The 144,179-nt window shown below is 33.8% G+C and overlaps 10 protein-coding genes and 2 pseudogenes across 45 annotated transcripts in view; 2 read left to right on the top strand and 10 right to left on the bottom strand.

The window, feature by feature from the left end:
• Positions 1 to 779, top strand: part of LOC146927629 (uncharacterized) — a 9,991-nt gene extending 9,212 nt beyond the window's left edge. For 2 of the 3 annotated variants that reach the window (XM_085708181.1, XM_085708180.1), the window contains 3 exons: positions 1 to 22; positions 274 to 360; positions 483 to 654. The exon at positions 1 to 22 is cut by the window's left edge and continues 66 nt beyond it. In XM_085708181.1, coding sequence (XP_085564307.1) covers positions 1 to 22; positions 274 to 360; positions 483 to 509 — 136 coding nt within the window. In that variant the 3' untranslated portion in view covers positions 510 to 654. Of the gene's footprint in view, positions 23 to 273; positions 361 to 482 lie in introns of all 3 variants that reach the window. The other variant, XM_085708179.1, reaches the window with a different exon arrangement.
• Positions 780 to 1,516: 737 nt separating this feature from the next.
• LOC146927628 (secreted RxLR effector protein 161 pseudogene) lies at positions 1,517 to 2,002 on the bottom strand (annotated as a pseudogene).
• A 10,731-nt stretch (positions 2,003 to 12,733) lies between these two features.
• On the bottom strand, positions 12,734 to 13,800 carry LOC146927627 (uncharacterized). The gene is made up of 2 exons (XM_085700892.1): positions 13,507 to 13,800; positions 12,734 to 12,986 (listed from the first exon to the last, which is right to left on the bottom strand). The coding sequence occupies exons 1-2, from the start codon at positions 13,798 to 13,800 to the stop codon at positions 12,915 to 12,917; spliced, it is 366 nt and encodes a 121-aa protein (XP_085557018.1). The 3' UTR covers positions 12,734 to 12,914.
• Positions 13,801 to 45,693: 31,893 nt separating this feature from the next.
• On the bottom strand, positions 45,694 to 46,889 carry LOC146927626 (F-box/kelch-repeat protein At3g23880-like). The gene has a single exon (XM_085708178.1). It carries the CDS (start codon positions 46,887 to 46,889, stop codon positions 45,726 to 45,728), a length of 1,164 nt encoding a protein of 387 aa, XP_085564304.1. The 3' UTR covers positions 45,694 to 45,725.
• Positions 46,890 to 50,551: 3,662 nt separating this feature from the next.
• LOC146927625 (F-box/kelch-repeat protein At3g23880-like) lies at positions 50,552 to 51,747 on the bottom strand. The gene has a single exon (XM_085708177.1). It carries the CDS (start codon positions 51,745 to 51,747, stop codon positions 50,584 to 50,586), a length of 1,164 nt encoding a protein of 387 aa, XP_085564303.1. The 3' UTR covers positions 50,552 to 50,583.
• A 3,690-nt stretch (positions 51,748 to 55,437) lies between these two features.
• On the bottom strand, positions 55,438 to 56,601 carry LOC146927624 (F-box/kelch-repeat protein At3g23880-like). The gene has a single exon (XM_085708176.1). It carries the CDS (start codon positions 56,599 to 56,601, stop codon positions 55,438 to 55,440), a length of 1,164 nt encoding a protein of 387 aa, XP_085564302.1.
• Positions 56,602 to 62,106: 5,505 nt separating this feature from the next.
• On the bottom strand, positions 62,107 to 63,302 carry LOC146927623 (F-box/kelch-repeat protein At3g23880-like). The gene has a single exon (XM_085708175.1). It carries the CDS (start codon positions 63,300 to 63,302, stop codon positions 62,139 to 62,141), a length of 1,164 nt encoding a protein of 387 aa, XP_085564301.1. The 3' UTR covers positions 62,107 to 62,138.
• Positions 63,303 to 67,136: 3,834 nt separating this feature from the next.
• LOC146927622 (peptidyl-prolyl cis-trans isomerase FKBP43-like) lies at positions 67,137 to 97,188 on the bottom strand. 33 transcript variants are annotated; one of them, XM_085700860.1, is made up of 15 exons: positions 97,122 to 97,188; positions 96,949 to 97,022; positions 95,643 to 95,875; positions 94,794 to 94,930; positions 94,345 to 94,696; positions 93,912 to 94,214; positions 93,478 to 93,801; positions 93,119 to 93,346; positions 91,551 to 91,739; positions 90,973 to 91,212; positions 88,607 to 88,883; positions 88,404 to 88,491; positions 88,275 to 88,316; positions 88,128 to 88,176; positions 67,137 to 67,423 (listed from the first exon to the last, which is right to left on the bottom strand). In XM_085700860.1, the coding sequence occupies exons 1-15, from the start codon at positions 97,132 to 97,134 to the stop codon at positions 67,342 to 67,344; spliced, it is 2,631 nt and encodes an 876-aa protein (XP_085556986.1). In that variant the 5' UTR covers positions 97,135 to 97,188; the 3' UTR covers positions 67,137 to 67,341. The 33 variants fall into 33 exon arrangements, with proteins under 33 accessions (XP_085556986.1, XP_085557001.1, XP_085557002.1 ...); XM_085700875.1 differs by having other exon boundaries at positions 88,607 to 88,880; positions 93,119 to 93,343; XM_085700876.1 differs by having other exon boundaries at positions 93,119 to 93,343; positions 93,478 to 93,798.
• Positions 97,189 to 102,117: 4,929 nt separating this feature from the next.
• On the bottom strand, positions 102,118 to 110,187 carry LOC146927621 (SNARE associated Golgi protein family). The gene is made up of 7 exons (XM_085700857.1): positions 109,650 to 110,187; positions 108,141 to 108,193; positions 107,853 to 107,945; positions 106,972 to 107,195; positions 106,390 to 106,456; positions 103,509 to 103,619; positions 102,118 to 102,745 (listed from the first exon to the last, which is right to left on the bottom strand). The coding sequence occupies exons 1-7, from the start codon at positions 110,056 to 110,058 to the stop codon at positions 102,719 to 102,721; spliced, it is 984 nt and encodes a 327-aa protein (XP_085556983.1). The 5' UTR covers positions 110,059 to 110,187; the 3' UTR covers positions 102,118 to 102,718.
• A 1,789-nt stretch (positions 110,188 to 111,976) lies between these two features.
• LOC146927620 (Ribosomal L18p/L5e family protein) lies at positions 111,977 to 115,813 on the bottom strand. Its single transcript, XM_085700856.1, has 2 exons — positions 115,555 to 115,813; positions 111,977 to 112,539 (listed from the first exon to the last, which is right to left on the bottom strand). The coding sequence occupies exons 1-2, from the start codon at positions 115,750 to 115,752 to the stop codon at positions 112,144 to 112,146; spliced, it is 594 nt and encodes a 197-aa protein (XP_085556982.1). The 5' UTR covers positions 115,753 to 115,813; the 3' UTR covers positions 111,977 to 112,143.
• Positions 115,814 to 122,124: 6,311 nt separating this feature from the next.
• Positions 122,125 to 126,321, bottom strand: LOC146927619 (cysteine-rich receptor-like protein kinase 8). The gene is made up of 7 exons (XM_085700855.1): positions 124,684 to 126,321; positions 124,493 to 124,615; positions 123,766 to 123,887; positions 123,464 to 123,674; positions 123,103 to 123,340; positions 122,844 to 122,997; positions 122,125 to 122,624 (listed from the first exon to the last, which is right to left on the bottom strand). Exons 1-7 carry the CDS (start codon positions 126,239 to 126,241, stop codon positions 122,292 to 122,294), a joined length of 2,739 nt encoding a protein of 912 aa, XP_085556981.1. The 5' UTR covers positions 126,242 to 126,321; the 3' UTR covers positions 122,125 to 122,291.
• A 10,982-nt stretch (positions 126,322 to 137,303) lies between these two features.
• Positions 137,304 to 142,721, top strand: LOC146927618 (agamous-like MADS-box protein AGL80 pseudogene; annotated as a pseudogene). Its single transcript, XR_015005756.1, has 2 exons — positions 137,304 to 138,158; positions 142,441 to 142,721. The product of XR_015005756.1 is annotated as an agamous-like MADS-box protein AGL80 pseudogene (transcript).
• Positions 142,722 to 144,179: the final 1,458 nt, after the last annotated feature.

Below are 144,179 nucleotides of genomic sequence, written 5' to 3'. Positions count from 1 at the left end.
GCACTTGAAAACCAGATATGAGGTGAGTCACACACACATATATTCTTGGAGTTCAATTTTCATAAACAATCTTATTATTTACACATTCATCTAATAAGTTGTCTTCTCATAAGTTTAAAAATACATAAATAATCCTACTAAAGATATGATGTGCTAACAATCTTATACATATACATGTACATACTGATTTATATGATATAGTCACGTGCATTTTTCTTGCCATTTTTATTTGAATATGTCTAAATTATTCTGATGTTAAATGTTTTCATGCAGTGTGCAAAAGTAGATCTACAGTTCCAATCAATAATCCTGTCTCCAACAGAAAGAGAACCAATCTTTGTTGGAACAGTATTCCCTGGGGTGAGTATAATAATATTCCAAAGTTTCTAACCTTATAGTTTTTTGAATATTGAGCTTACATGTGTGAGAATTTTCATTACTTATTTCAATATTTATAATCTAACTAAATCAATATATGACAGGGAACATTGTTTATAGAACAAGCATAATAAAATCAGACAATAGAAGCCTTCTTTTTTCATGTGATGAAGCTGGTGTAATCACATGAATACCTTCAAGGAGATGGAAGTTTTCTGTGTATTACAATGTTTCCAGGAAGACTTGATTAGGAACATGTAAATTATCGTAAATATATCTGAGCTTTTTGTTTAGATTACCATTGTAACCAAGTTTTATCCCACTAAGTAGGATCGACTACATGTATCAAGTTACGCCATAATGTTATATCATAAATCATAATTGAATCCAACTCCTTAATCTCCAAGTCTTTTCTACTAGTTTCTCTTACAATTTTTTCCGCCTTTAAAACTTCATCGTTATAATCTATATAAAAAAAAAAGTAAAAATATCTTAATAATCTATATATAAAAAAAGTAAAAATATCTTAATCGGTCATAATTTTCTTGGTCTTTAAACAATTATATAATTTCATTATTGTAATGTGTATGAAAAAAAATTAAAAATATCTTAATCGGTCACAATTTTCTTGGTCTTTAAATAATTATATTACTTCATCAATTTTAAAAACTAAAGACTAGACACTTATCTGAACAATATGGGTTTGATTTAAATCCATATCTGATACTTGTGAATATACCACTTTTCACTATTAGTCTTGTAAAGGATTTTTTGTTTTTAATCTTTGCAAGTATAAAAAAAATTGCTCAGTTTTTTAAAGTCTGTAAAATCTGTTTAATGTTGGAATTAGACAATGTAATTTGTATGAAATATTCATTTTAGTCCTTAAATAGTCAGTATTGGAGGACTAAAATCAAATATAAAACTTATTACATAATAGATCAATTCCAAAGTTAATTTTTTTTTTCAACGACTAATAAAGGACAGTCTGGTGCACTAACGCTCCCGCAAACGCAGAGTCCGAAAAGAAATCTCACCATTTTGGTGCACTAAGCAGCATTATCTTGTTTTTTGATAAATTTATGGCACTGATATTATCACATAATATTTGAATATTTGCGTACCTTAGTGAGAAATCTTATAATTGATTTCTAATCCATAATTCCTTAGAGCAGCAGTTTGCAGCGGAAATGTATTCATCCTCTGTTGTGGATAGAGCTATAGTATTTTGTTTTCGACAACACCAGCTGACTAAAGCTTCTCCGAGGATTAGACATGCGACGCTTGTACTTTTTCTTTCTATTTTGTCGCCGGTGTAGTCAGCATCACAGTAGGCCATAAGATTGAAGCGTGATCCCTTTTTATACCATAAACCGACACTTGTAGTGCCTGCAAGGTATCTAAAAATTCTTTTAACTGCAATGTAGTGAGATTCTTTTGGTGCACTTTGAAATCTGGCACATAATCCTCCTGCAAAAACAATGTCAGGTCTACTAGCAGTTAAATATAAAAGAGATTCAATCATTCCTCTATATTCTTTTTCAGGAAAATCTTTTCCATTTTCATCTTTGTCAAGACTTGATGAAGGATGCATGAGAGTGGTCATAATTTTGGCTTCATTCATCTTATATTTTTTAAAAAGATCCTTGACATATTTTTCTTGACATATGAAAATACCCTTTTTATGCTGTTTAATTTGTAATCCTAACAAGAATTTAAGTTCTCCTATCATGCTCATCTCAAATTCACACCCAGAATTTTTTTAGATGAAGATGAAGAAACCCTAACGTTTTTGAATTAAAACTAACGAAAAAGATCAAAATGTGTAACGGGGAGAAAGTTAAGATACCAAAATAAATCAAACTTTAATTAAGGGACCAAAGTGATACTAATTAAATAGTTAAGGGACCAAAAATGCAATTTAGCCAGGAAAATACTAATTATTTAACGAATATAATTTGTGTTGTTAATGGAAATGGATAACAAAAAAAATCAAGATATATACTCCCACCTTCCCTTAATAACTGAGCCATTTATAAAAAAAAAAAAGTGCCCCAAAATAACTGAGTCATTTCAATTTTCAATACAATATTAACTACTTTTTCCCCTTTATAACTCTAATTAATACTACTTTCATCATTCCCAATTCAATATATTCCACTTTGCACCAATACTTAACAAGATCACTTAAAACCACTTTTCTCTCTCCTTTATTTATACTTTTTTTTAATATGTGTGAAATGAGCAAATGACTCAGTTAATTCGGGACAGAGGGAGTAGTAGTTTTCTATATTCATAAAAAACTCTGAAATGCATATTAAATTGTAATAGTGTGGTAGTTGTATATTTAATTGAGACTTTTATATTTGATTCAAATTCACACAAATGCTCGAGGTTGAATCTCAATACCAAAGACTCAAGTGCATTCTATTTACCACTAAACTACTACAAGATATCTATTGCTTTTTTATATTTTATTATACCACTAAACTACTACAAGATATCTATTGCTTTTTTATATTTTATTATTTAAATTATATTGTTTCATAAAAAACTCTAAAATGCATATTAAATTGTAATAGAGTGGTAGTTGTGTTTTTACATAGTGCAGTTGAATTTGAATGTTAACCGAGTTATTGATGTAATCTTTAACTCATTAAGTATGTGGAAGGAATTTTGTAGAAGAATGCATTAAGATTAAGGGACTCAATGACAAAATTCAAAACAAAAAAAGTGAAAGAAGCATTAATTGAACAAAGAATTCTTGCACTCAAGTCCAATCACGAAGAACCAAATTTCAAACGGATCCAAATCCTTCAAATTGTTGAAGAGTCTATTGTGAGAACATGAACTATTTGATTTTAACACTATTCGTTTAAGACCTTCATTTTTAATTTTTAGTTTGATAGTGACAATTTACTTGACTCGCCGTAGGCATGACAACAAAATACATACCTGCAGTTACCTGCCCGTACCAAATCCAATTTGACGGGTTTTCCCCATTTTGACTGGATTTAGGTATGAGTTTGAGTTTTCTCCGATTTCAAAACACGGGTATGGGACGGGTAACGGGTATATAGGTACCCACCCCGAACCCATACCCAAATCTGTCCCGAATGTAGAAAATTATTTTATGTTGATATGTCATGTTATTTTGTTTGATAATTGTCATGTCATAAAAACTACCATTGATATTTAAAGGAGCAACTACATCATTCGGTCTAACAAATGTTAAAGCGAAGATATTGTTGGATAATTTATTACAACATTACTCTTAGGGTTGCAAAAAAAACTTCTATTTTTTATTAAAAAATTTATTAAATGCAGGGACGGGGATGGGGCGGGGATACGTGAACCCGTCGGGACGGGGATGAGATTCAATTTCTTATCCCTATTGGGTACGAGTAGGGTAACGGGTAAGTATATGAGAATCGGGTACGAGGACGGGGAAGGTAAAACCCATCCCCACCCCCACTCCACTGCCATGCCTAACTGGCAGGTGTTGCATATGATGCATTGGGCACCATTTGTCTTCTTGAGGAAGCTAGGGCTAGGGTTGGATGCCCAACTCAAGTTGACATCCCCATCTTTTTTGTTTTGGCTCCACCATTAATGAAAGTAAGCTGCATTTGACAAAGTTATTGAAAGGGCTATGGGTTCTCTAAACTCACTTAAGTAAACAACCATCCTCCTCTCTGTGACTCTTGAAACCATGACCTATACAGAATTCAGGGCCGTTCCTTCAAATTTAAATGTCTTGGGCGAATTATTAGATGGTGCCCCTATAAAAAAAATAACAAAAAAATACACAAGGATAAATGAAATGAAGAAGATTGTTGCACATTTTCATTTGACATTGTGCAAAAAGAACATTAGTATGAATCTTTGAAATGTGAATCAAGTGGCTCTAAAGTAGGATTCTTGATCCAAAATCTACATTCGCCGCTTGAGAATTTAGTAACTAAAGAGAGCATGTTTTACACAATAGCATACATGGATCATAATTCAATGTTTATATTCATAAACCACTATAAAATATTTAATAAAATCATTATTTACACCCATAATTTGGGCACTAAAATTAGAATAATGATATGGAGTATGAGAAATTTAATAATCAGATTTTTAGTGCCCAAATCGTGGATGTAATTAATTGATTTTATTTAATATTTTACTTAATCACATGCATTTATTAATTTTGACTTTTTTTTTTGACAAAAATAAATGATATTCATTCATTCAAATTGATAGAGTACATCGATACAATGAAAATTCGCCAAAAACAAAAAGGATGAATTTGTGAACAAACTCACAACATCCATGTTAATAGCATAAAACGACAAAGTACTAAAGCCTACACATATGACTATATTTAAATCACCGGAATACTCATGTCTCCAGATCTGCAACATTGATGACTCCAAAGTCATTGATTTGATCTGCACTGAATCGAAACTGATCTGACAATTTGAACCGAACAAATACCTGAACGAAACAAAAAAGACAAACAACGTCGCACAAAGACAACGAACAAAACAACGTCGCACAAAGACGACAAAATCACGAAAGAAAAAACGAAATAGATGTGAAAATCACTTATTTCTATAAAAGGGAAATAGAAAAAAACGAGTTAGAGGGTGATTTTCGGTCAAAAATTGACCGTAAATCACCCCTCTTTGGTGGATGAAGGTGAATAAATTAGGGTTTTGGCGACGGCTCCAAGAGATTTATTAATTTTGACTTTGTAATGCCCATGTAACTTTGTTAGGAAATAATTCTGAATTTTTTAGGAAATAATGCCCATTTATTAATTATATATAGGTAAATTCTAAAATTTTGGTGCCCCTGAAAATATGGTGCCCTGGGCTGCCGCCCCTCGGCCCATGCTCAGGGCCACTCCTGACAGAATTTAATCCCTAATAAAAACCTTGCTCAAATTTTTTCTTTTTCTTTGGTTTTACTCAAATCTACCGGTGCTTGATAAGTAAACATCATTTGAAGCTAATGTAATCAGAACAACAACCTAAAACCATTTTGAACAAGAGAAATGCTATAACGACGCATTATATTACACTTCTATCAAAAGAGTGCTACTTGTCTTTAAAGAAGTTCACCGATAATTCCATTTCTTTGACTGCTGATTTATTGCTAAACCAGAGATTTATTGTGAAAAAACCCAGGGGATATTCATAATTATAAAATAAACCCAAAGATTTAATTTTATCAATTTTTTAAGGAAAATGTTAATAAGTGCCTAAAAGCGCACTCTTAACGACCTTAAATAATATATTTTTTTTAGGAAAATCTATGTATTTAATGCATTGAAAATTAAAATATTTAACTTTTTTAATAAATAACTTGAAATCCTTAAAGAGTGCAACGACCCGTTTTTAATTATAATAGTCTGATAGACATATATCATTTCTGTAAGATTAAGTTATAACTCAACTACCGAATGGATAATCTCACAATTGTGTGCAGACCGGAAGTAGCCTGTATTAGACTCTACATATAGGAAAATATTTCGATGATCTTTATTGATTATCAACATGTAATATATACAGGAATTACAATTGCATAATGGGAAAACTAATTATGCCTAATTATGCCTAATCAATGTAAATATTCTTTTGACTTTTATCTCATTAGTGTACAATATTTGTTCCAACTATAGAGAGTATGTTGTTATGTTCTGTCACACCCCCGCAGTTGAAGCGGGAGGTTGGCGTACGTTTAAACTGTCTCGGAAATCTTGAAAGAGTATTCGGGGAAGACCCTTGGTGAATATATCCGCAATTTGATAACGCGAGGGAACATGCAAGACGCATATCTGACCACGAGCTACTTTCTCACGTACAAAGTGAATGTCCATCTCGATGTGTTTTGTACGTTGATGTTGAACAGGATTACCAGAAAGATATATGGCACTAACGTTATCACAGTACACCATAATAGCTTTGTGTATCGGACAATGTAGTTCGAGAAGTAGGTTACGTAACCAGCATGACTCAGAGACGACATTGGCAACTCCACGATATTCAGCTTCAGCACTGGATCGAGACAATGTGGGTTGACATTTGGACGACCATGATAGTAAGTTGTCTCCAAGAAAAACACAATAACCGGAGGTAGAGCGTCTAGTGTCGGGACATCCTCCCCAATCAGCATCTGTGTAAGAGATCAACGATGTAGTAGATGATGGATAGAGATGTAAACCATAGTGACTAGTTCCCTGAATGTAACGCAAAAAGCGTCGAAGAGAGTGCATGTGATCGTCCATAGGGTCATGCATAAAAAGACATATCTGTTGTACCGCATATGTGATGTCGGGTCTTGTGAAAGTGAGGTATTGTAGAGCACCGGCAAGGCTACGGTATAATGATGGGTCTTCATAGGGAGTGCTAGTCTTGGAGCTAAGCTTTGGTTTAGTGTCTACCGGAGTGGGACATGATTTGCATGATGACATGCCTGCTCGCTCAAGAATTTCATCTGCATACTTTTTCTGAGATAAGAACAACCCACCATCATGAATTTGGGGCGGTCCTAGTTGGGCAGGTGGTTGAGGGTTTTGTTGAGTGATGTTTGGTGTCCTTGGACCTGGGGTAGTTTGTGTGATAAAGTGGTTTATGTAAGGTGACACTTCATCATCAAGAAATTGATAATTGGTTGGATTGAGAGTATGCAGCTTTGAAAAAGGATATTCTGATTCATCAAATATGACATGGCGACAAACAATGATTTTATTTAGTGATAAGTCATAGCATTTGTACCCACGATGATTTGAAGGATATCCTAAGAAGACACATGGGGTGGAACGAGATTGGAGTTTATTTATAGTGGTTGATGGAAAAAGAGGGTAACATAAACAACCGAAAATTCGTAGATGAGTGTAGGATGGATCTTTTTGAAAAAGAATTTTGAGAGGTGATTGATATTTCAACTTTTTATTTGGTAAAATGTTCAGTAGATAAGTTGCCATTTGTAGAGCATGGTGCCAAAAATTTGGCGGTAAAGAAGCATGAATGAGTAAAGTCCGAATTATATTATTAATAGAACGGATTTTTCTTTCAGCTTTGCCATTTTGAGAAGAAGTATGAGGACACGAGAAACGAAATGAAATTCCATTTGCTTCACAGAGTTTTTGAAAGGGACCATTGACATATTCTCTACCATTATCACACTGAATATTTTTCACTTCCCGATGAAATTGAGTTTTAATATATGCTCTTAAATTTTCAAAAGTTGAAAAAACTTGCGATTTGTGTGAAATTGGGAAAGTCCACAAGAAATTTGAATAGTCATCCAAATAGAGCACATAATATTTATGACCGGAAGTACTCAATACGGGAGATGTCCATACATCACTATGTAATATATCAAATGGCATAAAAGTAGAGTTATGTGAGTCAATAAATGGCATTTTAACATGTTTACCAAGAGAACAAGAATGACAAAAAGTTGAATTTATTTTTGAATTAGGAATACAATCAATCATTTTATTTTTCCTAAGAGAATCTAAAATAGATGCTCCTGGGTGACCCAAACGGTCGTGCCAAACAGAAGTAGATAAAGCTGCAAACTCGGAAGGAAAAACAGTCTTATTTTTGGTTATGTTGGTGATAGGATATAGTTGGCCTTGACTCTCACATCTCATTAGAACCATCCCCGTCTGAAAATCCTTCACAGAAAAACCAAACGGATCAAATTCAACAGAAACATGGTTATCGGTAGTGAATTTACGAACAGAAATTAAATTTTTAATTAATTTTGGTGCATGAAGGACATTTGATAAAGCTAGTGGAGGATGAGGGGGAGATAATTTAGCATTTCCAAAACCATGAATCGGAACAGAATGGCCATTTCCTACGATAATACTATTATTTTTGCTCAAATTAAAATAAGATGAGAGATTACCATTTGTAGATGTCATGTGAGATGTTGCTCCAGTGTCCATATACCAGGATGGGTCAGGCTGAGCAAGATGAAGAGTGTGAAGAGCCGCTTCAATATCTGTCGGGCTTGGTCCAGTAGCAGTAAAAGTAGCAGGTTGGGGTTTTGGTCCAAGAATACCAGATTGTTGATGTTTTGGGCCAGCATTGGGTTTAGCCCAATAAGATGGGTAAGGGCATGGAGGAGGAGCCCAAGGGTATTGTTGCCATTGTTGTTGCCAAGGAAATTGTTGCTGCCATTGAGGATACTGACCACGTCCTCCACCGCCGTAGTTCTGAGATCCACCCGAGCCACCGCCGCCGTTGTTACTACGACCACCTCTACCAGAGTTCTTCCCCTTGTTACCGCGGTTACTGTTTCTACCCCGATTATTGTTGTTGCCACGATTGTTGTTGTTGTTGTTGTTGTTGGGAGGGTATTACACGGGATTGGCAGGAGAGGCAGAGGGAGATGATTTCGTATCTTCTAATTTCATGAGTAAGGCTGTCGGAGATGATTGGTTGCCGGATTCGCGTGCAACACGTTGAATCATGGTGGATTCTTCTAATTCCAATCGAGATTTCGCCGTTTCAAACGTCGGCAAGGGATCGTGTTGCTGAATGTATGTAACGAAACCTGCATACGAATCTGTCAGTCCAGAAATCATCTTCAACACAAGGCGAGTGTTGTTGACGGGAGAATCAACATTTGAGAGTTGATCTGCAAGGAGTTTCAGGCGATTGCAATATGCTTTTGTTGACGGAAAATCTTCCAGGTGCGTGTTGGCGAATTGATATTCGAGGTGGACTGCTCTCGAATGCTTGTTATCTTGAAACATAGCAGCAATTCTTTTCCAACAACTTTCAGCAGTATCATTGATTACCAGGATGGAGCTGAGAATATCCTGGGTTACGGTGGCATACATCCACTGCAAAACGACCGCGTCGAGACGTTTCCAAAGACCGGGATCATTTTTCTTTGTTGCTTCTGCTGTTTGTTTTTCTTTTTCATCGGTGGGAGGGATGATATGATCAAGCACGTTATGAACACAAGCTTGAACTTGAAACAGCGCAGACCATGAGAGATAGAGGCTTGAATCGTTATCCAACATGATTGGAATGATGGATTTCACGTTGGTGATTCCAAAAGCAGTGTGGAATTTTGGTTGTTGGGTTGCTGCTTCAGATGTTGTGGCTGCCATGGCTGCAGGTGAGGGATAATTTGAGTGGTGCGGAAGAATTTGAGTGGTGGCTAGGAGAGAAGGCTGATCGAAAACCTAGCTGATGATACCATATAGGAAAATATTTCGATGATATTTATTGATTATCAACATGTAATATATACAGGAATTACAATTGCATAATGGGAAAACTAATTATGCCTAATCAATGTAAATATTCTTTTGACTTTTATCTCATTAGTGTACAATATTTGTTCCAACTATAGAGAGTATGTTGTTATGTTCTGTCACTACACTAGTTATAACTCTTGTTCTTAATCGTTCTACCTCAATCTCCTATTTGAAACCTCTGTTGGAAGAGGTTCTTAATCTCCTTAATCTTTGGGGACTGCCACTATTCAACATTTTCTCAGAGTTGCCAACACATGTGCACATCTATCATCTAAAAAAGAATTTGATGCTCCTTTCTTTCCGGTTTTAGTTTATTCTGACTTTAATTTTCTACATGCACTTTTGGTGTTGGATTGTAAGGGTGTTTTCACCCACCGCTTGTTCATTAATTTATCCCTCTTATTATAAAAAAAATAATATTTTAAAAAAATAATTATCTCGTGCATGGTATGGAAGCACACAATAGTTTGTCCACAAATTTATCCGTCTTATTATAAAAAAAAAAAAAAAAATTATCTCGTGCATGAAACAGGAACACACACTAGTTTGTTGCGATGAGACAGGTAAAATGAGTAAACTACAACCTTTCCGATCTTCAAACTATCTATGAAAGTAGAATCCTTTATTAGGAACTTATAAAAAAAAATTGTGACTTACTCAGTAGGACAATGCATTATTATATGCAGGGGCTGAGGTTCGAACCACAGACACCCCACTTATTCACCTTATAAGGTGAATTCTAGCCATTAGGCTTCCTGACAAAAAAAAAAATTGTGATTAAAAAGCATTACACAATACAAGACAATTAAGTGATTTAAATTCCCATTATACACATGCTAGGGAAGTTATTTTCTCATATAAAAGAAAATTATTTAGTTGCATTTTGGAGTCTCTTGAGACCAAGTCAGAAATAACAATAGAACTTTCCCTTACTAACTCATTAAGTATCGTCTAATTAAACATTAGGTACAAAAAAAACATTGTCACATTAAGATTTTTTTCACCCAAGAGCAGATTCTATAATAAATACATTATAGAAGGTTATGGTAAGAATAAGAACCTACTGCAAGCAATATCTTTTGAGTGCATACTAGTGCATATTGTTTTCAATCGCATTTCTTACCCCATTCAACTAGTAAAAGCTAAAACTAGTGCCTGTCTTTGTTGTATTAATATTTTCATAACAAAGTACAAAATGAGGTTACAAAACTAGAATATCCAAGAGGATAATATTAGAAGGTTGGGTAAGTAGATACTTTAATGTAGGATAACTTTCTAAAAAAATTGATCGATATTGCTATTAGGAAGTTAAAAGTAAAAAGTTTGAATCCATGCACTTAGTGTTATTACATCGGAACATAACGATAATTTATTTGAATGAGACAATCTCTTATCTCATCCAACAAACTACCATGTTCACTCGTCGGCACCCACACCTGCAATCCAACCATCTCTGCATACCCAATTGGATATGCATAGCCACATAAATGGTTAGTCATACATCATAAACCTAATTGTTGTAAGCAATGTGCGTAACATATTCATCATAACGAATACAACATTAGAGAAGAACGACAATCAGCAAATCAAAATTCGGGTTAAAGCATATGTGCATCTAAACAATCCTATACCATGATGAAATGCATGTGGAACCATTCTAAGCAAGCTGGGATACCTGACCTATTTCAGAATACCATATTCATAATAACCCAGCAACAACAAAGTCGGCATTCCATGCCCGCCTCCGTAATACCTCAAATGTTAACAATGTGGACACCATGATGCATGAACATAAGCAACGCCGTGTCTAACAACGATTTCTATTATAATATCTTCGATAGAATAGAAACAATCCAACAACATCATGACACCAGTTAGTACATGAACATCAACGAGAGAGACAATTAAAACACTGATCCGATTATGCTTTAGGCATACCAAATTCAAACTATCAAGCACACCAACATTACAGTCATGAGTAGAATGAAAAAACATACACATATGGTTAATGATAATTAATAATTAATAAAATTAATCTCAATTGATATTTCTAAAATTTCCATTACTACAATGAGTTTATCATCCTTGCTAAGCGATTTGCTTCATAGAAAATTACAAGAACATCGGTAAGGATTGGAGTACCATGGTTTGAAGCTGCAGGAGTCCGAATAAGGTGTTCTTTGTGGCGTTGGAAAGCTAAGAATTTCCAAAATCTGATTCGAACAAGGCCAAAAGTTCACTATACGCGAAGTTATCAATCTTAGATGCTATGCTACACTTGCATTGTACTGCATTTACTCCCGTTGGCTTATCTAAAGTTTTAAGTCATATTTGAGTCAAACGAAACCCAAATGAAAAGTAAGCGACAAAGCTACGACCTTCAAACACTTTAAACACATATAACACAGCATAAAAAAAAAAAACACACACACACACACACAAGCATGCACACACACATAGATTATCATCCATAGATTCTTCACCCAATAACAAAAGATCAATACACACACGCGCAAGAAAAAAGGCATTTAGCAACCTTTAAAATGATGGATTGTGACTGCTAGAAGGGTCGCAAATATCAATTTGTGACGATTCCCCAACAAGCGTTGAAATTGGGATCGTAACTGCCTTTTGCCATAGTTCAAGGAACAGTCGCACCAACTGTTGCAAAAGGTATTGCGACAGTTCCTAACTGTTGCAAAGGAAGACCATACACATGGTTTTGAAGGGACTTGCGGCCGTTCATAACTGTTGCATATGGCTGATTTAATTTTTTTTATGGAAATTTTTGTTTCTCTAGAAAAATAGCATCAAAAATTTTTCAAGACACGCAAGATTTAATTGTATGATTTATTTGTTCACTTCCTATTTTTAGTCACACCTCCTTGATTGTAGCAAATAGTGCATTGTGATTGGCTGCTTTTTATTCTTGAAGAATTCTTGATGTTATTTTTCTAGAGATACATCATTGCTCATTTTTTATTGATTATTCAACGATTGTTTGAACAGTCGCAATTTTTTTTTTTTTTTTGAATTTGAGTGGGCCTGATTTCAATTGAGATATGCCTTATTTACAAATATACATATATTAATTCAAGAGTAAGAAGTTCGATCCATACATCACTTAACTAAAATAAAAGATAAAGTACGTAGTTTAAACATCAAAAAACCGAAACACTTGTGGCTGAACATTCAAAAAACTGTATCAGAATTAAAAAGTCCATAAAATATTTAAATATTCCCTAGTGATGTTGCTTCAATGATCCTCAAGGCGGTAGCTAGACTCAAATGAATGTCGACCATCTCTTGCTGATTCTAAATTTGTTGGCTGGAAAGAAGAAGAAAAATAAATAAGACAGTGATTAGTAAATTGAAACACAATATTGAAACTGAAAAAACACCGGAGTTGTCAAATATATCGATAAATGGCACAATATTCGAGCATTTGTTTTCAAAATACAAGTAAATTAGAAATAGTAGTTTAAGAAATCTACAAACCCCTCCACAAGAAAGAGTAGTTTAAGAAATCATAGAGTAACAAACTTACAGTAAGCTGCTGTACAAGAAGCTACTTAAACAACATCTCAGATTTCAACAATATAGATATTCTGCCATGCTTACAAGAACATACAAAGAAAACCATAAATACAAAAAATAGTCTTTAACATACTGGTAAACCTAATATGTAACCTGAAACTCAGTTTCCTTTAACTTACCTTCTTAAGAAAAAGTGTCAGTTCACATATTATATAAAAATTGACACTTCAAATAATTGTTATAGCCTTAGGCATCTTCAAATCAAAAGTGTCGCAATAAAACATGAAGCAGTTTGAAAGTATGAAAGTTACCTCTTTTACTTTAAAATTTTGCATTTGCATTAAGAAAGCAACTTGCACCTTCAAGATATCAACTTGTGAAGCCTTATCCTTAAGAGAATCAATCTCAGCTTGCATTTTCAACATTTTCTCATTAGTCTCGATGGAAGATGACGCTGATCTAGTAGAGCGAGTAGAGATTTGAGTTGGTGTTATCCCAAGCCCCATAGATCCGACATATCTAGCATGTTCCTTTCCAAACACTTTGACAAATGCTTCATTCTCACATTGAGTGTTTTTCATTTGAGCTTGCAATTGTTCCTGCATATACAACAATTCATGAAACAACTAAATAAAACAGAACATTAACAAACTTTAATAGTGATAATGTCAGGCATTTCATAAATTAAACAAAAAACATAAACTTTCAATCAATGTTTAAGACCCGGACCAGTGATTGACCCGGTCAAGGCACTGGGTCACTGGTCGAATCAGTGGGTCAATGGTCAGACCACATGGCTATTGACCTGGTCTATTTAAAAATATTAATGACCAAAAATTACATTATGAACGAAATTTTGATAAAAAAATCATGTCATTTTTTTTCTATTTAAAGTTCGTACATTAAAAAAAATTATATTCACAACTGCAAGTTTGCAAGTTAATCTGCAACATAATTCAAGCTAATTCCAATCCAAATTCAAATTAGCGCATACATTAAACAATAGTACTGCATAAAAAACCTCACAAATAAGTTCTAATTCAGATTCCATCTTTAAAACATAGTATGTTCTAAAAATTGTTGGAAATCAAAATATAACAGATTTACAAACCCAAGTAAGTTACATAGTCAACAAAAAACAGAAACTCAATTAAGTTATAACAATTCACTAATCAATAAACTATTTATGCCCATGGAGTGAAATTGTCACAGGCTTGATATCCATATTCATCATCTTCATCGGTTGAGATGGGAGAGGAGAACGGCGTTTGAAAATGGCATTTGGGCTGGGAGTATGTGTTACTAGGGTACTTTTCTTTATATATGTGGTGCCTTTTTATTTTAAAAAAAATGGAAAATGGGTCGGGTGGATTAAACTGGTTCAGCCGTCCGCCCACTGACCCGACCGGGTCATACTGGGTTTCAGCGGGTTAATTGCATATCCGGTCCTATAGCATGCCAGTACCGCTACACCGTCCGGTTCGCAGGCCGACAGGTCCGACCGGTCGGGTCGGTTCGGGTTTTAAAACACTTCTTTCAATGTTATAACCTCTTTAGGCAAAAATACAGTGATAAAGTCAATCATTTCATTTTAGGCAAGCTATGAGGTATTATGACCTCGTTTTCAATTGTGCATAAAAGAAATAAGCACCATGCAAACTTTCAATGTTTATGCGAAATTGTCACTTACAGCTTTTTCTTTTGCCTCTTCATTGACAAATGACCCGTCGGCCTATTTATGCGAAACAGAATACATGTCTCCCCTACTATATATATACTCGACCATCTCAATTCCTACAAGTAAGCACATATAATAATTACTTGTTCAATTGTATATATAATCAACCACTAGATTGAGTGAACCATACCAACTCATCTCTAGCTCTCGCAAGCGACCTAGTTCCTAGTATATGAGGGGTTTTTTGCTTTTTCCGATTTCTTGCATTTCTTTGTGCAAGAAAGATGAAAATGTTGTAAAAGGTTGTTCCGGTGTTGTGTATAAGGCTGAGAATAGATGTCAAATGGAGAGCTGATAGCAGTGAAGATGCAGATTCTTCGCTAAATTCAGCTTTAAAACATTGTGACAGTCATAAATTAATGTTCTAACGGGAATATTAAGCTTTTTCTCTATAACAGCTTTTGCAAGTTTTCCAATCAGTGGTGGATTTCACCACAACTAAAAGCTCAAAAATGTGATGTTTGTTCCTTTCCTTTTTTAAAACAAAAAATACTATTGTTTAAAGAGGATGACTTTTGCTTTTTTCAAATTGATTTTCGCAATAGTAAAGGTCATTGTAGCTAGCATCAGAGACTAAAGTAGCCAATCGAGAAAACAATAGAGGATTGAATTGTGAACCAAAATGATGTTATAGCCGAGGAGAATTACAACACTATGTGCATCACCAATCCATAGAAAATCATAAACTTAATCATCTCCCTCTCAACAACTTATGAACAGCACCTTCCTATTTCAAATGCTACTCCTTAAACATTATTGAAACTTATCAAAATTCAAGGGCTTACTAGTAAGGTTTTTAAAACTACCACAAAATTATACATCTTCAACAATAAGGTTAAGTGTTCATATTTTTCTATAATTTATTTTAGACACATTTATTCTATATAATATGTTGTGAACTATAAATTTCCAAGATATACTAAAATATAAATTGTTTCAAATCCAATCCACAATAATCTAAATAAATATATATTTAAAATACTAACCATATAATAAAATACTAACCATATAATAACTGAACACATATCTTTCCTAACTCCCAAGTCATCAACTACACCAAATTTATATGTGAGGATAAGGAAAAAAAAACATACCGGAACGGAATTAGCGGTGAGGGTGTTTGCAGCAAAAAGTGACGAGCCACGAAGCTTTGAAAAATAGGCCAATAACATTCTTGTTTAGTAGACTAAAAAAAGGATAACAGCCATCTTTATCAAGATTTCTGTAGAATTGTGCAGCATTTGCTATTCTGCGGTGCATGTGATTAGAGATTGTAGAACTGTGCAGTCTTTTTTATTAAAAACCCTAATTTTCTCTCTGAGATTACAAAACTGAACGTTAGGCAACGACATTGTGAGAATGGCAGCAATCTGAACCAGATCAAGAACATATGTCACAACTAGAGACTTGGCAAGAACCTTAAGCAACAGAGCCTTGATTGTCACAATAAATGATTGGTGTCGAGATAGAAACTTGCCGATCATGGAGTAATAATAAGATAAGAATCTATGGACATGATCCAGAGCCCTTCCTTTGAGATATTTCAGAATTTGCTTCACCATCTCAGAATCTATGGACTGAATTATGTTTAATTACGTAGAACACATTCTATGCAATTTTCACCATCTTAGTAGTGAATCTAAATATTCAAGATTCAAAAACTTGGCCGCCAAATTAAAAACTCTAATTGCAATTTCTAACAATCAAGATAACAAAGGGTAAAGTTTCTTTGAATCTGGTACCTTTTCCCCAATCTTAAATTGATCGAGAGCATTATTACTAGCTTCAATTGGACACGGAAAATAATCAATTACACCATCGAAAAGATGCAGCAGCCCCTGTACCAGTAACATAAAAATATGAAAAATATAAGACACATAAAACTTAAGAGCTGGCTTGCATTCATTATTCAAGACAAAATCAATGTTATCAAATAGCGGCCACGGCAGATTGCAGTTGTAATATCTCGTTTGTCAGTATCGGAATATTACCAGTCGTGCGTGCCAGAGGACGAAAGTTCATGGAAAGAAAGTATAAGGGAAAAGTTTATTATGTGATGGCAGCTTAATACGAGTCAAGTATCAGTGTCGTATTAAACACGTTTAAGGCAAGGGTATAATGGTAATTGAATGCAAAAGAGATATATATTTATATGTCTTTGGCCCACAAAATATCTCACAATTCTTATCCTTTGTCTCTCTAAGCTTGAGGAAGTTTCTCTTCCCCTCTCTTCTCCACCGCCCTCTCCCTCTCAAATCCACTAGATCTCTCAAAGATCTTTAGGTTGGTGATGGAGCATGCAACATGGTCTTCTTCTTCTTCTTCTTCTTCTTCCTCAAGAAACACTTAGAAGATTTGGATGATATCACTACTCTTCCTCACAAAGAGATTTTCTAGAGGTTAGGGTTTTGGTGAAGGAAGTTTTGAGTTGGAGTAGATATGAGCAAGCAAGGATCATGGTGCTTTGATTTGCAAGAAAGAGTGACAAGATTGAAGGTTATGAGCAAATAAAGTAATTTGATCAAGAGCTAGGGTTTTGGCTTGCTTGAGCTTGGGACTTGGAGCTGTCACAAGAATCTTGTTCAGGTGAGTTCTATAGTTAGTTTACCCACCTTTGGGATCTTGTGAATTAACTTGAAAGTAAAGTAATGAATTCTAGGGTTTTATGTTTGGAATTAGTTGCCCCTTTCCTTGTCATTTTGCTAAACATGTTAATACTTGTCATATGAGTGTTTTACAAGTATTCAATGATCAAATATGTTCAAATATGCTTAGGGACACTTGGTTTTGAGGTTTTTGGGTCAAAAATACCAATATTGCAGGTGCTGGACTGTCACAACTCACCACAGCGAGCAGGTAGCTCGCTAGGCGAGCTAGACCACCAGAACTGGGGGTTTGCTCGCCATGGCGAGCAGCTACTCGCCTCCTAAACAAACTTACTCGCCTCGCGAGTAAACAGTGCACTTTGCACTGTTTGCTCGTTTCAGGCAGTTTTGATGTTTTTGTACCGGTTTTTCTTCGTGCAATCTTTTTATAAAAGTAAACCCCTCAATCCAAGGTCCTAATTGATAAACTTTTGCAAGGTTTTCTTGTGAATGAAGCAAGTATTTGACATAGTTAGTAAAACATGACAAACGAGAGATGTTATGATATGAATTGGGGTAGCAAGTTAATCATTAAGCAAGGGAAAGAATATAGAGCCTTGACATAGCTTGTCGAGAACTAGAAAGTTAAGCAAGAATCCTATGTAGGATAAGGCGCGAAGTATATTCTCTTCGCACGTGATCAATAATGATATTACAAGCATGTTAAGCTGTGGATTGATTAGTTAATCTCTCCACTATGATTAAGAATGTACATGAATGAACAAGTATGAAGTTACCGCTAATCGGATCGATCAAGGATCCGAGGTAAACAAGAAAGCATGAATAGGTTTAACCTTTCATGAATGATAAGACCAAGACTAAAATGAATAACGTAGGTGCCATGTCTCTTGCTATCCACGTCAGGGGGATACAAGGGGTTCTCGTGATGGGAACGGTTCAAGCCGTAAGGGACCCGCATGTCACTGAGTAATCAAGATGTAGGTGTTCGTGTCTCTTGTTATCCACACCAGGTTGGATACGAGAGGTTCTCCAAGGGGAACGGTACAAGCCGCAAGGGACCCGCACGACACTGAGGGAGTCCGATGTACCTTAGCTAGGTTTTCATCGGTCATGTATGGGATTGTACTCGGGGTTACTCTGTAACACCCTATTTCTAATAAGCGGTAAAACGCGCGAATATATATATAACATATTCTAGAAATAGATACTACGTCTTCGAATAAACCACAAAAATACAATACATGCATAAAGATCATGTTACACAACATAGCAGCGGACAACATATAATTCATAAACAATCTCTGGATCTCCAAACTAAATACAAATGTATCATCCAAATCTCAAATAACAGAATATCTCAACAACTCCGAAATACCAAGTCAAATAAACATCATGCAAAGACTATCCTAGATCAGAGCCCTAATCTAGACACTTGCATGAAAAAGAAGAACTCCACTCCTCGGCATCAACAAGCAACAACTAAGCATCCTGCACGCCGTCTACCCGTCCATACAGAAAGGTAGGCTGTCCACCACAGACCACTGAGGGTTAGCATTACATCATCATAATCCATAAAAGATTTAAACAAGAACATTGGAAATGAAAGATATATTCAAGAATACAGAATAACAAATCATACATGTATTCACAAGTATTCATGATTCTCATACCATTCAAACCATTCCATACAATCATTCCAAGTTCATATCAACAAGTGTATCATACACGTATCACATATACATAACCCTCCCTCCTAGAACACTAGCATCACATGATCATTATTATCCCCCATCACTTACATTTCAAGCTATCACATGATTATCATAGCATAGCATGCATATTCAACCTCTAATCAAGTCATCAACAAAAGCTCATCATTTATCAACATCAATCAATGAAAACATTACTCACTTCATTACTCATCTAGCATGCTTATCTCAACAAGTACAATTCATCATATCGAAGTTATACGCAAGCCATCATCATTATCAAAGAACATCACCACATCATATATGTATATATACATATACAAATCTCACCTCATCATTATTATTAAAATAACCATCATCAATTGATTCACCAAGTGTATAAGCACAAACAATTAAGACATGCAATTAGAGCATAATACAATTAGTCACAACCATCCACAAAATTCACCAATGTACATATACACCAATCCACATAATCACAACATTCGCCAAATTTCACCAATACACAAATTCACCAAGTCATATATTCAATTATGACACAACTCATCAATTATTCAAATGCATGCAATGTTCTAGACTCTTCTCTAGATGCATGTGGTACCAAAACACCTCGAGGTCGTCACCTTCGATGCAACAAAAACATCGTACTCACCTCAATTGGATATAAAATCCGCCACCATCAGTCTTGGATATAAAATCCACCACCATTAGTCATGAATGCATGAACATATGACTCAACTACAAATGCATATGTTCACACAAACAATAATCACCTCACCATCACCAATACTTGTATATATGCAATCATCAACAAGTCACCACCAATTTAATATATATACAATCACCAACAATCATCAAAAATCACACAACATGAAGTTGTCACATAATTATACCACCAACAATCAACATTTAACATGTTCAACAAACAACATAACATAAACATGTTCATCACCATTCAATTAGTATATATGCATCGACAACAATTCACCACCACTTGACATTTATACAATCACCAACAACATCCACAATTCAATCAACATATAATTGTCACATATATACATCATCAATCATCTCCACATAAATCAACATATAATAACTCTCCATAAAGGATTCACGATCAATTGATTCACAAAAGTCATCTTTAGTCAAGTTCGTCTCTCAAAATCGCAACAATGAATTAATTGAACATTTGAGTCAAAACCAAGTAAACAAGCTCAATTGTCTATGCCTTGTATTCTCACAATTCACATATGTGTGCAGTAGAGGTTACATAAGCATTTCATCGGCCAAATACGATTAATTCATGAAAATCACAAGGTTCGTCTCCCTTTATCAATTTTCAAAAAAATTTCCATTTTCAAATCAAAACAAGTTAGATTCACCACATCATAGTTTAAATACCATTAAACACCTTTATTGAACTCATAAAACTCAAGTTTCGAAGTTTAGAAGCAATCCATAAGGTTTGGGTCGACTTAGAAATAGTTATGCGGCCTAGTTTCACCTAGTTTCTTCTCTCTATCTCTATCTCTTCTCTCAAATGAAATGAAATGATAAATGTTTGTAAAACCTAGTTTCACCAACAACTAGAGTTTATATACTAGCTCTACTCAATTGGGCTTATCTCTTAAACCTTAATGGGCCTAACCCATTTCTATTCTAACACTCAAAATGTCACTACTCACTTAATGGTAAATTATAACACTAACGGTCACTTAATGGTAATTAAAATAATTACTACACTCTCCAACACTTAGTAAAATAAAACCCTCACTAAGCACTAAAAATAACTTTCAGCAAAAATTACAAAATTGCCCCTGCCCTCAAAATGACCAAAATACCCCTAAGTCCAAAATATCTAAAATACCCTTCTAACACCGAATTCTACGAATCCCAACCAAAAATACACACAGAGGCAAATAATCACACATCAGCACGTATAGCACACATAAAAAATAAATAAAATAAATCTAGCGAAAAATCGGGCTGTTACAACTCTCCCCCACTAAAAAGAATTTTCGCCCTCGAAAATTACCTGAAGGAAACAACTCTGGATACGCAACCCTCATCCTACTCTCCGATTCCCAAGTGGCACTCTCCCCAGTCGGTCCAACCCAAATCACTTTAACCAAAACGACCTCCTTGCCACGCAAACGTTTCACTTCACGATCCTCAATCCTCACTGGCCAAGTCTCAACAGTCAAATTATCTCTTACTTCCAAATCATCCACTTGAATCACATGAGACGCATCATACACATACTTCCGCAACTGAGACACATGAAACACATCATGAAGATTCGACAAAGATGGTGGTAACGCAATCCGATACGCTACAACCCCTACCTTCTCAACAATCTCAAACGGTCCAACAAAACGAGGAGTCAACTTATGACACTTCAAAGCACGTCCAACATCGGTTACAGGATTCACTCTCAAAAACACATGATCACCAACCTGAAACTCAATATCCTTCGTCCTCTTATCATGATAACTCTTCTGTCTACTCTGAGACGCTTTCATCTTCTCTTGAATCATCTTAACCTTCTCGGTCGTCTCTTGCACAACTTTCGGTCCTAACAAAGCACTCTTTCCAGACTCATACCAACACAACGGCATCCTACATCTTCGACCATACAAAGCTTCGAACGGTGCCATTCCAATACTAGAATGAAAATTGTTGTTGTAAGTAAACTCAATCAACGGTAAACATTCAATCCAACTAACACCTTGCTCCAACACACAAGCTCTCAACAAATCTTCCAAACTCTGAATAGTCCTCTCCGTCTGACCATCAGTCTGAGGATGATAAGCAGAACTCAACCTCAACTTAGTTCCCAAAGCAACTTGCAAACTCTCCCAAAACTAAGAAGTAAACCTCGGATCCCGATCCGACACAATACTAGAAGGAATACCATGCAATCTAACAATCTGCTCAATGTAGATCTCGGCCAACTTCGCCACAGACATACCGGTCTTGATAGGAACAAAATGTGCCGACTTCGTCAACCGATCAACAATCACCCAAATCGAATCAAAACCCTTAACAGTCTTCGGTAACGCTCCAACAAAGTCCATAGAGATACTGTCCCACTTCCACTCTGGCACAAACAACGGTTGCATCAAACCCGACGGTTTCTGATGTTCAATCTTAGACTTCTGACAAACCAAACAAGCATACACAAACTCTGCGATCTCTTTCTTCATTCCAGGCCACCAAAACAACCTCTTCAAATCTTGGTACATCTTAGTCGCTCCTGGATGAATACTCAAACTACTTCTATGACCTTCTTCCAAAATCTGTCTCTTAAGCTCAAGAACACTTGGCACACAAACACGATCACGAAACATCAAAACATCGTTCTCATCCAATCTAAAGTCTCCACCTTTGCCTTGATTAACCAACACCACTCGATCTACAAGTTCCAAATCTTCCTTCTGACCATTCTTGATCTCCTCCACAATATTACTTGTCAGCTTCAACATTCCCAACCTCACACCATCCAGCGTTAACTCGCTAACTAAACTCAAGTCTCGAACTGCTCAATCAACTCCAACTCTTTCATCATTAAAGCGGACATATGCAATGACTTCCTACTCAAAGCATCAACAACAACATTGGCCTTTCCAGGATGATAGCTCAACTGGAAGTCAAAATCCTTAAGATACTCCAACCATCTCCTCTGCCTCATATTCAACTCCTTCTGGTCAAACAAATACTTCAAACTCTTGTGATCACTGAACACCTCAAACTTAGAACCATACATATAATGCCTCCAAATCTTCAACACATACCCAACGGCCGCTAATTCCAAATCATGAGTCGGATAGTTCTTCTCATGCACTTTCAACTGCCTTGAAGCATAAGCCACAACCTGACGATTCTGCATAAGCACACCACCAAGACCCATCTTAGAAGCATCACAATACACAACAAACGATTCCTTCGGATTCGGCAAAATCAACACTGGAGTTGACGTCAACCTCTTCTTCAACTCTTGGAAACTCTTCTCACACTTAACATCCCAAACATAAGCTTGTCCTTTCCGAGTCAACTGCGTCAATGGCAACGCCAACTTAGAGAATCCCTCAATGAACCTCCGATAGTAACCTGCCAATCCAAGAAAGCTTCTAACCTCAAATACGGACTTAGGTGATTCCCACTGCAACACTGCATCAACCTTCGACGGATCCACGGCAATACCACCTTTAGAAATCACATGACCAAGGAAACTCACTTCCCGCAACCAAAACTCACACTTCCACAACTTAGCAAACAACTTATTCTCCTTCAAGACTCCCAACACAATCCTCAAATGCTCGGCATGCTCTTCTTCAGACTTCGAATACACCAAAATATCATCTATAAACACCACCACAAAACGGTCCAGAAAAGGATGAAATATCCTATTCATATATTCCATGAAGACACCTGGTGCATTAGACACTCCAAATGGCATCACAGAATACTCATAGTGTCCATACCTCGTTCTGAACGCAGTTTTGGATATATCTTCCGCCTTCACTCTAATCTGATGATATCCTGATCTCAAATCAATCTTGCTAAACACTTCCGCACCAACCAACTGATCCATCTAATCATCAATCCTCGGGAGCGGATACCGATTCTTGATTGTCACCTTGTTCAACTGCCGATAATCCACACACAACCTCATGCTTCCATCTTTCTTCTTAACCAACAACACTGGAGCGCCCCACGGAGAAACACTCGGCCTGATAAACTGTTTCTCGAGCAACTCTTCGAACTGTTTCTTCAACTCACCCAATTCTGATGCAGACATCCGATAAGGAGCAATCGAAATAGGACTCGTTCCCAGAACCAAATCAATTGCAAACTCAACTTCCCTCTCCGGCGGTAATTCGGTAATGTCGTCCGAAAAAACTTCTGGAAACTCTTGCACTACCGGCAAATCACCAACTCCTTTCTCACTATTTTCCTTCAAGGAAGCAAACATCATGAACACACTAGCTTCGCCATCCAAGGTCTTCTTCCCTTGCTCCGCGGTCAAGAACTTCCCACCTTCCTCAGCTACCGGCTTAAAAAACGTTACACTCTTGGTCAAACAATTGATGTTAACACCAAAAGTCAACATCCAATCCATACCAAAAATAACGTCCATATGCTTCAACAGAAGACACACAAGATTCAACTCAAAATCAACAAGAACCTTAACACAAATCACAACCAACTGAGCCTCTGCAGCCAAAGATACCTTCCCTTGCCAGACCAACAAACCTGAAGCAACCTGCTACTCCCCCACTAAGCTCAAGCCCACCTAAAAAAACGGAACAACACAACAAGTACCGACAGTACTTCCATACATGTCGCATACAAACAGGAAAATCAACGGGTTTTGGTCTGGACAAGACCGACCACGGCTCTAATACCAACTTGTAACACCCTATTTCTAATAAGCGGTAAAACGCGCGAATATATATATAACATATTCTAGAAATAGATGCTACGTCTTCGAATAAACCACAAAAATACAATACATGCATAAAGATCATGTTACACAACATAGCAGCGGACAACATATAATTCATAAACAATCTCTGGATCTCCAAACTAAATACAAATGTATCATCCAAATCTCAAATAACAGAATATCTCAACAACTCCAAAATACCAAGTCAAATAAACATCATGCAAAGACTATCCTAGATCAGAGCCCTAATCTAGACACTTGCATGAAAAAGAGGAACTCCACTCCTCGGCATCAACAAGCAACAACTAAGCATCCTGCACGCCGTCTACCCGTCCATACAGAAAGGTAGGCGGTCCACCACAGACCATTGAGGGTTAGCATTACATCATCATAATCCATAAAAGATTTAAACAAGAACATTGGAAATGAAAGATATATTCAAGAATACAGAATAACAAATCATACATGTATTCACAAGTATTCATGATTCTCATACCATTCAAACCATTCCATACAATCATTCCAAGTTCATATCAACAAGTGTATCATACACGTATCACATATACATAACCCTCCCTCCTAGAACACTAGCATCACATGATCATTATTATCCCCCATCACTTACATTTCAAGCTATCACATGATTATCATAGCATAGCATGCATATTCAACCTCTAATCAAGTCATCAACAAAAGCTCATCATTTATCAACATCAATCAATGAAAACATTACTCACTTCATTACTCATCTAGCATGCTTATCTCAACAAGTACAATTCATCATATCGAAGTTATACGCAAGCCATCATCATTATCAAAGAACATCACCACATCATATATGTATATATACATATACAAATCTCACCTCATCATTATTATTAAAATAACCATCATCAATTGATTCACCAAGTGTATAAGCACAAACAATTAAGACATGCAATTAGAGCATAATACAATTAGTCACAACCATCCACAAAATTCACCAATGTACATATACACCAATCCACATAATCACAACATTCGCCAAATTTCACCAATACACAAATTCACCAAGTCATATATTCAATTATGACACAACTCATCAATTATTCAAATGCATGCAATGTTCTAGACTCTTCTCTAGATGCATGTGGTACCAAAACACCTCGAGGTCGTCACCTTCGATGCAACAAAAACATCGTACTCACCTCAATTGGATATAAAATCCGCCACCATCAGTCTTGGATATAAAATCCACCACCATCAGTCATGAATGCATGAACATATGACTCAACTACAAATGCATATGTTCACACAAACAATAATCACCTCACCATCACCAATACTTGTATATATGCAATCATCAACAAGTCACCACCAATTTAATATATATACAATCACCAACAATCATCAAAAATCACACAACATGAAGTTGTCATATAATTATACCACCAACAATCAACATTTAACATGTTCAACAAACAACATAACATAAACATGTTCATCACCATTCAATTAGTATATATGCATCGACAACAATTCACCACCACTTGACATTTATACAATCACCAACAACATCCACAATTCAATCAACATATAATTGTCACATATATACATCATCAATCATTTCCACATAAATCAACATATAATAACTCTCCATAAAGGATTCACGATCAATTGATTCACAAAAGTCATCTTTAGTCAAGTTCGTCTCTCAAAATCGCAACAATGAATTAATTGAACATTTGAGTCAAAACCAAGTAAACAAGCTCAATTGCCTATGCCTTGTATTCTCACAATTCACATATGTGTGCAATAGAGGTTACATAAGCATTTCATCGGCCAAATACGATTAACTCATGAAAATCACAAGGTTCGTCTCCCTTTATCACTTTTCACAAAAATTTCCATTTTCAAATCAAAACAAGTTAGATTCACCACATCATAGTTTAAATACCATTAAACACCTTTATTGAACTCATAAAACTCAAGTTTCGAAGTTTAGAAGCAATACATAAGGTTTGGGTCGACTTAGAAATAGTTATGCGGATTTTTCGTAAAATGTCTCTAAGACCTCCTTGGAGTATTTTCATCATAACTCAAAAACCAAAAATCATTTTCAAGTCAAACCAAAGCCATTGGAAAGCTAACAAAATTATCTACAACTTTCATGTTTACACCAAAAGCATATTCAAAACGAAAAAGGGTGAAAAACGTGAATATTTCCCAGATTTGCCTGACAAAATCGGTGGCCGATTTTGAGAAATCGGTGGCCGATTTTTCCCGAGTCAAAACTGGAAAATCAACCCAGAAATCGGTGGCCGATTTTGGCAAATCGGTGGCCGATTCTGGGCTTCACAGCAGTTCAAAATGTGACGGTTCCAACCCCTTTTTACCCCAAAATCCCAATTTTGATCATTCCAACCCCAAAACTCAATCCCAAAGATGTTCATAGGTCACATACACTTCAAAACACTTAAACTTGCATAAGTTTTGAGATTAACACATCAACACATCAAATTCATCAACATAACAAAATTCACCAAAATATCATCACTTCCTCAACTTTCAACAACAACCCAAAATCTCTTCATCAAATCATCAATCTTAATACCCAAAGCACTAATCCAACAACAACATGTTTCAAATCAATAACAACAACTAATGAACACAAATTCATGCACAATTCATTATCACAACTTCATTTCTCATCAAACTTGCTCAAGAACACAAAGCACCAACAACTATGCATTTAAACATGTTAATTCACATACTAACATGCAATTATCATATAAATCATGTTCCCAAACATAACAACAACAATTATGCACGAATTTTACAACAATTAGATTCAATTCATCAATTTAACAAAATGGGTAAAGAGAAAAAGATATGAATTATGGTTGAAATCTAACCCTCTTACCTCTAACACCAAGAATCTCTAACCCAAGCTTCAATTTAGCTCCTAGATGATGAATCCCTCTTCTAGCTCTAGCCTTCCTCTTCAATCTCTTCAAACCCTTTCTTCTCTCTATCTCTATCTCTTCTCTCAAATGAAATGAAATGATAAATGTTTGTAAAACCTAGTTTCACCAACAACTAGAGTTTATATACTAGCTCTACTCAATTGGGCTTATCTCTTAAACCTTAATGGGCATAACCCATTTCTATTCTAACACTCAAAATGTCACTACTCACTTAATGATAAATTATAACACTAACGGTCACTTAATGGTAATTAAAATAATTACTACACTCTCCAACACTTAGTAAAATAAAACCCTCACTAAGCACTAAAAATAACTTTCAGCAAAAATTACAAAATTACCCCTGCCCTCAAAATGACCAAAATACCCCTAAGTCCAAAATGTCTAAAATACCCTTCTAACACCGAATTCTACGAATCCCAACCAAAAATACACACAGAGGCAAATAATCACACATCAGCACGTATAGCACACATAAATAATAAATAAAATAAATCTAGCGAAAAATCGGGCTGTTACATACTCCACACGGGGCTCTCCGTAAAATAAATCAAGATAATAATGTTTGTTCAACACTAACCAAGAATGACTATGGCTATAACTATGATCATGAAGGAACTCATGTACGATTATGTTATGTTCAAGAGCACGAGATGCTACTAGATAAGTACAAGATATGAATTAGAACAAGTAAAGAATGTTAAACCGATGACGATCTTAGGTTCCCCTAATCGTCCGGTTTAGGACCGTGTCATGAATATGTTAATTAAGTTAAGTCTTGATGCGTTCAACGTATCTTGAATTAGCGGTCTTAGGATCCCTTGACCGTCATGACACGTATGATGATAGCAAAGCCTATAACAAGTTAAGAAAAACCTATGACGGGTCTAGTATGCACGACCGTCTAGGAAAGCATGACCACACACATATAATCAACCGTCAGGTTGTATTGTAGACACGTGGTGACCGTAGGTTTCCCCCGAGGTTACCTATAGCCTAGGATTAGGTGGAACTCATTGAGACATTATGTCTCACCCCAATCCTCCTTATTTGTTTCAGATAAACAGGTTGGTTTAGCAAGCTAGTAGCCGAATGGATGTTTCAGCAAGTGTTCGTTCGTACTCGCTGCAGGATGATACGGATATGCAAGGATGCAAATGCTATGTTTTAGAAATGTTGAGTTGTATTATTATTGTACGAACGCACATTGTTGTATAAGATATTCATTGCGAGTTTTATTGTTGTAAATTTTTAATGTATCCAGTACTAAACTAACGCACATGCTAAACTTTCTAGATACATTTAGTGTGGGTGTTACAGCAGTGACGAACATAATGTATCCACCTAAATTCAAGGTTAAAGAAAAACATAATATTCAGGTCAAAATGCATATACGGATTCAAAGTAATTCAGCAGTTACCTTGTTATAATTCAAAGCATTACCCATGTATATGGGTACAAATTTCCGTGCTATGGTGGCCCTACGAATTGCTTCCTACACACGCAAAATAATAACAAAAAAAAACTATTTACAAAATAGGATTTGGAGGAGGAGGATAGAAGCATCAACTGGTTTTCCTCTATCACTATATCTGAAAAATACATAAAGGAAAATAAATCTCAGCTATTATGAATATTTCAAAAAGATCTTTGACTCTATATTTAACCATTTACTATAAATTACATCTCTATTTTATTTTAACAACTCACTATTAATTTTGAAGGATTAATATGAATAAATTTTGAAGGATTAATTAAGAAGGATTACTATGAATAAATTTTGATAGGGTCAGAACCTATTTACGAGCCACTTGAAGGTGAGAAAAACACAAGAAGGGGGGGTTGAATTGTGTTTTGAAAAATTCTTCGTTTCTCCTAAACTGAACACACTGATCAGAAGCAAAGTGAAACAGCTTCTGAAGTGATAATCAGAATCTAAATGCAGCGGATAAAAACAGAGAGAGAAGAAGAAAGACACAAATCAATTATACAGGTTCCTTCCACAAACCGGAAGTAGTCCTGTCCCCTTTGCACTTCCAAGGAGAGTTCACTAAAATGTAATATCTGATTACAATTTCTCAAGCACACAGCAAGAGACTTCCTTTGCTCAAGCACACTTTGCAAGAGTCTTCCTATGCTCAAGAACACAATCAAGAGACTTCTATGCTCAAGCACAACTGCAAGAGACTTCTAAACAAACAAAATTACACAGAAAGATGTTTGAGTTTAAACACTTAATATACAATCAGAGGTGCTCACAATACAAATCAGATAAGACTTTAAGACTTAAGAATTTCTAGGATATGACTTTGAGAAACATAAATTCTAAGTGAATGCAGAACAATTTCAGCAGAGTTTTGGCACTTATAAAATGTTGATGAGTCTTTCGTTCAGCATTTCCAATCTCTAAGACTTCACTCCTTTATATAGAGGTGTGAAAGAGACGTTGTGAAATTGCCAGCACATCAAAAGAGTCGTTGTTGAAGCTTGATCTTACACCAATGATCTTTTGCCTGATTTGGTTGTTGTCCTATGAAGAACCAATTTCAAATCCATTCCAGTTGAGAGGGAACATTTCTGCAGGCTTGGTTGTACATTCAGAGCTGTTATTTTGTCTTGTAGCAGAGACACAAAACAGAGTAGTGGAAAAGGTGGTTGTACAGTTCGTACAAAGTACAATGTCAACGTTTTTGTTCCTTTTGCAAGCAAATGCCTTCAAACACTTTTGAAATGACCATTGCAATGTTCCACTAGTCTTCTGCTATCTTTAGATGAATTTCGATCCATGAAACAACTCTTGAATCCTTGAATTTTGCAAATTCAGTTGATCTTCAGCTTCTGGTGAAAACAGCTTTTGATGAGGCAGCTTCTGATGACGTGGCACTTCAAGACCTCTAGTCTTCAGGAGCACTAGTCTTCAGGAGCTTCTAGTCTTCAGGATCGCTTTGCCTTCAGGAGCTTCTAAGCTTCAATTTTGTTGATTCCTTTTCTCTTTATTTGCTCATTCAGAACCTTTGTATGATATAAATTTTTGTCTATGGTCCTGTACACTTGAACAAATATTAGCAATTCCAATTGTCAATTTTTAATACCTTGTTATCATCAAAACTCTAAAGGTTTATTGTTAAACACATTTTGTTCCAACAATCTCCCCCTTTTTTATGATGACAAACAATAGTATTTAAAACTTGATCAATTGTTGTTAATTTAATTAACAAGTTGACTTTGGGGTTCTGAGGTTTGTAAGCTCAGAGTCTGTGGTTCGTAAGCTCTAACTCCCCCTGAGTCTGATAGTCTTTAAACAATGAGAAGTAGATTATAGAAAAGAAGAATGGTTCAATTAATTTTATTTGAAATTGATACTCCTTCTTTCGTTCAAAGCTTATACCTTTCAGGTAAAAATGATAGAAGTTTTTCAATTAAATTTTCAAATAACATTAATGGGGCTCAGAGCCTTTAAATACTATCACATATACTCCCCCTTTTGTCATTAACAAAAAGAAATAACAAAAAAGAAGAGATGAGAAAAACATAGAGTAAAAGGTTCAGAGCAATATATAAGCACATAATTAGAGCATATTAACCATTTTCTCAAAGTAAAACAAGTTAATCAGAGCACAAAAACCAAAATGATTATCAGAGCAACAATTGATAAGATGAAAAATATTTAAAGAGTTCAGAAGCAAATGATAATCAGAACCAAAAACTATTTCAGAATCAAATGATGAAACAAAACATATCAGAAGCATAAAGAAAATAGGCAAGCTTAAGGTGTGCAACTAAGGGTTTGGCTTGCTTTGGTTCTCCAAAATCTTCTTGAGTAATTCATTTGTTTCTGCAAGTTTCTTGTCCATCTCTGACTTGATATCTGCTGTTATCTTGAGGAGCTTTTCTTCTCTGAGCCTAGCTTCTTGCAACTTAGCATTTGTCTCAGCTTTGTACCCTAACTGCAGTACCTTCTGGTCAAGTAGCTCTCTTTCTAGCTCCTTATTTCTTTCTTCTAACACCTTATTCTTGTGAACTAGAGCCAGATCAGGACCTCTAGTCTTCAGGAGCACTAGTCTTCAGGAGCTTCTAGTCTTCAGGAGCGCTTTGCCTTCAGGAGCTTCTAAGCTTCAATTTTGTTGATTCCTTTGCTCTTTATTTGCTTATTCAGAACCTTTGTATGATATAAATTTTTGTCTATGGTCCTGTACACTTGAACAAATATTAGCAATTCCAATTGTCAATTTTTAATACCTAAAGCCCTACGCATAATATTACTCACGGACATCATCTTTTTGATAGCCTTTTTGAAAGGGTCCATCAACGAGGCCCGAGATCCATATGTTTAGCATCCGCTTATCCACTGACAAGAAGTGACGGGGGTGGAAAGTGGAGGCAAGGAAGGAGAGAGATGCAGAAGAATGAGAGGTATATTCTAAGATCATGCAGCCATAATTTAGTTACTATTAATTATTTATTGGAATTATGTCTTGGTTTGAAGATCCTCAAGACTTTAAAACAATAGTATGTTGATAAACTACAGGTCAGAAATAGAACATATGACAAATATTCGCAAAATGTAAACCAAAAAATTAAGATGTGAAACTCCGAAAAATAATCTCAATTCACACCTTAAGGTCAGCTCCTCATATGACCTTGTCGCTGCAAAAAGCTTCAGCAAGTTTACCGTCCACCTTTGACACAGCTTCTATGAGTTCACGCCTTTTTTCTGACACCAAGGCCTCCATATCTGGAGGAACTTCAACTTTTTCAATGGTAAGCTTTTCCCTACAATAAGCAACAATTGAATAATTTGAAGAATAATCACAGTTATAACCAATGGAGAAGTTTCAGAAACGGACCCATATGAACCATTTAGAGAGTAGGCCTTTAATTCAACAAGATCAACAAGTCCCTTAAAATCATCTTCCAAGCCTATTGGAACTTGGACTGCAGCACTAAAATGTTGAAGCTTAGACCTTGCCTGATTTAAAACTTCCCATGGATTTGCTCCCTGGTGGAGGTTGTTGATAAATACAAGTCTTGGAAGTTCATATCTTATCATTTGCTTATCAAGTGTAGTTGACTTCCTTTTCACCCCGCCAACACTACAAAGAACTAGAATGCCACCGTGAATATTGGCGCGCAAAGTGCCAATATATTAATCTGCAAAAAGATCTCTAACTCTATAACACTGTCAAATAACTATTGATTGATTTAGAAGGACTAATATAACCTATTCGAGAGCGACCTAAAGAGTCAGAGACGAAACCTAAAATTTGATAAGTTATTTTTACATGATGGTGATTCTGGTTGATGGAATGGATAGCTGGCCGCCACCCTTTTACAATCTGCACCATATCTCTGACAAAACACAAAAGTTCTCCACGTCTTCTTTCATCCCAGGTTAGAGCCCTCTTCCTAAGATTATGTTCTTCGTCCAAACCTAGATCCCTATCACGCATGGCATTCATCCTTTTTAAAATCTGCTTCGTAGGGTCTATGTATATCAACGACATATCTTCCAGGGTTTTTCTATTAGGGCATATGAGGCCCGATATCCAGATGTTTCGCACTGGTGTCTTCATTAACGAGAAGTGACAGAGAAGGAATGTGGAGCCAAGGAAGGAGGAAGATGGAGAAGAATGAGAGGCGGTGTAGCAGTAGAGGCGTGATAAGGAGAGGGAGCCATGGCAGTGGGTTTGAATAATTTCTGCATCCCTAGTGGTATCTTGGACCAAGGTAATATATTTATTTTTTGTGATAATTATATATGAGGACCGTTCCCTAAAAAAAAGGCTTAAATATGTGTCCAGTCCCCGCAAATAGGCCGCAGTTGAATTTTAGTCCCTGTACTTACTAATCCTCCCAATTTGCCACTGCAAATAATAATCACTTATAATTTGGTCCTAATTAAGATTTCTTGCCTATGTGGCATCTGATTACTTACGTGGCGCACACGTGGCACCAGCTGACTGGGAAACCACCTCGCCGACTCAGCTTTCCAGACCTCAAGTTCCAATTTTGCCCTTAATGGTTTCTGAGACGTATAAAAGACCAAACTGCCCCTTGCTTTCCACTTCCTTCTTCCTCTTTTCTTCCCTGGTCAGAACCCTCTTCTTTCCTCTTCGTTTCTTCCTTTTCTTCTTTTCTTCTTTTTCTCTTCATATCTTCCTTTTCTTCTTTTCTTCTTCTTCTTCCTTTCCTCTTCGTATCTTCCGATTCTTCTTCTTTTCTTCTTCTTCCTTTTCTTCTTCCTTTCCTCTTCCAAAACCAATAACCATAAACCTAACAACAACCCTCAACAAATTCAGAAATGTAAACGGAACTCAATATCCCCAAGGAAAGACGTTTTCTCTTCCACACCTACGCACGTGAACTCGCCGTCGTGTTATCCATCGGCGCCTCCGCACCAGCCGCGCGTCGGTTAGTTAACATAAATTTCCAATCTCAACTACGACGAATTTTGATTGATAGCAAAGTGCCCATTTTGCTTAATACAAAAGCAGTTTCTGCGGCACAAGAACTTCTGGCAGATAAAGCAGTTTCTGTCGCGTTACGGTGAGGACCCTTTTGCCATCTGTGGCTAGGATTGGTGGTGGAAGTGTCGAGAGGAAGAGAGGACCCATTAACCTCCAACGGTTGATGTTGTTGTGATTATGATTTTGATTCCAAAGTTGGATGAAATTGTTGTGGTTGTGATTGTGAAATTGTTGTTGTGATTGTGACATGGTGTGGCTTTTGATTGATGAAACCGGATAAATGAATTTATGAGATTGGATTAATGTAAAATCCATCCCTTTTTATTTTTTACCTAATGAAAACTCATTCTCTAGTGGATTTGGAATTGCGGATGTCTTCATTGATTGTTAGGGTTCATGGGAGAAGGGAGGAGAGTTGCAATCCGTAAGAAGAAGAGGGAATGAGAAGAAATGAAGACAGGGGCAAAATTGTCATTTCACGTTTGGGCTTTGTCATTAAGGTCAAAAATGTCCTTTCACATCTGTTTTGCTGACGTGCCAACACTCAGACCGAGTCACCACTTGACACATAGGCGCCACGTCGCTATTGACACTCCACCTCAGCAAAAAAAAACGTAATTAGGACGAAATTTCAAATGATTAATATTTGCAGTGGCAAATTGGGAGGATTCGTAAGTACAGGGACTAAAATTCAACTACGGCCTATTTGCAGGGACTGGACACATATTTAAGCCAAAAAAAATATATATATGAGGACCGCTACTTTACACTCACTTATATTTTACTAACGGGTTTGTCTAACATGTGCAATATTGCACATGTTAAAGTAACTAAAAAGTAGTAACTTTTCATTGAAAACCAACAATTATTAATTAAAAATTACATATTTAATATAAAAAACACAAGTTCCAAGCCAAAATTACTACTTTAAACTTCTTAACATGTGCAAATTTCACATGATAGAAAAACCCTTTACTAAAATACCACATTTTATTTCTATTCTAATATGGGGCGTGCTAATTTACACTTTAAAGCAGTTTCACCCTCTCAACAATATGGACGATGTTTTGGTTTGAAAAATAAGAAGATTTCGCTCCTTCCAAATAATTCAGACAACAACCATCTAAATTATATAGGCTTAATTCGATATTTAGTCCCCTAACTATTTTGTTGTTTTCATTTTGGTCCCATAACTCGTAAAATTAACATTTCAGTCCTTCTTGTTTTGCTCCGTTAGTCAATTTGGTCTCCTCCGTTTGTTTTTTAATGTCTAAAATTTTTGATTTGATTTTAACCATTTGATTGCATGTCTATTGTATTTACCGTGAACCGTCAGCACCTAATTTTTTTCCTTTTTCACTGTCTTCTCGCTTCTTCTTCTTCCTCTATCTATATCAATATTTTCCAGAAAAAAATTCCAGAATTCCTTCATCTCCATAAATCTTCATCTCTTCTTCTCTCCCAAAATAAAATCTTCATATCCTCTTCTCCCAAAATCCATAAATCCCCCAATTAATTACCCTGTACCAAGAAATTCATAAATCATCACACGCCACCATCATAAATTCATCACTGCACCACCATCACAGAAAAAGAAATTCATAAATTCATGAATTCATAAAACCCAAAAACACAAAACCAACAACAACTCTAATTAAACCAAACTGTAATATTCTCCCCCAAAAAGCATTAATTTTTTTTCCTCAGAATTCCTTCATTATTCTTCTCTCAACACAACATACAAATCCAACAAAACAACACAAAACATAGATACCATATTTTTTTTTTGAAAATACAAAGAAACAACACAACACAAATCCGTTTCACCACCGCCGGATTCTTTTCCTCGCTGGAACTCCGCATCACCACAGCCAACATCAAATCCAATGACGTTAGCTTCGATTTTCCCCAATTTTTTAACTGAAAATCAAGTAAAAATTGATACCCAGTTGAGGTAATTTGTTGGATTAATTTAAAAATTGAAACTTTCTATAGTGAAACAAGGAAGTCTGGAAGAAGAGAGTGAAAAGAGAGAGAAAGTGAGGGTAAGGAAAAAGAGAGATGTGAAACAATGAAGGAAAAGGGGAAGAGAGATAAAGAAGGTGAAGAAGAACGAAGGAAAGGGAAAAGGGACTAGACAGAACGGAGAGAGAAGAGGAGAAGGAAGATGAAGGAAATTGATTTTGAATTGGAATTGGATTTAGGGTTAGGGTATGGAGTGGAGGTGCGTGGTGTAACGAAGCTACAGTGGGGTTGCTGTTGGTAGTGGTGGTGGTGATGATGATTTATGCGATATTGTTGTTGGTGATGTTGTTGTTGTTGATGGTGTTTAAATTTTAATTGATTATCACTTTTTTATTTTTGATTTTTTTTGTCAGATCTGTTGTATGTTAGATTTGTGAAATGATGAGATTGGAAGATGAATTGAGTAGTGATGAGATGGTGATATAGTTGATGAATTTCTGGATTTTTTTTAATGAAGCTTGACGAAAGTGATGAATAGGAGGAAGGAAGAAGATGAAGAATGAGATATGAAGTTAGTTGTTGTTGGTTCATCGTAAGATACAATAAACATGCATGCATGATCTAACAATTATCTTTTATCAAAAAAGATCAAACGGTTTAAATTAAAAAAATTAATAGGATCTATGGTGGACCACACTTAAGATGGTCCACCATAGACATTTGAGGTTAAAGTTAACGGTTAGGGACCTTTTTGACTAACGGAGCAAAATAAGAGGGACCGAAATGTTGATTTTACGAATTATGGGACCAAAATGAAAACCGATAATTACTTAGGGGACCAAAAATCCAATTAAGCCAATTATATATTAGGTCAAATACATCTTTTGGTCTTTTAAGTTTGACAAAATATCGGGTTAGTCCTTTAAGTTTTTAAGTTTCAAGTAGGTATTTTAAGTTGTTAATTTAATGCACTGTTACCCTTTTAAGGACTTATTTGAAACTTAAAAACTTAAAAAACTTCAAATAGGTGCAATAAATTAACAACTTAAAAGACCTATTTGAAACTTAAAAAAAAAACATAAAAGATCTATTTAAAACTTAAAAAACTTACAGGACTAACCCAATATTTTTGTCAAACTTAAAAGACCAAAAGATGTATTTAGCCTATATGTAAACAAGTGCGAATGTCCTTCCTGAAAAGATAGGCTCCTGCAAACTGATAATTAGCCAACAACCCTATATCTGAGGGGAAATCATAAGAAATTCTCATCCAATGCATAATGTAGTACCAAATTTTGCCATAAAAATTAGATCTTAAAAACAAGTGATTAGTCGACTCCTCTTTCCCACATCCCACACAAAAAGCCTTCCTCTCCATCTCCATCCATCTCTGTCAACCCCCAACCCATTCTCCTCATCTCCGCCGCTGAAATATTAGTATCAACAAAAATTTCATAAAGCCAACAAAATCTTGCTCGTAAAGGTCCTCCATCCAACAAAGGATTGTTCCAAAAGGAAAATCTTTCACCGTTCCCTAAGCGACGACCCATCCCATTTTTAAACCACCCACCCTCAACCTCACCTACCCCCTCACGAATGGCACATAAATCTTTCCACCACCTAGACACCTTTGAACCACCACCACCCCTCTTTAATCCGCCCCCTTCCTCCCCATATTTTTCCGCCAAAACTTTGTTCGTCTCTTATTAACATGCACCTCCAACATCACTTACCTAACAAAGCCAAATTAAATTCATTAATCTTCCCTAACCCCCCAAACCTCCTACTTCCTTCTTAGAATAAATTAAGTCCCAACGGTTCAACAGGTCGACAGTGAACCAGACCAAATCCCGGTCCAAACAACCTTGTTGAACTGTTAGTCTAAGGAACTGGTGAAAAAACTGGGAAAACCGATAGAACCTTAAAATCGGTGAATCAGCCCCGGTTATACATGATCGGCCGGATCTACCCTAGCACTTCCCTCAGTCCCTCGGTTCACTCCGTCGCTGCTGCACTCCCTCAATCCACTTTACTCTTTTTTTTTTTCCTTCACCTTTCTATCCTATTTGTCATGGTCGTATTTGTTGGCAGAAGCTCGATTGAATTCGACAGGTGAGAAAAGAAGATGAAGTAGAAACAAACACATTTCTACTGAAACAAGCACATATGAATGAGATGTATACCATGCTGTTGCGGTGCATTGAGAATAAAATAAGAGGTGGAATGATGTGGACTATGGTTTTGAAATATAAGTAGTGGGCCTAGTATGTTGACCCATTTAATGAATTGACCCATTACCTTCATTTTTTCAATCATTATATACCATTTTTACTTATTAAGTATTACTTTTCCCACTCTATAGATTTCTCGCGCGCCCTATTTTTTTCCAAAAATACCCCTGTTTGGATTTTGTTTTCCGAATTACATTGTTAGGATTTTCCGGATTTTAAAATCCGGAATGCTCTTTTTACAGAGGTAAGGTTTGTTTTCGGGGTGCAAGAGACCTTGATGGTCAACATGACACCCAGACAAATTGTGCTTCGTTGCAGCGCATTGCCTTCCCCGTTGACCGGTCATATAACCCCTGAGTTTCCAAAGTAGCCTTGTTTTATGAAAGGCCAACGATGGAAACACATTGTGAAGAAGGAAGAGGAGGAGAGAGTGTGATGGTGTGAAGGAATGTGAAACTTTGGATGCTATTTATAGGAAAACAAATTGCCCAGCCATTAATTTTGGTCAAAAACGTTCAAAAAATGTGTCAAAGGAGTTTTACCAGCCATTAATGCTGGTAAAAAACCTTTGAAAATGTGTTTCTTGTGGTGCAGACCACCGGCCAAAACAAACTGATACAATTCGAATTTCATAATTCGGACAACTCTAATGATTTCCGGATTATGTAATCCAAATGTTTATGATATTGGGGCAAACTGAAGGAAGTTGTCCCTCTTTTGTGGGGTGAGGGACATTCCGGATTTTATAATCCGAACCCGCTCATGTATTCTTGAATATAAAATCAGAACACCTCGGTTTATTTTGGCTGGTGCCGTTTCACCAAAGGTTTGGCCGGTTTGTGGAGCCAATAATGCTTTTTTGGAGGTTAGCATTTAAAAAACGTTTTTATTGACTGAACTTATGACCTTGGACTTGTTTAAGGCTATAAAAAGGCTTGGATCTTCAACAATTTCCTTCATTCTTCGCTTCACCTCTTTTCTTACATTTTTTTTCAAAAAAAATAGTTTTTTAGGTAGTTTTTTAGGTGTGTTTGTGGCGTCATGGTCATTGTTGACCGTTCATATGACCCCTGCAATTGTATTGCAGCTTATATGGGGTTTATATAACAGTCAACAGAGACCCTAGACATCAAAGAAAGACACAAAAATTGCATATCGTTTTTGTCCGGATTTTAGTTTCCGGAAACACTAACAATATTGTTCGGATTTTATTTTCCGGACCAGGGGTATTTTTGGAATTTTTGCAGGCGCGTTAGAAGGCTGCAGGGTGGGAAAAGTAATACTCTTACTTATTTGTTTTCTTTAATTTCTTTAGTCTACTATGCATAAGTGTTTTTTTGTATTGATTTATTAATTTTTACTTTATTAATTATGACTTTATTTGAATTACTTATTAAAATTAGCACTATATATATTATTTTTTATTTATTCATTTAACTTCCGGTTCAATCGGTTCTATAACGATTCAACTGGTTCAACTGGTTGAACCATGACCTGAAGGTTACAACGCTTTTATTAAAAACATTGGATCTAATGCTAAGAAAACACACAATTTTCGAAATAACTTCCATTTTAGTTCTCCATTTTAATACTCAACTCAGTTATTTTGTATTTTTTTTTCCATATTACAAAATAATTAAGAAGATATTGGAAACAAAAATCCATAAAACAATTATTTAAATAAACTAAAACAAAGTTAAATATTAGGAAAAAAAATCAAAATATAGTTTTTTTAAGCAAACAACAAAAAATAATTCTCCTTTAAATATCATTATTTACTCTCCTTTGTTTACACTACATAAGTTCTCTCTTGTCTTTTTCTTTTGAGTAAGAGTTCTCTCTTATCAACATTTACATTTTTTTCTTCTATTTTTAATATTCAACACCATCTTATAGTTTTTTTTTTTTGAAGGAAACACCACCTTATGTTAAAGCTACAAAAATATATTGATGAATATTTCATTTTATAATATGAAAATAGTTCAACAACACTAGCGTCAAATAAATGTCAAAAAAACACTAGCGTCAAATAAAACCAAATTTTGTCCCTTATGAAAACACTCATGACACCTAAAACATTTTAAATACAATAACACTAAATCACTAGCAACCCAAAGACACCCTACCACGTGCCAATTGAATGCTAAAAACAAGAAGAGAAAAAAAATCCAACTACAAATTGGTATATTTGACCCTATTTATAGTAGGTTTTTTTTTTCTTTTCTATTTTTAACCTACATATGGTGTGTGACGGAGAGAATTTTGGTTGTTAGTTTGGTGTCATCGTGTTTTAAGTGTTATGAATGACGAAGTTTCTTTTGGAGTATATCAAGTACGGTTGTATTTGGTTGTTAGTTTTGTGTTGTTGTTTTCAGATTTTATTATTCTACTAGTGTAGTCATTATTATTATTTGTTCTGCTTCTTACCAATTTCCTAACTCAACTGGTAAAATGTTGAAACTGCTAGGTTGAACACCGTAAAGGTACTTCCAAGGACTGTGAAACAATTTCCTGTTCATGCTCAATATCATTAGAAACATTAGGAACATAATGCTCATGTATATCATTCTCCGAACCAGTGTCATCGTGATTGATATCCACATACTCCAAAGTTATCTCAGACGGCTTCACAAAAGGAGATTTATCATCAACAGTCTCAAACTGCAAGTCTCTGTCCAATTAATGTAGACGTATCCACAATTTCATCGGTGACATTTGATAAAGCAAAGTGGAAAGTAGTGTTTGCCTTAGGATGCTGCTCAAGATGAGTAATCATGGGGGGACTTCTGCGTTATTGGTGCATCTACCTCAGAGGCAGTCAACAAATCAACATGAACCTTTGTGTCACGGTTTAAAGAAGGTGTCGGAGGAGTAATATGAGTTTCATTAATAACGATAGTATTACCATTAGTAACAACAATTGCATCATGGCTCACAACATTTACATCAACATTGTCGTCATTAGTAACAACATTTGCATCATAAGTCACAAACCCATCGGGCCTCAACTTAAGTACCAAATTAAATCAAATTTTATATTTAAACCCACGCAACATTCATGCATACATGATCTAGTGCTAAGAAAACACACAACTTTCAAAAAAAAAACTTTCATTTTTTGTTCTCCATTATAAGATTCTCGTTCATAGAGACCAGCTCAGTTATTTTGTACTTTTTTTTGTTTTCATAATACAAAATAATCAATAAGATATTGGAAACAAAAAATCAATAATACTATTATTTAAATAAACTAAAACAAAATTAGTTAAATATTAGCAAATAATCAAAATATAGTTTTTTTTTTAAGCAAAGAACAAAAAATAATTCTCCTTTAATATTCTTTTTTACTCCTTTGTTTACACTACATATGTTTACCTTTGTCTTTTTCTTTTGAGTAAAAAGTTCTCTCTTGTCATCATTTACAGTTTTCTTCTCTATTTAATATTCAACATCACATTATTTTAAAGCTGCAAAAATATACCGATGAATTTTTATTTTTTTTTATAATAAGAGGAAAACATATTAATGTATATTAAAATTAAAATATAACACAATATGCAAATATAATTAATCCTTGGTTATATTTAAAATAAAGTGCATCCACAACCTCATTCGTCTCTTTTTGACCCATTTGAAAAAATTGTCATTTCTTGACTTCCAAATTACCAATAGAGACCAAAACACCTCATGCACCTTTTTATAACTACTAGTTGTCCCACCCAAACTATATAATAATTTATCCAAAAGTATAAGAAGTTCCAAGAAGTATAATAAACAAATACAAAATTGATGTAGCATAAAGAATGTGTATCTTTCATTAATTTTTTATAAATGTCCACAAATTGAAGAATATAAATGGACTATATAGGATTAAGAGTTTGGTTTGTTAATGTATTTTGCCTTCAATAATATTCATATGTGATGATAGGATGTGTTTGGCTTTTAAAATGTGGATGAGAAATGTTCTAACTTATGACAAGTTTGATTGTACTCTCGCTATTTTAACATTTGAATAAAACTTATTTTCTCATCAAAATAAGTAAATAAAAAACTAAAATCTGAAAATAGTTCAGCAATGCCAACATCAAGTAAAACCAAATTTGGCCCCTTATAAAAACACTCTTGACTCCTAAAACCTTTTAAACACAATAACACTAAATCATTAGCAAACACCGTACCACATGCCATTCGTAGGCTAAATATAAGACGGAAAAAAAATTCAACTACTAATTGGTATATTTGACCCTATTTGTATAGGTTTTTTTTCTTCCTTTTTTATTTTTAACCTATAGATGGTGTGTGACATGGATCTTTGTTGTTTAGTTTGATGTTTTTGTGTTTAAAGTGTTATGGGAAACAAAGTTTCATTTAGAGTGTGCCAAGTACAATTGTAATTGGTTGTTAGTTTTGTTGTGTAGTTTTCCGATTTTATTATTCTTTTAGTGTAGTCATTCTTATTATTTGTTCTGCTTTTTACTAATTGTATTTTGGACAATAATTTTTATTAAATTTTGTAGATTTAAAAATTAAAATAATTGAATTAAAGAAGATTACACAAACCCTAAATGATGATGAAGTTATGACACTTGTGATGATAGGATGTGTGTAGTATATTTCGAGGATTATTATAAGACAATGAAGTAGACGTCAAATAGAGAGTCGGGTAATTACAACATTCTAAAAAATTATTGTATAATTCTAATTAATTGCAAAAATTATGTTAGCTTAAATTATTTATTTTACTCCCAATTTTCAATTAAAACTAATAATTTTTTAGTTACTTTTTATTTTTAAAACCAAATAAATAAAATATATTTGTAAAAAAGAGGAATATATTAAATGATTTTCGAATTTTTTTATTTTATAAAAGCTAGTTGTTTAAAGTTTTAACACTATTTTGTTGTCACAACATTTCTTTTAAAAAAATATTTTTCAATAATAAAAATGTTTTAATTTGTTTTGTATTTGAAGAGAGATAAATATCGAGACAATATTATGAGTGGCTCCTCAAAAAATATTATTAGTGAGATCAATGTTTGATAATAATTTATAAAATGTGCCGCTAAAAAATGAAGAGAATTGGTCTTGCTATCTAAAAAAGTCTAGAGGTGCTGGCCGCTTACATTCTATTCATGTGTATTAATCAGCTTCTATAAATATATTTACCAAAAAAATATTATTTAATTAGTGAAGGCAAAAGGAGTACTTAGTCGTTAGTACAATCAGCAAAGGAGACTCGAAGCTACAATCAGCAATGCAGCAAACACACTTTAGCATAAAATTATGGATCTTTCATTATTTTTTATACATGTCCACACCTTGAAGAATTTAAATGGGCTTCTATAATATTTATTTGTTAAGATAGGATGTGTTTCGCTTTTAAAACGTGGATGAGAGCGATGTCCTAACTCATGACCAATTTGATTGTACTCTCGCTATTTTAAAATTTAAATCAAGCTTATTTAATTTCTTGTCAAAATAAATAAATAAACAACTAAAATATGAAAATAGTACAATAATACTAACGTTAAATAAAACCAAATTTGGCCCCTATAAATACATTCTTGTCACCTAAAACATTTTAAATACAATAACACGAAATCACTAGCAACTAAAAACGTTCCCCACTGGATACCATTTGCAGGCAAAAATCAAGAATCGAAAAAAATCCAACTACAAATTGGTATATTTGACCCTATTTGTAGTAGGGTTTTTTTCTCTCTTAGATTTTTAACCTACTTATGGTATGTGGTTGAGAGAATTTTGGTTTTTAGGATGATGTTTATGTGTTTAAAGTGATGTGGGTGACAATGTTTTTTTTTTTTTTTTGAGGGAACAATGTTTCTTTTAGAGTGTAGTTGTTGTTGTTGTTGTTGTTATTATTATTATTATTATTATTATTATTATTATTATTATTATTATTATTATTATTATTATTATTATTATTATTATTTGTTCTGCTTCTTTTTTTCTTTGACAGAATTTGCTTTCCTTCTTACCGATTGTATTTTGGACATGTTAATTTTTATTAAATGTTGTAGATTTAGAAATTGAATTAATTGCATTAAAGAAGATTACACAAACCCCAAATGACCACAAATTCATGACACATTAATAATACACTTTTTAACCAAGACGATGAAGTAGACAGCAAATAGAGAGTCAGGTATTTACTTACGACATTTTTCCTCAAAAAAGGTATTTACGACGTTCAATTAAAACCAATTTTTTAATTACTTTTTTTTATTTTTAAAACCAATTAAATAAAATATATTTGTAAAAAAGAGGAATATATGAAATGATTTTCAAATTAATTTTTTTGAAGGGAGATAAATACAGAGACAATATTATCACTGCCCCCTCAAAAAATTTGTTTTTTTTATAAAATGTTCCACCACTAAACTTTTTTATGTTTCTATCAAGTTCTTATTCATTCTAAAATATGAAGAGGATCTCAACCCATGATACAACGAAATTAAAATACCTGATCAATTTGATTAGTGAAGGCACAATGCAGCTTGCTAATTAGAGATTCCTCCGCCTTAGTTTCTCTCTACTTCTCTTTTATTTTGGTGTTGGATATTTTGGGTTCAAATTCAATGTATTGGTTTGTGTGAATAAATTAGAAGGTGATTGGAATGATATAGGTGACGGGTTCTATTTACTCACTCTCCCATGTGGATTTACTTGCTTGCATGGAAATGGAAAAATAGGGAGTCAATAATAAATGTCAAATTCTGTTTGTTGTGTGTACTCACTCTCCCATGTGGATTTACTTGCTTGCATGGAAATGGAAAAATAGAAATAAAGATGAAAGAACACCCGCCATAGATTTATTGTTAATTAATTACCAATTGTTTCTTGTTCAACGACAACAAAATTCATATCATACCCAAATGGTCTTAAAAAAAAGTGCATTTAAATTGCTATAAAAGAGTAGACTTGAAGTTCAACAAAGAGTAGAGTAGTAAAACATAAAATGAGTATTATAACTGAATCCATTGTAGCTACGGTAAGCCTCTTTCTTCATGTCTTTCTTCCTGTCATTTCCTCATTCCACCCATGTACCATCAATAACGTTTATATCTTTGAAGTTGAGATTTCTGACCTACAATTCAAAAATGAGTTGTGTTAGATTGGAGAGTGAAATAGCAAAACACAAATAAATCAAAAGCAAGAAGTTGCATAATGCTCAAAAGGGAAGGCAGCCATATCCCCCTATGAACAGGCGAACAAATTAGCTTAAATACAAAAGCAAAAGAAGTTCATTGGATGGAAAGACTATCAAACCTTTACCAATACATAGCAAAAAAAAAAATCAAATCAAAACACAAAACATACTATACAACATATAAGAATTAACAAAAATTCAATCTATTAGTTGGAAAGGATCTTACTTTCAATAACTCAAAACCAAGCTTTCAGCATGATTTGTTATATGGTCCTCCTGCGACTTGTATTTACGGTTGGTAATTCTAGCTCTTTCTACACTATCATGTCTCAAATTATAAAGTAGTAGGTCTTGAAAACAGTTTGCCAATATCAATGTATCACAATTTTTAGAAACGTGCAATGGCATCCACCGAAAATGAATTATTATCCCCAATCTACGATATATAATTTGAAGATTAATCTCAAGTAGTTGAGTCCAAGACTCTTCAACACCATACTCTGTCATCTTCCATATAATAAAATGAGTTACTTTAACAACATTAGAAAAACAAAGACAATCCATCAACACACATAGAGATGGTTGAATCAATGGAACATCATCAAAACCTTGAGGGAGACGTAACTCCTTGTATGTTTCCGTATGCAGATCAAGTGAAATAATCATAAATTGTTCAACACTAATATACTTGCTATTATAACTGCGTCTGTCGTAATTGTGAAGTGTCAACCAATTAATACTACCACTCAAATGCACTCCCTTATTCAGATGTTTATAATTCACCGGAAAACTTTGAATATTTTTCCAAACATTATCGCCTAAACTAAAAACTTTCCCCTCTTGTAAGGCCACCACCTTATAAGTATCTGTTGAATCATCATAACCAAATGTAAACTCAAAAGGGTCGAATGAGACAGTAGAACGATACCCTAATGTATTAGAGATTGTCCTTGTGGCAGGGTTCCAAAAACAAAGCCACATAAGTTTACATGTATAAGAATGACCGAGCAAACATAGCAATCCATTGCAGGAACCGACAACCTCGTGACAATTCTTATCCTTCAATTGATAGTAAGGATCATCGGTAAGGGTGATCGACGAACTTTCCAACAAACAACTCAAGGAGATTGGTAAAACACTTCGACCCTCTATATATTGTTTATCGATATACACTATTACGAGCTGGGGTTTTCGTATAGATCGTTGAAGGTGCAATTTGATGAAGAAAGAGTTGGAGATTAGGGTTTTCCATGACTTAGACACACACTTCAGTCGCATTAGAGATTTCACGGAAAGGAAAAAAAGCACTTCTATGATAAGTTCATAAGGGAGGATTATCAGCGATGATGCCGTCTTAGGCAGAAGCTGCAACTTAGGTGGTGGGAGATTCATGAGAGCGATATCTCTGTAGGGTTGGTTATTATTTTTCCAATTTGTTACGCTGCTGCCTTTTTTATTGAATTGAAAGCCGGACGCTAAAATCCTGCACGATTTTAGGTTTTATAGTTGCAAAAAGTGGAAAGGAACAATCTTTTTTGGCATGAATTCTTGGACAAGATATTTTTATATGAGATCTTCATATTTTTGGCATGAATCAGCTCCAATTCTTCTCACTTTTGCTCCAAGACTCCATCTTTCAAATATTTTTTCCTAAAATAAAATAACTTGCAATTGAAGTAAAATAGTTCTAGAAAGAAATAAAAACATGTTAAATCTAAATAAAATAAACTTAAATATTAGGAAATAAAAACATATTAAATCTAAATAAAATAAACTTAAATATTAATTAAAAGACACTAATTAATGACTCTAATTAATGACTCATTATTGACTCATCAGTGTCTAAGTTGCATTTATACTATTCAAATTAACTATTTTTTGTGACAATATCTTAAGTATATTCTTGATAATAAAATTGTGTCCCATAAATGCTATAAACAAAGTCTATAATTATTTTGAATACCATTAAAGTAAATAAAATTGTTTTTTTTAAGAGAAGGTAAATAAAATTGTTATTGCTCAAAGTTAGCTATTTAGTTATAGAGCTTTTCTCCTCACACCCTAGTTACACCCAAATTTACTTAAAATTTTACAATAATACCAAAATTGTCGTTTTATATAAATTTTCTTAAAACATTGATTTCATTCATTTCCCACAAACAATCATGGATGTTCAATCAATCTCTATAAAAGATTAAAGAGTGAATCAAAATATTTTTCATCCTTTACACTATTGCATATAGGTAAGTAAATTTCTTCTTTTTGTACAATGATGCTAGAGTTTCTATTTTTTCTTGTTGTTGAACGTTGATATGTTCTGAACTCTACAACATTGATATATTCAACCCTTAAAAATCTCACACTTAAAAAACTCTCCACTTTAATTAAAGAGTTCAAACACAATATGCTAATATCCCGTAAGAATACCATGGCTATCAGAAAAATCTACACCAAAACACCCTTAGTGGTCATTCAATAAAAAATAGAAGAGGATTCTATTTAGAATGAACAAACAATTTTAATGCCCTACATCATGTTTGTGCCTAGTGACTTGTCAAAACGATACGGTATACCATAGTATAAGTGAAGTTCAAGTCCCGCATAGAAATCCTTTCAAAAAAAAAAAAAAAAGTCCCACATCGAAACATTAACAAACCATGAGGAGTGAATAGGTTTGTTTGGTCTTTGAATTTGTACCCATCGATCAACTTGATCCTCAAATTTTATAAAATAGCCAATTTGTCCCTCAATTTGCTTCACGTCTATCAAATAGGTCCCTCCATCAAGTTGAGACGTTAGACATGCTAACATGCACTGTTAAACGATGACGCGTTCGTTCACATCACCTCTCACGTATGCAAGGATCAATTTAATAGAGAAACTTATCAGGGACTAATTTGATAGTGAAATTTAACATCACCAAAAATCCAAAAATAAATCATCAAAAAATTCACAACTTCATAAAAAACCAAAAATTATGGAAAAATTCATCTTCCTCCTCTCCCTCCTTCAATCAGTCTAAGCATAAACTCCAACATCAAATTTTGAAATCATATTCTCTCTTCATCGTATTTTTCCTCCCCAAATCCAAAAAATCCTCAAATTAATTTCAAAAAGACTATTTTTGGTAGGATTCTCAACTTAAATTTCATTAATCAATCAACAAAACTCTTTCTACACCCTCTTCCTCTTTCATTCAAATCTTAATTTTAAAAATTCGAATCATGAAAATAAACATCTACGACAACCCTCTTAACCACCACAGTAAGACCCACGTAGATAAACAATCCATTTATGAGATTGAGACCCAATAGCATCAAATGATTAGATACAAAATGAAATAAAATAAAACAACTTATTAAAGGTGGAGAAAAAAATCCAATTAGTCAATTTAATCACTAGCCGAAAAACGCTAGGACGGAGTGTGTTTCGTTGTCGTTGTCCAGTGACAATTATCACGTTTAGGCGATAAAGATGTGTTGTACTACTCGTACGACGAAGAACAGGTTTAGGTAGTTGATGGTTTGATTAAAATTCGGAAGGAAAGAGATCTCAATTTTTCTCTGTGGGAAAGTTGCAATAATCTGGTGCATTCGTGGATTGTTAATTCAAAAACGCCTTTGGTTTCGGAAAGCATTGTTTTCATTGAGAACACATTTGACTTGTGTAACAATCTTAGGATCTCTATATGCGAGGATTAGAGGATAGGATAATTCAATTCTGGATTGGATAAGACTGAATGATGATTATCAAAATGTGGCTTCACAAGAAAGATGCAATAGTAGAGTGTATGCATATTGGTAAGGTTGGACACACAACAGAAACTTGCTACAAGAAACATGCATATCCACCCAATTTTGGTCGTGCAAATGAAGGATTGGCTCTTATGCTAATTTTGCAGGTACAGTTGCAAAAGAACATAAGCTTGGTGGCTTTACTTGAAAAGAGCAATGTGGAATCCAAGTGTGTCGCAAATGTGACAAAAGGAACAAGTTCTCTGCATAAGTAAAACTTGATCCTAAGACGATGAAAGTTATAAAGAGAGAGGATCAAACGGCAAAATATAGTGACTAATTATTAAGTTCTCTTTTTATTAAGCTGATCTCTTATTTTAATGATTCTATTTTTTTTTTCTTTTCAATCCTTCTTCTTGCAAATTCGATTTCTAAATGTTAATTAACAAATTAAAGTAATCAAGTGAAGTTTCAAATTAGAGATAAGATTATTCGATTCACTCTCAACGGTTTGAATAGGGTTTTTAGATTCTATAACAGTAGCTTTAGGTTTGATCAAATCTGGCTTTTAAATCAATTGTGACAAGATCAATACTCTTGGTGAGTTTTTGTCGAGCCTTATAATAGAAGGAACACAATTTTGCCATTCTATTTCTTTCATGTGTAATTTCACTCAATCAAATAAAATCTAAAAAAATATAAAAATACCACTATAAAATGTCACATTTATTTGACAGACAACCCAAATAAAATAGAAATAAAGATGAAAGAACACCCGCCATAAATTTATTGTTAACTAATTACCAATTGTTTCTTGTTCAACGACAACAAAATTCATATCATACCCAAATGGTCTTAAAAAAAAGTGCATTTAAATTGCTATAAAAGAGTAGACTTGAAGTTCAACAAAGAGTAGAGTAGTAAAACATAAAATGAGTATTATAACTGAATCCATTGTAGCTACGGTAAGCCTCTTTCTTCATGTCTTTCTTCCTGTCATTTCCTCATTCCACCCATGTACCATCAATAACGTTTATATCTTTGAAGTTGAGATTTCTGACCTACAATTCAAAAATGAGTTGTGTTAGATTGGAGAGTGAAATAGCAAAACACAAATAAATCAAAAGCAAGAAGTTGCATAATGCTCAAAAGGGAAGGCAGCCATATCCCCCTATGAACAGGCGAACAAATTAGCTTAAATACAAAAGCAAAAGAAGTTCATTGGATGGAAAGACTATCAAACCTTTACCAATAGGTAGCAAAAAAAAAAATCAAATCAAAACACAAAACATACTATACAACATATAAGAATTAACAAAAATTCAATCTATTAGTTGGAAAGGATCTTACTTTCAATAACTCAAAACCAAGCTTTCAGCATGATTTGTTATATGGTCCTCCTGCGACTTGTATTTACGGTTGGTAATTCTAGCTCTTTCTACACTATCATGTCTCAAATTATAAAGTAGTAGGTCTTGAAAACAGTTTGCCAATATCAATGTATCACAATTTTTAGAAACGTGCAATGGCATCCACCGAAAATGAATTATTATCCCCAATTTACGATATATAATTTGAAGATTAATCTCAAGTAGTTGAGTCCAAGACTCTTCAACACCATACTCTGTCATCTTCCATATAACAAAATGAGTTACTTTAACAACATTAGAAAAACAAAGACAATCCATCAACACACATAGAGATGGTTGAATCAATGGAACATCATCAAAACCTTGAGGGAGACGTAACTCCTTGTATGTTTCCGTATGCAGATCAAGTGAAATAATCATAAATTGTTCAACACTAATATACTTGCTATTATAACTGCGTCTGTCGTAATTGTGAAGTGTCAACCAATTAATACTACCACTCAAATGCACTCCCTTATTCAGATGTTTATAATTCACCGGAAAACTTTGAATATTTTTCCAAACATTATCACCTAAACTAAAAACTTTCCCCTCTTGTAAGGCCACCACCTTATAAGTATCTGTTGAATCATCATAACCAAATGTAAACTCAAAAGGGTCGAATGAGACAGTAGAACGATACCCTAATGTATTAGATATTGTCCTTGTGGCAGGGTTCCAAAAACAAAGCCACATAAGTTTACATGTATAAGAATGACCGAGCAAACATAGCAATCCATTGCAGGAACCGACAACCTCGTGACAATTCTTATCCTTCAATTGATAGTAAGGATCATCGGTAAGGGTGATCGACGAACTTTCCAACAAACAACTCAAGGAGATTGGTAAAACACTTCGACCCTCTATATATTGTTTATCGATATACACTATTGCGAGCTGGGGTTTTCGTATAGATCGTTGAAGGTGCAATTTGGTGAAGAAAGAGTTGGAGATTAGGGTTTTCCATGACTTAGACACACACTTCAGTCGCATTAGAGATTTCACGGGAAGGAAAGAAAGCACTTCTATGATAAGTTCGTAACGAAGGATTACCGGCGATGATGCCGTCTTAGGCAGAAGCTGCAACTTAGATGGTGGGAGATTCATGAGAGCGATATCTCTGTAGGGTTGGTTATTATTTTTCCAATTTGTTACGCTGCTGCCTTTTTTATTGAATTGAAAGCCGGACGCTAAAATCCTGCACAATTTTAGGTTTTATAGTTGCAAAAAGTGGAAAGGAACAATCTTTTTTGGCATGAATTCTTGGACAAGATATTTTTATATGAGATCTTCATATTTTTGGCATGAATCAGCTCCAATTCTTCTCACTTTTGCTCCAAGACTCCATCTTTCAAATATTTTTTCCTAAAATAAAATAACTTGCAATTGAAGTAAAATAGTTCTAGAAAGAAATAAAAACATATTAAATCTAAATAAAATAAACTTAAATATTAGGAAATAAAAACATATTAAATCTAAATAAAATAAACTTAAATATTAATTAAAAGACACTAATTAATGACTCTAATTAATGACTCATTATTGACTCATCAGTGTCTAAGTTGCATTTATACTATTCAAATTAACTATTTTTTGTGACAATATCTTAAGTATATTCTTGATAATAAAATTGTGTCCCATAAATGCTATAAACAAAGTCTATAATTATTTTGAATACCATTAAAGTAAATAAAATTGTTTTTTTTAAGAGAAGGTAAATAAAATTGTTATTGCTCAAAGTTAGCTATTTAGTTATAGAGCTTTTCTCCTCACACCCTAGTTACACCCAAATTTACTTAAAATTTTACAATAATACCAAAATTGTCGTTTTATATAAATTTTCTTAAAACATTGATTTCATTCATTTCCCACAAACAATCATGGATGTTCAATCAATCTCTATAAAAGATTAAAGAGTGAATCAAAATATTTTTCATCCTTTACACTATTGCATATAGGTAAGTAAATTTCTTCTTTTTGTACAATGATGCTAGAGTTTCTATTTTTTCTTGTTGTTGAACGTTGATATGTTCTGAACTCTACAACATTGATATATTCAACCCTTAAAAATCTCACACTTAAAAAACTCTCCACTTTAATTAAAGAGTTCAAACACAATATGCTAATATCCCGTAAGAATACCATGGCTATCAGAAAAATCTACACCAAAACACCCTTAGTGGTCATTCAATAAAAAATAGAAGAGGATTCTATTTAGAATGAACAAACAATTTTAATGCCCTACATCATGTTTGTGCCTAGTGACTTGTCAAAACGATACGGTATACCATAGTATAAGTGAAGTTCAAGTCCCGCATAGAAATCCTTTCAAAAAAAAAAAAAAAAGTCCCACATCGAAACATTAACAAACCATGAGGAGTGAATAGGTTTGTTTGGTCTTTGAATTTGTACCCATCGATCAACTTGATCCTCAAATTTTATAAAATAGCCAATTTGTCCCTCAATTTGCTTCACGTCTATCAAATAGGTCCCTCCATCAAGTTGAGACGTTAGACATGCTAACATGCACTGTTAAACGATGACGCGTTCGTTCACATCACCTCTCACGTATGCAAGGATCAATTTAATAGAGAAACTTATCAGGGACTAATTTGATAGTGAAATTTAACATCACCAAAAATCCAAAAATAAATCATCAAAAAATTCACAACTTCATAAAAAACCAAAAATTATGGAAAAATTCATCTTCCTCCTCTCCCTCCTTCAATCAGTCTAAGCATAAACTCCAACATCAAATTTTGAAATCATATTCTCTCTTCATCGTATTTTTCCTCCCCAAATCCAAAAAATCCTCAAATTAATTTCAAAAAGACTATTTTTGGGAGGATTCTCAACTTAAATTTCATTAATCAATCAACAAAACTCTTTCTACACCCTCTTCCTCTTTCATTCAAATCTTAATTTTAAAAATTCGAATCATGAAAATAAACATCTACGACAACCCTCTTAACCACCACAGTAAGACCCACGTAGATAAACAATCCATTTATGAGATTGAGACCCAATAGCATCAAATGATTAGATACAAAATGAAATAAAATAAAACAACTTATTAAAGGTGGAGAAAAAAATCCAATTAGTCAATTTAATCACTAGCCGAAAAACGCTAGGACGGAGTGTGTTTCGTTGTCGTTGTCCAGTGACAATTATCACGTTTAGGCGATAAAGATGTGTTGTACTACTCGTACGACGAAGAACAGGTTTAGGTAGTTGATGGTTTGATTAAAATTCGGAAGGAAAGAGATCTCAATTTTTCTCTGTGGGAAAGTTGCAATAATCTGGTGCATTCGTGGATTGTTAATTCAAAAACGCCTTTGGTTTCGGAAAGCATTGTTTTCATTGAGAACACATTTGACTTGTGTAACAATCTTAGGATCTCTATATGCGAGGATTAGAGGATAGGATAATTCAATTCTGGATTGGATAAGACTGAATGATGATTATCAAAATGTGGCTTCACAAGAAAGATGCAATAGTAGAGTGTATGCATATTGGTAAGGTTGGACACACAACAGAAACTTGCTACAAGAAACATGCATATCCACCCAATTTTGGTCGTGCAAATGAAGGATTGGCTCTTATGCTAATTTTGCAGGTACAGTTGCAAAAGAACATAAGCTTGGTGGCTTTACTTGAAAAGAGCAATGTGGAATCCAAGTGTGTCGCAAATGTGACAAAAGGAACAAGTTCTCTGCATAAGTAAAACTTGATCCTAAGACGATGAAAGTTATAAAGAGAGAGGATCAAACGGCAAAATATAGTGACTAATTATTAAGTTCTCTTTTTATTAAGCTGATCTCTTATTTTAATGATTCTATTTTTTTTTTTCTTTTCAATCCTTCTTCTTGCAAATTCGATTTCTAAATGTTAATTAACAAATTAAAGTAATCAAGTGAAGTTTCAAATTAGAGATAAGATTATTCGATTCACTCTCAACGGTTTGAATAGGGTTTTTAGATTCTATAACAGTAGCTTTAGGTTTGATCGAATCTGGCTTTTAAATCAATTGTGACAAGATCAATACTCTTGGTGAGTTTTTGTCGAGCCTTATAATAGAAGGAACACAATTTTGCCATTCTATTTCTTTCATGTGTAATTTCACTCAATCAAATAAAATCTAAAAAAATATAAAAATACCACTATAAAATGTCACATTTATTTGACAGACAGCCCAAATAAAATAGAAATAAAGATGAAAGAACACCCGCCATAAATTTATTGTTAACTAATTACCAATTGTTTTTTGTTCAACGACAACAAAATTCATATCATACCCAAATGGTCTTAAAAAAAAGTGCATTTAAATTGCTATAAAAGAGTAGACTTGAAGTTCAACAAAGAGTAGAGTAGTAAAACATAAAATGAGTATTATAACTGAATCCATTGTAGCTACGGTAAGCCTCTTTCTTCATGTCTTTCTTCCTGTCATTTCCTCATTCCACCCATGTACCATCAATAACGTTTATATCTTTGAAGTTGAGATTTCTGACCTACAATTCAAAAATGAGTTGTGTTAGATTGGAGAGTGAAATAGCAAAACACAAATAAATCAAAAGCAAGAAGTTGCATAATGCTCAAAAGGGAAGGCAGCCATATCCCCCTATGAACAGGCGAACAAATTAGCTTAAATACAAAAGCAAAAGAAGTTCATTGGATGGAAAGACTATCAAACCATTACCAATACATAGCAAAAAAAAAAATCAAAACACAAAACATACTATACAACATATAAGAATTAACAAAAATTCAATCTATTAGTTGGAAAGGATCTTACTTTCAATAACTCAAAACCAAGCTTTCAGCATGATTTGTTATATGGTCCTCCTGCGACTTGTATTTACGGTTGGTAATTCTAGCTCTTTCTACACTATCATGTCTCAAATTATAAAGTAGTAGGTCTTGAAAACAGTTTGCCAATATCAATGTATCACAATTTTTAGAAACGTGCAATGGCATCCACCGAAAATGAATTATTATCCCCAATTTACGATATATAATTTGAACATTAATCTCAAGTAGTTGAGTCCAAGACTCTTCAACACCATACTCTGTCATCTTCCATATAACAAAATGAGTTACTTTAACAACATTAGAAAAACAAAGACAATCCATCAACACACATAGAGATGGTTGAATCAATGGAACATCATCAAAACCTTGAGGGAGACGTAACTCCTTGTATGTTTCCGTACGCAGATCAAGTGAAATAATCAAAAATTGTTCAACACTAATATACTTGCTATTATAACTGCGTCTGTCGTAATTGTGAAGTGTCAACCAATTAATACTACCACTCAAATGCACTCCCTTATTCAGATGTTTATAATTCACCGGAAAACTTTGAATATTTTTCCAAACATTATCGCCTAAACTAAAAACTTTCCCCTCTTGTAAGGCCACCACCTTATAAGTATCTGTTGAATCATCATAACCAAATGTAAACTCAAAAGGGTCGAATGAGACAGTAGAACGATACCCTAATGTATTAGAGATTGTCCTTGTGGCAGGGTTCCAAAAACAAAGCCACATAAGTTTACATGTATAAGAATGACCGAGCAAACATAGCAATCCATTGCAGGAACCGACAACCTCGTGACAATTCTTATCCTTCAATTGATAGTAAGGATCATCGGTAAGGGTGATCGACGAACTTTCCAACAAACAACTCAAGGAGATTGGTAAAACACTTCGACCCTCTATATATTGTTTATCGATATACACTATTACGAGCTGGGGTTTTCGTATAGATCGTTGAAGGTGCAATTTGATGAAGAAAGAGTTGGAGATTAGGGTTTTCCATGACTTAGACACACACTTCAGTCGCATTAGAGATTTCACGGAAAGGAAAAAAAGCACTTCTATGATAAGTTCATAAGGGAGGATTATCAGCGATGATGCCGTCTTAGGCAGAAGCTGCAACTTAGGTGGTGGGAGATTCATGAGAGCGATATCTCTGTAGGGTTGGTTATTATTTTTCCAATTTGTTACGCTGCTGCCTTTTTTATTGAATTGAAAGCCGGACGCTAAAATCCTGCACGATTTTAGGTTTTATAGTTGCAAAAAGTGGAAAGGAACAATCTTTTTTGGCATGAATTCTTGGACAAGATATTTTTATATGAGATCTTCATATTTTTGGCATGAATCAGCTCCAATTCTTCTCACTTTTGCTCCAAGACTCCATCTTTCAAATATTTTTTCCTAAAATAAAATAACTTGCAATTGAAGTAAAATAGTTCTAGAAAGAAATAAAAACATGTTAAATCTAAATAAAATAAACTTAAATATTAGGAAATAAAAACATATTAAATCTAAATAAAATAAACTTAAATATTAATTAAAAGACACTAATTAATGACTCTAATTAATGACTCATTATTGACTCATCAGTGTCTAAGTTGCATTTATACTATTCAAATTAACTATTTTTTGTGACAATATCTTAAGTATATTCTTGATAATAAAATTGTGTCCCATAAATGCTATAAACAAAGTCTATAATTATTTTGAATACCATTAAAGTAAATAAAATTGTTTTTTTTAAGAGAAGGTAAATAAAATTGTTATTGCTCAAAGTTAGCTATTTAGTTATAGAGCTTTTCTCCTCACACCCTAGTTACACCCAAATTTACTTAAAATTTTACAATAATACCAAAATTGTCGTTTTATATAAATTTTCTTAAAACATTGATTTCATTCATTTCCCACAAACAATCATGGATGTTCAATCAATCTCTATAAAAGATTAAAGAGTGAATCAAAATATTTTTCATCCTTTACACTATTGCATATAGGTAAGTAAATTTCTTCTTTTTGTACAATGATGCTAGAGTTTCTATTTTTTCTTGTTGTTGAACCACTACAAGAAACATGACTATTTGCCAGGGATTTTGACAGGGACATAAAACCCCTGGCAAATTTGCCAGGGAAAATACCAAGGAAACCCCTCACAAATGGACATCAAAAAATGCAGGGACCACTTACCATAACACAGGGGTTTGCCCCTCACAAAAGGAAACAACCCCTGGTAAATTGCAAGCGGGAAAATTGAAATTCAAATAGAGAGACAACCCACATGGGAATGACAGAGTGTGCAGATACTTTTTTAACTTTTTCACTCTGTCTTACTAGTTTGCTTGAATTTTACAATTTTTTTTTAAACAAAAAAAAACACACCACACGTTTTCCTCTATTGAGTTGGTGGACCATACAAATACACATATCACAATTCACAACCTTATTTTTTACCACTTGTTATCTCTCCAAAGAATATAACCAAGACTTAACCATCATTCCTTCTCCTTTCACAAAGCCACCGCCGACCACCACTTTTCGGTGTCATTACTATCGCCGTTTTCACAGATCGAACAAAATAAGACCATTTTCTTCATCCCCTCGACGAGAGCTTTCTATTGGTCCCTTCATTTTCACCAAAGGAGGAACTTTTTACGCGACCCATTTTTTTCTCGCCGCCGTGCAGTCATCCATAGCCACCGCGCCGGAGTTTGCAGCTCCATTGTTGTGTTCCGTTTGTTCATGTTAAGCTATCTATTCTTTAGCTTACTCACTTAGAGCTTTCATTTTTCTTTCTGTTTTGTTGTTGAAGTGCAAACCTTATGTTCCTTGTTTAAATTGAAAAATCTGCTGTTTTGAGAAAGATTGAGCTACCTCACTTTGTACACCTAAAGCAAAAAGCCCCAATTTTTTATGAATGAACCCCAATTTCTCATTCTATTCCAAATTCAAAAAATAATGTATCATTAAATCAGTTGCTCATTTTGATTGTTGAAATTCATTCTCTTACTCACTATCTTGGTTTAATTCTCTTTATTTCATTTTGGTTGATGTTACTGTCAAATAAATTTTCTACCATATTTTGTTATCGAATCAGAATTGGAGCTAGAACTTAAACCCCAAAAATTTCATAGAGAGACATTAACTTTTCTTCCTTTCAAAACTCTAATTTAGCACTTATTCAATTTTTTTGTTCATTAAAAACTGAATGTTACGTAATATTATTAAAACGAACTAATAAAAAAACTGTTCAAATTTTATTTGTTTTTTTTTTCAATTTTTTTAAGTAATAAAAAACGTTTTTTAAATAGAGCATTAATAAGTTTAATAAAAAAACCTTATGTTCCTTGTTTTGTGTTTTAAAAAATAATTTTAATTTTTTTAAAATATATTTTATTAATTAAAATGATTTTTGAAACATTTAAATGTATTTCAAAAACAACTTTTTAAAAAAATCGATTTTCTAATTAATTTAAATACATTTTATTAATTAAAAACATTTTTAAAATATTTAATTAATTAATAAAAAATTCGGTTTTATAATTAAACCATTTTTTTTTTAAAAATAATATACCGTTTGCCAGGGGTTAAACCCCTCGCAAGTCCCTGGTATATACTGATTTGACCTTCCGTCAGTCTGTCAGTCGGAGCAGACTACACAGTTGCAGAAAAAAGTGAGGGAATATGCCAGGGGTTATGACAGGGAAAAAACCAGGCCATATGCCAGGGGTTTAGCCCCTCGTTTTTTTCCCAGGGGTGTAACCCCTGGCAAAAGGTTTGCGACGAGTGCTTTTGCGAGTGCTTCTGCCCCTGGGAAATTCCCTCACAAACGTCCAGTTTGCCAGGGATTCTGTCCTTTTCTCAGGGATTTCGCCCCTGGCAAAATGTAATGTTTCTTGTAGTGAACGTTGATATGTTCTGAACTCTACAACATTGATATATTCAACCCTTAAAAATCTCACACTTAAAAAACTCTCCACTTTAATTAAAGAGTTCAAACACAATATGCTAATATCCCGTAAGAATACCATGGCTATCAGAAAAATCTACACCAAAACACCCTTAGTGGTCATTCAATAAAAAATAGAAGAGGATTCTATTTAGAATGAACAAACAATTTTAATGCCCTACATCATGTTTGTGCCTAGTGACTTGTCAAAACGATACGGTATACCATAGTATAAGTGAAGTTCAAGTCCCGCATAGAAATCCTTTCAAAAAAAAAAAAAAAGTCCCACATCGAAACATTAACAAACCATGAGGAGTGAATAGGTTTGTTTGGTCTTTGAATTTGTACCCATCGATCAACTTGATCCTCAAATTTTATAAAATAGCCAATTTGTCCCTCAATTTGCTTCACGTCTATCAAATAGGTCCCTCCATCAAGTTGAGACGTTAGACATGCTAACATGCACTGTTAAACGATGACGCGTTCGTTCACATCACCTCTCACGTATGCAAGGATCAATTTAATAGAGAAACTTATCAGGGACTAATTTGATAGTGAAATTTAACATCACCAAAAATCCAAAAATAAATCATCAAAAAATTCACAACTTCATAAAAAACCAAAAATTATGGAAAAATTCATCTTCCTCCTCTCCCTCCTTCAATCAGTCTAAGCATAAACTCCAACATCAAATTTTGAAATCATATTCTCTCTTCATCGTATTTTTCCTCCCCAAATCCAAAAAATCCTCAAATTAATTTCAAAAAGACTATTTTTGGGAGGATTCTCAACTTAAATTTCATTAATCAATCAACAAAACTCTTTCTACACCCTCTTCCTCTTTCATTCAAATCTTAATTTTAAAAATTCGAATCATGAAAATAAACATCTACGACAACCCTCTTAACCACCACAGTAAGACCCACGTAGATAAACAATCCATTTATGAGATTGAGACCCAATAGCATCAAATGATTAGATACAAAATGAAATAAAATAAAACAACTTATTAAAGGTGGAGAAAAAAATCCAATTAGTCAATTTAATCACTAGCCGAAAAACGCTAGGACGGAGTGTGTTTCGTTGTCGTTGTCCAGTGACAATTATCACGTTTAGGCGATAAAGATGTGTTGTACTACTCGTACGACGAAGAACAGGTTTAGGTAGTTGATGGTTTGATTAAAATTCGGAAGGAAAGAGATCTCAATTTTTCTCTGTGGGAAAGTTGCAATAATCTGGTGCATTCGTGGATTGTTAATTCAAAAACGCCTTTGGTTTCGGAAAGCATTGTTTTCATTGAGAACACATTTGACTTGTGTAACAATCTTAGGATCTCTATATGCGAGGATTAGAGGATAGGATAATTCAATTCTGGATTGGATAAGACTGAATGATGATTATCAAAATGTGGCTTCACAAGAAAGATGCAATAGTAGAGTGTATGCATATTGGTAAGGTTGGACACACAACAGAAACTTGCTACAAGAAACATGCATATCCACCCAATTTTGGTCGTGCAAATGAAGGATTGGCTCTTATGCTAATTTTGCAGGTACAGTTGCAAAAGAACATAAGCTTGGTGGCTTTACTTGAAAAGAGCAATGTGGAATCCAAGTGTGTCGCAAATGTGACAAAAGGAACAAGTTCTCTGCATAAGTAAAACTTGATCCTAAGACGATGAAAGTTATAAAGAGAGAGGATCAAACGGCAAAATATAGTGACTAATTATTAAGTTCTCTTTTTATTAAGCTGATCTCTTATTTTAATGATTCTATTTTTTTTTTCTTTTCAATCCTTCTTCTTGCAAATTCGATTTCTAAATGTTAATTAACAAATTAAAGTAATCAAGTGAAGTTTCAAATTAGAGATAAGATTATTCGATTCACTCTCAACGGTTTGAATAGGGTTTTTAGATTCTATAACAGTAGCTTTAGGTTTGATCAAATCTGGCTTTTAAATCAATTGTGACAAGATCAATACTCTTGGTGAGTTTTTGTCGAGCCTTATAATAGAAGGAACACAATTTTGCCATTCTATTTCTTTCATGTGTAATTTCACTCAATCAAATAAAATCTAAAAAAATATAAAAATACCACTATAAAATGTCACATTTATTTGACAGACAACCCAAATAAAATAGAAATAAAGATGAAAGAACACCCGCCATAAATTTATTGTTAACTAATTACCAATTGTTTCTTGTTCAACGACAACAAAATTCATATCATACCCAAATGGTCTTAAAAAAAAGTGCATTTAAATTGCTATAAAAGAGTAGACTTGAAGTTCAACAAAGAGTAGAGTAGTAAAACATAAAATGAGTATTATAACTGAATCCATTGTAGCTACGGTAAGCCTCTTTCTTCATGTCTTTCTTCCTGTCATTTCCTCATTCCACCCATGTACCATCAATAACGTTTATATCTTTGAAGTTGAGATTTCTGACCTACAATTCAAAAATGAGTTGTGTTAGATTGGAGAGTGAAATAGCAAAACACAAATAAATCAAAAGCAAGAAGTTGCATAATGCTCAAAAGGGAAGGCAGCCATATCCCCCTATGAACAGGCGAACAAATTAGCTTAAATACAAAAGCAAAAGAAGTTCATTGGATGGAAAGACTATCAAACCTTTACCAATAGGTAGCAAAAAAAAAAATCAAATCAAAACACAAAACATACTATACAACATATAAGAATTAACAAAAATTCAATCTATTAGTTGGAAAGGATCTTACTTTCAATAACTCAAAACCAAGCTTTCAGCATGATTTGTTATATGGTCCTCCTGCGACTTGTATTTACGGTTGGTAATTCTAGCTCTTTCTACACTATCATGTCTCAAATTATAAAGTAGTAGGTCTTGAAAACAGTTTGCCAATATCAATGTATCACAATTTTTAGAAACGTGCAATGGCATCCACCGAAAATGAATTATTATCCCCAATTTACGATATATAATTTGAAGATTAATCTCAAGTAGTTGAGTCCAAGACTCTTCAACACCATACTCTGTCATCTTCCATATAATAAAATGAGTTACTTTAACAACATTAGAAAAACAAAGACAATCCATCAACACACATAGAGATGGTTGAATCAATGGAACATCATCAAAACCTTGAGGGAGACGTAACTCCTTGTATGTTTCCGTATGCAGATCAAGTGAAATAATCATAAATTGTTCAACACTAATATACTTGCTATTATAACTGCGTCTGTCGTAATTGTGAAGTGTCAACCAATTAATACTACCACTCAAATGCACTCCCTTATTCAGATGTTTATAATTCACCGGAAAACTTTGAATATTTTTCCAAACATTATCACCTAAACTAAAAACTTTCCCCTCTTGTAAGGCCACCACCTTATAAGTATCTGTTGAATCATCATAACCAAATGTAAACTCAAAAGGGTTGAATGAGACAGTAGAACGATACCCTAATGTATTAGATATTGTCCTTGTGGCAGGGTTCCAAAAACAAAGCCACATAAGTTTACATGTATAAGAATGACCGAGCAAACATAGCAATCCATTGCAGGAACCGACAACCTCGTGACAATCCTTATCCTTCAATTGATAATAAGGATCATCGGTAAGGGTGATCGACGAATTTTCCAACAAACAACTCAAGGAGATTGGTAAAACACTTCGACCCTCTATATATTGTTTATCGATATACACTATTACGAGCTGGGGTTTTTGTATAGATCGTTGAAGGTGCAATTTGATAAAGAAAGAGTTGGAGATTAGGGTTTTCCATGACTTAGACACACACTTCAGTCGCATTAGAGATTTCACGGGAAGGAAAGAAAGCACTTCTATGATAAGTTCGTAAGGGAGGATTACCGGCGATGATGCCGTCTTAGGCAGAAGCTGCAACTTAGGTGGTGGGAGATTCATGAGAGCGATATCTCTGTAGGGTTGGTTATTATTTTTCCAATTTGTTACGCTGCTGCCTTTTTTATTGAATTGAAAGCCGGACGCTAAAATTCTGCACAATTTTAGGTTTTATAGTTGCAAAAAGTGGAAAGGATCAATCTTTTTTGGCATGAATTCTTGGACAAGATATTTTTATATGAGATCTTCATATTTTTGGCATGAATCAGCTCCAATTCTTCTCACTTTTGCTCCAAGACTCCATCTTTCAAATATTTTTTCCTAAAATAAAATAACTTGCAATTGAAGTAAAATAGTTCTAGAAAGAAATAAAAACATATTAAATCAAAATAAAATAAACTTAAATATTAGGAAATAAAAACATATTAAATCTAAATAAAATAAACTTAAATATTAATTAAAAGACACTAATTAATGACTCATTATTGACTCATCAGTATCTAAGTTGCATTACTATTCAAATTAACCAAGACAACGAAGTAGACAGCAAATAGAGAGTCAGGTATTTACTTACGACATTTTTCCTCAAAAAAGGTATTTACGACGTTCAATTAAAACCAATTTTTTAATTACTTTTTTTATTTTTAAAACCAATTAAATAAAATATATTTGTAAAAAAGAGGAATATATGAAATGATTTTCAAATTAATTTTTTTGAAGGGAGAAAAATACAGAGACAATATTATCACTGCCCCCTCAAAAAATTTGTTTTTTATAAAATGTTCCACCACTAAACTTTTTTATGTTTCTATCAAGTTCTTATTCATTCTAAAATATGAAGAGGATCTCAACCCATGATACAACGAAATTAAAATACCTGATCAATTTGATTAGTGAAGGCACAATGCAGCTTGCTAATTAGAGATTCCTCCACCTTAGTTTCTCTCTACTTCTCTTTTATTTTGGTGTTGGATATTTTGGGTTCAAATTCAATGTATTGGTTTGTGTGAATAAAGAAGGTGATTTGAATGATATAGGTGACGGGTTCTATTTACTTTACTGGCTCAATAGCAAGCTCTCCTCTCTCTAGTCTTTCTCTCCCCTTTTTGTTCAAAGCCTTTACTTCATTTTATACTACCATCATAAATTATTAAGGCTACTTTTTTATGAATTAAATGTCAAATTCTGTTTGTTGTGTACTCTCCCATGTGGATTTACTTGCTTGCATGGAAATGGAAAAATAGGGAGTCAATAATGAAAAGGTTGATTGGTTGCATAACAAAAACACTTTGTCAACTTTTTTTGTCTGTCTTTTTTCATGCATCATCAGATTGCTCTTTAAGATCTTCTTGTGTGTTTCCTTTTTTGGCCAAGTTTATGCTTGCAAGTGTAGCGTGCTTTGCAATTGTTAAACACAGTTCAACTGTTCCCTTTTTTGGGCAAAAATACCATACACACTTTTGAAAAACAAAATGAAAGGCAACGTTTTTACATAGTTTTGTTGACTTGAAAGTTAATTGAGTTATTGATGTAATCTTGAACTTATTAAGTATGTGGAAGGAATTCTATAGAAGAATGCATGACAATGAAGGGACTTAATGACAAATTAGTTCAAGACAAAGCAAGTGAAAGAAGCATTGAACAAAGAATTTTTCCACTCAAGTCATAATGAAGATCCTATTGTGGGAACATGAACTATTTGATTTTAACATTTTATTTGTTTAAGACTTTCATTTTTAATTTTTAGTTTGATTAATTATATAATAATAATGACTGTGTGTGGGGGGTGGAGAGGGGTGGGCGCCCCTTGTCTTCTTGTGGAAGCTAGGGCTGGATGCCCAACTCAAATGGAAAAGGGATGGAGGATTTATGCCCTTTATAGCTTTAAATAATCGTGTATTCTCACCTTTGAATAAAATTGAATAAATGAACCACCATTAATTCTTATCAAGAGTAATTTGATGTGATGTGTCAAGCATAAGTTAAAATTTTATTCAATAGAAGAATTAAGGTTGATCAACATATAAGTTGCATGAACCACATAACTAATGTTTTAAGGTTTAGGATAAAGATGTAATGTGGTCAACTCACTTGTGTAGTTGCTCTTAATCTAATGTGATGATCCAACTTTGTGAAGCTTCCTCTCATGATCCAACAATAGTATCAAAGCTCTATTTCGACTTGATGAGGGAGCATGAAAAATTCCTAGTATTGGATCACGGACGCGGAAAATCTTATACTTGAAGAGAGATGTTGTGATGTGTCAAGTGTGAGTTAAAGCCTCACATTCAATTGAAGAGTTAAAGTTAAACAACATTTAAGTTGGAGAGTTCATATATCAAATGTCTTAAGATTTTGGATAAATATGTATTATCCAACTCACTTGTGTAGTTGCTCTTATAAGTCCAGTATAATGATCTAGCCCTACGAAGCTCTCTTAGAGTGTGGCGTCTTCTTTTATTTCTATACTTTATTTAATGTATTCTATCGTTCCTTCTATTATTGTTTCTGCCACTTTTGATTATTCTTTTGTTTTGTGTTTGTGTGTCATTAATTAAAAAGGACGAAGCTTTATCTTTGTTCATCCTCTCCAAGTAGAAGGTTTAATCCTATTGATCCTTTTGTCATATTTTATTTTTGAGCATCTCGGGTTCATCTTGTTAAAAATATTTTTGAGTCTCATTGTTAAAAATAAGAATCAACTCGACCCCGGATCCTAGAATTGATCAAATTGCCCTTTTTTTTATTGTGTGTTGTCCTTGATTATCTCAACACCAAACCCAATTCTGCTTAAAGAAGAACAAAGCATATTTTGATTTAAATGATTGATTTGCAACAGCAAAAAAATAAAGGTATACAACTTGACATCCCCATCATTAATAAAAGTAAGTTTGCATTTGACAAAGTTATTGAAAGAGCGCTATGGATTCTAAAAACTCACTTAAGTAAACAACCATCCTCCGCTCCGCGACTCTTGAAACCATGGCCTATACAGAATTTAATCCCTAAAAAAAAACCTTGCTCAAATTTAACCTTGGTCAAATCTACCAGTGCTTGATAACTAAAAATCATTTGAGGCTAAGGCAATCAGAACAACAGCCTAAAACCATTTTGAACAAGAGAAATGCTAACAACAAATTATCAGAAGAGTGATACTTATCTATTATGTTAAACTTCATTTAAAAAAAGTACACCAATAATTCCATTTCTTTAACTGCTGATTTATTGTTTAAAACCCAGAGATTTACTGTGAAAAAACCCCAGATATTTATAGTTATAAAATAAACCCAAAGATTTAATTTTATCAATTTTTTTTAAGGGAAATGTTAATAAGTGCCCTAAAGGCACTCTTGAAGGACCTTAAATAAAAAAAAAAAATCTGAAAATTTATGTATTTAATGTATTGAAAATTAAAATATTTAACTTTTTAATGAATAATTTCTTAACTTGGAATCCTTAAAAAGTGCTATAAGGAATTCGTTAACACCCATTTTTAATTATAATAATTCAGACATATAGGAAACACCAATATGGTTGTTTTATTGGGATCATGCCAAATGTTGAAATATCGCACCTTGGCTCAACTGATAGAAATGTTGAAATTTCTAGGCTGAACACTGTAACTGGAGATCGAACCTTGGCTCCTACACTTATGTGTATAGTTCTAAAGTGACTATTGGGATTTCGTCTATATACTAAAAAAAACCGTGCATGATTGTAATCAAATGCAACTAAATTCAACATTATATGTGGAGACATGGCGAAAGAACAGCCTCCATAACATTATTTTTTAAAAGTAATCTTTCTTTTAGCACAAAAAGGAAAGCAACCAATATCTTAAAACCACCATTACTTTCACCAACGACTCAACATGGTTTTCGGTCTTTAAATAGTATCTGAAAGAAACAAAACTTTGGATTTGATTGCAAGTATCAACCAACTGTCCTCTATACCAAAAATGAATCACGAGGGGCAAAGTTACCAGAGATTCAACAGAAAACTGCTATCATACAATTGAATCCAGATTTTGATTGCCTCCTGACTCCATATATTCCCCATATTCACTCAAACATGACCAACCACAATCAGTTGGATGGAGTAATCAATGAACTTTAACCAGTTCAAAGTCATAAACCAACCATGAATTTGGTGGTATGTTTTCACTTTCACCGTCCTTCTTAGACCTGAATCATGCACATATTAGAACTTATAGAAATTCTAGAGAAGAAAAAAAATAGAGTAAGGAAAATTATATAATCAAACACATGATTTAAATCACATACGTCATTGATGGTAGAACAACAAGTCTTCTCTTTTCTCCAACTCGCATGCGTTGGAGAAAACCACGAGTATATAAAATTAAATGCATGTTGGAACACGTATCTCAATAGTATCTATTGAAATATTACTTTTTAAAGGGTTTGTTTAACATGTGCAATATTGCACATGTTAACGCAACTCGAAGTAGTAACTTTTTATTGAAAAACAATAATAATTTATAAAAGTTACATTTAATATAAAATGAACAAATTCCAATATAAAGTTACTATTTTAAACTTTTTAACATGTGCAAATTTGCACATGTGCAAATTTAAACATGATAGAAAAATCCTATTTTAAATACCATGACACTAAATAACTAACAACTAAAAGCATCCCTACAACACGTCCTGTGCATGTTGAAAACAATCAAAAAAAAAAATCCAACTACAAATTAGTATATTTAACCCTGGTTGTAGTAGGTTTTTTTTTCTTTTCTATTTTCAACCTACATTTGAAAGTGTTGCTGAAATAACTTTGGTTATTTAGTTTGATATTATTGTATTTAAAGTGTTATGGGTGGCAAAGTTTCTTTTAGAGGGTACCAAGTACGATTGTATTTGGTTGTTAGTTTTGTTGTGTTGTTTTCAGATTTTGTTATTCTACTAGTGTAGTGATTATTATTTGTTCTGCTTCTAACCTATTGCATTTTGGACATGATAATTTTTCATATATAATAATACATCTTTTACACCAATTATCACACCTATATGGTGTGTAGTATATTTCAAGGATTATTATAGGGCAATGAAGTAGACACCAAAAAAAAGAAAGAATATACTAAATGATTTTCGAATTATCTTTTTTTTTTATCAAAGCTAGTTGTTTAAAATTTTAAAACTATTTTGTTGTCACAACATTTCTTTTGAAAAATATGTTTACAATAAAAAATACATATGTTTTTTTTTGGTCTAGTCGAATACATATGTTTTAATTTGTTTTATATTTGAAGAGAGATAAATACAAAGACAACCCCCCCCCCCCCCCCCCCCCCCCCCCCAAAAAAAAAAAATATATATATATATTATTAGAGAGATCTATGTTCGCTAATAATTTATAAAATCTTTTTTTGGTAACATAATAATTTATAAAATCTGCCATCACTAAACTCTTTTATGTTTTTATCAAGCTCTTTTTTTTTTTTTTGTACAAAAGAGGGCAAAAGCCCAAGAAGAAAACTACAAATCTAAACGAACATTCCGAGGCATGCAAGCGTCAGATCTGTCATCAAAGAAAATATTTTGAAGCTCCCTCGGAGGAGTCTCCATTACATGGAAATCAAAAGCGTTCAAAGTTAAACTGAAGTTAGCTAACCAATCAGCTGCTCTATTGCCTTCACGCCAAGTATGGTTATCAAGCTCTTTATTCATTATTAAAAATGTAGAGGATATCTCAACCCATATATAAAAACATGGAAATTGAAATATCTCATCAATTTAATTAGTGAAGGCAAAAGGAGTACTTAGCACAATTAGTGAATGCAGCTTGCTAGAGGTGATGGAGCCTCGCAGTTGGAGATTCCTCCACCTCAATTTCTTTCTACTACTCATTAATTTGGTGTTGGATATTTTTGACTGGGGTTCAGTGCAATTGTTTGTGTGAATGAAGAAGGTAATGATTTATGTGAAAATATACGGAGGATTGGAATGATATAGGTGATATATTCTATTTTCTGGCTCAATAGCAAGCTCTCCCCTTTTTGTTCAAAGCCTTTACTTCATTTTATACTACCATCATAAATTAAGGCCTAGTTTTTTATGAATAAAATGCCAAGTTCTGTTTGCTGTGTACTCTCCAATGTGGATTTACTTACTTGCATGGAAATAGATAAATGGGGAGTCAATAATAAAAAGGTTGATTGGTTGCATAACAAAAACACTTTGTCACCTCTTTTTGTCTTTTTTTCATGCATGATCTGATCAGATTGCTCTTTAAGATCTTCTTGCAAGTGTTAGACACAGTTCAACTGTTCCCTGCTGCATCTTATGCACTAGCCAAGTCATCAGCCCCAACTAGAAAAATACCATACACACTTTTGAAAAACAAAATAAAAAGCTATGTTTTTACATAGTTTTGTTGAATTTGAATGTTAATTGAGTTATTGATGCAATCTCAAACTTATTAAGTATGTGAAAGGAATTCTATAGAAGAATGCATTACGATTAAGGGACTCATGACAAAGTTCAAGACAAAAAAGAAAGTGAAAGAAGCATTGAACAAAGAATTCTTGCACTCAAACTCAATCATGAAGAACCAAGTTTCAAATGGATCCAAATCCTTCAAATTGTTGAAGATTGTGGGAACATGAACTATTTGATTTTAACATTTTATTTGTTTAAGAATTTCATTTTTAATTTTAAGTTTAGTTAGTTTTATAATAATGTCAATTTCCTTGGACTAGGTGTAAATAACGGATATGAAAGTGTTGTAAAAAACAACACAGTTTTTATCCGAACCATTGAATGGGTTTGACAAAGTTATAGTAATATCATCCAAACTATTAATAATAATTTATCCAAAAGTACAATAAGCTCCAAGAAATATAATAAATAAATACAAGCATGCTTTAGCATAAAGACCGTAGATCTTTCATTGTTTTTTATACATGTCCACACATTGAAGAATTCAAACGGGCTATTAGGATTAAGAGTTTGGTTATTATTGTATTTTGGCTTCTATAATATTCATGTGTGATGATAGGATGTGTTTGGCTTTTAAAATATGGATGAGATGTTCCAACTCATAACCAATTTGATTGTACTCTTATTATTTTAACATTTGAATGAAGCTTATTTTCCTGTCAAAATAAATAAATAAACTACTAAAATCTGAAAATAATACAACAATACCAACGTCAAATAAAACAAAATTTGGCCCTCTATAAAAACATTACTGACACCTAAAATATTTTGAATGCAATAACACTAAATCACTAACAACCAAACACGCTCCCCCCAACACATGCCATTTGCAAGCTAGAAAATAAAGAAAAAAAATTCAACTACAAATTGGTATATTTGACCCTATTTGTAGTTGGTTTTTTTTTCTTTTATATTTTTAACCTACATATGGTGTGCAGTCAGAAGGAGATTGTTTGTTGTTCATTTGATGTTACTGTGTTTAAAGTGTTATGGGTGACAAAGTTTCTTTTACAGTCTTTGGAATAAGAGAAATAAAGGCCAGAGAGTAATGTGAGAGAGAAATAAGGGAGAGTCAAGCCACCATGTTTGGAATAACTCTAAGATAAGTTATTCCGCTTAATAATCAATTATAAGTATAAAAAATATTAGGAAACCAAAGATCAATAAATAAAATATGCAACAAATATTTATTAGTGAAGAGTATAAAAAAAAACACAAAACAGATATTTGTCACTGATATATGAAAAACACGGGACAAACGTTCTTTATTGATAAATATTAAAAAAAGACAAATATTTATGATTGATAAATGTATAAAAACACATGACAAAAATTAGTAACTGAGACATAAAAAACACAAGACAAATATTAGTAATACATAAAAAAAAACACGGGACAAATATTTGTCTCTGATATACACACACATGAGTTAAATATTTGTAACTAATAATAGTATATAAAAAAAATCCACATGTTTAATTTGTTTTAGAATCAACCTAATAAAAAAAACTAATGAAAAGTTGCTCAAGACCATCTTACCATATTTGAAGAGATATAAATACAGAGACAATATTATTAGTGAGATCTATGTTTGATAATAATTAATTTATAAAATGTGCCACCATTAAACTCTATTATGTTTCTATCAAGCACTTTACTCAATATAAAAGAAATGGAGAGGATTTCAACCTATAAAAATACCCGATCAATTTAATTAGCATGGCACGTAGTAGAGGAGTGCAGCTTGCTAGAGGTGATGGTGCCTCGCAGTTGGAGATTTTGGTGTTGGATATTTTTGGCAGGGGTTCAATGTAATGGTTTGTGTGAATGAAGAAGGTAATGGTTTATTTGAAAATATATTGTCTGGCTCAATAGCAACTCTCTAATATTTTCTCTGCCCTATTTGTTCAAAGCCTTTACTTCATTTTATACTACCATCATAATTTAAGGCTACTTTGTTATGAAGAAAATGTCAAAATCTGTTTGTAGTGTACTCTCCCATGTGGTAGTTGTAGCAGTCTTGATACCTTCCTGTATTTACTTACTTGCATGGAAATGATAAAATGGGGAGTCAATAATTAAAAGGTTGATTGGTTGCATAACAAAAACACTTTTTCAATTTTTTTATATTGAGTAAAGTGCTTGATAGAAACATAATAGAGTTTAATGGTAAAATGTGTGTATGGTATGTTTCTCTTTAATTAAGATCTTCTTGCAAGTGTAACGTGCTTTGCAAGTCATCCCCCCAAGTAGAAAAATACCATACACACTTTTGAAAAACAAAATGAAAAGCAACGTTTTTACATTGTTTTGTTGAACTTGAAAGTTATCTTAGTTATTGATATAATCTTGAACTCATTAAGTATGTCGATGGAATTTGTAGAAGAATGCATTAAGATGAAGGGACTCGATGACAAAATTCAAAACAAACAATGTGAAAGAAGTATTGAACAAAGAATTCTTGCATTTAAGTCATATCATAAAGAACCAAGTTTAAAACGGATCCAAATCCTTCAAAAAGTTGAAGAGTCTATGATGGGAACATGTACTATTTGATATTAACATTTTATTTGTTTAAGACTTTTGTTTTTAATTTTAAGTTTGAATAATTTATAATAATGACGATTTACTTGGACTAGTAAGTGTAAATAACACTCGAAAGGGGCCATAATAAGGGATTGCATTGCATATGGTTGCATTGGGCGCCACTTGTCTTCTTGTGGAAGTTAGGGCTGGATGCCCAACTCAAATGGAAAAGAGATGGGGATTACGCCCTTTATAGCTATAAATAATCGTGTATTCTCATGGAAAAGAGATGGGGATTACGCCCTTTATAGCTATAAATAATCGTGTATTCTCACTTTGAATAGATGAATCACCATTAATTCTTATCAAGAGTATTTTGTTGTGATGGTCAAGCCTTAGTTAAAATCTTATTGAATGGAAGAGTTGAGGTTGATCAACTTATAAGTAACATGATCCACATACCTAATCTTTTAAGCTTTTTGGTGGAGATGTCGTTTCCAACTCACTTGTGTGGTTGCTCTTAATCAAATGTGATGATCCAACTTAACGAAGCTTTCCCTCATGATCCAACAATAGTATCAAAGCCATGTTTCGACTTGATGGGGGAGCATGAAAAATTCCTAGTAATGGATCACGGACACGGAAATATTAAACTTGAAGAGAGATCTTGTGATGTGTCAAATGTGAGTTAAAGTCTCACATTGAATAGAAGAGTCGAAGTTGAAAAACATATAAATTAGAGAATTCATCGTATACCAAATGTCTTAAGATTTTGGATGAATATGTATTTTATCCAACTCACTTGTATTATTACTTAGTTTAATATAATGATCCATCTCAATGAGGCTCTTTAGGAGCGTGGCGTTCTCTTTTATTGCTATATTTTATTTGAAGTATTTCTATCTTTCCTTCTATTATTGTTTGTGCCACTATTGCGTGGTGTTTGTGTGTCATTAATTAAAATGGACATATCTTTATCTTTGTTCATCTTCTCCAAGTAGAACTTTTGTACACTTGTGGGTAAAGGTTTAATCCTATTGATCCTTTTTTCATATTTTATTTTTGAGCATTTATTTGACTCCGGTTCATCTTGTGTCTTTAGTTCTCGTTCTTCTTTGAAACATTAGTCTCATTGTGTCAATAGTATATATATCATGGCCTATACAGAATTTAATCCCTAAAAAAAAAACCTTGCTCAAATCTACCAGTGCTTGATAAATAAACATCATTTGAAGCTAAGGCAATCAGAACAACAACCTAAAATCATTTTGAACAAGAGAAATGCTAACAAATTATCAAAAGAGTGTTACTTATCTATTACGTAAACTTCATTTAGAAGAGTACACCTATAATTCCATATCTTTGACTGCTGATTTGTTGTACAAAAACCAGAGATTTATTGTGAAAAAACCCTAGCTACCCAAAGATTTAATTTTATCAATTTTTTTAAGGGAAATGTTAATAAGTATCATAAAGGCAAGCTTGAAGGACCTTAAATAATATTTTTTTTTAAATGAAAATCTATGTTTCTAATGCATTGAAAATTAAAATATTTAACTTTTTTAATGAATAATTTCTTAACTTGAAATCCTTAAAGAGTGATATAAGGCATTCGTTAATACGACCCATTTTAATTTATAATAATTCAATAGACATATATCATACTGTATAGGAAACACCAATATGGTCGTTTTATTGGGATCATGCCAAATTCTACGGTGCAGGATTTGTTAACACAGTTTACTGGTAAAAATGTTAGAAACTGCTAGGTTGAACACCGTGACCGGAGTTCGAACCCTTGCTCCTACACTTACGTGTATAGTTGGGATTTCGTCTATATACTAAAAAAACCGTGCATGATTGTAATCAAATGCAACTAAATTCAACATTATATGTGGAGACATGGAGAAAAAACAACATCCATAACATTATGTTTTAAAAGTAATATTTCTTTTAGCACAAACAAAAAGGTAAGCAACCGATCCGATATATTAGGTTTTAGGTGTTTAAATAGTATCTGAAAGAAACAAAACTTTGGATTTGTTTGCAAGTATCAACCAACTGTCCTCTATACCAAAAATAAATATCCAAGGGCAAAATTACCAGAGATTCAACAGAAAATTGTTATCATACAATTGAATCAGTTATTGATTGCCCGGCTGTATTTCCTCCTAACTCCATATATTTCTGATAATTCTTCAATATATAGTATTTTTACAGTCACTTTTCATGTAGTTTTAAGTTAAGTTGAATCATTCCAGAGTGCTTTTAAAGTCAAACTGAGCAAAAAAAGAGGATTGTGAAAATATTCAGTTGTATTGGTTATTTTGTTTCTAATTGTCTCCAACTAAACAAATTCTTGGAGTTTTTGTTCTCTATTTTTGATAGGTTGAATAGATAAAGTGAACTTACACTCGAGAAGTTACCAAGGATTAATTCATGCAAGGAATGAATATTGAAGTCACAAAATACACTTCAATGCAGGGCAATATGCAGCTGGTTTCATTCTCATTTGTCAACATGATGTGGTTGCCGCATGTCATTGGCTCATTGGTTTCTTTGGCTCTTCAATTGGTTAGCTTGTGTCAATATTCCTTTAGCTCTTTTGTTTGTCACGTGGTTCCACCACAACATGAAGAATTAGAAAGTCACGTGACATTGGGCTTGGAATGGAAAAACAAAGATATATAAGCCAACGCGTAAGAATTTACGAGGAGGAAGTAAAAACGCAAAGAGGAGAAAAGAGGGTTACGACACAAGGGTTACGGCTGCACTATTGGGAGACCAATTGGAGGGTGATTCAACTGGCGTTGATCATCAATCAACTGTAATTTTATGTGTAATTCTCAATTCACTTTTAGCTTTTGACAAACATCATGAGTAGCTAGATTCTCAATTGTTAGGGATGAGATTATCTAGATGACAACTCTTGTCATATGACTTTATTTTGATTATTGATGAAGTTTATTGAATCATTTTTGTTCTTAATGCTTTTATTGTTTGGCTGTCTTTAAATTGATTTACGGTTTATATTGTGAAACGGAAGTTGAATTTATAAACGCTTTGAGATAAGAAATTCTTGCCTTTGTAATCTAGGAATAGATGCAAACCCTTGAAACCAATAAGAGTTCTTGTTCAATGCTTAATTCTAATCTTAAATTCACTAAGGGTGTGTTTGTTTCAAGTTTACCAAATTTATTCATAGGAATAACATTCCTTGGAATATAAAGATGGGAATTTTATTCCAAGGTATTTAGGAAAAATATGTTTGGTTAACTTTATAATATTCCTAGGAACCATAAAAATAGGGATTATAATAGATAACTATTTATGAATTTATTCCCATCTCCATGGGAACTTTATTCCCACCCTTTTCCTTGGGAAATTTTTTCTATTCCCAGGAACATTTTATATCCGGGAATAAAATTTAGTAAACTTGTAACAAACATAGGCATATATATTCCTATCATTTTATTCCCGGGAATCAATAAATATAACTTGAAACAAACACACCCTAAGGAATTAGGGGTTATTTTAGGATTAATGATTCTTTCACTAAGGAATTAGGGCAAGAATATATTAGAGAACTCGGTAATGATTCCATAAGTCGATTCAATAGACATATTCAAGTTGATAACTCAAGATAGTCGTCTAGTGAAACTCATCCCTGACAACCTTATTATTATAAAGTTCAAGTTAATTTTACTTTGCTTAATTTTCATTATTGCAATCAAACAAATTCAGTACCTTTTTGTTAAATTAAGTCACAAATATTATTCAACAGTATAACGCGATCCTCGAGTTCGACACTCGGTCTTACCGTTTTAATTTTACTACTTGCACGATTTCATACACTTGCGAAAATCGCTATCAATTTCCCATATTCACTCAAACATGACCAGCCACAATCAGTTGGATTGAATAATCAATGAACTTTAACCCGTTCAAAGTCATAAACCAACCATGAATTTGTTGGTATGTTTTCACTTTCACCATCCTTCTTAGACCTGAAACATACACATATTAGAGAAGGTTATAAAGATTCTAGAAGGAAAAAAAAACCAGAGTAAGGAAAATTATATTAATCGAACACATGATTAAATCACATACGTCATTGATGGTGCAACAACGAGTCTTTTTTTTCTCCAACTCGCATGCGTTGGAGAAAACCATGAGTATATAAAATTAAATGCATGTTGGAACTCGTACCTCAATAGTGTTCCATTTACATAAAAAATGGCAATCTCAATTTGCTTTCATAAAAACATGACACGTGTAAAAGTTAGATATCAATGGCTCACATTTTTTTTGAAGGAATCAATGGCTCACATTTTTTTTTAACACATACTCTTGTCAATTAAAACATAGGCTAAAATGCACTTTTGGCCCCCTATGTTTTGCCCCGTAGCAATTTTGGCCCCCTATTAAAAAAAACCACTTTCCAGTCCCCCAACTTTACCCCCTTTTACAACTTATAGGCCCCCAATGATTTTGACTTGGTCAAAGCACAGGTGGCCAATAGATGGACGCCACGTGGCATTTAATTAATTAAAAAAAATAAAAAAACAAAAAAGAATTTAAAAAGAATTAAAAATGAATTTTGGTCAAAAAAAAAAAAGAATTAAAAAGGAATTTCCACCCCCACCTCATTTTTTTTTTAAAGAAGAAAGAAAGAACCACCCCCACCTCATCGTTTCTCTCTTCACTACCAAAAAAAAGCTCTTTCTACACACCATCACATCACAAGAAGCTTGCGGCTTACCCCAAAACACCACAGCACAACACAACAACCTTGTCTCAATCTTCTTCAAACTTCAATTCCATTACATCTTCTCCAAAACGTTGTTATAAACTACAAACCAAACATGGTGATGGCTTTATTGGATGCGTACCAAACCATCCTCTTCTCTAGATGGTTTGAATCGAAGGTGAGGGGTGATTTGGAAATAATGGAATTTGTGGGTTAAGGTAAGACGAGAACAAGATGAAGCAGCCATTTGGTACCTGTGTGTTGTAAAAAATTCAATTTTTTTGTTTTGACCATGGTGTTGTTTTGACGAGAACAAGATGGCCCATGATTCCATAATTGAATTTTTGCCATATCCAGGGTGTTGTTTTGTTATTTTTGCATCATGGCCCATGATTCAATCTAGACTAGAACAATATCCAGTTTTCTGTTTTTCTTTGATTTAGTTGATTTGAGCTTCTATTAGAAATTAGAATCGGTTATAGCTGGGAAAATAACTGGGAAACTCTCTTTTTTCTTGTTATGCTCTCAACCTATGAAGAAGAAGAGCAGTAAGGTGTTGTTGATGAAGAAGAAAAGAAAGGAAGAGGAAGAGGAACAAGGAGGGAAGAGAGAAACGATGAGGTGGGGGTGGAAATTCCTTTTTAATTCTTTTTTTTTTTACCAAAATTCCTTTTTAATTCTTTTTTGTTTTTTTATTTTTTTAATTAATTAAATGCCACGTGGCGTCCATCTATTGGCCACCTGTGCTTTGACCAAGTCAAAATCATTGGGGGCCTATAAGTTGCAAAAGGGGGTAAAGTTGGGGGTTGGAAAGTGGTTTTTTTTAATAGGGGGCCAAAATTGCTACGGGGCAAAACATAGGGGGCCAAAAGTGCATTTTAGCCTAAAACATATTCCTTTCAGAAACAAAAAACAGAACAAAAACTTCTCCATCATCTCCAACTTTTCGCCCTTTGCCGTCGGCAGCGACCTTTCCCATTTTCCGTCGACCGTCATAGCACGGCTTGCTGCCACCTCATGTCCGAATTGATTTTCTCAATATGTCATTATCTGTGATTGTTCTGTTGGGTTTACAGTTAAATACTTAAATGCCTCAAATTTCTTTCTTAATCTCCTCAAATTCTTGTGTTATTTGTGTTGTTTCTACAGTCTCAGCCAATTTGAGTTAGCATCATGGCATGGTTGAACATGAGATGTGATATAAACACCAATTGGCACCCACCTTTGATATAACTCAAATAGAAGGGGAATTACGACAGTAACATGAAGAGTGAAGACAAGTCGGTGCAGGAACGACAACTTGTTTGGCAACACAACTATGGCGGCGATACGACAGAGAGATGAGGTTTATCGGCGGTGGTATTGCGTTATAGGAAATGGGTTTAAGAAACTTAAGAAACTTTCCAGGTTCTTTGAATTCCACATGAGAGAGAGAGAGAAAGAGGAGTGGTTTTCCATAAAGTGGTGTGGTTTTTTATGGTTTGTTAATCATGACCATTGATGTTCACTTTTACACGTGTTTTGTTTATATGAAAGCAAATTGAGATTGCCATTTTTTATGTAAATGGTGATGATCTGTACCCTCAATAGTATCTATTGAAATATTACATTTTAAAAGGGTTTGTCTAACATAGTAACATGTGCAATATTGCAATGTTAAGGTAACTGGAAGTAGTAATTTTTTTATTGAAGAACAACAATAATTTATAAAAGATTACATATTTAATATAAAATGAACAAATTTTAATATAAAGTTACTATATTAAACTTTTTAACATGTGCAAATTTGCACGTGTGCAAATTTGCACGTGTGCAAATTTAAACATGACAGAAAAACCCTATTTTAAATACAATAACACTAAATAACTAATAATCAAAAGTCTTCCTACAACATGTCCTGTGCTGGTTGAAAACAATAAAAAAAATCCAACTACAAATTAGTATATTTAACCCTGTTTGTAGTAGGTTTTATTTTCTTTCTATTTTCAACCTACATTTGACGTGTTGCTGAAATAATTTTGGTTATTTAATTTGATGTTATTGTATTTGAAGTGTTATGGGTGCCAAAGTTTCTTTTAGAGTGTACCAAGTACGATTGTATTTGGGTGTGTTGTTTTCAGATTTTGTTATGCTACTAGTGTAGTGATTATTATTTGTTCTGCTTTTTACCTATTGCATTTTGGACATAATAAATTTTCATAATAATACAACTTTTACACCAACTATCACACCCATATGGTGTGTAGTATATTTCAAGGATTATTATAAGGCAATGAGGTAGACACCAAAAAAAAGAAGAATATATTAAATGATTTTCGAATTATCTTTTTTTTTTTTTTTATCAAAGCTAGTTGTTTAAAATTTTAAAACTATTTTGTTGTCACAACATTTCTTTTGAAAAATATGTTTACAATAAAAAATACATATGTTTTTTTTTGGTCTAGTCGAATACATATGTTTTAATTTGTTTTATATTTGAAGAGAGATAAATACAAAGACAATATTATCAGTGCCACCCCCCCCCCCCAAAAAAAAAAAAAATATTATTAGAGAGATCTATGTTCGCTAATAATTTATAAAATCTTTTTTTGGTAACGTAATAATTTATAAAATCTGCCATCACTAAACTCTTTTATGTTTTTATCAAGCTCTTTTTTTTTTGTACAAAAGAGGGCAAAAGCCCAAGAAGAAAACTACAAATCTAAACGAACATTCCGAGGCATGCAAGCGTCAGATCTGTCATCAAAGAAAATATTTTGAAGCTCCCTCGGAGGAGTCTCCATTACATGGAAATCAAAAGCGTTCAAAGTTAAACTGAAGTTAGCTAACCAATCAGCTGCTCTATTGCCTTCACGCCAAGTATGGTTATCAAGCTCTTTATTCATTATTAAAAATGTAGAGGATATCTCAACCCATAAAAACATGGAAATTGAAATATCTCATCAATTTAATTAGTGAAGGCAAAAGGAGTACTTAGCACAATTAGTGAATGCAGCTTGCTAGAGGTGATGGAGCCTCGCAGTTGGAGATTCCTCCACCTCAATTTCTTTCTACTACTCATTAATTTGGTGTTGGATATTTTTGACTGGGGTTCAGTGCAATTGTTTGTGTGAATGAAGAAGGTAATGATTTATGTGAAAATATAAGGAGGATTGGAATGATATAGGTGATATATTCTATTTTCTGGCTCAATAGCAAGCTCTCCCCTTTTTGTTCAAAGCCTTTACTTCATTTTATACTACCATCATAAATTAAGGCCTAGTTTTTTATGAATAAAATGCCAAGTTCTGTTTGCTGTGTACTCTCCAATGTGGATTTACTTACTTGCATGGAAATAGATAAATGGGGAGTCAATAATAAAAAGGTTGATTGGTTGCATAACAAAAACACTTTGTCACCTCTTTTTGTCTTTTTTCATGCATAATCTTAATGAAGTATGTCACAACTTTTCTTTTAAAAAATAAGTTTACGATAAAAAAAAAATTGTTTTAATTTGTTTTATATTTGAAGAGAGATAAATAAAGAGACAATATTATTAATGCCCCCAAAAAAATAATATTAGTGAGATCTATGTTCGATAATATTTTATAAAATGTGCCACCATTAAACTTTTTTATGTTTCTATCAAGTTCTTTTTTTTGTCTAGTATCCTATTATCTAGAGTTCATACATTCTATCAAGCTCTTTATTCGTTTAAAAAATGGAGAGGATCTCAACCGATAAACACATGGAAATTGAAATACCTGATTAATTTAATTAGTGAATGCAAAATAAGTACTTAGCACGTAGTAGAGGAGACTCTCGAAGCTTCAATCAGCAGTGCAGCTTGCTAGAGGTGATGGTGCCTCGCAGTAGGAGATTCCTCCACCTCAATTTCTCTCTACTACTCTTTTATTTTGGTGTTGGATATTTTTGTCAGGGATTCAATGTAATGGTTTGTGTGAATGAAGAAGGTAATGGTTTATGTGAAAATATATGAGGGATTGGAATGATATAGGTGATGGGTTCTATTTTCTGGCTCAATAGCAAGCTCTCCCCTTTTTGTTTCGTTCATACTTCATTTTATACTACCATCATAAATTATTAAGGCTACTTTTTTATGAATAATTAAAATGCCAAATTCTGTTTGTTGTGTGTACTCACTCTCCCATGTGGATTTACTTACTTACATGGAAATAGAAAATTGGGGAGTCAATAATAAAAAGGTTGATTGGTTGCATAACAAAAACACTTTGTTACCTTTTTGTTGAGGATTCGATGAGAAAACCACACCAATAACAACTTGATGTGTGGAGCAAGGGATAATTAAGCAACCAAAATCAAAGTGTATGGAACAATTAACACAAGCCAAAAGTAGAAAACAACAGCGAAAGAAAAAAGGAAGAGAGAACACAAAGAATTTGTTGACCCAGTTCGGTCCAAATTGACCTAGTCTGGGGGAGAGAGCAGCCCTCCGTTCCACTATATGATGAGTAGCGTTACAAAGAGGTATTGAGTTACAAGAATAAGTCTCCCGCCTAATTCTACCCAAATCCCAGCCTCTTCCCGTAACCAAGAGACTCAATCCTAATAGTGTTTCCCAAGGTGAATCAACCCACAAACCCTAGTTTTGTTGCCAAGAGACAAACTCTATACAAACCCTAGTTTTGTTGTTGCCTTTCTAAACCCTTGTTTCAGCCCCTCTATCTCTCTTAAAATAGTCTGATACAAGGTCTATATTTATAGTAAAAGTTTTGCTTAAAAATTGGAACAAATCTGCACCAGAAAATACGTTTCTGTTATTCGCTGCCAGCACACCATCGTGCCACGTTGCGACCCCATCGTGGCACGAAAAATCCAGTGACTTGCCTCACGAAATTCTTCAACCATCGTGGCACGTTGCTTCTCCATCGTGGCACGTTGCTTCTGCAGAATCCTGATTTTAAGTTAACTCTTACAATTCTCCACCTTGACTTCAAATCAGTGATGATACCAAACCATCAACCACCTTGCTGCTCTTTCCCTTGTTCCCACTACACCAAGTAGCTCCACAAGTTTAAACCCTAACTTCTTCAATCATCGGAATGCCTTTTGCCCCTTTGAAGATCCTTGTGTCTAAACTACTCAAGGAATTTTAGGTAGTTCCACAAGTACACACCTTAACCTCTTCAGCCATCGGAATGTCTTCCGCCTTCTCGAAGATCCTTGTATCCAAACTACACTAGGAATTTCAGGTAGTTCTACAAGACTACACCATACCTCTTCAATACGAGACATCTCCCGCTTCCTTGAAGATCACCTTGCATCCAATCACCCTTGGACTTTTAGGGTAATTCCATAAGCCGTGTCATACATTCTTCAACCTCCGGAATGCCTTCCGTCTTCATGAAGAAATCCCTTGCTCACCACTAGAGCATAGCACCCAAGGTCCTCCATAGTCGTACCACTCCCGGTGTGTTCAACTCCACCTAAAGCTGAGCTTCCAACCTCTCAACTAGCAAATGAGTACATCCCACTATGTCTTCAACCTTGAACCTCCACCTCAACCGGTAGATCATGAGTGTTCTTACCACCGCCTCTCCAGGCTGATGTTGAGTGTTTAACGTCTCTCCAGACGACCACCGCTCTACCAGGCATCACCCCCAAGGTGAGAAACATCACCTTCATCCTCCAAACAGCACACCATCAAAGCACCTGCATCCTCATAACCCTCAGAGACAATTTGTACGGAATTACCATTAATCTCCGGACAATCCTTCTTGAAGTGACCCATCTTGTTACACTTAAAGCATTTAAACTTTGTCTTGTTACTACTCTTTCCCCGGTTACCTCTACCTCCACCATTCCCTCTTGAAACACTTAGGCCTTCCCCGTTTTCATCAACTCTCAAGTCCTTCGACTTAGTCAACTCCTTTGTTCTCAAAGCTGCTTGAACTTCTTCCAAGGTAACAGTGCCTTCTTTTCCATAGAGCATGGTATCTTTAAACGATTCAAAAGATCTAGGTAGAGCACACAACAAGAGTATAGCTTTATCTTCATCCTCAAGAATCACCTCAATATTCTCCAAGTCATCAAGGATTTTGTTGAACTCCGTAAGTTGCTCCATGATGGCCTTTGACTCCACCATCTTGAATGAGTAGAGTTGTTGCTTTAGGAATTGCCGATGAGCCAAAGACTTTGTCATATACAAAGATTCCAACTTTGCCCACATCGGACCCATGATACTTCCGGTAAACTTCTCAATATCCCACTTCGAACCCATGATACTTGATTATCCTTTGACCCTTGCCCCACGGTGGGCGCCAATTGTTGAGGATTCGATGAGAAAACCACACCAATAACAACTTGATGTGTGGAGCAAGGGATAATTAAGCAACCAAAATCAAAGTGTATGGAACAATTAACACAAGCCAAAAGTAGAAAACAACAGCGAAAGAAAAAAGGAAGAGAGAACACAAAGAATTTGTTGACCCAGTTCGGTCCAAATTGACCTAGTCTGGGGGAGAGAGCAGCCCTCCGTTCCACTATATGATGAGTAGCGTTACAAAGAGGTATTGAGTTACAAGAATAAGTCTCCCGCCTAATTCTACCCAAATCCCAGCCTCTTCCCGTAACCAAGAGACTCAATCCTAATAGTGTTTCCCAAGGTGAATCAACCCACAAACCCTAGTTTTGTTGCCAATAGACAAACTCTATACAAACCCTAGTTTTGTTGTTGCCTTTCTAAACCCTTGTTTCAGCCCCTCTATCTCTCTTAAAATAGTCTGATACAAGGTCTATATTTATAGTAAAAGTTTTGCTTAAAAATTGGAACAAATCTGCACCAGAAAATACGTTTCTGTTATTCGCTGCCAGCACACCATCGTGCCACGTTGCGACCCCATCGTGGCACGAAAAATCCAGTGACTTGCCTCACGAAATTCTTCAACCATCGTGGCACGTTGCTTCTCCATCGTGGCACGTTGCTTCTGCAGAATCCTGATTTTAAGTTAACTCTCACACTTTTTTTTTGTCTTTTTTCATGCATGATCAGATTGCTCTTTAAGATCTTTTTGCAAGTGTAGCGTGCTTTGTAAGTGTTAGAGTAGACAAAGTTCAACCGTTTCCTGCTGAATCTTATGCACTAGCCAAGTCATCACCCCCAACTAGAAAAATACCATACACACTTTTGAAAAACAGATGAAAAACTATGTTTTTGCATAGTGTTGTTGAACTTGAAAGTTAACTCGGTTATTGATGTAATCTTGAACTTATTAAGTATGTGGAAGGAATTTTATAGAAGAATTCATTAAGATGAAGGGACTGAATGACAAAATTCAAGACAAACAAAATGAAAGAAGTATTGAACAAAGAATTCTTGCATTTAAGTTCAATCATAAAGAACCAAGTTTAAAACGGATCCAAATCCTTCAAAAAGTTGAAGAGTCTATGATGGGAACATGAACTATTTGATTTTAACATTTTATTTGTTTAAGACTTTCATTTTTAATTTTAAATTTGATTAATTTTATAATAATGACAATTTACTTGGAGTAATATGTGTAAATAACACGGGAAGGGGGCCATAATAGAGGATTGCATTGCATAAGATGCATTGGCCACTTGTCTTCTGGTGGAATCTAGGGTTCGATGCCCAACTCAATTGGAAAAGGATGGGGGAATTTATGCCCTTTATGGCTATAAACAACGTGTATTCTCACCTTTGAATAAAATTGAATAGATGAACCTATAAGTTTGAATAAGGGTGTCAAGTGTAAGTTTTTTGAGGTGTAAGTGTAAGTTTTTTGACAAGGTGTCAAGTGTAAGTTAAAATTTTATTGAATAGAAGATTGAGGTTGATCAACCTATAAGTTACATGAACCATATAACTAATGTTTTAAGGTTTTGGATGAAGATATGGTGTCCAACTCACTTGTATTGTTGCTCTTAACTCAATGTGATGATCCAACTTAGTGAAGTTTCCTCTCATGATCTAACAGTAGTATTAAAGTCATGTTTCGACTTGATGGGGGAGCATGAAAAATTCCTAGTATATTGGATCACAGATGCGGAAAATCTTAAACTTGAAGAGAGATGTTGTGATGTGTCAAGTGTGAGTTAAAGCCTCACATTGGATTGTTGAACAACATTTAAGTTAGAGAATTCATATATCAAATGTCTCAAGATTTTGGATAAATATGCACTATCCAATTCACTGATGTAATTGCTCTTAGTTCAATATAATGATCTAACCCAAAGAAGCTCTCTAAGAGTGTGGCATCTTCTTTTGTTTCTATATTTTATTTGATGTATTCTATCTTTCCTTCTATTATTGTTTGTGCCACTTTTGATTATTCTTTTGTGTTGTGTTTGTGTGTTATTAATTAAAAAGGACGAAGATTTATCTTTGTTTATCTTCTCCAATAGAAGGTTTAATCCTTTTGTCAAAAAAAGTAGAAGGTTTAATCCTATTGGGTAAAGGTTTAAATAAATAAATAGAGGTATACAACTTGACATACCCATCTTTTTTGTTCCCGCTCCACCATTAATAAAAGTAAGCTGCATTTGACAAAGTTATTGAAAGAGCTATGGGTTCTAAAAACTCACTTAAGTAAACAACCATCCTCCTCTCTGCGACTCTTGAAACCATGGCCTATACAGAATTTAATCTCTCAAAAAACCTAAAACCATTTTCAACAAGAGAAATGCTAACAACACATTATCAAAAGAGTGTTATTTATCTATTACGTAAACTTAACTTCATTTAAAAGTACACCAATGATTCGATTTCTAACTGCTGATTTGTTGTATAAAAACCAAAGATTTATTGTGAAAAAACCCCGGATATATATAGCTATATAATAAACACAGATTTAATTTTATCAATTTTTTTTAAGGGAAATGTTAATAAGTATCCTAAAGGCACTCTTGAAGTACCTTAAATTATAATTTATTTATTTTTTTATGAAAATCTATGTTTTTAATGGATTGAAAATTAAAATATTTCTTTTTTAATGAATAATTTCTTAACTTGGAATCCTTGAAGAATGCTATAAGGCATTTGTTAACACGTCCCATTTTTAATTATAATAATTCAATAGACATATTATCATACTGTATAGGAAACACCGATATGCTTGGTTTATTGGGATCATGCCAAGGTTTTGTTTAATTTGGACCCATAAAATTATGGGTGCAGAATGGTCCCATTTTATGTGTATCATTGATATAATATTTAATATAACCAGTGGTCAGGATTAAATATAGGCAACCTGTTATATAGGTGGATGGTTTAACTAACATATTTGCTGTAGTGGCATGAAACTTATCAATAATTGCTTTTGGTTTTGAAAGCTTAATAGGCCAATTTAGATTGAAGAAAAAAAAAAGTCATGGCTTCTCAAGATACACAACATACGGCTACATATGCCCAGTATAGAGTTTTTATCATGCAATTCATCATTAATATGTATTACTATAAACTACTATTTTTTGACAAATTGTTAATAATAACTTGGAATTAATAAAATAAAATAAAAGGAAAATTGAGAGATTAGCTCAGGTGAGCCTTTTCTTTTCTTTTCAGTTCTCTTCCTCTCTCATGAAAGAAGAACAATGTTCTTCTTCTTCTACACTATCACCACCAACACCAAATTTCAGCCACCCTTCCTCCATCATCTCATATCTTTTTGCCACACCATCACTACCATCGAAATTCTCTCTTCTTCCTCTACACAACCATTATTTTACTTTTAAGATCTAAGATGTTGGAAATTTTTAACCAACACATTCTCTCTTCTTTTCCAGCCACCACAAGTCATGATTTAAAAAACTAAACCTACCATATCATCATCATGAGGACCACATCAAAAGCCGTGTATTTATTTCAAGATCGAAGCAACTTCGTCGGCGACCACCGCACCGGAAACTGCTACTATCATTCTGGAAAACTCATCCACGACCATTTTATCTCTTTTCATATTCTTAGTGAATGGTTGTTGGCTGAAGCTCAAGTGGACGAACAGGAAGGAATAAATGGTAGGGAGTTTTCGGAAAAAGATGGACGAACAGGAACGAAAATTTGATTGAAGGATTATGAATATTAAACTCATGATGAACGTTTGTTGTCATTTTGATTTAGGTTTAATTTGTTAATTTCATTGCATGATTTTCCAGATCAACACCGCCATCTCGGCGTTTCAGTTGTTAGTTCTGAGTTCACTTGTTGAATTGAATTGAACTGTTTTTAATTCATAAGAAGCGTACTTGATCTATGTGTGTAATTTATAATTTTATTTACCAATGTGGAGCCTATTATAATTTACCACATACATGGGGGAATATATAATTAAGCATGTTACCTGAACAACCCACTGTTGCAGGTATTTTTCCATAGGTCCAGACTGAACCAAAACATTGATCAGTCCAGCCTAAACGCCACCTCATGCCAAATACTATACTAACAGATTTGTTAACTTAAACATAAGACTCTGCAGGATTGGTCAAAGTCTTGGCTCAACTGGTAAAATTGTTGAAACTGCTAGGCTTAACACCGTGACCGGAGTTCGAACCCTTACTCCTACACTTACGTGTATAGTTCTAAAGTGACTATTGGGATTTCGTCTATATACTAAAAAATCAACATTATATGTGGAGACATGGAGAAAGAACAGCATCCATAACATTATTTTTTAAAAGTAATTTTACTTTTAGCACAAAAAGGAAAGCAACCAATCCCATATATCTTAAAACCACCATGACTTTCACCAACGACTCGACATGGTTTTCGGTCTTTAAATAGTATCTGAAAGAAACAACTTTGGATTTGATTGCAAGTATCAACCAACTGTCCTCTATACCAAAAATGAATCACGAGGGGCAAAGTTACCAGAGATTTCAACAGAAAACTGTTATCATACAATTGAATCCGGATTTTGATTGCCTCCTGACTCCATATATTTCCCATATTCACTCAAACACGACCAGCCACAATCAGTTGGATGGAGTAATCAATGAACTTTAACTAGTTCAAAGTCATAAACCAACCATGAATTTGGTGGTATGTTTTCACTTTCACCGTCCTTCTTAGACCTGAAACATGCACATATTAGAGAAGGTTATAAAGATTCTAGGACGAAAAAAACCAGAGTAAGGAAAATTATATTAATTGAACACATGATTTAAATCACATACGTCATTGATGGTGGAACAACAAGTCTTCTCTTTTCTCCAACTCGCATGCCTGAGAATCATGAAAAGAGAAATTATATTTCAATTTTAACCAAAAAAAAAAAGAAACCACAATTAGAGAAAACAACAAGACAATGTTTGAATGATTACCTTCAAGACCAATATCCCAACCCTCAATAACTTCTCCTTTACCTGCAAAAGGCAATGTAAGTGTAAGATCCAAGTATACAATAGTCATATCCAGATAATAAAATGTTCTGGTAAATGGTGATATGTTACCAAGGCGAAATTTGAAAGGAGCTTCGCCAGCATTTGATTCAATCACCACCCCGTTTTCCTTCAACTTGCCCGTGTAATTGATGCTGATCTGTAAGCAAAGGACATTCATTTAAATATAATCAAATCAAATCTGCAATTAATGTTTGTCTTCATAGAGGCAGTCACTACTCACTAAAATATTTTAAATCATTTAACAGAACTACCTTTTTCCCTACTGCAGCAATTTTCCCATTTTCTTTCCCTGTCTCAAGCTCTTGAATAACTAGTCCATTTGACAATGTTCTAACTTGGGAAGGCTTTGTATCCTCCACATTATTTCCATCCTCTTCCATCATCTCAGTACTTTGCTCAACCGATACAGGCACGTCAGAGTTTACGACTTCACTGCCCTGACTTTTACTTTTCTTCTTCTTTTTCTTAACTTTCTTATCTTCGGATTGATTTCCATCAGGATTGTCTTGAGCACCATTGTCCACACTGCTGCACCAGAAATAATATCCAAGATTATTGCACAAAATAAGTTGTAGTATGTTAGGGAACAAGAGAGGATGATATTAAATGTGTAGATTCAACCATCTTTCCTTTTTATCATCGGTTTTTTAGAAATGTTTTGTTGCTACTTATCAGTTGTTTTCAAAGTTAAAGGTCACATCAACTTTTTTTTTGCCAATTATACTATTACCCAACAAGTATTTCACAGGTTTTCTATAAAAATTGGATGGTAAATAATTGATAAATTCAAAGATGAATTAATTATGATACATCTACTCAGAAGTTATTTTATTCCCAAAAAAGTAAATGCATTGGGCTAGACCTTTTAACTCACACAGCATGAAACATATATCAATGAAACCATGACTACAATTAGGAGAGTTACTATTCCACAAATATGCGCCGGTAACAAAATGGTAGCACATACAAAAAAGAAATACGAGGAACAAAATTGTAACTTACTAAAAAAACAAATATGAAAAGCGTGCAAAGAATGTGTAACTTGCAAAAATAGAATACTGGAAACAAAAATGTAGAATGCAAAAATGAAAAAGAAGAGTGGTTTATATTGTTGACAGTTTGAGTGAGAATAAGTGGCTGATGGAGAAAATTTAAGCGTACACTTTAAGATGGGGTAACATAGGATGAAGGCTAACAGTTTTCTCATGAGTTGCATGAGTTAATGATTGTCTTGGTTACTGGATCGCTTCCTTTTTTTTTTGAGCAAATATTGGATCACTTGCTTAAATAACTAATTATTTGTATATAGAAAATTAATTCTTCAATCATTTGCCCAATCACAACAATGATAAATGCTGCCCTTTTTTCCCAAGATTTTAAGATTAGAACCGCAGCCTCTCTTTAATTGTATTTTGGTCTATGCCTACTGTTTCAATCTCTCTGACGAATAAAGAAGTCAAAAACTGAATAACAGTAGTGCTCAGAATATTTGTAATCTGTTTATATTAGACTTGAAACACCTCAAACATTGATTCTATTAAAAACACGCTGCGAAAAAATTGCTTTAGAATTCATGTTTTCCCATTTGGTGGTCTGTGAAAACGAAAACAAAATACTGTAGAGGGATGTCATGAGATTCTATGATTTATTGTATCTAATATTCAAACAAATACTACTATTACTAGGAAGAATGGAACAAAGGATAATAAGCAAGTAATGTGCATTAAGGATGATGATGGAAAAGTATTAGTCATAGAACAAAATATGAAGAGCAGATAGAAGAGTTATTTTATAAACTTTTAAACGAAGGACAAGAGATAACATTGAACTCTAATAGACATAGCACTTGATAGGAGAAACAATTATTCCTATTACCAAAGAAATTTATAAAATCCAAAGGTAAAAATTGAAGAAGACTGCCAATGGTAAGATAGTTTGTTGCGTACCCGAATCACATTTGTTTCATAAGGAATTAAAATGCACAACTACTGGAATAACAGTGTATTATTTCTAAATGTGAAAGATAACTGCAAAAGGATGAATATCCTAAGGCCCACAGAGCCGAGCTCCTACAGAGAACAATATTGTCTGTCCTACCTACCACTAATGATTTCCCCAGATAATCTTCCTCTCCCCTCAGTCCTCATATAACTGACTCCCCAGAGTTGGATAACACACTACCCCCACTCCCTGCCACATAAGCATGCCCTTTCTTCCCTCTTTAATTTTCCCAACATAAATTTCTATTGAGGACTAGGAAATGGGTCATGAGAACCCACAGTTGGGGTCCACATAGTAGGACCAAATGATATACCTATGGAGTTAAGGGAGGTCGTTGTTCAAAGAGATTATTAGGTCTAAGAGCAAAGCAAAGGAATGATGGAGAAGTCCTTTTATTCCTATCCTATTTTTAATAACAAAATTAACTTGCAAAACTGCACAAATTTAGGGGGTATTAAACTCATAAGTCACAAGCTTTGCGAAAGACCAATTAAGACAGCATATCCCCATCACAAGAAATTGATTTGGTTTATTGCCAAAGAAATGAATGATGGAATTTATATCCCTTACTACGATAATGGAGAGATATTGGATGAAGCAAAAAGACTACACTTACTTTTCAATTGTTAGCTTCGGATGTTGCTCTTTCTTTTCAGAAAACTTATCAGTCAGACCATCGGACTCTGCTGTCTCTTTGTCGGCTTTGTAATCTTGAATGATACCTTCTCCATTTCTGTTGTCACCTTCAGGATGTGAAGCTTTGTTTATTTGTTCTTTCTTTCTCCTCTTTGTTTTCTTTTGAGAATCTGTCTCAGAGGAAGGCAATGCAACACTGTCTGCAATCTTAACATCCCTGCTAATTTGCCATAGGTTATCAGATAACAAAAATTAGTCTTCTCTTTTTTGCCAGGATGCAACGCAATTTTAATTCGAATCACAGTGAAAATGGCAGTGATGCAGTATGAAATATGCATTGCCTATATTCTGTAAATAATTTATATGAGGAAGGACAGCCTAGGTGTCTGTTGCATCATCAATACAGCTGATTTTGTGAGTTCTGTTGCATATATCCAGGACATGAAGAGTATTTCAACAACTTCTCCATATCAAATACCATATGTTGTAGAGTTATTCTAGTATTACGGTATTACCTGATTATATAAATAGAAGTAGCTAAAAAAAAAAAAAACTCACCCATTAACTGTGTCCTGATTAATGTGTTCATTTCCCTGAGGAAGGTTAACAACATTGCTAATACAAGCATCATCAGCAGCAAAAAGTGTCTTCTCCTTTGACCGCTCCTTCCTTTTTTTCTTTGGTTTTTCATCCTGTCCTTGACCAACCTGTGAAGAAGGTAGTATTTTATCCGTGGTTTCAGCTTTCCTGCCTCATACCAAAGACAACAATGATCAACAACCAAACCAGAAATCTTTACAAGTAACAACAAAAGGAAGTTCGTAAATGCATTGTCAGTTCTCCTTTCATGTTCAAGAACATTGCCTTTGAAAGCAGATGCAGAACAAAGGTGCAAGCAAAATACTTTGCCAAAGTGAATAGCTATTAGGTATTAAAAAGATAGTAATTAAAATTTGATATATGCATGAGAAATTTTAGGACTTGTTACAAATAATTTGTATCAAACATAACTTTTTTTTATGATTATCACTAAAATAGCAATACTTATTAAAAAAAATCAAAAGTAAAGGCAACTGGCAACCAATAAAACTCCTACTATAGCAGAATATGAGTAAGGGTCAGACTCATGATATTATTTGTAAAGGAGTAAAGGACATGAATACACCATTTTCAGTTTGGTATCCACTTAAAAATTAGATGAAAAATTCAGCGGTGATCTTCTAAGAAATATCAACCCTGAATTTTTCAGCTGCAATGTTAACAGAATACCAGTCTGACAGAGGAAAATAAAAAAAAAATAGTGTGATGCATTAATTGTAATCAATTAACCAATCCGAGAGATGACGCCCACAAAACCAGTATCATTTAAGCCTATTGATTTATGTATGATATGGCCATGCCTAATGTAAGAAAGATCCACAAGCATTTTTAAAATATAAAAGAAAGCAAATCCCGTCAAAGTAAAAAGTAACTGCCACCATGAGCCAGACATGCCACCATCTCACCAGTGTCTTTTCTCACTCACTCGTTAATTCGAGGAGGCATTGCCAACAGCCAAAAGCCAAGTGGTAGCATAGATTCATATAAGTCGGACAGAGATGTGAGTCAACACGTGGTTGCCACTATACTGTACATTGCCACATGGGTCATTTGAAACAAACACATACATTGTTGTTTCACTTTATGAACAACAAAAACCCAACAGCATTAACATTTGGAATGAATTTTCGGTTTTCGGAAATGAAGCACACTATAGAGAACCAACTTGACATTCCAAAAAAACTGACCAGAATTAAGTTTTGAACATTTAAAGAGAACCAGCTTGACACTAAATAGAAGTCTCGTCTCATGAATTAGTTTGAAAAAAAAGAGGTATGAGAAAAAAGTCATCAGCCTGGGATATAAATAGCAACCTGCCTCATCTTTAAATCAAGCACTCGTAATATATCCGCGGAAATGAAGAACCATAAATTCATTATTTCAAAGTTTCAAGGCTTTTGTATAAATACAATAGTTTGGCCTAATTTTCCAAATTAATCTAACATTTTTATCCTGTGAACAACAAATATAGAGAGCAATAACAGTTTCTTATAAGTATAACAAGAACTCAAGACATGAACACTCACTTATCATTAGGTTGCTGCTGGTGCTGTTCATTTCCTGCCAGAAGATCCTCGTCTGTGTTCATTTTTGGCTCATCTTGCGCAGCATTATCTAGATCGGTGGAATGTTCATTACTAGAACTCTTGGTTTCTTTTTCCTTTCCCTTCTTTTTCTTTTTTGACTTTTTCATATCCCCAACATCCGGAACCGCGGAAGGAACTGCCAACTGGTCTGAAGGTTCAGCTTCCCTGCTTCAGTACAAACATAATTTATGAACAAAGGCAAGAACAATTAAATATTCAGTATCTCTAAAAGGGAAGACTTAAAATCTGAGAAAAGCAAGTGTGTATTTGAACAACGGTATTGAATTGAGAAGAGTCACCTATGAGTTTGAATATCTGCGACAACATTGTCAGTTTTCAATTTTGTTTCAATAGTAATATTCTCACGGTCTTCACCGTCTTTTTTGCCATCATCAACTGCTTCTTTGTCAACATTATCAACCATTTCCTGATCCAAGAGATCCTGGGCCGTGTTCATTTTTGGCTCATCTTGTGCAGCATTATCTAGTTCGGTGGAATCACCATTACTAGAACTCTTGGTTTCTTTTTCTTTTCCCTTCTTTTTCTTTTTTGACTTTTTAATATCTCCAACATCCGGAACAGTGCAAGGATCGACCAAGTGATCAGAAGGTTCAGCTTCCCTGCTACAGTACAAACATAATTTATAAACAAAGGCGAACAATTAAAAATTTACAATCTCCAAGAGGGAAGCAAGCACGTATCTGAACAATGATATTGAATTGAGAAGAGTCACCTGTGAGTCTGACTATCTGCAACAGCATTGTCAGTTTCCAATTTTGTTTCAGTAGCACTATTCTCATGGTCTTCACCGTCTTTTTTGCCAGCATCAACTGTTTCTCTGTCAATATTATCATGCATTTCCTGATCAAAGTGATCCTGGGACGTGTTCATTTTTGGCTCATCTTGTGCAGCATTATCTAGTTCAGTGGAGGTTTCTTTTTCCTTTCCCTTCTTTTTCTTTTTTGACTTTTTATTATCCCCAACATCCGGAACAGTGGAAGGAACTGTCAACTGATCTGAAGGTTCAGCTTCCCTGCTTCAGTACAAACATAATTTAAGAACAAAGGCAAGAACAAATAAAAATTTACTATCTCTAAAAGGGAAGACCTTAAAGATGAGAAAAGCAAGTGTTTATTTGAATAATGATATGCATTGAGAAGAGTCACCTATGAATCTGACTCTCAGTGACAGCATTGTCAGTTTTCAGTTTTGTTCCAGTAATACTGTTCTCATGGTCGTCACTGTCTTTTTCGCCAGCATCAATTGCTTCTTTGTCAAAACAATCTTCCATTTCCTGATCCAAGACCCTTACAAAGGATTTATTCTTCTTGCAAAGAGAAGAAATTGGTAGACTATCTTCATCATCAATTTCCTGAGATTGTACATGCACACTGTCATTGACAGTTTTCTTTCCTTCAAGACCGCTATCATCATCCGACTCTACCAAGTGGTACTTCTTCCTCAGCCGTCTTCTGCTGCCTTTCGCACTTTTTCGTCCGCCATCAGAAGATGCTTCCTCTGCAGTAATCACAGTCAAAACAAAGAAATGATGCAAACATCATCAAGGGATTGAAATGGAGACAAACTAAAGATTAACATAAATATTTGAGCTTGCCTTCATTGGAAATAGGAGATGCTGAGAAAACAGCTAGATCACCGTCATCGTTAATAAAACTATCATCGTAGTCATCTTCATCACTGCGATCAGATTTCTCTGTTTCTGTATTGGCTATATCTTCTCCATATGATTCCCTTTCCATTGTAGTGAAGGAAATCAAGAAAAAGAAACCCACAAAGAAAAAGGACAATTGGATTTGGAAATACAGTTGTACTTTATCTTTTGACAGACGCACCATCCAAATAATGATTCAGGCTTAACCATCAAAGGACTCAATGTGAACTTCTTAGAACTAGGTTGGGTAAAGTTTTCGATAAACACTTGCAGAAACCAGAAAAATGAAAATAATTTTTCAATGACTATGAGACTTGCACATATTAAAATCAAATAACGCACCAATCTCTATATTTTCTGAAACTCCTTAAGTTAACTTCTTTATAAGCATGTATAAACTAACATTTTCCTAAGCTCAAAATCAAATACTTATCTAAGTGAAAATAATTGAAAAACTGTTCTAAATTACATGATAATCCAACCATGGACTTAATCAACTTCCCCCAACTCTATTCTCAGAAGCTCCTTCGGTTAACTTTATAAGCACATATGAACTTACATTTTCTTAAGTTCAGAACCAAATACTTGTCTAAGTTAAAAGAATTGAAAAACTGTCACAAACTACAAGATAATCCAAACTTAGCCTTAATCAAATGCACCAAGTTTCCATTTTCCTGAATGATTTCAATGTGTAAAAAATGCATGCTGGCACCAATAAAATAAACCATAATAACCAAAAAAAAAAAAAAAGGTGCACGGAAAAAATAAAGTTTGTCAAAAATATAAGGATACGAATCATCCATAGTATTGCCATAGCGGCCACGGGCAAGATAATAACCGCAGAGATGAATACTCCGAGGGCCAAGGACGGAAAGAATAACATTACCATCTTCCTCAAGCTCCAAATTCAATTGCAAGGACTCAGTTTGTCCTGGATAAAGAGAGCACAGATAAACAGGACTTCTGCTTCCCACATTACATTGCAGAGTGCTTTTTGTAATTGCAGTGCCATGTCCCAAAGTGGCCTGAAATTCAAAGTTTACAATTATTCACAATCTAATTTTGCAAGTGATAACAGATTAAGTGCAAGCTTAGGTTGATGGTAAGTTAGGCAAAAACTATACTTAGGAGCCTCAACAAAATCATGGCGCCACCATTATTTCGTATTCCAAACATGCATTGAGTGCATATTTGGATTGGCAGTGAGTTTGATAGAATCATTGTGTCACTATAACAAAAACTACACTTTGGAGCTTCATCAAAATCACTGTGACGCTATGATTTCGTCAAACTCACTGTATTCCAAACATGCAATACGTTCATGTTTGGAGCAGCCAGAATTGATTCTGGAAGTGTAAAATTGATTTTGACAAGTTTAGTTGCTATGGAGTAGTATTGATTTTGCCTCTAGAATTGATTCTAACTTGAAGCTAGGATTTGTAGCTTTTGAGTCTAATCATGATTTTTACACTTAAGTTTATTGTTCAACTCACTTTTATGTAAATGCACCCAAACATAAAACCACTTCACATTAAGCTCGCTTTTAAGCCTAATCAATTTTACAAAATCAACTTTTGTCATTGCAAAACCAAACACACACTAAAGGCCCGTTCGTTTGGGTTTTTTTACCCAAAAAAAATCACTTCTATTATTTTAAAAGCATTCGCTTCAGATTTTTTTAAAAAATAAATAAATCACTTTGTTAAAAAGTTCATTTTTAAGCTTAAATGAAAAGCTATTTCTAATAGCTTTTCCAAAATCTATTTTTTCTAAAAGCAATGAACTAAAGTGAGTTTCATTTTTTTTTTAAATGATTTTTATTACAGTAATCAAACACAAAGTAGCTTCAGCTTTCTTCAAAAGTCTCTAAAAAAAATAAAAACATTAAACTTTTGTGAAACAAAATCATTTTATTTTTGAACCAAACCAAACACACCCTAAATGCATATCAAAATTGGCCGTGAATTTGGCAGAATCACAGTAACAAACTCACTCAAAGTGATCTTGACAATAACACAAAAGCTTCAACAAAATCGCGGTGCAAATAACAATAAAATGGATGAATCGTAGTAAATTAAAACATGCAATGAAAGATTACCATTGAAATGTGAAGGCGACCTTTGGAAGAATCATAAGTGTGAGTGAAAGGTTTTCCAGGTTTGATTTCAACACCTGCAATCACAATCACAATCACAATCACAATCACAATCACAATCAGAGAATGAATTAACGTCTAGGTTTATGATCGGAAAAGGAAAAAAAAGTGATTACCCCAAAAAGCCATTGTTTCAGAGGAAGAGTTGTTTCGCTTCTCTGCGCTCCTAAAAACCCTAAACCCGGAGAGTAGAGTTTGTTTGGCGCGTTTGTTAAATACTACTACTTGTGCCTTTTAATTTCCACTAGATATTTGATTTTTTTTAGTATTAAATAAGTGTACCAAAAAAAAACATGAGGACATGAATGAAATTGGTGCGATGCATTTTTTAGATGGAATTTGTTAAGTTAAATTACTGCTAACCTAATTCAGCAACTGAGTGGAAAAATATTAGGTTAAATTGTTGCATACCTAACAAAATTAATAAATAAGGATTTTCACCACTCATTTATTTTCATTTTGTTGCTTCTACTACCATTTTTTACCAATTTACTCAAACAATGTACAATATTCCATTTTTTACAAAGTAATTGATCTCAAGTGATTAGTGAATTTTATGGAAGAATAAATTGTTCTAAAATTGCTCTTCTCCCTTTAAAAATTGATTATTTCTTTAATTCAGTATGTGTTAACTCATGCTCGTGAGTTAACCTACGCTTGACACTTTTAAGATCGGTTAGAAGAACAATTTTTATATTATTCAAATTAGATTTCGATTAAAATGACCTTTTTTTATTAAACTTTACTTATCTTCTGACCAACTTTGGATTACTAAAACTTCTTTTTCTTAGGAATCGAAGGATTAACACCAAGCAAATGAAGACAAAAATTAAAATATTTAAGTTTGTCATTTTTCTAAACTGGTCCTTTATTTCACTTATTTTAATAAATTTTTTTATTTTTTCATATGTTCGGATCGTTAGTTTTCAAACTATATTCATATTATGTAAGTAGTCATTTAAGTTTGACTCTTTTCTTAAATTATTGTTACGAAGTGTTAAGATATACACCCTCCGGTCGCAAATATAAGCAAAAATTAATATTTTAGATTCATTCAATAATTGAAGTATGATGTCTACAATAAAGACCACATACATCATTTATTGAATGAATCTAAAATATAAAATTTTGCTTATATTTGTGATCGGATGGTGTAATAATCTCCACATAACAATCAAGTTGACTGTCCATTTTACTTTGCAAGTGGAGAAGATTAACTCGATAGACTTTTCTCACCAAGTTTTTGAAAATTTATTCTCCATGGGGATTCTAGTGTATTTAAGAGTGAAATTGTTGCATATCTCTTCAAATTGAGAAGTAAAAATTAGGGTTTATACTTAGAGACATAAGATTAACAATATAAAAATAATGTAACATGAATGGTTAATTTGAAAAAGAAAGAACTTAATTTAAAATAGTGCTAAGAAATATTTGGGAGTGTGTTCGTCCTGGAGGTCTCAGGTTGGATTCTCCCAATGCTAATTTAGGTGGATTAATTTAGCTTATTCGAAAGAAAAAAAAAAACCTAAACAACCGAGTACATAAGGGGACCAAAATTATGAATTGATTAATTTAAAAAAAGAAAGAATTTAAACAACATGAGATTAGGTTTTTGTAAATTGTAAACTCATAAGCAAATAATTATCACTTCACAGAGTGAATTCATATACACAAATTGAATGTTGAAATTAAAAGGATAGGGAAGAGAAGAACATCGAGATTTATAGAGGTTCCCCCTTTTCGTCCTTGCTAGGAGTATGTTTGATAGAAAACGTTTCTATCAAGGTCTTCCACTAGTTTACAAGTGTATGATTACAAAGATTCGTTCGATTACCTAATCTTCTATTTTAAGCAATCACACAAGATCCAATCTTAAAGACCTCTTGAAATTGGACACCTACAAGATCTTCGAATCTCAAGCTTCCATGCAATTCTTTGAACTTCTACTCCGAGAATTCTTACGTGCTACGTCTGATGCTTTGATCCCTTGAACCTTGTGTAGTTGAGAAACAACCCCTAAAACCCTTTGGAGGTGAAAAGTGTCTTCATCCCTTTAGAGAAACAAATCGTACAAGTCATATATCACCATAACAACCTAGACCTCACACTTTACAAAAATCTTAGAAAATGTGTTTAATCTGAAGATGTAGAGAGAGTGTTTGAAGATTTTAGAGTCTATTTGCAAATTGTTTCAATGAATAGAAAGTATGTGGATACAAGTATATATAAGTTAGTGAAAAAAAGCTGATTTTAGTTACAAAATAACGTGCTTGAATCAAATCATAAAAAACATGATACAATTAAAATGGTGTAAAATGAGGAAATCTGGAAAGCACAAAGATTGATACGAATCATAAGAACTTTTAATCGTATCAGACAATTTCCAAATAAAGTTTGAATTGATTCAAACTTTGAAAGGCAAGGTTTTGAGTCGTATCATAAAAACTCAGATGAAGATTGATATGAATCAAAGAACACTTATACTATCAACTAGGCCAAAACCTTGGACAAAAGGCTCAATTGAATCATATCAAGGATTTAAGGAAAACATTGAATCGTATCAAACCGATACGAATCAAGATGTGTTTGAATCATATCATATATCATTAAACAATAAGGAAGGAACCCGAGGGCATAATAATGTTGAATCGTATCAAATGAGTCAAAAACCAATTTTACCAAGACTCGACTCACAAGAAACTCATAAACACAATGTAGAGAACCTGAGATCATGAATTGACTAGGGTGCTTTCACAATAGAGATAATTAAATATAAAATGTAAACAACATCTCAAATAAAAAATCATGAAAACCTATACTAAGGAATAACTACAACTAATTTCAAAAAAAAAAAGGAATAACTACAACTATCACAAAGGTCTTTGACTCATGATTAAATACTAAGTAGTCCCTGAATGTGCATTTTCATTATCAGTTTAGTCCCTAAAGTTAAAAACTTATGTTAACTGATGAGGTGACAAATGTTTTATGATGACGGCTTAATAGCACTTTTGGCCCCCTATGTTTGCAAAAATTGCGATTAAGGCCCCCTATCTTTGAAAACTACAAAACCGCCCCTTATGTTTCGTTTTCGTTGCAGTTTTGGCCCCATGGTCATTTTTGACCTGGTCCACGCGGACATGGCACCCACATCACTTATGTGAGGGGCCAAAATCGCAACTTTGGCAAACATAGGGGGCCAAAAGTAATATTAAGCCTATTTTTTATTTTTTTAATTCATTTTCTTTTTTTCCATTTTTTTTTGTTTTGAAAAAATTAAAAAAAGAGGGAAAATTAATAAAAATTGAAAATAATGAAAAAAATACTGAAAAAATTTAAAAATTAATAAATCATTTTAATAATAAAAAAACATTAAAAACTGAAAATCTTTTAAAAATAACAAAAAATCAGATTATTTTTTTCGAAATTTAAAAAATTAGAAAAAGTTCGGATTTTTTTCGAAATTTAGAAGATATTTAAAAATAATGGAATTTAATTTTCAAAATAAAAAATTTAGATTTTCTTGCGAAATAAAAAACTGGAAAATATTTAAAATTTTAAAAATCTGGATATATATTTTTTAAAATCCAATTACAATATGAAAATTAAATTTTGAAAATCATATAATCTGAAGGAAAAAAAAATCAATTTTAGTTCAAAAGAGATTGGAAGAGCAACTTGAGGTACTCACTTTTTAAATTTTAATGTCTCTTAAATAAGACACTTTTTAAAATTTTAAACGCATTAGTAATTCTTTTCACAAAAATATTCCTATGTAATTCAAGCTTCTCAGATTTTTTTCCTAAATTTTTAATTAAACTAAAATCAATTTTTTTCTTCAGATTATATGATTTTTAAAATTTAATTTTTCGATTGTAATTGGATTTTAAAAAAATATATATCCAAATTTTTAAAATTTTAAATATTTTCCAGTTTTTTTATTTCGCAAAAAAATCTAAACATTTTATTTAATTTGAAAATTAAATTCCAGTATTTTTAAATATCTTCTAAATTTCGAAAAAAATCCGAACTTTTTTCTAATTTTTTAAATTTCGAAAAAAATCTAAATGTCTTTTCTGCTTTTTTCTTTTATTTTTCGAAAAAAATAATCTGATTTTTTGTTATTTTTAAAATTTAAAAAAATCAATCTTTTATTTCTTAAAAAAAATAATCTGATTTTTTGTTATTTTTAAAAGATTTTCAGTTTTTAATGTTTTTTTATTATTAAAATAATTTAATGATGTGGTATGTATATACACACATATTATGCGAATTTTTTTTTTCTGGATTTTTGTTTTCGTTCTTATTAATTTTTCAAATTTTTTTAATTTTTTTTAGTTTTTTTTCATTATTTTCAATTTTTATTAATTTTCCCTCTTTTTTTTTATTTTTTTCAAAACAAAAAAAAATGGAAAAAAAAGAAAATGAATTAAAAAAATAAAAAATAGGCTTAATAGCACTTTTGGCCCCCTATGTTTGCAAAAGTTACGATTTTGGCCCCTCACATAAGTGATGTGGGTGCCATGTCAGCGTGGACCAGGTCAAAAATGACCATGGGGGCCAAAATTGCAACGAAAACGAAACATAAGGGGCGGTTTTGTAGTTTTCAAAGATAGGGGGCCTTAATCGCAATTTTTGCAAACATAGGGGGCCAAAAGTGCTATTAAGCCTATGATGACAAGGTACATGATGTGTACAAGGACTAAAGTGAAAGTAGAGAACCAAATTGAGAATTTTTAACTCCCTATTTTTGTCCTTCCATTTGGTTCTCTACTTTAGTTCTTGTGACACATCAAGTACCTTGTCAACAGAAAACATTTGCCACCTCACCAGTGAACAAGAGTTATTAACGTTAGGGACTAAACTGATAACGGAAGTGCACATCTAAGGACTACTTTGTATTTAATCATGAGTCAGGAACCTTTGTGACAGTAAAATCAGGGACCAAAGTGATCATTGTCGGCAAGTTTAAGTTTTATTTGCATAATCTTGTAATAAATTAATAATAGCTCAAAGTTATGTAATCTTGGTGAAGTTTATAATTAATCTTGGTTGCATCTGTTCCAATTTAGGCATATAAACATACATTAAAAAAGATGAAAGTACTGAAAATTAAGAAAAGAAAAAAATTTAATTAAAAACAATTATTTTGAGATAAATAATACATAAGTATTGAGAATTTTCTCATACTTGCCCATTTGTGTGTCCCTAGATTTATTGATTCCCATTGTTGTGGATGGGTAAGTACAAGAGGAACATTTTAGTGAAACATTTATAAACTGAATTGTCCCTATGAGCATGTTCAAGAACTAGTGCAAATGGAATCTAGGAACTAATAACAAGGACCACCAAGAGATTAAGACACCACATCTCCATCCAAAACTTTAAGGTATTGGCAACGTAAGTCACTTCTCTTATATATTATTCGTTTTTCCAACTTCTAACCAACATGGGACTAACCACCACTCGCACTTGAATTCCAACACTGTTTCAAATTAAGGGAGCAACACAAAAGGAGCAAAATGATCCTACAAGATTCTCATCAATAAGAATATTGTAATTTACAAGGGGAATGCTAGGACTACCACCTTCCTTGACTCTCTCTCATCTATCATTTTTTATATTTATTTACTCAGATATCAGTTCCCCAATCCGATCATAGACCTGCCTTCATTGGCAAATGTGTGTCAGTTGCCTCTAGTCTCTACTGGATCTAGTCGTCGATGTCTTTAACAGCGTCCTGCATTGTAGTGATAAGAAGTGTTAATGAATTTTAGCGACTAAGATTAATTCTAGACATGGTATTGCAACAGCTTACATGTATGATGTAAAGTACCAACAATAAATTTTAACATTAATATCATTTTTCACATCATTGAAAACTCCAGAGGACAAGGGGTTGTGGGAATACAATCCCAGCAGTCACGAAATCATGCATTTGACATAGTGACGCAATCTAGATAATCGGATCAAGATTGGATGGCTGCTAACTTTAGTAAACAGGTCCAAAAAACAAGTTGGAGCATGATTGCGTGAATGCAGGAAATACAAATCCGACTGCAAGGGGAAACTTGGCCTTGCCCAGGTATGAACCTATGTCAGGACTATAAAGGCGCATTTCCACTGTCTTCAGAATTGTGAAATAGCAAGACACAAACATCTTGAAGAAATGAAGAAAAATTAAGAGTGAGAAGAAAAAATTATGGTTCAATGAAGAGAATATGGAATTTAATCTTGTAGAATCTATTTTTCCACTGCTAGATAGACTATTAGTGCTAACCAATTCTATGAATCAATGTTCTACATAGTATACATGTTTCCCACTCCAAGACAAAGAAACATTATCTGAACAACGAATTGGTCTGAATTCTCTGAAATTATTTTCATCTTTGCTATCCCTAACGATGCATTAAGATGGTAAAGTTGGATGTTTACTTGGTATCCTATTATTGAATATTACAAATACATGTTCTTTAATTAGGATATGGAAAACAGGATAATACCTTTGCAAGCTTCGTGACATATGTAGCAGCTAATGCAGTGGCCAAGAGTCCAAGCCCAAGCGTCAGCAGCTGATTGTTTCCTCCAAGTGAACTAAGTTCAGATTCTTCTTGCTGAAATGTAGAAGCAGCAGTAACATTAAAGAGGCTACCAATGAATCCATAATTAGAAATAGGGTTGTTATAGCAAGGTTCAGTTGAGAATCTGTCTAACATGGTAAAAGATAATATGAATCGACATCAACCAAGTGTTATCTGATGGGCTCAGTTCAAAGAACAAAATGGATAGTATAATCCTGAATTGCATTAGAAAGAATGGAAACGATAGTTTCTGCCAATTTTTAAATTCTTTATTTTAAAATTGGGGAAGGAGGAAGTTATCATTGATTAAAGTAAGATGAATGACCATTTAACAACTGTCTCTGAGGCATTTGAACTCTGTCCCTAAAGAACACAAGGTCAAGCTCTTTCTACAGAACTGACACCTCATGGACAAAGCTGCTGCCAATTTATTACAGGGAAAAGACAATAACAATCTGGTAGAATAGTTTATCAGCCCAAGCCGGTGGCTCCTTCATCAAAGAATTTCGTTTTAGTGATCCATCTCTCTGCTATAACAGAATTCTATGATATCACTCACCTCTCTCATTATTCCTAATACAACTAACTCCTGCCAATGTCACTTCTCTCCCTCCCTTGTCAACTCAGAACTCTTTTCCCTTTTGATAAGTGTGCTACAATAAAACATTCTAAACCTTGGGCCTATTCCACTATTAGTCACTAGCTGGCCCATTCCACTTCACGATGCTAACAATACAACTCGCTATAGAATCAGCTTGTCCTCAAGGCTGAACTCAGGGAACTGGCTAGGAACGACATCATCATCCTCCCGTGTGACATTTTCAATCGAGCTGTCTTTCCATTTGATCAAGCTTTTTTGTACCAATTTTATCCTTTGCAATGCTTACTTTTCCCAGCACTGGTTTAGGCTCAGCATCAGATTCAGGTTGAACTTAAAGCTACCCATGGCAACACCCCCTGCACTTGGTAGTTTCCTACGTCACATTTAAGTTTGGATATGCATAAAAAACTGGGTAAATTCTCGAGTCCGTTGGTAGGTTAAGCTTGTATTACCTCTCCAACTCTGGCCAAAATTTGGAAAGGGCCATGAAAAGTGGCAGCCAATTTTCGGTCAGTCCTCATGGCAACAGACAGTTGCCTATGAGGCTTGAATAACATGGGAAGTTACTAAATGTCTCTTCTTATTCATGTAGCTCTCTATTTGAGTCAGGGGCCTAGTTAATTGGAGCTCGAGTTATGGAATCGGTTCAGCTCATTCATACTTAATTCATGCGCCACAGCAGTGACTTTGGTTTCACTACTTAGAAATCAGGTCAGGTTTGGTGGCTGTCTTCTGTACACGTCCTTAAAATGAATTTGACTATTGAGATATGGGAAGTGGCATTATACCAATACTCAGCTTAATGGACCCGATGAGCCCAATTCTGTGGCTGCTATGAGGCAAAGTAGCATATGCTGAATTCATACTGTTTTCTGCATTCCTAGTTCCTACCTAATAAACATTCACAACCAGCCATCTTTAAGAGTGTAGCCCTGAACGACTCTATAGGAATGCAATGGAACTCTTGGCAGCATACCTTCATCTCATTATTATTCTTCTGTAGTTCGTTATCATAAGACTCAAGCCAATTTCTAAAAACTAACACATCTTCCTGGACAGGGCCATTATCAGAAACGGTCTGTCCAGTGTGCAAGAGCACGTTGTGTCACATCCACAAAAAAGGTCATCTATATCCCTATCTAGTCTAACTCATTTATCCTGTGCCCCTCTGACCTTCTTTGGTCTAATCCAGCAAAGAAGCTTAGGCATAAAGCACCTGGCTATCCATATTCCATACCGACCTGCCAAACCATTCTTGGTCAAATTAATCTTCAAGCAAGAGAGTGAGAAACAGAGATAAAAGACCTAGACAGCAGAAGGATCATTCACAAAGACGTCACTGTCCTACTCCAGAGGGATGACATCACCCATAGACAGGACGTAAGAAACCATAAACTCGTCAATCTACTATGTAACTCTTTTGGGTTAGGACTAACTCATCCCTACAAAACCAGTTTGTAAGGTGACAACTGCCCACCACTTATAAAACATTTTCAGCTCATATCTCATCTGATGTGGTACTTCTCAACACACACCCATCGCCACCAGGTCTGCCATCTGGAGTGTGACCAGGGTGGTCCAATGGATCTTGGATAGACTTAGATACCATCTGAAAATTTGAATTGGGCCTAACTCATCTCAACAAAACCGGCTTGTAAGGTGACAATTGCCCACAACTTATAAACACAATTTCAATTCATATCTCATCCAATGCAAGACTTCTCAACAGATGTCACGATTGTCATCCAACATAGATATACATTATACAACACTAAAATCAACGTTTTATCTCGACACTTAACTCCAAAACATTCTGATCTCGCACCATGTATTTGATAGAAACTAATCATTAATCTCCTAATTTAAATAAATCTATAAAAGGCTCCCCCACATTACCATAACTATTTTCCAGCTTTTCCTTTATTTCAGCCAAAGGTTACCTGGATTATTGGTAAGGTTTCATGAAATTGCCAAGACAATTGCAGTAATATTTACAAAGAAACAGTATGATAACATGTCTTCAACATCATCAACTTTTCCTTTATCACCATCTTGTACTTCAATCACAAAACACACATTGGATGCAAAGAAGAGGAAAGAATATATGAGGCTAATGTTGGGCTAAAAGATTCTAATAATGATTGAATAGTCAACACATCAAGCATGCAAAAAATATCAGGGGAAAACAAAGTAGAAACTCACTATTATTGCTCTTCCAAAAGCACCAGCACTAACATAAGCCCATGTTCCTGGAAGCATCCCCAACCAACTGCATGACAATTATATGTTTTAAATTAGAAATTTATAAGAATTGTGCTTTTCCAATCGAAGTTAAAAATAAATTGGAACAATTCGAAGTAGATATACAACTTAACACAAATATTCCCAATTTCATTCTTAATTGCATTTCATTATAGTATAATCATAATTTGCTGCAACTAATTAATGACATTTATAACGACACAACCTCTATGGTGAATCAAAGTTAAGATATTTTGGTCTTTAAGCTTTCTTTGTAATAAAAAAAAAAGGTAAAACTTTGGATATTGCATGTCAAAATTTAGAGTCTACTTATGCTTATGCCTTGATTACCAAATTTTGAAAACATTCCTGAGAAATATAATTTTTTTACCGAATACATGAGTAGGAATGTTATTCCTGGAAATCACGCTCCTGGAGATATCATTCCAAGTAATGTAATTTCAAGCCTTGGAACAATTTCAAGATTCAAAAGGACAATGAAAATCAGTACGAATTGGTAATGATCAGTAATAAGCACCATACCTTCCCAATACATACGGAAGAAACTTAACAGATGTCAACCCATATAAATAATTCCCCAAAGAAAATGGCAGCAAAGGGCTCAAACGAAGCAGGGTAACAACCTTGAAGCCATTTTCTCCAATTGCTTTGTCAATAGCGAGAAACTTCTTATTCCCTTCCACTAATTTTAGAATACGCTCACGAGCAAAATATCTTGCAATTAGAAAAGCAACACTAGCCGCCACCTACAAAGCCTTAAAATATTAGATTCAAAATTATACACACATTTAGTATCTATTAACAGGTGACAAAAAAAAAAAAAATACTTCATTCCATTTAAGTCTGACTGGATTGACTTATTTGAGTCTATCTACTAGCATAAACATTTGTGAGACTGTTTGGAGAAAATATAGAAACAACTTATGACATATGTCCATAAACTGTTTTCAACTTATTTCCATAAGCTCTCTAGGATGGCTTACGAAAACAATTTATAAATTGTATGAATATAACTTGACTTTATTTTATCTTTTATTAGTGAAATAGTTTATGCATAAGCCCTTATATGATATGCGCTTATGCTTTAAGCTCTTAATAAGCTAGTCATCCAAACAAGGCCATATGATGTTAAATAGTCCAGCCAATCACTTATAAATACATGTTTACTCTTTCAAACCAAATTTCAGATGTCTTAAATATTGACAGGTATATGATCAAATAGTTGATTATTTGAAAAAAAATACTATACATTAACCTTTAAAAATGTATAAAAAAGAAGAGATTTATAGTTCATGAATAAATTGATCTCAAACTATATATGAATTTTGCATATTCTGGATCTGAGCTATAAAAAAAGATCTGAAGGCATGTTATACTGTTTTTTTTCAAAGAAATCGACTCACTGTTCCACTGATAGAGACTATGATAGTGCCGGTAAGGGATCCAAAAAGAAGTCCGGCTGACATGGTTAAGGGAATGGCAGGAATTGCAAGGATCTGGGACAATATTAAATAAACCAAAGTTAGATTGAAACATTATGAATCAAGGGCAAAGATAAAACAAAAAGCATATGTCATGATATGTCCTGTCCTTCAAATGCTACATTAGTTACGCAAAGATATATCACATGGTAGATATACTATGAGCCAAGCAGTATTGAAAATAAGGAAAAGTGATAGATGCACTGATACCTCCAATCCAGCATAAACAGCTACAAACAACGCATATCCGGCTGAACCATAACCTGTTCATCAAAAGAACAGATATAGAGAATTAGATGACGTGTGGATAACCCACTTAATTTAAACTCTTATCATTTAAAAGTTATGTATGAGTTGTTGAGGAGTGCTAAGAACACTCTCTTTCCATTGTTCACTCTAACACTCACTCTCTTATTAGGTGAAACTCATGTCGACCCCACACTTAAGAAATAGGTCCCACATAAAGTGGTGGGACCTACATGAGTTTTACCAAATAAGAGAGTGCTGGAAAAAGGGTGTTACACATTCCTCGTGAGTTGTTTCTACATTCAACAGATAATAAGGGAAACTTTTGCATAATCTGCAACATACACCAGCTATATATAAGAGCTTATGAAAATATATTAAGTTTTTGAATATCTCGCAATTCATTTTTATAAGTTCTTCCAAACTCTTTGACAAGAATGTCAGTAATGAGTTGTTTGAATCCTCGTAACTTGTAAGTAATGTCAGATTGTGACTAACCTTTCTTCACTATTTCGGGCATAGACAACGTAACATTTGTGGCCATTAAGATTCTCACTAAAACCAGACACAGACTGGTATACATTCTTTATATGTAAATATGTAAATTCTTCCAAACCCGTGAATAAGGCTGCATTTGCATTGGCTTATTAACAACTTATCTAGGCTTACATACCGACATAAGCACTACTGTTTGGATAAACAACTTAATTAAGCGCTTTAATATAGGAAAATGTCATATAAGTTATAACATATTTCTGTATTAAAAAGTAAAATAAATTCAATAAGCTATAGAAGTTGTTTTCCTCATAGTATATATCGAAGTTGTAAGCTGAAAACAGTTTATGGACTTGTCATGAGTTGTTTCTGTAAGTCCTCTCAAATAGTCTCACAAGTGATTATGCCAGTAGATAAACTCAAATAAGTCAATCGAAACAGCCTCGTAGTGTTTGGGAGAGCTTATGAAAATAATTCATGACATGTCCATAAGCTGTTTATGGCCAATTTCGATAAGCAAACTCTCCATGATAGCTTATGGAAATAAATTGAACATATTTTCTTTTTGACTATAGAAATAGCTTATATATACTAACTTATACGATAAACGCTTATCCTATAACTGCTTAATTAAGTTGCTTATCCTAACAGATCCTAATTGAGCTTTCACGAGTGCTTAAATCATAAGCTAAACTCAACTAAACTCTTCCAAATGTAACTTGTGTAGCATCGTGACACTCCATGTCCGGTGTCTGACATGTGCCAATGTCTGACACCTTTTACTCCAATAGGACACGTACACATGCAGTTATACTCATTCACTTCCATGTTCTCAAATTATCACCAGTGTTTACGTGTCAGTGTCAAGTCTAGTGTCCGTGTCAGTGCTTTGTAGAAAATGTAACACGCAACATAGCATAACATACCATATTAAGTATAAGCTGAAAATTAAATTAAATAATAAATAAAAATAATAACCTTCAATGAAGCCAGAGAATTGATTCAAGAAAGTATTAATAGGCTCTCTATAAATATACCCAACAGAAGCAAAACCACCAACAAAACCAACCAGTAAAACACCAGCCAAAAGGGTACCCTTCAAAGCAGCACCATCATCCTCTTCCTCTTCTTTCTCAGATTCATCTCTTTTCTTCTTCTTATCATCATCATTTTCACTTTTGGGATTAAACAAACGTTTTAACCGAGATGGGTCAGTGTTATTGATTCTACTAGGTTGTTTTTTGGTTTGTTTGAGTGATGAATGTGGTGTTAAGAAATGAAAACATTTGTAAGAAGAAAAAGTAGTGGATAATCGATTATTATTATTGGTGTGAAGAGAATATGAAGAAGATGATAGACATGGTGGTGGAAATGAAAGAGTGCGCATGATAATTGATTATGAAAACTGATTCTGTTAAGAATCAGTTACAAGAAAGAAGGTGGAATGAATGGATAAGTGATTATTCATGAAAGTTCTTATTTCTTTTGCTATCTAAGTTAGTTTATTAACTTCCATGTACTGATGTGTGTATGTGTCTATCATGTATCATCATCATATTCAGTTTATCTTTTTTGTGGTTACCATTTAGGATCATATTTTCTGTTATCTCAATTTCTATTTTTTTATACCGGTATATTCTTTCCCAACAAACTATGAATTTTACGTACAATAAATATAAAGTATGAATTAATTAAAGAAATGGATTTAATTAATTCATTAGTGTAAATCTAATTGTTAGATTGTTAAAAATATTTGCCATTTGATTATAGCTATTTTTCAAGAGATAAGTATGCTTAATTTGTCTTTAGAGTAAGCTATTCACTTCATAGAGACATTGAATGTAGGGTCGGGGTTTGAACCCGAAAAACTTATTCATTTTAAGATAAGAGATGATTTCTAACAAATAGACTACTACCTCCGTCCCTATATATAAAACCCTTTTGCTAAAATCTCGGGAATTAAGAAAATGAATATTTGTATTTAAGTTGTTTGTAATAACTATTGTTTTTACAATTTTATCCTTAAGAGAGAATTAGTTTATGTTTTCCATGTGTTATTTATTAATGATTGAAGAAAAAGATGTATAATAAATAGGGCCATGTATGTAAAGAAATAATTAATGTAGTTGGAAATAGCAAAGGGGTCTTATAAAAAGGGACAAAAAAATTTCTCAAAAGGGTTTTATAATTAGGGACGGAGGTAGTATTTCACAAAAAAAAAGTATGATCAGTTTAAATTTATCGATCGTGTAAAACTCACAATGTTTCATAATTAAATGCATGTGTTCAATTAATGAGGAGTTTTATTTAGAAACGAAAGAATCAAGAGTTATCGAACCATATAGAGATATTTAAAAAAAATTCTATCACACCATAGTTAAAATCTTCTGAGGTGTTCATTCGCGTAAACTTATCTCAGTTGATAGAGACATTGCATACTATATACGGGGATTGAGGTTTGAACCTTAGATTCTCCACTTATTCATCTTAAATGTCCGAATTATTCACCTTAAGAAGTAAATTTCTAACTAATAGACTATTTTTTATTTATTTTTTACTAAGCTAATAGACTATTTGAAAAAGAAAAAGAACAGCCTATTCAGTTTTAAGAATAAAATAGATAGATATCTTGAGTATACCAATAATCGTCATATTTGGCTTCAAGATAACTTCAAATCAAATTATAGATTTAATAGGAAAATGTTAGCGAGTGCCTTCGGAACACTCTTTAAGCATCTTTAATAGAAATTTTTTATGAAGATCAATGTAATCATTATATTGAAATTTGTAACATTTGACTTTTTTAAGGAATATTTTCTAAATTTGTGATGCTTAAAGAGTATCCGAAAACATTCGTTAACAAGACCCTTTAAAATAAGAAAAATAAAAATATTAATTTGTTTGCTTAATTTTAATGAAATTAGTCGTGATTGACAATTTCAAACTCATTAACATTTTGAAATTGCATTATTTTCATAGACCAAATTAATAGCAGTTTAAAATTTCAATCACTAAATTACTACTTGACTCTAAGCAAAGTCCTAGAAACTTAAAAACAATCTGAAATCCTTTATTCTCTCCCACCTTAAACAACACATCTCAACATAAAATCACAGGAGTTTTTTTTTTCTTTTTCTGACAAGCTAAAAATAAATCACAGGAGTATTAAAGTTGTGTTATTTGTACAAATAATTTTCGATACTGTATACTATTGAGTATACCACTAAGTGTGGACATTGATCCCGAGAAGAGAGAACAAACACAAGAAGAGAGAACAAACGCAAGAAGAGAGAGAGAGGAAACAATTTAAAACTAGGCGTATAAATATACGGTGTCTGTGTTCAGATGTGTCCATAAAACATCAAGGAGCAAACTAATGCACAGAAGATTCATAACCAGTTAAATAAAATTTGTAACAGTAACACATACATCAAATCTACATCTGAAACAACATAAGCTGATAGTGATGAGCTCAAACAAAAAGAATCCCGTTTTCTTTAACAGTATCGAGAATGATTCCTAGTCTACCTTCGATCCTTTCATTCTTTCTCGGTTCGTACGCCATTGCATATACATCAGCTTCCTTTGATCGCTCTGCAATAAGCCTTCCAATTACTCTACAAGCTTCAGGATCTATCAAGGATGGAAGAGAGTTTCGAAGATCTTTGGCGTTTGTGGTAGCAGCACATATCACTTTGCTTGTTCCACGGTGTGTCACTTTCGCGTGAACGAATTTCTTTGAAAAGAAAATGTCTAATAAAAATGGTCTCATGTACATATCTGTTCTCCGCTTCCATGATTTCCTGCTGGGTTTCTTTTCAGCTTCACCTCGAGATCTTCGAGTCCAAGCAGCTCGAATGAAAGTACCCTGCAGATGTTAAACAGAATTACTTTTCTTCATTCGAGTCAGCACAAGAGAAGGAAGCATTATTTAGTATTGGAATTGTTTTCCATAAAAAGTAAGTTTAAATTAACTTTTACACGAGTACTAATAATGTACAAGTAATAATTCAAATGATCTTGCAATAATCATGAGTTTTCTAACTAACATCTCCCTCATAAGTAAAATCAACATGTGTTACAGAAACGCTCATTTATCTGTAAACAACCTCAAGCTTAAAAGGTTTTTTTATGGATTGGATATTAAATACCCATTTCAGTTGAAGAACTTCTATAAGCTAACCTAAAGTGTGCCATAATATCTATATCAAGTGTTAACATCAGATTTCACCATTAACAGTCCCTGTCAGAAATTTGGATCGCCACGAAAGAAAAAATTGACCAAAGTGCAAATTATTTATTTTTTCAAAAACCAATAATAAACTAGAAAAGCGAAGTCCAAAGATTAACCAGTTCTCATAAATACAAACAATTCAGAATTAGAACGATAACCCACATGATATTGTCACAAATGCAACATAAAACACACTGCATGGAACCAAAATTCACGAGACAGAGTTATGTAATTAAGAATCTGGCAATTGAAGAGATTAAACCAAGAAAAATTAAAGTATTGAAAACAGTACTTATTATTAGGTACAGACCTTTTATCATTCAGGTATCTGTTAATATTATTAGGTACAGACCTGTTATCATTCAGGTATCTGTTAATTAATCTGTTAAGTCAGCTACTTATCCTACATATGAGAAGTGATATAATCACAAGTATTGTAACTAAAAACTTCCTTCATAAGTTAAAATCAACTTTTGCATCTCAATTTTTCCAGATACTTATTTCAGTTGAAAAACTCTTGTAAGCTAGAAGCCTAGAAGTTTATCCAAATTGGACCATACCCATAATCTTTATATCAAATATCAACATCCAAAATGTTCAGATTTCATCATTCACGGCCCCTATGAAAAGTTAAGCCAATTATTTCTTTTGCTAAAAAATAATATAATAAATAAAAAAGAAGAAAAATGAAGTCCAAAGGTAAAATAATCAGTTCTTATAAATATAGACAATTTAGAATTAAAACGATAAATAACATGTCAGTGTTACAGATGCTACATAGCACATACTGCTCCAATCTATAACTTTACGCTTTACTGAGACACCGAGTTATGTGATTATGAGTATGGTTAGAGTTAGAGTATTTATATTAGGGGAATTAGTCACTTTAGTCCCTGAATGGGAGAGGATTCGTCACTTTAGTACATGAATGAAGAGAAATTGCAAAACAGTCCCTGCATGGTCAATTTCAGGGACTAAAGTGACTAACGGAGTCTACATTCAGGGACTAAATTGACTAACGAAGTTTGCATTCAGGGACTAAATTGACTAACGAAGTTTGCATTCAGGGACTAAATTGACTAACAAAGTCTACATTCAGGGACTATTTTGCAATTTATCTGCATTTAGGGACTAAAGTGACGAATCTCTTCCGATTCAGGGACTAAAGTGACTAATTCCCCATTTATATTAGTTGTTACTATTAGGTAAATACCTGTCATCATTCTGGTATGGATCAATCTATTATGATAGAAACAAGTCAGTAAGTTATTCTATGAGTAACTACTAATTTTTTTTCCTTAAATTTGCGAGCCGCTATCAGTATACAGTGTTATCAATGACAGATGACAGACCATGGAGGAAAACCAAAAACCAAAAACCCGACATATGGCAACGTGGCGCTGCTATCCTTCACAAATTGGCCGAGGCGGTTTTCCAAATATTTGCAACCGATATCCTCCATAGCGTTACCATGGCAGATATTTGACAACACTATCAGTATAATCTATGAATATATCAAAATTGCGAACACGTCTATGAACGTGTCTTTCACTAGTTAGTCTGATCCTCAAACCTGTCTTCCTTTAGCAAACTTGGTCCACACTTGAGGGTCTTTTTTAATATTAGAGTAAATGCATAGACTATAATGCTAGTGTCTCACACATTTAATAATCAAAATAATTGTTTACTCACATATGAGAAATGTCAACAACACACTCTCTTTTCTACACAGTGTCTTCTAACAATTGTCACTCAAATGAGTTTTGGGAACGAGTCCCACAATGTATTTTGGGAACGAGTCCGCATAATTTCATAGGACGCATTTGAATTTCAATAAATATATCAAACATTATACATAAAGATTTATATCAATCAATCAAAACCCATACCCTCAATTTCTCTTACTTCTTATTGTCCAATGATGTAATTAGGATCTGTTTGGATTGTGACACTGTTTGGGAGAACTCATGACATGGGGCCGTTTGGATTGACTTATTTTCGAGCTTATGCAAATAATAAACTTTTATATATTATTCATAAGCTTCTCAAGGTAGTTTATGAAAAAACAGCTTATGAAGATACAATTTTTGTTATTGAGAACTTATGAATTAACATAAAAGCTTATTTATTTGCATAAACTATTTTTCACAGATTACCCTAAAACAGTTTGACAATATTTAATTTTGTTTTATAAAAATACCTTAGTGATAAGTGCTTATGCTATAAGCTGCAAAATAAAAATTATTTATCCAAACAAGGTCTTAATGAGTTTCCACATTTCTACCACGTACTCATAGTTTCAACACCCAGAAATCAAAATCAACAGAATATTGTAACAATTTCAAACTATAAATATATAAGTGTACAGTCAGTCAGTGTCACAATAAACTAACAATCTATGAAGCACGGATAGGAACACAGACACCACTGAGACAGAGCTAATAATTTGAAAAAAATCATAATTACAAGTGTCGGTCTCGTGTCGGACACGACACGTGTCCAACACCGGGACACGCCTAATCCAAGGAGTGTCTGTGCTTCATAGCAGTAACAATGCAAGAAGTGATAATAATAATAATAAATAATTAAGGAGAATTTGAAAGCGAATGATTGAAAAAAGAAGAGATGGGAGAGTGGGTTAGAACGTACTTTGGGATTGTTGGAGTTTGAGAGAGAGAGAGTGGTTGTTGAGATAGAAATGGATAAAGATGGAAATGAACTTGAAAACGAAAGCGAAGTCGGAGACGAAGAAGGTTGTAGTTTTAGTTGGCGAAGCTTATTATCGCAACAGAGCGATGCTGATGCTGAAGGAGATGATGGCCAACCAACACAACAACTCGTTATCATTTCCACTTCTTCTTCTTCTCACTACTTCCTTTGCTGCTAAGAGAAGAGCAATAATATCTTTTATTTTTTATACAACGGGGAATTTAACCATATCTTTTATTTTTTTTTATTTTTTTGTAACAAAAAAAAAAGATTCAAAGCACATTAAGTGGATGGAAGCAACATTGTCTTAATTTAACACACTTAAGACCTTAGATTGTGTTTCTCTCAAGTTCATAAATTATTACATTTGGTGAATTAGGACGTGTGTTGTCTTTCTAAGTAGAATGACACCCTTGGCATAATCGAAAGAGAATAACAAAATTGAAAATCGCAATCGAATGCTTTTACTAAACTACTTTTGTAGAATCGATACATGATAAAAAAATTGAAAATTGTAATATCGCAATCAAAATCGATGGATTCTACTAAAATAAAAACAATAATAATTATATGTTGTAAATTGCAAATAGTCATAAATGACTACAGTTTCAAGTCCATAAAATACTTATGCGTAAATGACTAAAAACCTATATGCCATGAAAACCTGCAATTTTATGCGAACTAGGTCAAAATTGACCCGTATACAAAATTCCAATAATCTAAAAAAATATTAATATTGATAAGTTGGATAGTTGACTTAAGAACTTTTTTTGAGTCTACTAGTCTACAACTGGCTTAAAGAGTTTTGCAAAACAAAAAAAAAAAAACTCTTAGGTCGGGTTGCCAACCACCTGATTTAATAAATCGACTTCTTAAATCAATTGGTCAACCTAGAGACTTAAGAAATTTAATTCAAATTTTTATTTTTAATTATTTTATTGGCGCTTCACTTGTTAAGTTGGGTGTAGGGATGACAATTCGACCCAGGCCGACGGGCACCCGCAAAAAATACCCGCAATGGGTAGAATAAAACCCCGCATTTATGGGTATGGGCTTGGGTTTGGGTAATTACCCGCAAATTTAGATGGGTATGGGTGCGGGTAAGGGCACTGTACTACCCAGCCCCGCAACCCGCATGTACATATTTATATAATATAATAAATATTTAATTTATTTTTGGTGTACAGTTATTTAATTTATTTAGCTATTTAAATATAAACCTAAACCTAAAAACTAATATGGTAATCATTTCATTTGTGCATTCATAAGCTCACGAGTTACAAATTTATGATTTAAATCAATTTGATGTTTATTTTAGCATGCACTTTTATATATGTATTTTAAATGTTTTTATTTTAATTTTTGAGGAATATTTTGGATGTTTTTTCTATTTGGCTAAATACTACGATTTTTACTATTTTATGAGTTGCTTTCAAAAAATTTGGATCATAGTTTTATTTCAATTGTGATATTTTTTTTATTGTCTTTTTATAATTAAAGTGTGGGTAATGGGTACGGGTATGGGCACTTAGGTGCCCATAGGGTATGGAGAAGGGTACTAAAGTTGTTACCCATGAGGATACGGGCTCGGGTACGGGCATTTTTTACAAACGCGGGTATGGGGAAGGTACCCTACCCATTGGGTACCCATTGCCATCCCTAGTTGGGTGGTAGGGAGAACCGACTTAAGCATTAAAACTAAAAAGGATATTTTGTACTAGCATAAGCAAAATTCCGATTTTGAATACCTTGATTTTTTTCACCTATTGATTGAGATGGTCATGACACCTTATACTATTGAATGGGGTGGAACAACCACACGACAATTCACGGTTCAAAGTGCTTATAAACTTCAGAGAAGACTTTATCAACCATTAGAAGGAGAATGAAAGGCTTTTTGGTCGTGGAAAGGATTTCATCAAGGTCAAACTTTGATTTGGTTGCTGCTATGCCTACGTGTGAGTCTTGCTTGTTGTGGAGGTCTGTTGAGGGATTCAGACAACTAGTGCTTTTTATGCAGAGATGTGGAGCATGTATTTGAGAATGAACCTTGCTTGGAGTCTGAGCACATGTATTAGGATTCTACATTTCGTTAACCATATATCGTGTTTCGCATGGTAATATTTTTCAAGTGTGCACTGCAGAGACAAAAAAGTATTGAACAGAGCCGTTCCTATAGAATAGGAGGCTCGACTCTCATAGTAAAATATGCCCCCAGTAAAATAAAAACACAATTTTTTAAAAAAAAATTCTAATCTTAGGAGGCAATTTTTGAGGCATAGAGGAAGAGTAAAAAAAAATGTAGAACCTAAAATTTAGGAGGAATATATTAGCAACATATACCAAAATTTGTCAACATTCAACGTCCAGCATATAACAAAATTAAAAATTATATTTTTTTAACATTCCAACATATAACACAATTTAGGTGTGCTAGTTTAACTTCTTAAAAAAAATTCTAAAATATAACAAAAATTTCAACATTCAACATACATTAGAACCATATATTTGCAACATTCAACAAAGTTACTAGCAATTATACACTGAAATTTTAAAAAGTAATTACTAATAAACATTATGCAACATATAACAAATTTGCGTAACTAAGTTTCATTAAATAATCAGAATCAAAAGAACTTATAAACATGAAACTATATAAAAAAAAATTAAGCGAAATAGAAGTGTTGAGTGAAAAGAAGAAACTCAAACGCGTAAGAAAGAAAAAGAAGAAACATGTTTTTTTTTTTTATTTGAGTGAGGATGTGTATTAAGCTAATAATTTTTTCTTTGAGGCTCATGTCTTTTGTAGGCCCGGCTTGGTTGAGCTGTTTGCTCTCCCTCAAGGCCGGGCCTATTGATATAACAACCATATACGTACGTTTCACGTGTTATTAGACTATTACTTTTCCCACCCTATGAGGTACTCATGCGACCTATAAATATTTCCAAAATACCCTTCAGATTATAAAATCTGAAATAATACGAAAAATTGGTTCGGATTATATAATCCGAATCATTTCGATATATATATAAGAAAAACCACCCCTCCCCCCATTTTACAGTTTTACATTTTCACTTTTCACTTTCTCTCTCTTCCTTATCCCAAAATCCGAACAACACAAATTTGTCCAAACTTGGTTTTTTTCGGTTGAAATCATCGCATTTGAAGGTTAATCAAGCAACAAAGTGAATGTTAGTCTTGATTCCCCCTACGTGCAAGCCTTATTGTGCGATCTTTTTTGTTCTGGACATTGAACCCGTTCGGATTTTAAAATCCGAATTGTATTGTTGCAGTTTGGATTTTAAAATCCGAATTGTTGAAGCAGCAATTATTTGACCATGTTTTGTGTTATTTTTGTTGATTGTGTGTTACTCTGTTATATATGTTACATGTATGTATCTTTTTGATCGTAGAAGGGGTGATGCAGTAGCTATGCATGCTTCTATTAGGAGAGAGCGTCAGGAGAGGTTGGAGGCAGATGGTAGATTTCCCGTTAGGCGTGGGGGTGGCAGGGCACGCCGTGGTGGTGCTGATGACGATCTTCAGCCTCAGATGGACATGGAGATGGAGGTGGAGCATCAGATGGAGGATGATGTTAAGGCTGATGAGGAGGTGGGTGATGATGATGATGATGAGCAGCATCAGCGGCGGCGTAGGCGTGTGCTAGAGCTAGAACAACTTGATGACTATCCTGGTGGCCCACACAATACTACTGTGCTGGCGAGGTATCATGTTCACGTGGCCACAATGGTAGATGATGGTGAGGTAAGACATTATTATTTTGGTTAATTTTGTGTAATATACACACTTATTATGTTGGTTATGTGTGTTATATATATTTGATTAATTTTGGTTAATTGTGCACTTATTATGTTGGTTAATTTTTGTAATATATTATTTTTAATTTAATGTATTATTTTGATTAATATTTTGTTTTTATTTTTTGCACTGGCATGGGAATTTAAAATGTGTAAACAACGGGAAGAAGATAGACACGATACATGATAAGAAAAACAAGACTATCATGACAACATGGTGGTGGCGAGATGGATTGTGAGCCACCGGTCTTCAGTGGTTGCAGGATACCAGGTACAACCAGATTGACCATGGGCTGTGTTCTGCATTTGCGGAGAGGTGGCACGAGGAGATATCAAGCTTCCATCTTCCGTTTGGGGGAGATGACAACGACACTTGATGATGTGTCCTGTTTGCTGCATCTCCCCATTGATGGTATGCTTTTGTCCCATGAGAGTATGCCAAGGGGCGAGGCTATGAAGATGATGAAGGAGGTGACTGACACTAACGGTGGGCATGCTCGATTTAGCTACTTGAGAAGATTTTTCAAGGAACGTCTTTTGGAGCAGCTGGAGGTGGGCAATGGGGGTGAGATGGTTTTGATGCGGAAGTTGCTGGAGCAGGCTCTCCATATACATTTGGTTTACTTGGTGGGTATCACGCTCTTCACTGACAAGAGCGTCTACTATGTGGATGTTGCTTATCTGAAGTACTTTAGAGACCTGAAGCTTGTGGCTGGTTATGCATGGGGAGATGCTGCACTTGCACACTTGTACATGGGACTTAACAATGCCTCCCATTACAATACCAAGCATCTGTCAGGTTACTTGTCTCCGTTGTAGTTATAAATAAATAAATAAGTATGTCTGGTTATTCATCTGTATGTCTTTATTGTTTGTATATTTACATGTGGTTGTCTTTGTTGCAGGCTTAAATGTATCTGCACTTCAGGGGTATTGGTATCAAGGATGTATGGGGTGGATATCGGGAACGTCGGCATCGACGCACCATGATGTTTGTACCGCTCAGGGGCATGTTTGCACTAAACGAGTACAAAGACCATCTGGATCAACTGGATTTGGCGAGTTTTTCATGGCCCCATATGTTGAGCATTGTGATGTATGTCCGTTCCAGCAGGTCAACCTTTACTCTGGATAGCTCAGATATGGTACCTGCAAGGTGAGATATCTGCCGGAGCGGGTGCTTCGCCAAATTGGGTACATGCAGTCCGTCCCCAGATCTACAAATGAGAGTGCACATGTTCAGATGACCTCAAGTCAGATCAGCTACCACTATGCGATCCATGGTGATCATGTGCTAACAGCTCAACAATTGGGGCAACCTGCTATTCAGGGTGTGGAGGCGGAGACGGGCTACTTCAAATGGTTTTATCTCATCTCTCATCAACATATGATTCTTCCAAACTAGGATGTTCAGATCCTGAGGCTACCAGAGCAGGAGGCCCTTGATGAGATTGCTGCTGAGGAGGATGGAGAGCAGGGATACTTGGATCTAGTTGGAAGGTTGGGCCGTATCTTAGACCATGTATATGCTGTGATGTCCAGTGGAGTGATTGCGCAAGGGTCTCTTGAATGGGTTCTCTTGGAAGAAGTCTTGAGAGAGGTTTATGGAGGACGAGTTTACCGCCGTAGGCGTGATGTTGAGGGCATCAGGGGTGGCAAGGGCAGAGGCAGGGGTTGATTTTATATGTTATGTTGTTGTAATCTCTGGATAATTTCTATTTTGAATTTTGTTTGAACAATTGGTTTGTAACCTTTGGTTAATTTTTATTTCTAATCTAATGTTTGAAATTTATGTTCTGTTGTTAATTTTTGTTTTTGATTGAATTTTATGTTTGAACTTCTGATCAATGCATTTTTATATCGTTTAGAACCAATTTAAAGCGCCAAATGCATGTGTTAGCCAAAACAGACCTTGTCTGTCTGTGCGCTGATACAGTTCAGATTGTATAATCCGAAAGTTTTTTTTTACACATTTTGGATTATATAATCCAAAACACCCCTTTTCCCCCTCAAAGTGTTGACTTTTCATGGGGTGTTTGACACGTTTCGGATTATATAATCTAAGCTGGCTTAAAAGTTTTCAGATTATATAATCCGAACCTATCTTATGCAATTCAACATCAACATCCTTCAGGGTGCTTCAGGTTAAACACCTATCGTAAATTTTCGAATTATATAATCCAAACATAGTTCGGATTATATAATCTGAACAAAGGGTATTTTTGGAAAAAATATGGCGCATGATAACATAGGATGTGAAAAGTAATAGTCGTGTTATTGTTACTAGTTAGACCTTTTTGGCAACATCAGCTTATTATTATTGTAATTCCTCCCAGTAGACCAGGGCCCAGTAGTATTAGGTCTAAGGGAATCACAACCTTAGCTATATAAGTTGTAAGACCTGCCTCCTTGAAGGCTATGAATGAAGTATTTTTTTCCTTTTTCAGTTTATTAAAATTTCCAGCATAGTCTTTTAGCATAACTCCTAGTTTGATTCAATAATCATTTAGTGTGGTATCAACGGTAGCTATCATAGTCTTATAGGGTCTAAACAAATTCAATGAATCATTTGCATTTCTTCAATTCAAATTTCCAAACAAATTCAATCCCATTCCAAATACCTAAATTCTCAAACACCCATCAACCATTGTATTCCAAGTGACTCCATCTCTAACTAACATTTCATGATCAAAGGGTAAATGAGAGGTTATTGGGAACAATGCCCTTATAGATCATTTGCTTATACATATGAAAGGGAATATTACATTAATTCTGACAAAGTCCTTTTCGAAGTTATATTAATTGATACTAGAAAACATAGTTTATTAAGTTATACAACTAATATAAAATTTAATAAACTATCGAGGAATAAAAGTACTTGCAGACATTTGATTATTTGAGAATAGTGCAGAACAATCGGCAGATTGAGTAGAACTTGATTCTTGTGCAAGAACGTTTGAATAAGTTCTACCATGCAAGAAAAATGCAGGTTCTTGTGGAATTGGTAATTCAATTGCATAACTGCTAAGATAAGAAGCAACTGTCACAATTGAAGGTCTAGCATCCGGGTCATGTTGAACACATAATAGACCAATCTGAATGCACTTAATGACTTCATTTGTAGAATAATCTTCTTGAATATTTGGGTCCAAAATACTTAAAGGTGTTTGATCCATCCACTGTCTCCATACCTGAAATAATGTGTGAAATTAAATTTCTCGATTATTATCCTGGTCGTATATGATATATTAACTCTTTGATTACTAGGGAAAAAAACTCTAGTAATCTGAAATTCGATCAAAAATTATATAAATCTGACTAAAGATTGTTTCAAGTTCCGACTAGAGCGTGTATATATTGATCATAATAGGAAAAATTAAAGGGTACTATTGTTAGATCATTACACTCACATGATTCAAGAGGTCACAAGCAACATGGTGTGGAGTAAATGAACTTTTATTCTTCTTTCCAGCAATAACCTCTAAAAGCATAACTCCAAAACTATAAATGTCGGATTTTTCAGAAAATTGTCCAAACATTGCATATTCCGGAGACATATAACCACTACAAAATAAATTAATTGTATTTTAATTAAGAAGAAGTGGGAAAAGATTTGCACAAAAAAAAATGTAGAAAAAGATAACAGAGGGGACAACATTCAAAACTTACAATGTTCCAACAATTCTATCTGTACTTCCCTTGTCTTGACTTATTTCTACAATTCGAGCCAAACCAAAATCAGAAATTTTAGGAATCATATTTTCATCTAATAGAATATTGCTAGGTTTGAGATCCCGATGTATAACTTTGAGTCGAGAATGTTCATGCAAATAAAGAATTCCTCGAACAATTCCTTCTATGATGTTGAAGCGTTCGAACCAAGTTAATAACTTTTGCCGTTGAGAATCTAGAAAATAATTCACAGAATAAATATAAGTCCATATATAGATTTTTTTTTTTTTTTTTATAGATGTAATGCATCAATCTAAATATTGACAAATGAAAGAGTTTAAAGTGAAATGTATCTAACCAAAGAGAAAGTAATCAAGACTCTTGTTGGGCACAAATTCATAAATAAGTATTTTCTCATGTTCTTCAAGGCAAAACCCAATAAATGCCACTAGATTTCTATGTTGAAGCTTGGCTATCAATAAAACTTCATTCTTGAACTCTTCTACACCTTGCTTAGAACTTTTTGAAAGCCTTTTTATGGCCACTTCTCGTCCATCAAAAAGGATACCCTATAAATATAATAAAGTTTTTCAAAATTACCAAAACAATGGTTTGAAAATTTTCAAAAATGTTTCCAATTTTTGAAATGCATTTTATCACCTTGTAAACCTCTCCAAACCCGCCTTTGCCAATGTAATTGTCCTTAGAAAAGTTGTTGGTTGCTGCTTCAATTACCACCCAATCAAATTGCAGTGGCTCTAATGTGGCACATTCTTCACCAACTAGATAAGATTTATTTGATTTAGTTTTAAAATTAATACAGTACTTACAAATATGCTCGAAATAATAACATATTTAGGAATGGCGGAGGAAGTACAAAGTCTTGGCTTGAATACATCAGTTGCTTTATTTGAAGCGTTGCTTAGGATACCAGAGCATCGGGACGTGTTGATCGGTTCTTATACTTTGCATCTGGGATGCTCTATTGGTTTATGGCTGGATTGGTATATTCTTTGCTCATAAATGTCTTTAGTTTGATTATTTTCCAGCTGGTATAGGTTGTGTGCTTATGTTCCTTAGTTCGAAATGCAAACAGTTCAATTCAGTTATTTTAAATTTAGCAAACAGTTCAGTTTGGTTCGGTTCAGTTTTCATCCCAAACTGAACCATGCCCACCCCTAGCTGCTAGCGTGTTGGGTTGTTTCGGCGTTTCTCACTTGTTTTGGTTGTTGTAGGGATATCTCCTTTTGTTGTAGTCTAGCAGTTTTACAGGAGTTTTTTTTTTTGCATTGGAGCAGTTTATCAAATTGTATTGGATTAATATGCTGTTTATTTACTAATAATATTTCATTTGCATTTTTTTTTTTAAAAAAAATAGAGTACTTACAATTTTCTCGAAGAATAGTCCTTCGACTCTTTCTTCCCCTTTTCTTAACCCAATAGTAGCCAATAGAAAATAGCATCACCGAAACAATTGTAGGGACAACAATGAAGACAATTTTCTGTTTCTCTGCACAAAATAATTCACATTTATAAATCTCATAATTTCAATGTAGTAACAAACAATACAAACCTTACCTGCATTTTTTGGTAATGGGGAAGGACTCCCAGGCGGCGGAGCTTCGTCGCCCTCCATGAAAAATTGGAACAATTCAAACCTCAGATTGCAGCTAGGGTACATAATTCTGCCCCCAACACTACCCAAATTTGACCATGGAATTGCTGTAACAATCACATCATTTAGACAAGAAGCGCAATCGTGACTAGACAAATCTCGCGTACATTGTCCAAGACTATACAAGGTTTGTACATCATTCAATTTTAATGAATTAGTCATATATCTTTCATCACTGTCCCCTGTATCATTTGCAAGTTGAGATAACTGGTTCGATAATGTACTAGTGAACAAGTTTTGGTTTGTGATGGAATATATTGTGATATTTATATCTCTATATATAGGACTTGTTTCGATGTTTGAGAAGAACTTCCGATCAGAATAGTGAAGCAAGCAGTGGCTGTACCAAATTATACCCTTCGGACATGAAAGACACTTTGAGTATATTTGATCAGCTGCATTTTGCACACATTGACCACAGAGACGAACAGGAAGGTCACCTCGACACATGAAGAGGCCATACAACATTTCTTCCACTTTAACAGTATGGAATTTTTTGCCATTTGTGGCGTTGGAAGACAAATAAGAGAGAAGTAATTTGAAGTTTTTGTTAGTGATTGTACTGTGGTTTCTCGAGCAATTATAGGAAATATAAAATGGATCTTGTGAAGATCTAGAATCTTGTTTTGAATTGTTTGTTTGAGGAACAAGCTCATTTGGCGAAGGAGCATTAATAGACCTATAAAAAGGATAGAGTTCATACCTAATATTACAGCTAGGAAAAACAACTCTCCCACCCTGCTTTCCATCACAACACAGTGGAAGATATTCAATAGCACTATTGAGACAGTTTCTGCAATTTTTAGGGGACAAGTCCGGCGTGCACTGAGCTAGACAATAAAGGGTCTGAAATTTTGAGATGGATGCATTACTTGTGGCAAACTTCTTGTTTATGTCTCCAATACGAGGACGTGCTGCTTCATCTGCAGTTTGATTCATGGTTGAAAACAATAAAGGCATGAAGTTTTTCGTGTTAGATACGTTGCCTATGTTCAACATGTAAAAATTAGGTAATGTTTCAATAGCGGAAAAGAAAGACTTATTGGAGTACCGAACAATGCACTCGTCGTAAAAAATCATAGCGCCTTTAGATAAAGGGCAGTCTAAGGACAGTTTTTTAGTAGCGTTAACTACGCATTCATGACAGATTTGAGACGAGACGTCACCCCTGCACATGAACAATCCATAGACAGAATCAGAGGGGTTTATACTAGTGATTGTGGTGTTGTAGAATTCGGTGTTGCTGAAGTCTTTTGACGACAAAGAAGAGAGGAGGGTCATGAGATTAGTTTGGAAGGTGCTACTGGCTTTGGTATGATTGTTGGAACAATAGGAATACAGAAAAGTAGAGTCATATGCCTTGATAGATGCAAAACAGAGGAATCGAATAAGGATTAAGAAAAAGAGAATTTTAGAGTAAGCCATGGATTTGCAATGATACAACAAAGTTTTATTTCCCATAGGTATATAAATTGTATCCTCTCATGAAATACATCACTTAAAATTTTGTTGCAACACAAGTGTAAGTGTAAGTTGAAAGACTAAACACCAAGTCTCACATTGGATAGGATTATTATTATGTGAATTGAAAAAAGTGAATGTTTTACGTTGCACAACCTAAGAATAGTCCTTCGACTCTTTCTTCCCCTTTTCTTAAGCCAATAGTAGCCAATAGAAAATAGCCAGTGGCGTATCCAGGACCCTGGACCAGGGGGTGCAAATTTTTTTAATTCATTAATAACTTTTTTTCTTTTCGTACAAACTTCGTTAATAACTTTTATAATATATGTGTATATACACACACCTAAATTTTGATATATTCATTTTTCCTTTCAATTTAATCATCCATTTAAATCACAAAATTTCAATTTTCTCATTTTTACCAATTCAAATAACTATATTTTTTAAAAATAACAGCATAAAATTTATCAATTTTATTATTATTAGAGAAAAAGTTAATATACATCATTAATGTAAACTAATTTTACACCGATGTCCATTAAAAATAGAGTAGAGTATACGATAGTTATTTTTCAAGATGGTTGCAAAATAGGTTTAGACGGTTAACACATAGGCGACATTGTGGTTGGTGACATTGGTCAACCACAATATCACACATGTACAAAAAAACAAAACATCTTTGTAAGGGAGAAAGAATGAATTCACTTGTGACATTGTGGCTCATCAATGTTACCAATATCACCAACCATAATGTAACCGAAATGATATCCCTCAGACTTATATGGCTAGATAATGAGGTCTAATTGGATGACGGTGTATTTTATAAATTCTGCTATTTAACCTTTGAAAGAGTATCAAATAAACTAGATTATGTAATTAGATATACTAGTTCATTGGCTAAGGCTTTGTAAGCTAAACAATAGGTTATAGACTGTGCATTCTTGAAAAGACAATCAATATGGTACAGAGTCACGTAAAACAAAGACCAACAAGCCCAAAATCACCTAAAATTAATAAGACGGAAAGCAAGTTACAGTCAATAAAGTGACAAAGTCTCTTGGTCAGGTGCAAACTTAAGAACTCAGGGTGTGCAAATAAATACAAAACATGATTATTGGTGTAAATTCCATAACTTCAGGGTGTGCAGTAGCACACCCTCACTCCTTGCTAGATCCGCCCCTGAAAATAGCATCACCGAAACAATTGTAGGGACAACAAATGAAGACAATTTTCTGTTTCTCAGCACAAAATAATTAACATTTATAAATCTCATAATTTCAATGTAGTAACAAACAATACAAACCTTACCTGCATTTTTTGGTAAGGATGTGCCGTTGTGCCCACTTTTGTGAACGGATTGATCACTCACGGAAATAATATATCACACGCGACTACGATGCCCATCTAGCCGGTTAACGACTTGAGCTAAATGATATATATTTTTTAGGCTTAATTGATCGGTCAGTCCGGTAACCTATTTTTTTTCTTCTCAATTTGGTCCCACTCCTTTAGTGATCAAGTTTTTTCGTGTCTATCCGATCCAACTAATTATCTGTATCCTTCATATCTGATCCATGTGCGTCGAACTTGCTCCCCTAAGTTTATCTGAACGGTTTTGTTACTTGATCTTCTCCTTCAGCTTGTTTTAACAAGCTATTATTTTCTTCCGTCTCTTCCGTTTCGAAAGTAAGACATCCCATATTTGAGGGTATAATTCTCAAACAATTTTCTATTATACAGTGGTCAACCACAACAATGATCTTAGTTGTTTTTATAAAAAAAAAACGGTGTGATTGATGGTCTGTGTTGCAGAGTTTTAGACAGCGCCGCGAAACGTGTCATCCAATAATCTGCTATGTAGTAATCATTTTAAGGTATTTTCTAATTCTAAAACCAACAGTTTTCTCAATTATTACGAAGAAAAAAAAAGTTAAGTATTTCGAAAAGCTTTTTCTTTCAGAATGAGGATTTTTCCAAAAACTAATTATTAGCATGAAAACAGAATACAAGCTTTGTGGCGACTTTGGTGTGTACCATTGACTGGCTGGGAAACGTGCGATGTGGGCTAATAGTATTTTTTGACAATTGACCTTACGCTTTGGAAAATTAATGGTACCCCTCCATCCCATCACATATTTTAAATTAGTCTACCGAAATTAGCACTAGAGACAATCAAATTTGAGAACCATACTTCGCCAACACCACCATATATATATATATATATATATATATATATATATATATATATATATATATATATATATATATATATATATATACTCCCTCCGTCCTAATTTATAAGCAAAAAATACCAATTCACACTTATTAAGAAAGGTAAAACATAGTTATTTGAGTTATAATTTTTTGTATTTTTCTTAGAATAAGTTTCATGGAAAGAAGCAAAATCAATTATCATTGGATAATGATTATGGAGAAAATAAAAAGGAGGACAAATTGAATGTAATTTGTATTTAATTTTACTTCGGAAAGGAAGATTTTTTTGAAAAAACATAATAATAGCATAAAAGTTGGTCTTTTTTGCTTATATTTTGACGCAAAGAAAATGTGATTTTTTTGCTTATAATTCAGAACGGAGGGAGTATATATATACACACACACATGAGGTTTGCTAGAACACATCCACTAGTTTTTATGTGGGAGTGTTTTAGCAAGTTATAACTAAAAAGTTGATAAATACACCTTGAGGTGTATGTTGCTATAACACACATTCTAAAAAAATAAGTGAGTGTACGTTAGCAACTCCTATAGACATTTGCTAGAATACACCTACTTATTTTTTAGAAGGTGTGTTTTAGCAAGTTATAACTAAAAAATAGTTAAATGCACCTTAAGGTGTAGCTTGCTAAAACACTCCCATATAAAAACTAGTGGGTGTGTTCTAGCAAATCCATATATATATATATATATATATATATATATATATATATATATATATATATATATATATATATATATATATATATATATATATATATATATATATATATATGGGGGCTGTTAACTTGCACCCACCTAAAAACACTAAGGTACAAGTTAACAAGCTGCACCTACTAGTTATTTACCAAAACACCCATGTTTTTCTATTATAAACAAATATTATTTATGCTATTTACAAAAATGTCTTTTTAATTAAAATAAAGTTTAATAGAGACAAAAGGGTGTTTTAGTAAAGTACAAGTAGATGCAGCTTGTTAACTTGCACCTTAGTGTTTTTAGGTGGGTGCAAGTTAACAGCCCCCACTGTTAACTTGTACCCACCTAAAAACACTAAGGTGCAAGTTAACAAGCTGCACCTACTAGTTATTTACCAAAACACCCATGTTTTTCTATTATAAACAAATATTATTTATGTTATTTACAAAAATGTCCTTTTTATTAAAATAAAGTTTAATAGAGACAAAAGGGTATTTTAGTAAAGTACAAGTAGGTGCAGCTTGTTAACTTGCACCTTAGTATTTTTAGGTGGGTGCAAGTTATATATATGTATATATATATGTATGTATATATATATATATATATATATATATATATATATATATATATATATATATATATATATATATATATAAGGGCTCGCTAACTTACTCCACATAAAAATATGAAGGACTAAGTTAGCAAACCTACTCCCACCTTTCTTTTACCAAAATACAAACTTACTATTATTCAACCAATTTTAAATGTAAGGTTAATTTTGTAATTTTCTTTTAAGTAATTAAAATAAAAAATACTTTTGGACTTTCATAACAAAAGCTTGTTGTTTTTCTTTCAAAAAAAATTCTTTTAATTAATTAAAAGAAAAAACACTTTTGGACTTTGATAACAAAAGTTTGTCGTTTCTCTTTCAAAAAAATTTCTTTTAATTAAGAGAAATGATATTTTGACAACCACTTTTTGACAACTTTTGGACAACTTTCTCTCATACTCACATGATATTGTTATCCTCTCTCTTCCTTTTTCTCTCTCCATTATTTTTGATCAATAAGAAGTGAGAAAAACAAGGTTGTCAACAAAGTTGTCATCAAATGGATGTCAAAATATCATTACTCTTTAATTAATTATGTTTTGAATAAACGAGATCGTAGACCCCTATCCTACAACCCGATATGTTCTCACCCCTATCACCAGGTCAATGGTTTGAAAAGTAAATACTACATTGAATTATTGTACTACTTTACATAATTTAGATGGATCAATCAATAGCAATCCTATATGAACTACATGTTTCCACGAAATCGCACTACATTTATGAACGCTTATTTTTAGTTCTGGCTTCTTTTTAATAAATTTTTTAGTCCCGACTTGTTTGTGGGTTTCTATTTTTCATGCTACTAGTACTTCAACCGGTGCGATGTACATGAAATTGATTATCTTATTCACTAATAAGTATGGTAATTGATCATGAAATGAAATAATAGTTGTTGTTGAGTATGAATTAATACTTGTTAAAATAAGACGACGACAACAACAAGAACCAAACATTATCCCACAAAGTGGGATCGACTATATGGACCGAAATACGTCATATTGTTCGATCATAAATCATATTTAGATCCAACTCGTTAATCTATAAATCTTTCCTAAATGTTTCTCTTATAGTTTTTCTAAGTCTTCCTATATCTTTTATAATATGACTATCATCTATTTGATATACTCTTTCCAGCTACTATAGAATCTACATGTTTTCTCTCTATATGTCCAAACCACCTAAACATATTTTCCACAATATTTATACTACAGGTGCTAACTCAACTATATCTACAATGTTGCCATTTATTCTCGTGTTGGTTCTTAACCGTCCAATACTATGGTCCATAAAACATCGTTGTTCTGACAACTGTCTGATATTTTTTCATTTCAACTTAAACGGTACGTTTGCATCACAAAAACACCTGATGCTCTTCTCCGTTTCAACCATCCAACTTGAATATGATGAATTACATCAACTTTTATTTTTCCTTCGTTTTGTACTATGAACCCAAGTTATTTAAACTATGTAACTTGTATGATCTGATCTCCAACTTTCACCTTTAAGGTCGAACTACTTCGCCTTTTGTTGAAATTACATTACATATATCATGGCTTACTTCTACTCATACGAAAGTAACACGTTATTTTAAAACTATTTTTTTACTCCAAAAGTTGTTGAAGAGACTCAATAACTTTTATACATAAGATAAGATAAAAAAAATTAGGTTCAATTAGTCAAAATAGATCTAAAATTACAATATTAATGTTATTTGTAGCTCCAAAAGTTGTTTATAGAACTTAACAACTTTTATATATAAGATATATAAAAGATAGTGGAAAAATAATTAGGAATTTACGTTCAATAAGTTCAATAGAAACTATAGGTTTAGTTAGTTAAAATAGATATAAAATTACAATATTAACCCTATTTTTGGCTCAAAAACATTGGTTAAGAGACTTAAGAACTTTTATATAAAAAATGTTGAAATTCTAGCATGTAGAAAAGATGTTATACACGATGTAACGACAAGTGCGATGTCAAGACCTCATGATAACACAAACAAAAAACAATAAATAAGGCAGGAAGTAAAAAGGGCAACTTCACCTATATATGGGGGCTACCAAGCCAGGAAGGAAATTCACTTTAGTAGTATCAATTCGAAGCATACATAAAAACCCTCGGTCTACTAGCTTCTCACTTAATCACTACCCGTGTAATTTCTACCTAAGACTCTCGTAGTCCTAGATATGAGATCCCCTGCCCACTTCCTCTTAATCACAATCCCACTGATCGTCTTAAAAGTAACAACATTAATGGAGACCCTCTCCTAAACTGAGAATCAACTCGTTCTTACGAGCTTTGAGTGATTCAAAGTTTTACAACTCAACTACAAAGTCCAACTCTAATATCAAGGAGATATGAGAGTGGCTCACAAATAACAAAGACAGACTAAAACCCTAATTGAATATTTTGTAAATTGCGGCTTCAGTGACAAATTAGGTCTTGAGTCTTCCTTTATATAGTCTAATTGCAGAATGGGATTGATGCACAAACCGGGCTAAACATCCAGCTGAATCACGAAATTTCAGCACAAATATTCTTAAGCAGATCAGACATTTCCTTAAATGTTGCAACAACATTCTTAAGGAAAATGCTAAGTACAAACTGCCAAATATCTACTTCTAGAAACACGCTTCTTGGTCAACTCTTTACGTGAAACAAATCTTCAGAGAATATTCAGGAATCTTCATGTTTTAGATTAATCTCCAAGAGAGCAGAACAAGGCACGCTATCATGTCGCACCAACATGTCAAGACATCTTGCTATAACTCTTTGTTTTAACAAAATGCAGCCAACACATGTCTACATACCTAACAATCTCCCCATTTGACAAATTTTGGCTAAGACAATCTTTGCATCATAAATCTTCAAATGCCAAGAAACTTGCATAGATAGAACAAAAGAGCGAGATATCATATAGTCATACCTTCTTTCACTTTAACAAAAGAACTCATCACGAAAGAAGATAATATGAGAACTTCAACATTATTTAAAAAGAACAACTTTAAAAATAATGTATAAATGGACATGTTGAGACATCATCCAGCACATTAGAGGGATACACAACAGAATAGAATAGAACCCAGCCTCACAGAACGAACAAACATGATAAATAAACTCCACAGAGATAAATAAACTCTCACAAAAATAAATCTGCCCAGGGAGAAATAAACTCCCACATACAATGCTTACAGAGAAAAATAAATACTCATGCCATCAGGATGTCAGGACATCTGGTAAGACACCAGTTTACCAGAACATACACACCCACGTGCATTCAATCATCAAGCACATACTAACATCATCTTAAAACAGGCATCATCAAGCGAGTAAACTGATAAAGCTCCTTCTCAATGGTATATCAGAAAAAAAAATATGCTCCCCCTCAGGCAATACTTCTTTAATGAACAGGCATAATGGCAATCTACCATAACTATAGAGGTACTCCCCCTTAGTTATAGAACTAATGCATACATACATAACATGTCAGAACATCATGCATAACATCAGAACATGAACATATATTACTCCCCCTTTTTAGCCATAAATTCTGACAAACTACCATGCATAAGAAGTAGAAATTAAGTAATGAAGTAGCAAAATAACATAGTGCAGAACAGAAGTACCAGGACATAAGTGCAGATATTACAGACCAACCACATAAAGTGCTAATAGAGCCAGGGTATAGCCCACAAAGGAAAATACAGATGCAAAAAATTCAAAAATATGGAGACTAAAAGAGTCAAGCTTCAGCTTCAGACTCTTCATGATCATCATTTCCATCTTCATCATCTGTATTCACAGCCACATCCTCATCTTCATTGACTGCGGCATTCACATTTTCTTTGACCATATTTCCATCCTGAGCTAATAGGACCAGAATTATCTTATCCACACTTATCTTTATTTCAGTATTGGTCCTGATAGTCTCTACCAAGGTCTTGGACATAGCTCTAAGATCTTCAATTATATCTTCCTTAGAAGTTAAGCTAACAGTCTCCTTCCCTGATGTTACGATAATGTCAGGGACATGTGTCCCTGCAAACAACTTATAGTGAAGAGACACAAGAGATTCCCTCTTACTCACCATATCACCACTTACCAGAATTCCAGGGTGTTGATTCAAGATTATTCTACAAATAAGAGATGGAAATTCAATAGGCATTTTAATAGCATAAGATTGAGCATCTTTCATAGTTTCCTCCAAGATATAGGAACCAAAGTCAAAATCAGTTTTTGTACCAACAACATAGATGAATTTACCTAAACTATTAGAAATGGTAGAGGTATGGTTTGTGGGCACCCAATCTGCAGACCATATCCTGTGGAGCAGGGCATACTTCACACTCAGCTTGCTAGATAACAACTTTCCTCTGACAGGCCATTGATTTACTTGTTTTGTTGTAATCTCCTTGCATATCTGATTATCAGTTACCTCCAACTCAGAACAAGCCTCTTCATTCCTTCATAGAAACTTATTGATAACTTCTGGAGAGAACTCCACACACTTACCACACACAAACACCTTTATGAAATCCTTGCTCATAGGGCTATCACATTATTTTGGAATGTTGGCGATGAACTCTTTAACCAGCTTCTCATAACATTCTCCAAGGCCACATACACTTTTCCTCAAACCAGCTTTATTAATGAGGTCCATTACTTGCTTGCATTCAAAAGCATCCTTTCCTAATTCCCTTTCTAAAGCTAACCTTCTTTGATAGACATATTTCCATTTTTCCATGCTTGACACATGATGAAAAGACAAATTATCTATGGGTGTCTCAAGAACATGAGTGGGGACCTTCTTTCCTCTTGTTGTCCTTTTCTCCCAGTAGGTTCATCATCAGAGTCCAGATCCTCTACATTTAAAGTATCAACATCTTGATTCTTATCAGACTCCTTACCCTTGCTTCCTTCATTACCAGAACCACCATCATCTTCTTCCTCATACATGCTTTCATAAGCCTTTTCCTTATCAGATTAACTAGACACATCCTTATCATCCTCTTTCTCAGGACTATCCTTCTCATTACCAGTCACGACATCATCCTCTTTTTTTGAGTCATTGTTTTCATCAGACACAATCTTTTATCCTTCACTATCAAAATCTTTCTGCTCTTCCTCATCATCAGTAAATACATTTTGTTGAAAGTTATCACTTCCAGAGGTTGACTTAGATTCATGCACTTGGATGGTTTCAACATGAGCATAATTTTATGCCAAGCATGTCACAACATCCGGCGCAACATTAGAACGAGTTATGGTTTCTTTGACAGACTCAACATCTGGGATATCAACAGTTTCAGACATAGGATCAGCCACTAAACCCGTAGAGGGCGACTTATTAGCACTTTCACTTGCAGGATTATCAACAATATTAATCAGACTAAAGATTTCAACATATATGGGGTTATCTAGACAAAGGTTCACATTAGTCGGTTTGACAGATGTTTGAACGATATCAACAACATTGGATACACAAGATCACAATCAGAAGTAGTAACATTATGAATGACATCATGATTTTTGATGAGATCAATATATAGACTAGTCATGATGTGAGGTTTCTTAACAACATGCAAGGCATCTACGGGATCAACATACCTTGTCTTAACAGTAGGAATACTAGGAGACACAGAGGGAGCAACATAGGGACTTACACAAGAAGATTTGACATTTTTCGCATCAGTCACATTTTCTGGACAACCTTCTTTGGCCTTAGATCCAGTAGTACCTTGGGTGAGTCATTTGTGATCAAATTGGGTGAGTCTTGAGAAACCAAAAGAGAAGATCTTTATGTAATCAAAGGCTAAGGGTTGGTTCTCTTTTGGGGGTTAGATTCTAAATTTGAGAAGTAATTGTAAACACCTTGGGTGAGTGAAAACCATTGAGTGTTTTATTCATTAGAGAGATTGGGAATAAATTGTAGAAATTAGGGTTTATTCTTTGTGAGCTTGTTGAAGCTAAATTCTTGTAACCCTTTTATATCTCTTTGTAAAGAACTCATTGATTGTGGATTGGAGAGATCAATATCTCCCTAGAGTAGGTTATTGTTGGACCCAACTGGGCATACATTTCTTGGCATCGTTATCTTTTTTCTATTCTCTTTATATTGTTTATTCTTTGGTTTAATTGAGGTTTTGTTATGCACTTGGATTCTAGATTAGATTTAGATTATTGTTGTTCTATGAGGTTATTTTGGTTATTGGTTTCCATTGATACTTTTCCCACAAATCTAAATTTTATTGATGTGAGGTTTGGATTTTGACCAAATTCACAACAATTGGCGCCCACCGTGCAGCAAAGACGTGAATTGGTTTAATGAGTACCATCGGTTCAAAGTGGGATATTGAGAAGTTCACCAGAAGTAACGATTTCGGGTTATGGAAGGTGAAGATGCAAGCATTTTTTTTACAAAAAAGTGTGAGAAAGCTTTGAAGGGTGAAAATGCGTTGCCGGTCACCATGTCACAAGCAGAGAAGACTGAGATGGTGGACACGGCTAGGAGTATATCGTTGTCTTGTACCTCAGGAACAAAGTTTTGAAGGATGTCACAAAGGAACCTACCGCTGCATCGATGTGGTCAAAGTTGGAGTCTTTGTATATGACAAAGTCTTTGGCTAATAGGCAATTCCTAAAACTACAAAATAAAGTGTGAACAACAATAACTACCGATGGACTCCGCAACAGTTAACAACCGCAGGTTAGTTCCTTTGGCAGTTAACTACCGAAGGGCATTTAGGTCGTTTAGTGGTGTTTTATAGCCTTGTTTCAAGTGTAAACAACAATTTTACGGTAGAGGTGGAGTCGAGGCGTGCTCCAACGTTGTGATCCGCACTTGACTTTACGTGCTCTTTCACCGAGCCTTACCTTGTTTGTCTTGAGCCTTCACTTAATGGGCCTTGCGATATTGAGCTTCTAGCTGGTCCAAAACATATGGTATGCCAACAAAGTGCCATTTTACAACTCAAAAATGGCAGTTGGATTTTATACACAAACATATGTGTGTGTGTCTATATATATATATATATATATATATATATATATATATATATATATATATATATATATATATATATATATATATAAGAAAAAACAGTTTCAATAAAATAATCGAGCACTTAATAATTCTTAGTAATATGATATGAATATAGTATATCATAAAAAAAACTTTTTCTTTAAAGAATAAAAATCCTTATTTATAATATCATAATATACTAATATAAATATATGATTTTAAAAATTAAAAGGTAAACAAATCCTATTGGAATATCTAGGTTCCTTACTACTATTGAGAGTAAGATAGACATCTTATTGTTACATCTATTGGAAAATCCTATTTGTGATACATCCTTTCAAAAAGCAATAAAAATTTTATACATAAGGTAGCACTCCAATACCAGCTAATATACAATTAAAGGCCATAAATGCAGTTGAATTTCTATCCTTCTTTGATGGTAAGCGAAAATAGTGACATTTTACAACTAATTAAAACGCCAGTTGGAAATGAGTCACACACACAAAGTAACATCTAGAACCTAACCTGGTATATCAAATTTGTCTATATAAAAAAATAGCAAAACATTATTCACAACAAGAAAAGCCACACCAATAAACATTTTTCTCAATTCTCATTTTCCTTTGTTATTTTCACAACAATGGCTAGGAAAAAGATGAAAATTGCTTTCATTGTAAATGATGCATCTAGGAAAGCAACATACAATAACAGGTGGAAGGGTCTACTGAAGAAGGTTTATGAACTAAGCACTCTGTGTGGAGTTGAAGCCTGTGCCATAGTCTATGGACCATACAAGCCTCAACCAGAGATATGGCCGTCATCACAAGGAGTCCAAATAGTGCTCTCGAAATTCATAACAATGACTGAAAGGGATAAGAGCAAGAAAATGCTGAATCAAGAGACATATATGAAAGAAAGGGTTTTAAAGGCCAAAGAGAAACTGAAGATACTAAGGCATGACAACAAGGAGAAAGAGATGGCAATGCTCATGTTTCAATGTCTTTATGAAGGTAACTTTATGCAGAGTAATATGTCATTGGTTGATTCAAAACATCTTTGTTGGTTGATTGACCAGAAAATGAAGGAGGTTGGTAGAAGGTTGGAAGAAGAGGATAATAATGGTCAACATGAAATTCAACTCCAAATGGCACTACCATTGTCATCCAGGAATGAGGAAATGGCAAGGATGGGTCATGGCCATGCTGGGATGACCATGAATAATGGTGACATCATTGAAAATCAATTTTTGATGGGCTTGATGATGAATGGTTATGAAGATGAGACGGTGCCATTTGGCGAGGTCGATCCTAGATTTTTGCCCAATATACTGCCTTGAATGAATTCAGGTATTTGTTTTGCATACCCTTTCAGGTGGATATATCTAAATTTATTTTTTATTTTGAATTTTATGATGATTTAACAAAAAAAATTAGGTATGTTAAACACATTCTCAAGTCATTATTTCGTGTCTAATCATTCCTTATTTGATTCATATGTGTGATTTAATCATCATGTGTTGTAACGAACCAATTTTTAGGATATTATTTATTTAATTGTTTTGTTATTTATTTAACTGTTTGATGTGTTTGAATTGTTGAGATAATTTGTTTTTAGTAGAAATAGAGGAATTAAGAGTATTTTGGTAATTTTGGGAGTGAAGAACATTTTAGTATTTTAGAGGTGAAGATTTTTTAATGAGGTGAGAAGTAACTTTGGAGAATTACTAGAATAGAGGTAAATGGTAAAAAGGGAGAATTAAGTGTATTAGAACGAGTAGACTTATTTGTTAGTAAGAATAAGACTAAGCTCAATAGGAGTAAGTGAACTAGGTCCAATTGGTGAGAGTATATAAGACTAGTAGTAGTAGTCATAACTCTAGTTTGTGAAATCATTTGTCAAGTTTACAAATTGTAAGCTAGAGAGTGAATAGAGAAAGGAAAAGAAGAAAGAAGAGCTCAAGGGGAGAAAAGAAGAAAAGCTTAAGAGAATCAAAGTAGAGGGGAATATTAGAGATAGGAAAGCTTAGCTTTTGGAATTATAAGATATGGTGTTATTGGTGAAGTTGTTATTATGATGAGGTGAATATGATATGGTGTTATTGTTGTTAACTTGTTTAGGTGTGGGGTTGAATTAGTGAAAAATTGGTTTTTAAGCTATAAGTTTTTTTAGGTGATTAATTGAGTTAATTGATGTTGAAGGGAGTTGAAGTAAGTTGATTAAGGTGTAAGTAATTAGATAATGTTAGTTTGAGGTTTTGGGACAAATTTGGCACGAATGGGAACAAAAACGGTTTTGAAAACGAAGTTTTATGCGTGAAAACGCGAATTTCATAAATCCTATCCTGAGAGGTTGGCACGATTGTGCGCCTACTTGGCACGGCCGTGCGTGGATCGGCTTTTAAAATCTTGACTTTTTCAAAAAGTCTAGCATGACCGTGCCTCTGGAGGGCACGACCGTGCTTGACCCTCTATTGTTCAAAACCTTATTTTTTTTGAATTTTAAGTGTATCCAAAGTGCATAGTTGGTTCCTAAATCTCCAAACTTGATCAATATGGATTAATTGAGGATGTGTGAGTATGATTAACATGGTCTAGGTGAAATATGTGAATTAGACGAACTTTAGAAATAGACGGACTTTGTGATGTAATGAACCATACCATGTTGATTTGTAATTGGTCATAGGATAATGATTAGGTGATGAATATTAATTGAATCGATTACAACTAATTAAAAAGCCAGTTGGAAATGAGTCACACACACAAAGTAGCATCTAGAAACAAACCTGGTATATCAAATTTGTCTATATAATAAAATAGCAAACCATTATTCACAGTAAGAAAAACCAAACCAATAAACATATTTTTTCTCAATTCTCGTTTTCCTTTGTTATTTTCACAATGGCTAGGAAAAAGATGAAACTTGCTTTCATTATAGATGATGCATCTAGGAAAGCAACTGGTGAGAGTATAAAAGACTAGCAGTAGTCATAACCCTAGTTTGTGAAATCATTTGTCAAGTTTACAAATTGGAGGCTAGAGAGAGAATAGAGAAAGGAAAAGAAGAAAGAAGAGATCAAGGGGAGAAAAGAAGAAAAGCTTAATAGAATCAAAGTAGTGGGGAAGATTGGAGTTAGGAAAGCTTAGCTTTTGGAATTATAAGATATGGGTGTGAGAATTATTCTTCTCTAGGAATGAATGTTCATATGGGTACAATCTTGGTTGTTGTGTTTAATGTGATTTCATGAATTAATGATGACTTAAGTTAATTGTCATGCTCCATTAGTTATGTTAATTTTGGATATAATAAAAGTTGTGAAATTATGTTGTTGCTGTGCTAAAACTCATGTTTGGTTATATTGAATAAGTGCTTTTGAGATTTTAACTTAATTATGTGAAATTCATGACTTTGTTGATGAATAATGTTCAATTCATGTCCTATCTCTTTGATATGCTATTGTGTTTGTATTTGTGTTGAAGTTCATGAAGTTATCATGCTAACTGTGGTGTTTGAATTAAATTATTTTATTGTGGTGACTTTTGTGATAAATGGGTAATAATCATGAAAGTTGTTGTTTTGATGAATTGGAGTACATGATTGAATTGGTGAAGTTGTTGTTATGTTGAGGTGAATATGATATGGTGTTATTGTTGTTAACTTGAAAAATTGGGTTTAATAGTGTTTTACCCCCTTGTAATATAGGTCATTTCCGGATTTGCCCCTTGTAATTTTTTTTTGGATTCGGTCCTTGTAATTTTTTTTTTGTTTCAAAATACCCCTATAGGCCATCTGATTGTACAAAATCGATGTATGACAGTAGGTAAACCGAAATTTGCTCAAATTACTAGGAGGTAAACTAAAATTTGCTCAAATTACAGGGGGCGAAATTTGCCACGAAGATCCAAAGCCGAAAAAAAAAAATACAAGGACGAAAACAATTTTTTTTACAGGGTAGAAAATCGGAAATGACATATATTACAGGGGGTAAAACACTATTAACCCAAGTTTTTTTAGGTGATTAATTGAGTTAATTGATGTTGAAGGGAGTTGAACTAAGTTGATTAAGGTGTAAGTAATTAGATAATGTTAGTTTGAGGTTTTGAGACGAATTTGGCGCGAATGGGATCAACAACGGTTTTGATAGCGAAGTTTTACACGCGAAAACGCAAATTTCTCAAATCCTATCCTTAGAGGTTGGCACGACCGTGCGCCTGCTTCGCACGGCCGTTCATGGATCGGCTGTTAAATTCTTGACCTTTTCAAAAAGTCTAGCACGACTGTGCCTCCGGAGGGCAAGATTGTGCTTGACCCTCTAGTGTCCAAAACCATATATTTTTGACTTCAAAGTGTATCCAAAGTGCATAGTTGGTTCCCAAGCCTCTATACTTGATTAATAGGGATTAATTGAGGATGTGTGAGTATGATTAACATGGTATAAGTGAAATATGTGAAATAAACGAACTTTGGAAATAGACGGACTTTGTGATATAATGAACCATGCCATGTTAATTTGTAATTGGTTATAGGATAATGATTAGGTGATGAATATTAATTGAATTGATTAATGGAGAAATACTTGGTTAGGGTTTAGGGTTTAGGGTTTTAGGGTTTAGGTTTTAGGGTTTAAACAAGACTATTTTATGAAACTAAAAAAATAAAAAGAAAAGGATTAAAGTGATATTGATTGATGTGACTATTTTATTTATCTTTTAATTTTTTTTGATTTATGTGTGTGTGCCTAATTGCTTGTGCCTACACAAGACTATCTCCGATTAATAATATGTGAAGGAAATGTTGATTAATTACGTGTAACTAGAAACCCACTTGGGTTGGCCTAGTGGTATTGGCTTGGGACTTGAGAGTGTGCTTCTCCTCAAGGTCTCAGGTTCGATTCTCTCTAGTGCCAATTTGAGGGGGTTAGTTTAGTTTCTTCAAAAAAAAAAAATAGGTGTAACTAGAGAATCGCCTAAGACGTAAATTGGCTAAATGAAGTAATATTATTTTATCGATGTGAATGATGAATATTGGTGTGATAAACATGATAGTGTGATATTATGATGATGATTAATTGTTGATGTGTGGATGTATTGATCTAATAATGCAATGGTGAGTTGATGATGCAATATTATATAATGATGACTTTTTGGAGATGTGCAATGCCGAGTCTATACTTGAAGTCCATGCATTCATAGTCTTGTAATTACGAAGATGGGTAATCACGAAGATGAGGGATCACTCGGTAATAGAATTCAGATATCCAAAATGGTACAACATGGATGTAGAGTCGTGTCTAGAAACATTACATGCATATGAATCTCTGTGGGAGTCATGTATTTGATTATGTGAATATCTGATGATATTTGTGTACTTGTAATGTTGGTAATTAATTGTGAATAATGTGGATTGAATTTTTGGTGATAAGGTGAAGATGTAAATACTTGATATATCTTGGAATCATAGTTTGAGAATTGATATGTCTATTTATATGAGGATATTGTTTGATGAATTAAATTATGAATATATGATATTTGCTGCCTTGAAACTATTCTTATGTTCATGATTTTCTTTTGTTGAGTATTTCTCACCTTTTTGCGGGTTTCCGCCTATGCCACTTGTGGTATAAACATGCAGGTTGAGGACACGTGTTCATCGTGATTACTCGAGGATAGCTTAAGGCTTCATTGCTTTTATGCTTGCTTTTGGAATCTAGTAGTAGGCTATGATTATGATTTGTCGGGATTTTATTTATTTTATGAATTCTATGTTTTGAGGATATTTTGATGTCTTATGATCATGTATTTTAGATGTTGAGACAACGAGTTTATGTTGTTTTATGCTATGAATCCGCTGCAACTATTTTTTTACATTTCATGCTTATGATTAATTATGACTGTTTATGGATTTAAAAATGAAGTGGCACCTTGAACCTTGAGATTTTATGTTGATTTATTATTAGATATTGCATATATGGTTTGAGGGTGTTACATGTGTGGCTTGGGTTTCACATATTTACTTATATGCTTCTAAATCACGTTGTTTAAAAACAGTACTTTTGATTGCATAGAAAAGTGTATTAGTGTGTGGCTTTCAATACTTTTTTGCATTAGCAATTTGTCTTGACTACCAATATTTATCTATAAAATAATTAGTGATTTTTCTCATATATTATGAAGCCCATGTAAAAAATATTCTCTATTGGATAGTTAAGACTACATTCATTACTTAAAAATGTTTTCTATGTATTCCATAAAATATGTAATCATTTTTACCTACTAATAAGAAGATGTGAGACTATTGATGTCAACTATTAACATGAAGAGAAAATGAATTGCTTGTAAGAGAGATGATGCATTTCTGTAAATGATGAAAAAAAATTGTGTCATATTCATTGTTTCTTAGAAATGCATCCAATTGTCCACTTCAATAATTTTTATCTTTACTTAATAGTGTAAATATAGAATCTAACCTTTATATTTTTTTCCAGCACTTCAATAGAAACTTGGTGTTAATAACTTTAATTTTGGAAGGCAAACATCCAAATTATAACATTTTGATCCTCAACAAAGCATCATGAGAAGGCATGAGAGTGGTGTTGCAATTACTGCAACTAGGACCTTTTTCTAGAATCTCACAATAAGGTGATGGTTACTCGATATGAAAAGAGGATATCTGCTTTTGCAAATTGTCTAGTAAGTTTGCGAAGGGGTAAGGTCAATTTTGGATAGCCTTGTTATAGGAGGATTCCAAGATATCTAGGTCAATCTTTTGGATGGAGGGTGGATATTGTTGAGTTCTAAGGTGGACAGACTTCTATAGCATTTTATAGAGTCACATTTTGAAGAGGGCTTATCTTGGCTTGGTAGGTCGAATCAAGCGCACCGACATTTCAAATCTCCCGGAGTAATGATGAGTTGAGATATTGGGGTGTGCCAATGCACTGTTAAAAGTAAGTGTTTATTAAGAAGCTTGTAAATACTTTTGGAATCTTCAATAGAGTGAATGATAAAACCTTGTCTTGGTAGAGATTGGATAGAGGTCGGATGTGTGTTTGGCTGCCAGTGGGGGTTTGTGTAGTAGATGACATAACAACAATAACTCCAATGGTGGTTGTTTTTATTTAGGGTCATGTTAACTTGTGCCCTAAGAGGACATGTTAAGGAACCCAAAAAGAGCAATTTTACATTGGAAAACATGATAGTTTAACTTTTAAGAAGTTGAATGCACGACTTTTCATACATTTATTTCTATTATTAGTTCTTTAACATGTGCCCTTAAGGGACAAGTTAACATTTTCCATTTATTTAATAATGTTAGATGAAATTAGTAATATTTATGTTGGTTGGGTGACTTTAAGGAACATTGAATTGAGT

This window comes from Medicago sativa, chromosome 4 (genome assembly GCF_051527215.1).
Source record: "Medicago sativa cultivar Bolivia chromosome 4, Bolivia_mono, whole genome shotgun sequence".
Lineage (NCBI taxonomy): Eukaryota > Viridiplantae > Streptophyta > Magnoliopsida > Fabales > Fabaceae > Medicago > Medicago sativa.
The sequence above is the reverse complement of the archived record's forward strand: the minus strand, read 5'-3'. Positions and strand labels throughout refer to the sequence as shown.

Coding starts and splice junctions, on each gene's coding strand:
- LOC146927627 (XM_085700892.1), bottom strand. CDS start 13,800: ATGCAGGAACAATTGCAAGCTCAAATGAAAAACACTCAATGTGAGAAT. Junction 12,987..13,506: donor AAAATTTTAAAGTAAAAGAG/GTAACTTTCATA, acceptor TCTTCTTTCCAG/CCAACAAATTTAGAATCAGC.
- LOC146927626 (XM_085708178.1), bottom strand. CDS start 46,889: ATGAATCTCCCACCACCTAAGTTGCAGCTTCTGCCTAAGACGGCATCA.
- LOC146927625 (XM_085708177.1), bottom strand. CDS start 51,747: ATGAATCTCCCACCATCTAAGTTGCAGCTTCTGCCTAAGACGGCATCA.
- LOC146927624 (XM_085708176.1), bottom strand. CDS start 56,601: ATGAATCTCCCACCACCTAAGTTGCAGCTTCTGCCTAAGACGGCATCA.
- LOC146927623 (XM_085708175.1), bottom strand. CDS start 63,302: ATGAATCTCCCACCACCTAAGTTGCAGCTTCTGCCTAAGACGGCATCA.
- LOC146927622 (XM_085700860.1), bottom strand. Junction 94,931..95,642: donor GGCAATACTATGGATGATTC/GTATCCTTATAT, acceptor TACAATGGAAAG/GGAATCATATGGAGAAGATA. Junction 94,215..94,344: donor ACTGAGAGTCAGATTCATAG/GTGACTCTTCTC, acceptor TTTGTACTGAAG/CAGGGAAGCTGAACCTTCAG.
- LOC146927621 (XM_085700857.1), bottom strand. CDS start 110,058: ATGCGCACTCTTTCATTTCCACCACCATGTCTATCATCTTCTTCATAT. Junction 108,194..109,649: donor ATTCTCTGGCTTCATTGAAG/GTTATTATTTTT, acceptor TTTGATGAACAG/GTTATGGTTCAGCCGGATAT. Junction 107,946..108,140: donor CTGTTTATGCTGGATTGGAG/GTATCAGTGCAT, acceptor ATATTGTCCCAG/ATCCTTGCAATTCCTGCCAT.
- LOC146927620 (XM_085700856.1), bottom strand. CDS start 115,752: ATGATAACGAGTTGTTGTGTTGGTTGGCCATCATCTCCTTCAGCATCA. Junction 112,540..115,554: donor CAAACTCCAACAATCCCAAA/GTACGTTCTAAC, acceptor TAACATCTGCAG/GGTACTTTCATTCGAGCTGC.
- LOC146927619 (XM_085700855.1), bottom strand. CDS start 126,241: ATGGGAAATAAAACTTTGTTGTATCATTGCAAATCCATGGCTTACTCT. Junction 124,616..124,683: donor CCCATTACCAAAAAATGCAG/GTAAGGTTTGTA, acceptor TATTTTGTGCAG/AGAAACAGAAAATTGTCTTC. Junction 123,341..123,463: donor TCTTGATTACTTTCTCTTTG/GTTAGATACATT, acceptor ATTATTTTCTAG/ATTCTCAACGGCAAAAGTTA.